Source organism: Numenius arquata, chromosome 23, assembly GCF_964106895.1.
Source record: "Numenius arquata chromosome 23, bNumArq3.hap1.1, whole genome shotgun sequence".
NCBI lineage: Eukaryota > Metazoa > Chordata > Aves > Charadriiformes > Scolopacidae > Numenius > Numenius arquata.
The window spans coordinates 6,656,063-6,763,314 of NC_133598.1; the positions used below are offsets into that span (position 1 = coordinate 6,656,063).

Consider the following 107,252-nt stretch of genomic DNA (forward strand, 5'->3'; position numbering starts at 1 on the left):
CGTTCCCTCCGTCTCCGCTCCGTGCGGCGAGGGGAAATTGAGGATCGGGAACTTTGGTGTGGGGCGAGCGGAGAAGGGACGGTGCTGTGAGAAACCTGCAGCTTTTGCCTTGAAAATGCCATTTTTTGTCAATTCTGGCGCCCAAGGGGATAGAATTCCGACACCCCCCCCCCCCCCCCCGGGTAAAACCCGACTCCGGCCAGTGTCGAGTCCATCAGAGCGTCCCGCGACACCCCCAGCCCCCATTCCACCCCAAGAACGCTTCCCTCCGCGGGGTCCCTTCGCGCCACCCGGAAGCGATCAAAGGGCTTTTTGTAAGACCAAAAAAATACTTTAAAATAAAATACTTTAAAATAAAATACTTTAAAACATAAAGCGTCGGGGCAGCAGGAGCGGGGGCCGGAACCCGCCGGGGTCTGGGCGGGCACCGTTCCCCGGGCGCGGGGGCTGCAGCGGGGTCTCCAGCTTGAATTTATCGGGTGGGCGCGTTTTTCACGTCCTCTTGGGTCCCGCCGTTCCGCCGCTGCGGGAGAGAACGTCCTTGGCCCCGGGTTTCGACTTCAGCCACCGTTTTCCTACCACCTCAGCCCGCGGAGGAGGAAGCTACGGGGGGTGCAGACCACAAGGAGCAAGGGATGATGGAGGGTGGAAAATAGAAGAAGGGAGAGTTCTCCAGAGCCCGGCAGGGGGGGGGGCTTTGGAGAAATTCTCATCCTGCATTCTACTGGAGGCCTGGAATTGAGCTGAAAGCAGAAGGAAGAGGTGAAAAATCCCTAACGATGAAGTGAATAGTTGCCACCCTACGGAAAGGATCTCGCTCCGGCTTTGGATGAGCCAGAAAAGGAACAGCCCGCCCGGGGTCGGGCCGGATGCAGGACCGGAAACCTCCGCGGCTTCAAAGAAAACTTAAAAAATCCTTGTCTTCTTTCCATCCCCAAACACCAAGGACAATCCCATTCCCACGGGGGAACTCCTGGCCTCCAGCAATCCACAGCCAAATCCGAGGGGAGCAGGATTCACTCGGTACGTGATTCAAAAGCCGACGAGCTCGCAGGACTCCCGATTCCCCACGTTCCTCTCCAGTGAATCAGATCGAACAGCTTTTAAAAATAAAACGCTCTCCCGAGTCTCTTTTCCTTTCGGGGCCCACAAGATAAGACCGTGGAGGGTGCCTGAGTCACGCTCTTAATTCCAGCCAAAAGGGGGGAAAATCCATCTTTTAAGGGAATCGCCGTTCCTGCTGCGACTCTCACCCGGAGGAACCGGTCGGGGGGGGGGGGTTTCCCCGCAGCGCCGGGGGGTAACGCCGGGACGCAGCCGGCTCACGCTGCCCGAGAGAGAGGGCAACGCTCGTCCGCGTCCCCAGAACTACCGTCCCAGAGCCCCGCTGCGAGGTAACAGGGGAAAAAAACAAAAACCAAACAAACCCCATAAATCCAAACCCCCGAGGGAACCCCGCGGGGCTCGGATCGCAAAGCCGAGGCCCGTTTTGGGGTCTGCTAATGGAAGTATTGGCGGCGGATATAAACGGAGCACGGCTCTGAAGCGCTGGCGGGAGCGGGGGGTGTGCGGCTGACAATCCATCGCCCCCCAAAGGCAGCTCCGGGGGGGGGGTTTCCGGGGAAGCTCTGTTCGCTGGGCTCACAAGGAAGCGTCGCTCAGGTGAAGAGGGTGAGTCCCGCTGCCGTTTCGCTTTCTCCAACGCCTGCCAGAATTCCCCCAACTTCACCAAAGCTACTGGGGAGGGAGGGGGGGCTGCCCGCGTGGCAGCTGCCCAAATCCACGGGCTCCCCCCACATCCCCAAGTCCCTTTGGGCTCTGCATCAGGCAATTAAAAGGTGGTGGGGGGGGGGGGCCGCGTGAAAACACGCAGCACAAGGCATTCGGGTAGGGCCGTCAATAAATAGCTACAATGAAAGGGAAGTCAAACGTAAGAGAGCAAATCCTTCATCCCCGGGACCTGGAATAAAATGCTGATATCCATCAGAATCCAGTGCCCGATTCCGCAGAGCAGCTCCTATCAGAGGAAGAGGAAGTTCCTCAGCACCGCACCGAATCAGGCATTGAACCAAGAAATGCCACAAAAATAAATTAAAAAAACTTTTCTTTTTTTTTTTTTTTTTCTTCCAACCACCCTTTAAAAAAAAGAATAAAACCCAACCCTAAAACACACCCTAAAATAATTAGTTTAAAACTTCCTAAAAACCAAAAGCAACTTATTTGGGATGGGAAGGGGGGGCAGAGGAACTCGGGCTCTCCCAGAATCGCCTCCTTCTGTTCGCACCGCTCTGGGGGCTGCTCCCACGCTTACACACACACAGCTCTATCCCCATTAACTCTGACGGGGCGATTAATACTTATAAATTAAGAATGAGTGTAAGTGTCCGCGGGACGAAGGCCACAGCGGGGAACCTGCTCTGCCGATGGAGCCGCTGGCACTCACACCTTCTGGTCAGACTTTGGAGAAACTTGGAAATACTATTTGTTGGGTTTTTTTTCCTCTTCAAACACACCCCATAAAAATGAGCGTGGCGGGTTCGCAATGAGCGGTTCCTTCCTCCCAATCTCGAGAACCTGCAGGTCCCGCGTCCGGCTCAGCTTTTCAAGAGACCAAAAAAATTAATTGCCAATTAGAGCAACATCCATGAGATCGTCATCTTCTTCCCCGATGAGAAACTCGGGGCTGGCCCGGGCCGGTCGCTCCGCCGAGAGGATGGCGCTGCTGGCCATGGAGAGAGACTGCTCAGCAGAAATGGGGGACTTGGACCAGCTCTCCGGCTTCATGCCGTGAGACTTCTTCTTGTCTCTGTCTTTATCTCGATCCCGATCTCTGTCCCGGTCTTTGTCTTTCACTTTTTTCTTCTCCTTTTTGTGCTTCTTGTGTTTTTCTGAGCTGTATTCCGGCAGAGGCCTGATGCCGTCGTCAGAGCTGGGGCTGTTCTGGTAGGATTTCTCTGCTATGGAAGAGCCCGACTCGCTCTCGCTGTCTATGTTTTGGGGAGTGTACGCCGGGGACTTACTGTGGCTGGGAGAGCAGCGCTCATGTTTTGGGGTAGATCCGCTGATGAGAGGGGACCCGTAGCTTTTGGAAGAAGCCATCTGAGGCCGCAGGCTGTCCCCACCTCCTTCCCCGGGTTTCTGCAAGGTTACTTTGGCTTTGATGCTGGGGGAACCACCATCGTGTTTGCTGATGATGATTTTGGCCACTCCAGTGCTTCCAACGTTTTTGGAATCCGAAGTCTTCTTGGAAGAGTCGACAGATCCTCCAGAAACAGAGACTTTAGATTTCTCTTTGTCACTCTTCTCCCGTTTGCCCTGGAACTCGCCTCCAGACATATTGTGTTTGGAGGACATTGTATGGCTTGAGGAATTGGAACTTGGCCCCATTTGTCCATCCATGGGGTCATCTCCACCAGGCCCACTAGTGACAACCCCGTGTTTCAGTTTGTCAATGACCGCAGTCAGAGATGGCTTCTTGTTTCTGCTCGGAGACTTGCCTTTGGAACTTCCATGCTGGTTTTGGGATGAAGACATGGAAGACCCGCTAGACGAAAAGGAAGATGAAGACGCCGTCGAAGAATTGGATGAAGGAGGCGGTTTCTGTGACATAGACCCAGAGGATCCCATTCCTGAAGACGATTTCATACTTGAGCTTGATCCAGTCCCAGACATATGGGAGCCTCCGGAACCTGAACTGATGGGTGACTTGGCTTTAGATGACGGGGGAGTACCTGGGACGGGTTTCATGGGAGAGGCAAGTTTGTCAGAACCCCCCGAGGGTCTAGAATGAGATGGAGAGATGTTTGGTTTACTCATGGAAGGGTTCATAAGCGACGACGGTTTTCCTTGAGGTTTCATCTTGGTACCTCCGGAGCCGCTGCTGAGGCCGTGTTTGGTGATGGGGGAGGATCCAGGCTTTCCCACCGACTGAGCCGAGCTTTTGGACTGACCCGAACTCGAGCCCCCTTGGCTTGAGTAGAGGCTGCTGCTCATCTTTGAGCCAGAAGACCCTTCTGATTTGCTGCTTTTAATTTTGCCTGAGGTCGAAGAGGAGGAAGAAGAGGAGGAGGAGGAAGAATGGCTATGATGGCTTTTGCTGCCGGAGGAGGTGACAGAGCCACTACTTGTATACTGGCCGTGTGAAGACGGTTTGCCAACAGTCACTGTTCCTTTTGGGATCTGGATGGTTATTTTTGGAATAGGAGGAGTAGCTACACCGGGAGGAGTCTGAGATCTGCCCGAACTCCCCGGAGATTTGGACCCACCTGTGCTGGCTGGTGGTGTGAAAGGCCTGTTCGATGAACTGTGAGACGGTGACTTCCCATCCGTCTCCTGCTTTTTCCGCTTTGGAAGTTTCTCTTTACTTTTACCGTCACTGGACGGCGTCCGGCTGCGCTTGCCCGGCTTCCCGTCTATCCCGGGACCTGCCATGTTACCACCAGAGCCATTCCCTTCCTTTACCCGTTTCTGAGACTTTTCTTTTCCTAAATCCCCTGTATTCAGCAAAGGGCTCTGACCTCCACTGTGATGCTCCATGATGTCAGAGGACCCCAGGGCTTTGCTTGCAGCTGCAATAATACTAAAATCTACCGTATCGGACTGATTGCTCCCCTTAAATTTATTTTCCCCCCCATCAGCCCCCAAGACTTGCACCCCCAAAGTAGACAGAGCCTGGGATGCGTAGCCCTTGAAATCGTCAGTGTCTCCGCTCTGACTACTCTCGTCAAAGTACTCCTCCCCAAAGCCGCTCTGACTCTGACTGTTCAGCAAGTCAGGATTGAAATCTACTCCGTCGGGAAAAAAATGGTTGGAAGAATCGCTGTTGGGGCTCACAGCAGCATCTGCTATCAGGTCTGCTGGGTCTGTGTAGGGGTTCTCGCTATTGTTCGTCTGAAAAACATCTGGGTCAAAGAGGGCACTTTGTGAATGTCCTGAACTAGAAGAGTCTCTCACTGGAGTCCCAATGGGCGGACAGTCCTCGTTAGTGGTGGGGAGCTTGGAAGCCTCCTCTGCTATATCCGAAAGGATATCAGTAACATCGGCTCCAATGCTGTCCGAGCTAGAGAGTCGAACCATTCTCTGAATACTGGGCTGCGAGTGAGGTATAGGCTGCGGGTATGTAGTAGGAGGAGTGCTGCACTGGCTGGGAGCTGGAGTAATGTGAGGGGTGTCCAGGGTATCTGCCGTCATGTTGACATCAAAAATGGGATTCTGGGAGTCAACATCCATTGAAAAGAGCTCCCTCTGGAAATCATCCTCAGTCTGATGTTTGGGCTTGTCGGCCGGCATACGGGATTTTTTTTTCTTTTGTTTATTCCCCCCAGGGCCCATTTCCATTCTGGGGGAGCCCGAGGAAGAGTTCTGCCTTTCGAGAGGGCTGCTCCCGTACAGAGTGGAGAAATCCTGAGGGGGATTCTCTTTAAGAAGGTTCATGAGCATGGGGTGGTTCTTGGTGTTGCTTGCTGGTGAGGATACTGGTGGTGGTGTGTGGTGGGGAGGGGTTGGACTTGAGCCAATGGTAGAGCCCACATTCCCTGTGATCTGCAACAAACTAGTGAGAATAGGGTTCTGAGATACTTTGCTGAAGTCCTCCCCATGGCCCACCGAGTCATGCCTCTCTTTCATGCTTATGCTCATGTTAAACAAAGTAGTGATGGGCCCCCCAGGAAAAGTGTTGGTTGGGGTAGTGGTACCACTCATTGGGTTGCTGCCTGTGGTCATGCCATACCCTGGGCTGCTGGCTGGGGGGAGGTTTTTCTTCACCATGTCTTCTACTGTCTCTGCAATGAGGGACAAGGCCGGTGTGTCGGCTTGAATGGTTTCTGCTTTTCTACGAATTGCTCTCATGGTGACGGGGATGGACATACACCTGCAGGACACGAGACAAAGGGGTTAGTGGGCATCTGAGGAGGAACTTCTTACTCTGAGGGTGGCAGAGCCCTGGAAGAGGTTGCCCAGAGAGGTGGTGGAGTCTCCGTCTCTGGAGACATTCAAACCCCGCCTGGACACGTTCCTGTGCAACCTGCTCTGGGTGGACCTGCTTTGGCAGAGGGGTTGGACTAGATGATCTCCAGGGGTCCCTTCCAACCCCGTATCATTCTGTGATCCTGTGATTTTGCTGCCCTGCAGCAACACTCAATGAAGACATTTTAACTCCACCCAACACAAAACAAGCAGTGAGGCTCTTGGGAACAAGAGAGCAGCAGGTCCAGGCACTGTAATGCCCGCTGTTCTGCTTGTATTTACACTCATCCCATCAGGCTTATCCAGCCATGAGACAACGCTGCCTTTATGCATTGTCCTGCAATCGCAAAGGAAGAATTAATCAATTAACTAATAACTAAGAGCTGACAGATCATAATCTTACAGTTAAAGCACAGGGTGCAATCTGGGTTGTTACTCTGATTCTGCCAGAAACCACCTTTGTCTGAGCTTGGCAAAGCTCATTTCCTGCCACCCTGTAAAAATCAATGACAATGACACACTCTACTCAAGGACGACAAGCCTATAATGTTCTGAAAGAAAAAATATAGTTATTGTCACTGAAGAGGTCTGTGTCATGCACTGGTAACGTTCTGCTGTGTTCCGAATGGTGGCTGGGACGGAGGAACCTTGATAAAAGGCCTGCGTAAATGACAAACCGCAGGGGAGTTTGTCACAAGTTCACAAGACTTAGAAAGGAACCAACTACAGGAGAAGGCACCTTGGACACGCACCCAAAAATAAGTAGCTGGAATGGAATTTTCAATAGGGCTCCAAGGTTTCCTCTCTTCCAAACAACTGCTACCAAAACTCACCCCCAGACAGAACAGCTCCAAAAGCACCAGGAGAAATACGAGACAGACACAGAGTTCATCTATACGACTTGGAGTGGAAGGCAGCACGGAAAAAATCCAGCTTACCTTTGAACAACTTTGGCAATGAAATCATCTGTACAGATAAGAGCATCGGACAGCCCTTTGTACAGCTTACAGTTCACATGAGTGGAGTCTTGCACATCCATTACCACTAGAAAAGAGAAGGCGTTTGGAAGAGATCAAGATCCTGGTTGCAGTAGAGGAAAGCCCTGCCTTCCTTCCCATAAACACGCTCACGCTTTTACCCAGTCCACTTACCACACACCAGGGAGTCATTGACGGGATGCTGAAAGGATACACTAAAACAGGAGTCAGAGAGAGGACAAACTTCAAACTGCAGGATCCCAGGAGAATCTGAAAGACATGGGAACTTTTCAATTAGGGAACGCAGGGGATGAACCAGAGGCACCAGCTCAATACCCACACAGAGAAGAAAAAGAAGGGGGAAAGGAAAGCAGTGTGGGTCTTGTTTCTTATTCCTACACCTGGGAAAAATCACCCAGGGTTCCTTACTACCCACACGTTACATTCCACTTGATGCGGTACCCACCTTCTTTTAAAACTGTTCTCTTGACACAGCTGCCGATCAGGGTGTTGTAGGCCACCTGATGTCGGATCAGATTGAGGATGAGAGGAACCCGCCCTGGGTGCTGGAAGGCGATTTTACTGATCAGAGTTCCTTGAAGGCTTCTTCCATCTGGGAGAGGAGCATCTTTGTTCAGAAAGTAACAGTGCTGCTGTCCTGGAAGAGCCTGACAAACAATTTCTGCTTTACTCCAACTACTGCTGGGTACAAGGCAATAACAGATGTCTAGGAAGGCAAGAGCAGGCCCCAGATCCAGGTGACACCGAGCCACCTTCCTGGCTGAAAATGACAAACAATGAAGACATTTTGCTTCCAATCTGAACAAGCAAAACACGACTTGGGCTCCTCAGAAGCGGTGCTGCCAAACAGCACCCACCCTCCTCACTAAAACAGTTTCATAGGGTATATGAATAAATGCTGCACCAATTTCCTCTGTCCTACTTGAAAGACACCTGAAACAGATGAAAAACCCCAAACTGCTCATCTACGAGTGCAACACCCTGGTTGTAACGACATACTTACTGCATAGAAGCGCATGTTGTGGTTTAAGGGTAGAGGATCGGCCTCCTTGGATAACTCAAACTGAGTGATCAACTCATACAAGGGCACAAACGTCGGTGGGCTGTCGAACAAGGGAATACCTGAGGGCAGAAGATGGCACAGAACGATGGCACCAGGGAGCCAGAAAGAGATGATGGGCCAGAGAAGGCGCTACCACCCAGTAAAGGAACTTTACTCAGGTTTTGCTGAAAACACCACAAAACCCTGAGCAACTTTTCCGGCACACTTTAAAAACTAGCAGCAGTTCACTAATAAAAAGCTAGGGAGGGTCTTGTCTGACAGATCTGCAACCCACCTGTGCAGCCCTGGAGCTTCTGAATGAAAGCGCGCGACACTGGAATGGGACGTGGGAATTTCAGGAAGAAACAAGCTGGTAAATCCACGCTGTTGGCACTGGTGATCGACGAGAAGGATGGAGTCCTGAAATATTGGGTTAACACAGGATCTAATTAGATGCGGGGCACGACTCTGGCTTCTGCTCTGAGCACCAGACACCCAATTTAGGATTTGCTCAAATACCAGCAGATTGTTAGACCTTCTTCCAAATTAAGACACTCCTCAAAAGCACGTCACGTGCCTGAAATACGTATTTCTTGGCTTAAAGACAGCACCTAAGTGCTTTATATAAGTCTATGACATCATGCAGTCATTGCCCGGCTCTGACTTCAACCAAATGTTGAATTTGAATCCAAACCAGGCCACTGAAAAAGGCCCAGCAGATGCGTCCTTCGCTTACCCTTTGCTGTCGACTGGGTGAGAGCCCATAATCAGTGGTGCAATTGGAAGTTTGTACATGGTCATGGTTCCCTCAACTGTTACCGACACGTTCATACCCAAAGACCGAGGAACTGCAAGAGGAAACAAGAAAAAAAAACAAACAACCCAAACAACATAAACTGATGAAAAACACCAACGCAAGCTTTATGAATTAAATATCACCGTGGTGGAAATATCTTATTTCCTCCACAAGGCAGAGTTTGCAGCGTTCACCTTTATCACTAAATGGACTCCAGCCAAACTAGTTATGCTACCTAATGCTCTACTTTTCTCTTGCAAGGTAGACCAATTGCGTAATTCTTAAAACACATTCCAAATACTTTTGGAGTCTGCTCTTTACAAAGCAAAACAAACGATGATTTTGGAAAATTTCACCCTCTCCTTTCCCGAGACCAGCCTCAATTTTAACTGGTGCTTGGTTTTGCCATTTTAGCAAGAGACAGATGTCCACGCACATGCGTAAAAAATAATCTTCCAGTAAAACAGCAAAGACGCAAGTATTCCCACAATAAAATAAATTCCACCTTAACAATGAAATTCACCCGAAGGAAAAAGGCTCGGTCTGCAGACCGTCACCCTTGGTACCAGACCAGTTCAAACTCCAGAATAGCCCCTGGGCTGGAGAAGATGGTCGACTGAGCCAGCATTTACACACGGGCTTATTAAACCCTCCCTAAGTCAAACTAGGATTTTCCTATACTACAAGGTGACAGCAGAGGGGAACTAGACTGTTGGAATCCTGCTTTCTTCTCTCCTTCAAATAGTAGTGCTCCACACTGGCTTCGAAAGCCGACCTACCATTGTTCTCGTGCAAAATAACGGGGGCTCCGGTGCCGTCTTCAAACAAATCATAGGGCGAGACATAATACTTGAGATTCATCAGGAGACCTGTGGAAGAGAAGCTTTTGAACAGACATTGACGATACAAATTAGCCCGATCGTTACTAGCCCCTGCACCCACACAATATTTGCACTGTAGCACAGCACACCCCATGCAGAGCTGCTGGTCATTCTCTGCTGCTAAAGACGCAGATGTGGCCGCCTGCCATAAAATTACCGCATGTGGCTTTGTACCCAAACTTTTTGGATCATGTGGCACTCACAAATACTCAACCACCCTGTCCCTCTTTCAGTTTGATTAATGTTTTCCATTGCTGCCATCAGCTAATGTGAGACTAACATCCATAAAGGGGTCCCTGAACAAAGGAATTTTTATTCTTTTCTTTTTTTTACGTGTTAATCAAAGATACCTCCGCTCCTGGGGGTGAGATAGCCAACACTGCCATGAAGAATCTTGTCGAGGGGATTTGCGTTGGTGGCTTGCCTGCAAGAGAGGTGATCACAGGTCTGTAACGAGCCAGAGCCATACCTGAAGCCCAAGTTCACGTGCTGATGGCAGCCTAAGATTTTAGCTTCTTAGATACATACTTCTCGATCATGCAGAGGTAACGAGCTTAAATTTCATACTGTTATAGGCAAAACAAAAGCAGCCTTACAGCATGGGTGGTTTATCCACTGAATCTACAGCAGTGAAAGATCTAGTTATAAACTTTTTTTTTTTCCTCCCTTTTAAACTTTCTTTCAGTTGAATTCTGCAGTTAAAAAGGAATTGCTCAGACGGCTCCGAGTATTTTTCCTATATATCCGTAATTCCCCTGCTACCACAGGCCATTTATAGACTCAGCGTTTTACTTTACAGCCTGACAGTATTGCTGAAAAGGCTGATGTGATACCTCCTGGATATACAATATTTGGCATGTTCAGAATTAGCCCACGTGATGCAGAATTATTAAGGAAAAACAAACCAACAACAAAACCCAAACCACACAGATGTCCTTACCAATACATCCCTGCCATTTTTGAGAGATCCAGCTCCAAGGACTGCAGAGCTAAGTACATTTTAGTTTTAAGTTTGCTGGGGGAGAAAAACAAACAAACAATATAAGAGCAATGGAAAGGAACTGTGCAATGAAATCCAACTTAGAAATTACAACTTTTCATTCTTTGTTCCCATTTTACATTAAAACCTCCCCACCCACTGGGTGCACACACAAGCCGTGGGGAAGGATTCAGCAGGATCACACCCAACGCAAACTGAAGTACAGAACTAGAGGCTTGTGGATTAATTTAACTTTATATATGTGGATGTAAATAAATATATTCTAGACTTACTTGTCTCCCGGCAACTTATACAGGTTCACAAGCCCCCTTAGATGCTTAGAAAATTCATCAAAATTTTTCTCTCTGAAAAGAAGAGGGAGAAGAAGTTCACATGTATTCACATCCGTAACAGATAAGGCTTTGTTTTAAAAAGTTCTATTAATACAGACACTAAGTTATTTGCGGAAAGACTTTTGCTACACAAAAGCTACAAAAGATGTTCTTTAAGTGACACAGTTTAATTCCGATTCTGATGAATGCTGTGCTGTGGCTTCCAAAATACGATGCACAGCATCAGAACCAAAGTAATCCGAACAGAAAATCCCCCGGAAAAGCAGAGAGACTTTGTGGGGAAGGAACAGGTATGAGACATTTTGCATTTCCAGACATAAAATAGCAGCAGATCACTACTGCAAAGAGAAGCCTGACAGAAAATGCAACAAACAACTTTTGTTGCTCACCTCAGATGTTGCACCAGTTCTGGACAGCTCTGAAAAGGAAAGAACATACAACGCTATCAATGTGGAATGCTGCAATGGCAGCCGTTGTGCAGCACAGCAGCTGTAAAATATCAGGACAGTGACATTTCTGAGCATCAGCTTTTCAGGAGAAACACAATGCTCCCAACTACACATTGCTACGGTTCTGGTTCTGCTTGTCAAACCCCTCTGGGACAAATTCAATCAATACTCTTTCCTCTTAAAATGACTAATTTGAATAAACTTTTAAAATTGTGAAGCTCTACATTAAAAACCTATGATCTTATATAGAGATATTAAAAGCGGTCTGTTTTCAGGAGAGTGGCTGGGCCTGTGTAAATAGCAAGTTCCAACCCTCGCACACGAGCCGAAGGGAATTAAAGCCATTTTCTTTCAGCATTCCACTTTTTAGCATTTTCCATTCACAGATCTAAGTTTTATAAGCTTAATTTCCCTGTCCTTCCCCCAGAAATAGAATTCTCAGAAAGACAGCAGTAACTTCCTCAAATAATTTTGCCAGTTATAAAACCACTCAGAGAAAAAAAGAGACCATCAGTAAAACGGTCCTTGCAGACGTACACTGCATCCATCAGCTCAACCCACGAGAAGAGAGTACTCCACGGAGGCTTTTTTGCTTTTAGAAAAAGCAGCAAAGGTAATTCTAGTTCTAGCAGGACATGAAATACAACCCGTTTCCTCCGCTCAAACTACAGGGAGCCAAAAATGGCAGTTCCAAAAGCACAAAGGCATTACCCTCAGCTTGGTCAGCAATACGTACCACAGGGTTCTCTCCGTGGTGAGCCACCTTGACGTCACACAGCAGCCCTGTAGGATCTAACTGGACTTCCACATAGAACATGTCTGAAGTGATGTAACATTCAGTGCCATTCGCGCTAAGGTGAGATCCAAGGCTTACATACAAAACAAAACAAAAATTGCTATGAGATGCACACAAAAAAACCCAACTGACCCAGCAGCGAGGTTACGATGCGTACGGATAAACGGGAAAAGCCTTTGCCATGAAATAAAGGAGGAGACCTACCCATTCTGTCTAGCTATAGACTCCAAGCGGTCTGTCATGGCAGGCAGAGACGACACTAGAAGGAGAGAGCAAAAAGCGCGGCTTTAGGGAAGCAATTCAACATTTCCCCAGGAATAAGACATCAGCATTAAAAGCCACCTCAAGCAGTTATTTCCCCCCACATCTGCTCCCCACCTTCGCACCAATACACATCATCTGTGCTCAAAACACAGGCAGAACAACTTGCAGAGAGAAAACCAAAACGTTCTCAGAACTGCGGAGAGAGAAGGGATTTTCTTCCGCAAGCTGAAATCAGGTGTGGGCATTTACAACAGAATTCACACAGGCAACGGCTGAGTGGTACCGAGAGGCACCCAGAGAAGGGCGCTGCTGCAAACGTGAGCACACATGCACTGGGAACACAGTGAAATGTGCTACCAACAACCTCGCTGGCTTTTAACGCTTTGGAGTCTTTCCGTAGCACATCACTGTTTAAGCGGTTCGTGAAGTGCATGCACAGGATGTACCAACCTTTTAATGCCTTCTGCAAAGTCTCCAAACAGCTCACCAGATGTTGGTGCCCCCCAGAGTTCATCACAACTCGCTTTTCCTTAGTCAGAAAGAAGAAAAACGCCCTTTTTGTGTATCACTCAGTAAGACGGAATCATGGCAACTTTTGTTCAGTCAAGGGAGGTTTATTTAGGTAATTAAAAGCAGATTAGATTTCATCCCAAAATTACATCATCATTTTGATTCCTGCAGGAGAACAGTATCCATGTGGGAAGCAGGTAACAACGGCAGGCCTGGAATTGATTTATTTTCTTTTAAGCACCTTGCTCATCTGGAAGAACAGACTGTGGCAACTTTTTAATAGGTATAAACTAAGAATTATAGGAGAGATGACAAAGAAATAACAAGACAGGCCAACTTTTAACACCACAATATATGGAGAAGCCTTTGAGGCAGCTCCCCCCTGTCCCCTGCTCCTCCCTCCCTCTACCCAGACACCAATATTTCAAACCCGTGTTTGATTCAGCCAACAGCAAGTTTTGAATATCACCGAACGGGGAGCAAATTGTGTTACAAAACACAGCATCCTGAAATTTCAGAATGGTTTGGGCTTCTCAGCACCAGCTGAAAGCACAAGTTTGACCCTTTTCCTGGTGCTGAGCTGACACCTGCCCCCTGGCAATTAGGCTGTAGAGGGGGAGGCTGTAATTAGGGAAGGGAAAGAACATGCCATGCAGAAAGGGTACGGACATCACTCCCTGCCCTGCACACTGTGGATGAGGAAATGCCTCAACCACACCGGCCCAGGAGGAAGCCAAGGCTTGAACAAAACACAAAGGACTTTGAAGAGATCTAACAAACCGACAACAAAATCACTACTAAAGAAACTTGAGAATCCCTCCTGCTGAGACCCCAACAGTTCTCACCATGACTTGACGGACTAACTTCATGGTTTCTGTCCAAGGCCTGTTTTGGTTGTACTTTGCATGAAGTCTTTCTAAGAGGGTACTCATCTTATTCAGCTTCTCCGTTTCTGTAAGACAGGAGAATATTCAGAAAAGAGAACGAGACAACATCTCACGTTTCACAAATAAAAAAGCTTGGCAGCTGTAACAAAAATACTTCCCACCTTTAAGCTAACCACGATTTCAAAAAACCTTACTTACTGCTGATTTATCGCTATGACCTAGACCTTAAGGTTAAGTAAACATTTAGGATGTACCACAAGTTATCAAAACGTAAAGGACCATAAAATGCCTACGGGCCTGTTGGGAAAAGCCCAGCTCTTATTCTGCACAGACTCTGAATGATGCGGCCCCATCAGGTTAAGTTCTGGCATGACAGGAACATATCGGGGCACCATTTGAAGATACAACATCATGGTCAAAAGATGAAGCTTCCCTGGGACAGGAAACGGAGACTGTAGAAAACATTGTGTTAAAGAAACGAGGTAAAGCTTTGTTTCCTGGATTCCCCTTCACTGCTCTCTCTTCCAACTCTCCAACTTCCTTGTACAATAAAGATCTTCACAGGTGACTCATTCATGGTTCGTTTTTCCCCTACTCTCTGGTCGGACACTGGCGCAAAGAGAACGCAGGTTTCAAGAGTACTATAATTTTGTCTTTTTTTTTTTTTTTTTTTTCTGCTAAGAGACAGCTTTTCCTAGACCTGCATCTGTCAAAAAAACCCAGCAGACATCACTGCCAAAACAAACCCTGTCTCTGGCAGCAGAAGGTCCAGGGCGAACACACGTCTTATGACATTTTAACCGCCACAGCACACAGCCCTGGAAGCGCCTGGTCTGCGAAATTTCAAGGGTTTGTTTCCATTGTTGATGCATCTACCGTTCACAGACCTATTGCTGACCCCGTCAAATCCAAGCGTAAGAAATAAACACATGTTTGCTACGTGTTTTCAGACACTTTGTACCTCTCAGCAATGGCAGAAACACAGAAGGGTTGAGGCTGGCAGGGACCCGTGGAGCTCTCCCGGTCCAAGCCCCTGCCCAAGGAGGGCTACCTACAGCAGGGTGTCCAGAGCCGTGTCCCGGCATTTAAAGCTCTCCAAGGATGGAGATGCCGTCACCTCTCTGGGCACCCTGTGCGGGCACCCTCACAGTGACAAAGTGTTTCCTGGGGCTCCGGTGGAGGCTCCTGCCTTCCCGCTTGTGCCCGTGGCCTCTGCCTCACCCCTGAAAGGAGCCGGGCTCCCCCTGCTTTACACCCTCCTTCCAGGTGTTTACGGACACGGATAAGACCCCGTGAAGCCCCGGGACAGGGAGAGTTCTGCCCGATCTCAGCGAAGCGAGCGCCTCACGAGCATATTCACCTTTATTGCCTTTAAAAACGGAACCGCCCCGCAGCCAGCACCGAGACCCAGAAGCCCGTCCGGGGGAAGCGAGTCCCGGCGCTGGAAAAAGCCCAGCACGGGCGGGATCCTCACCCTTCCGCGGGGAAAATACCTCAGCCCCAGCCCGACCCCGTGCCTCGCAGACGCCGGGCCCCCCCACCCTCCCTCCGTCTCCTCACGGCGCCAGCCGCGCCCCTCCGGCGGCACTCACCCTCGGCACCGCCCGGCGCCGCCTTCATGCCGCGGGCGGGGGACGAGGGGCGGCCCGCTTCGGGCCGCGGCCTCGCGTCAGGCCGGGAGCGGAGGGGGAACGGAGCAGCGGCCGCGCCGCTCGGCGCCGGCCTCACACGGCGGCGGTGGCCGCCATTCCTCCCGGCCGCGCGGCGTTCCCGCCCTCTCGCGAGAGCCACCAGGCTCTCGCGAGAGGGCGGGAGCGCCGCGCGCGCGGAGAACGGGGGGTGGGTGGGGTAGGGTGGGCGGGGCGTGCGGCGCCCAATGAAGTTTCACTCGAAGCCAGTTCTCGCGAGAAGACGAGCGTGCGCCCCTTCCCCCCGCCCCTTCCCATTTCCTCCGCGAAGTCTCGCGGGATCAGCTGGCGGGTGGCGGCCGCGGCGCTGCTGCTCCTGCTCCTCCTCCTCCTCTTCCCTCTTCTTCTCGCGAGAGGTGGCTCCGGGTCTCGCGAGAGTTGGCGGGTGCCCCCCTTGGACGCGGAGCCGTTTCGCTTTGGGAAGTGAGCGGGGAGAGCGGCGGGGAGCGGCGGGCCGGGCCGGGCCGAACCGGGCAGGAGGGCTGGGAGGGGGGAAAGAAGGAAGGAGACGCGGGCAGCGACGGTTCCCCCGTAGGCCTTTGGGCTGAGAGAGCCGCGAGGCGGCCCGCGGGGCCCGGGCGCCCCCGGTGCTGAGGGGGTGAGGAGGGATCGCGGGCCCAGGCCTTGCCTTCCCGGGGTGCCCTCCCCGGCCGCGGCGCTGCCCCTCTGGGCCTGGGCCCCTCGGATGAGGCGGTGAGGCCGGTGCCCTTCCCTCTGCCGGTTCCTGCCCCCCTCACACCTCCTTCCGCCTCCTCCGGGGCCTGGCGGGGCCGCGCTCCCTGCCCCGCTCCCCATGTAGGAGCGGGTGTTTGGTGGCAGGGAGGGCTGAGGCCGGGGTGGATGGTGCCAGGAGCGGGCGCTGAGGAAGTTTGAAGTTTTGGGGGTTTTGGAGGATTCCCCCCCCCCTCCCCTCTCTCGAGCACAGTGGAGGAGGAATGCCAAATCCGGAGAGACATGGGGGCAAGAAGGATGGGGGCGGCGGGGGGTCCTCGCAGCACACGCCTGGCAGCGGGAGCTCGAACAGCAAGGAGAGGCACCGGCTGGCCTCCAGGCACAAGAGGCATAAGTCCAGGCACTCCAAGGAGTCACCACTGGCAGCCCAGGAGACGGCGGCACCCTTGGGCGCGATGATCAAGCCGCTGGTGGAGTATGATGACATCAGTTCGGATTCGGATACCTTCTCGGATGATGTGGCCCTCAAGCTGGACAGGAGGGAGAATGAGGAAAGGAAAGCGGACAGGAGCGAGAGGATACAGAAACACCGGCACCACCAGCACAAGCGCATTCGTGAGCTAATGAAGAGCAAGCAGGCAGAAAAAGAGAGGAAGTTAGAAAAGAGCCTGGAAGCATCCAGCAGGTCCGGGTCCACCAAGGAGAGAATATCGGGATCCTCCAAGAGACTCCTTGAAAGTGAGGAGCGCCCAAAGTCACTGTCCTCAAAGAGTAGCAACAAGGAGTCCCGGTCAGCCAAAGCGCACAAGGAGAAGTCCAGGAAGGATCGGGAGCTCAAGTCCAGCCACAAAGAGCGCAGTAAAAGCCATCGGAAAAGGGATGCTCCAAAAAGTTACAAAACGATCGACAGTCCGAAGCGGAAATCCAGAAGTCCTCACAGAAAATGGTCTGACAGCCCTAAATTGGATGACAGCCCCTCAGGAGCTTCCTACATCCAGGAGTATGATCTCAGCCCTCCCCGCTCTCACACATCCAGTAACTACGATCCCTACAGGAAGAGCCCCGGTGGCTCCTCACGCCGGCAGTCCATCAGCCCACCCTACAAGGAGCCCGTGGCCTACCAGTCCAACACTCGCTCTCCCAGCCCTTACAGCCGGCGGCAGAGGTCCATCAGCCCCTATAACAGGAGACGTTCCTCCAGCTACGAGAGAGGCAGCGGGTCCTACAGCGGGAGGTCACCCAGCCCTTACAGCCGACGGCGCTCGAGCAGCCCTTTTGCCGCAAAACGATCTGTGAGCCGAAGCCCCATCGCCAGGTGCGTGTTCTCATCGTTGCCTTCCATTCCCCGGGGAATGGGGAAGTGTCAGGGGGAGCCTGGGCATGGGGAGGCGGGGCTTAACCCCCTTCCTCAGTTTGGTGGGGGTCACTGTCTGCCTAATTTGGCTGTGGGGTGATTTGTGGGGAATTGCTTTTGGTTGGGTTGGTGGCAATTCCCTTTAAAATGGTGTTCCCGCTTTGGAAAACACCTCCCTGGCTGGCGGGAGGCAGCCTCCATGTTGGCTCTCTGCAGAGAGCCTTGGGCTGAATGAGCTGCTGGGATTAAATTACACCCACCTCTGGAGGTGGCCCCCGCAGAAGGGCCCGGGCTCCTGGGGAGGGTTGTGCTCTGAAGGCAGACGGAGCCCTTCAGCTCCTGGTGCGGCATCTACTCTACTTCCCTGGCAAGAAGCTCAGCCAGGGAGAATGTTTTCACCTTTTTCTGGAAGCCTTTATATGTTTATTACGTGGGGAAAATTGATCTCGCTTTCAGGAGGGTAGTTGCTTTGAGTGTATTTTGCTCTTTCTGAACTGACTTGTCTTTTCTCTTCCCTTGAATTAGAGATGACCACGTGTAAACTCCATCTTTCTGGCCTAAACTTTCTTTTCTCAGGGCTAGAGTTTCTTCCTTCCATTCTGAAATGGGGGCATTCTGGAAGGGCGAGTAGGAACCAGCTGTACTTTGAATTAACTATAATTTTCTCTTTTTTTTTTTTTTTTTCCTTTAGTCAGTAACCTTCCTACAGAAGGAAACTATTATTTGAAGGTAGTTCTGTGTGTTTTATTTCAGGTGTTGGTTAATCATCCTGTTATATACCTGAATACATAGTCTAATGTTGATTCTTTTTTTTTTTTTTTTTTTTTTTTTTTCCCTCTAGCTTCAGCTTATGTTAAGTGAGTTTCCAGTTGTCACCATGGGTGCTGTGGAGCTTTGGTTGGAGCTCCATGGCGATTAAGATGTGACCTGGAATGTAATGGCTATAGAAATGCTCTGCTCTGTGGTAGCTATACTGCATCCTCTGGTCCAAACAGGAGCCGCAAGCGAAGAGGCTGCCTCCGCTGTGCGTTTATGCCATCAGCAGTTCCCAAAGAACTCGGGGCTTTTGGAATTAGGCCTTTGTTACTAGAGCTCTTCTCTTCATTTCAGGAATATTGGCTTCTCTAGTGGGCTTGAAATAGTGCCTTTCTCCTTGCTGCGAGAGGTGCATTGGTTTTAGCACCCTGGTAGCTGTTATGTAAAAATCTACTTATTCTGCTGTATTTTTACTTAGGGAAAATTTCTTTCAGGCTGTGCCTCCTCTGCCCCGTTTTCCCTGCGTGCACCCGAGAGACTCGGAGGGATAGTCCTCAATGTTTTTCTTCTCCCTCCCCTCAATCCTTTTTGCCCTGGTGGCACTGCTCTTACATGTGATTTGCTAATACCTTTGGAGGAGTAAGAACACAATAGTGGAAAACATCTGTATGCTTCATGATGTAATTGTCTACTGTGGCACCTGTTAAACGTCCATGTCCAGCCCTAACCAGAGAGAAACCATGTGGAAACCGGAGTTGTACACAAAGATGTGGTTTTTCCCCCCCAGGTTACTCCACTTCCCAGGTGAACCTGAACCTTACTCTTTCAGTAAATGACTGGTTGCTTCTGACTTGAGAAATCAAGCAGTTATCTTTTCCCAATCTTAATTACGGGAGCAACTTTGAAGCACCCTGTGCTGCTTCCCTGACCTTACGTACTCACCTGAGAAACTTTTTAAGGGCATCTTTGACTTGCTGACAAAATGCTGGACCCCAAAGCAGAAGAGATTCCAAAGGTTACTTACTGTTTACGCTCAGCTTGTACTGAATTCTTTGAATCTCTGACTTTGATTGATAACCTGCTACTCTTTTCTTTTTTCTGGGCAGAACTTACTGACTGTCTGATCTATTCTTTTAAAGCAGAACAAAAAATATGGATTACGCCTTCAGAAAACATCTGCCTGAAGTGATTCTAGCAAAGGGACAGAAGGAATTTAATGCGTTTTCCATGTTAGGCAAATTGTAAGTTATAATTCATTGTTGGGTTTGCTTCACTGAGGCAGCAGCCTGTGCAGGGGGGGCAGTTGGTGTGAGTTTATGGCCAAATGTCTGCTCCAGAAGCCAAAAGTGGGGCTGCCCCTCAACTGATGGCTCTTCAGGAGCTCACCTGGAGGAGTGGACGGGCTGAGCCTTCTCCCCAGCTGGGGCTGATCTGCTGCAGATGGAGGCAAGTGACTTTGCACCAGAGTGACTGCCCGATCTCTTTTCTTGGCTCCTGCAGAGGGGCAGGAACAGTCTGGGAGAGAAAACGTCTTTATCTGGCACACTCACTCACGCAGCCAACATCTGACTGTGGCTTAAATTCTTCAGAGGAGGTAACACAGGCTTTTCTGGGACACTGAATTATTTCCATTGCCTGACAGTATAGTGGTTTTTTTTTTTGTGCGTTCTGTGTTTTCTTTAATCTCCACGTCCAAAACGCAGTGTTAGGGAGCTGAATCAATGTGCTGTGCTGATTGGAGAAAACGCAGAGTGTTTGCATGTCAAATGACTGTGCAAAACAACTTGCTTTTCAACTTAGGAGGAAATGAGGATGATTTGGTCAGTAGGGAAAATAGCAGATGTGGTGCTCCGTTCCTTGTCACAACTGTTGTCGTTGCAGCTAAAACTAGAAGAAGAAATTCCAGAGCCCTGCGGCTCGCTGGAGGTGGGTTGTGCTCTCTGCTAAGTATAGCGGCGCAGCGCGAGTGTGTGCACGTGCTGTCGTGGTGGCCACTCTTACGTGGATCCTCGCCACGGCGGAAGGTTGTGGGGCGTTTCAGAAATGAGAAACGCTGGCCTGTTGTTCGAGCTTGTTTCCTGAGCAATTAGAGCACGGGGTATGCGGTCAGGCTTCCCAGATACTAGTTTGCGCTTTACTCTTCGCTTCTGTTGTGGCTTGGAGCAGGTGGAATGTTTTAGTGGCTGTAGATGTTCCTGGGAGTTTCCATAGTGGATAACATGGGAGTATGGAGATGTGGGGCTTTGTTATTCTGCCAACTGCTTCGGGGTCACCTCTGCCAGCAGCTATTAGCTGTGGTGCTTCCGAGCGTGAGGAGCTCTGGAGGGTTCTGGCATTCCCTCCTCCAAAGACCATTCTCATTGTCTGATTATATCAGTTAAATTAATCTAATAATGCTTTTTTTTATATTTGGATTTTTACATGAGCCATCATCTCTGACTTCTTTATGTTAATTCACAGTTGTTGTGGTTAATATCTTGTATTTCAAGTTTCCAGTGCTAGAGAGACAACAAGGTGGTTTTTAACCCCAGAGCATTTTTATCCAGAAAAAGAACTGGGTGTGAGACTGAATTGCCCCCACCCATCCCGGGTGATCTTAGCACAGCGAGTAAGCTGCGGAGTTAAGGGTGAAAGGGGTAAAAGTGCTGACTAAAAGGCTGCAGGTAAAGCCTTGGAATGATCATTCCAGAGGATGGAAAGAGTATGTTTAAAAAGCAAAATCTTCCTGTACATCTACTGTATTACTGCATCTTTTTTGAGATACCCAGGGGTGGTAAAAGGCAGTGGTGCTGTGGAAGACCCCCCTCAGCAAGGGAGGTGGTGGTGTTGAGGCCGTTAATGGTCTGATGATGTGAGGTAAGGTTTGTTGTACTGGTCTGTAACTGGTTGTGTTGATGGGAAAGCAGACATGCTTCCGGATGCGGAGCCTGTTTCAGGTCTAACAAAGAGGCCAAGCTGGAAAATGGGCTTAGAGACAACAGCTCTTTGTATAATAACTATAGGTAATTATCATTAGATGACTGGAGAGAAAAAAAGCATGAGTGGCGCCTGTGGAGCGGAGAAGGCTACTGGGAGGAGAGAAGTGGATTTAGTCCTGGTGGAGCAGAGGGTGGAAGGTGAGGGTTGTCCCCAGCCCTCTCCGGGTTGGAAGCGCTGGTTCTGCGGTGCCTTCCGCAGCACTCCTCCATCTGTGCATCCCACCACTGCCTCCAGCGTTGCCTTTCTCTTCCTTGTGTCCATGCAGGTGTCCGTGGCTTCATTTCTAATGTAGCACTTAAAAATAAGGTAAAATTGCACTTCTGGAGAAGTTTACTTTGTCCGATCTGCTGAGTGGTCTTGTTGAGAGTGTTACTCTGCAACCAGTTGAATTGGAATAACTGGTGGTGGGAATTGTGGGGAAGGATGGAAGATGGGGAGCAGAAAACTGAGTATCGCAGCATCTTAATCAGAAAGAATTGTAGTAAGGAATGCTAAACCTAAAACTATTTGTGGTTGCAGTGAACTACCTCCTCCAGGATTCATTAGGAATGTTTTCCTTAGCCTGGGAATGTCTTTGAGCCACAGTGAAATGGCTTTTTCAGCTCCTGGCACCTTTGCACTGGGATGCGGCAGGTGAACAGCAATCTAAATGGTAACTGTGTCAGACCTTTAATTCATTAAGCAGAAGGCTTGGAAAAGGAGAGGATCCTGAGGCAGCATTCCCGTTACAGAACAGTGTGGTGAAGAGGAAAATAGTTGAGTGGCTTCAAATGATGCTGCTTTTTTTTTTTTTTTCTCCTTCTGGTTGTCTATTTATTTAGTAAGCCTAAAGGTAAGGACCACCTCCAGTCGTAGTGTTCTTTGCCCACTGTCAGAGTGAGGTTTGGGGTTGTATTTGCCTTCACCTCCCCTGCGGTCACAGCTGTGGCCAGCCTTGGAGGTGCTGGTGGTGGTCTGTCTCAGTTCTCCAGTTTATTTTCCAAATGTTTGTTGTCTCATGATAATTGCATCCCGAATATGGTTACAAGTGAGCCGGCATCTCCTGTGTTTAAACCTGCTATTAGCTGTTCTTTTTAACTAGTGTAGGACTATGCTTGAGAGAATCCCGTATTTTCAAAACTAGGTATGTTCTGGGTAATAAATCACAGATTAAAGATAAACTGTGAGGATAGTTTCTATTACGATATTCATAGGACCTGATCTCAAATCTTGTCATTTTCCCATTGGCTTACGCAGCGTCTAAACCCATCATGGTTAAAGTGTGCCCTCTCATCACCTGCACAATCCCGGTTCCTCCTGAAGTGGAGGAAACTGTTCTGTCTTGTCCTTAATTTTGACACGGACGCTGGAAGTACCAGTTTCCAGTTCCGTTTTATTTTTTTTTAATCTTGTTTCCACATCAGTCTCTGAGCTTGTGGTTACTGCTGCCGTCTGACTGGGTTGGCCCCGTACTAGCGCTGCCCGCCCTGATGGCGTGAGGTGTTTCCTGCCTTCCTCGTTGCTTATTTCACAACACAGATTTTTCAGTGTAGCTTTTTTATTTCTGTATATACACCTAATTTAGAGCCCATTTATTGTAGAAGACAACTGAGACCCTCTGGACAGAAAATACCTCAAACAGAATTAAAGTTCCTGGGTTGTTTTTTTTTTCCTTCTCCTGAATCGCAATCTGCAAATTTAAGTTCTGATGATAGTAAATGAACCGGGGGGGTGGGAAATCATCTGGAACTGAGATGTTTCCTGAGGCGGCATTCCCGGGAGGGCAATCATATTTTATCCATTGTTTCCTTTAAAGTTGTACTTAATTACTGGGAAAGATCGGTAAACTGCTAGCTCGTCCTCTGGACTGAAATCTTCTGTTCAGCACCTGTATCTGGGATCTCGCCTTTACCTTGGGGCTTCTTCGGTCTTCATCCTTCCTTTCTGTCTCAACAATATGATTGTCCTGACACTGGAAGGCTGGATGATGACCTGAAATTTGTATTGCTTTAGTCAATAAACTCATTTTGGTAGCTTTACTCTCTCTCCAGACAGGTGTTATGGACTCTCTGAACTTAGTTGACGAATAACGGGATGGGATTATTTTCCCAGAGAGCTATTGCTGTTGGTGAGTAGCTCAGAGGTTGCAAGATGCTTCCTTTCATTCATCTTCTCCCCGTTCTCTCCGCAGGAAATCTGTGAAATCCCGAAGCCGAAGTCCTGGGTATTCAAGACATTCATCATCTCACAGTAAAAAGCAGAGGTCTGGGTCACGCAGTCGCCATTCCAGTATATCCCCCACCAGGCTCCCACTGAACTCCAGTCTGGGGGCAGAACTCAGCAGGAAGAAGAAGGAGCGGGCAGCGGCGGCGGCAGCTGCGGCCAAGGTGGATGGGAAGGAGGCAAAGGGCTCCCCTGTTTTCCTATCCAGAAAGGAGAACAGCTTAGCTGAACTCAAGGAGTCTGGAACGGAATCTAAAAAGGTCATCAAAACTGTTAAATCTGAAAAATCGTCTTCGGATACAGAATTAGTTAATTTACTGTACGCGAACGCAGAGACTAAAGCCCCTGCAGAGACAACAAAAACCAAGGCAGAGGAGAACTCTGAGAGGAAACACCCTGTTCCGGTCAGAGATTCAAAACAGACGGGAACAAAAGACTTGAAGCCTGTAGCAGCGGCAGAGGACCTCCTATCTCCGAAAGAGACGGAGGCAGCAGAGAAGGAGATTCCCCCCCCACTCCCCTCAATAAAATCACCTCCTCCACCTCTGCCCACAACCACGCCACCGCCTCCGACCCCGCCGCTGCCGCCTTTGCCTCCATCGCCTGCCGTTCCGCCTTTGCCGCCATCCCAACTGACTCCCCTCCAGGTCCCCACTTCAGCCCCAACGTCTTTGCCATCTTCTTCCCACCCAAGGACGTCTACTTTATCCTCTCAGGTGAACTCTCAGTCCTCTCTCCAAGTCGCTACAAAAACACAAGTGTCTGTGACGGCTGCTATCCCGCACCTGAAAACTTCAACGTTGCCTCCGCTTCCGCTCCCCCCTATTTTAGTTGGGGAAGATGACTTGGATAGGTAAGGTCACACCACAGCGTCCTGTCTGCATTTAAAAGCAAAACATTGAAATAAACAGATCTTTGGGGGGTTAGTTTGACAGTTGCTAGCTTATCCTGCGAGGTACACTGAAGATTCTGCCTCTGGGATACATGCATTCTTGCCCTGGTGATTCCTGGTGGCAGCCTCAGCAGGTTTGTGTGAGGGTTTATGGTCCTGTGCAGGTAGTTCCATCTTAGCCCGGTGAGAAAGAGAGGTTTGGCCGCTGTTTTAGTGGTGGTTAGTAAAGGTTTCATGTGGCTCTTTGTTGATATTTATTACGGTAATGAAACATGGATCTGGAATTAATGCACCCCTTGGCGTTGCAGCCAGTTGCACAGACTTATTTTGAAATTGCTTTTTTGTTTAATTCCCCCAAAACCTTGTACTTAAGTACCAGGAAAGAGCTTAACAATTCCAATGAAAGGACAGAAACCAGAGCTATTTCTGTTCCAAATTCATCGAATGTGCCCTCGTGTGAAAAATGGCATTGGTTTAACTTAGGTATTGTCTTAATTATTGAATAATTAATACAGTCCTTATTGCTGAAGTGGTGGGTAGTGTTTGTTGCAGAAGAGTTTAAAAATGGAGGAGTGAAACTGCACCTACTTTAGTTTTCTGTTTCTTATAACTTTTAATCAAAACGTGCAGACTTGGTTCTGTCCTGTAACCGTGGCTCTGGGCTGGTGATGCTCTCTGAAAATTTAGTTTTTTAGGGTTTTTTTTAGTTGGGAGGGAGAGAGGGGAGTGGAACGGAATATCCAAGATGGAGAAGAAGAAAACCCAGATTTTTATTTTATTTTCCTTTTGTAGCTGTTAGTATGTTGTGGTGCTGTTAATGTAAGGTCATCACAGATATATAGGGTTTTACTTTTTTTCACTTGATCTGCATACCCTGTAGTTCCCAAGCAACCGCTGTATCTTTCCAGCCATCGCTAAAGCTGCACTAGGTATCCCCTTGGTTAGTAAAGCACGGTTTTTAATTAATAGTGTGTTACATGATAGTTATGACTTGATATAATTACCCTGTGGTTGCAGAGAACACAGTATGTTACATATTGTGATTCATTTCATTGATTTTCATGGTTTGTCCCGGTATCGATGTAAATCAGGGTAATGTTGTCGCTGTGATTGACATAAAAGTTAGGCTTGTGCGTGTTTGTGTTGCCCTTCCCAAGCTGGGTAATGTTGTTCAGTAAATATCTATTTAGTTTAAACGCGTCTGTGATGAGCAGTAGCTTTTAACAGATTGCAGATTTTTCCCCAACTCAAATCCCAGTCTAAACAAGATCCTGCTGCTGCCTTCCCTTATTTCCAAACACAGAAGTTGTGCTGCAAACAATGTATTTTATTTTTCAGCCACTCACACCTAGAGCTCTTCTTTCCTCCCACCCAGGTGTGGCTTAGCTTTGTAAAAGTGTCTTTTATCTCTGCCATCACTGTGAATTTAGGAGGGTGATAATAGAGCTGGTGGCTTAGCTTAGTAACTGGATTTACAGGGACATTTTCCCAATAAAAGGATAGGAAATCCCGCTTCGTTTTGCTGAGTCCAGTGGCACTGAGTGTGCAGGAGCTCGCTTCTCAGCAACTGCCTTCGTATTTATGGACAGGACTTTTCTTAGACTTTTGTTTTCATGTGCTGAGGCTGGGAGAATTCAGGTAGAGACCCTTCAACCTTTCTTGATGCTTTCTGAGCTCTCAAGGCTTATTGTCGGTCAAGGTGCACCATGGGTCTCTTCACCTCACGGGAGATGGAGCAGGAGAAGGGGAAAAGCTCTTTAGGAACAAGTGGTACCAACTTTGTCTGTGTTTGATGTTGCCCTCAGGAGTTATGTAGCTTCCATAGGATCCTGGGAACATCTGGTTGCCTGTTCACAGCACTGGTAGTTAAAAATGCAGACCGGATGGATTGCATTCCTGCTATTTTAGGAGAGGGGAAGAAGGGAGGGAGCTTTGAGGAGCCTTTGTTGGGCAGTTGGGCACTTGGTCATTTTTCAGCTTGGGTGGCTCCGGAGGGTCTGTTTGTCTGTCTTACTTGGAGGGAAGTGCCTGGTGAAATGCCCAACAAAAAGTCAAATAAAAAAACCTGCTTTTTTTTTTTTTCTGTGAACATTCAACCTGTAGGAACTGGGTGACATTAGATAGTGCTTCAAATAGCCTTAAAGAAAGCCAAACCTGGTTATCTGCTCTGTTGGAAGGAAGTCTCTTCCCTCCTACAGGTGGTTCCAGGCCCTGGCTGTCCAGATCCTGCCCTGAAGAACCTCTTCAGAGGTTCAGCATGGATTCTGCCTTAGTGAAGTGACCCGGCTGGGTGTCATTCTGCACCCACAGAGTCTGCAGTTAATGGGCTTCAGCCCATACAGCTCTCCCAGTTCTGGTGTTCCCAGGATGGAGCTCTGGGCTCCAGGTGACTGGAGCGCTGCGCTGGTGTGAGGTGGGGTTGGTTCTGCAGCTGCCTGGTGACTTCGTAGCAGTGGGAGAAGATGCTCCCCCTTCTCTTACAGAAGGTCTCAGAGCCAGAATAGTGTCCTCTTTGTCTTGCTTTTTTCTTAACTATATTTCACAAGAGATTTTTGTGCAGATTAGGCAGTGCCTAATCAAAAAATTGGGAAAATGACCTACTTCCATCAGTTCATTTCTGCGGAGTTCTCTGTGCTGAAGCCTTAGACCTGGTGATGCTGACAAACAGCAAACCTCCTGCCGGCTGCCCTAAAAACCAACCTTGGAAGGTCGTTTGCATCTCTTAATCTTTTTCTTTTCTTGGTGAAGTGGAGATTTGCATGGAGAAGAATTCCTGACTATTCAGACCTAGGAATTCTCCCTGCTGATACATGAGAAGGAAATTATGCTCTGCTTAGGGGACTCTTGCCAGTCCAAACCAAGCTGATGCCATTGGTAACTTGATTATTTTAAGAGAAAAAAGTTAGCTTTTGGTTTCTCAGCAATTTTCACAAGTTAGAGCTACGTATCAATCCTTGCCAAGAAGTGAAAAGTTACTTGTGTACAGAGGTTTAATTCTGGGTTAGTATTTATAGTGGTCCTTAACAAGTCATGCATTTAATTTCATGATGATAAATGGACTGAATAGAGGAAGTGGGGGTCGGAAAGTGGGTGCTGGCTGATAACCTGCCCTGTCTTACAGGAAACTCACAATTAGTACTTGTCTGTGCAAATTGAGCAAGTCCTAGTTGCAGAGAGGGGTGTGTTTATTTGAAGAGAGTATGTTCAAACCTAACACTTTTCTCTCCTGATGTATTATCACTGTAAAATTTAATGCTGTTTTGTTTTATACTTGGCTATGCTAATTTTGGGACTTAAACTTGGGCTCCTAACTTTATATTCTCAAATAGAGCTGTTGTCCTACAGTAGGCTTTTTTTGTTTGTGAATTGGCTGTTAAGTCTGACTTCTGTATTGTATTAACTTTTCGGAGTTTAGTCCAAAAGAGATTCTTCCTCCAAAACCTGTGAAGAAAGACCGAGAGCAGAGACCACGACACTTACTCACGGACCTCCCGCTCCCTCCAGAGCTCCCTGGGGGGGACCCATCTCCTCCTGACTCCCCGGAACCAAAGGCAGCCACACCACCTCAGCAACCCTTCAAAAAGAGACCAAAGTAAGGCTCACTTTCTCGGGTTTTTTGGCTTTTTTGGAGTTGTTAGGTTTTGTTTCTTCACACAGCTATCATACGTTTCCAAAGCTCGGTGTGTGCTGCAGCACTCCTGGAAGAGCTGACTCTGTGCCCTGTGCGGAAACGGTGCTGTTAAAAGCACAGTCGTTTTTGGAATTGAAGCTGGCAGCTGCTTTGCCAGCTCTCAGCTGCCTCCCCACCGCTTACTGGATGGGGAAAACTCTTAATGTGCACTTAGACATCTTTAGCCAGATTTTGTTCACTTTTATAAATTCTTTTGTCCCCAGACTTGTTGGAGTGCCATCTTTATTGACGGAAGTGAAATGTAGAGGGGAAAAAATTTCATATTTCTGTTTTTTCTTATGGTATATTAACTGTTTCCTGTGAGTTGTTTCATATTTGGGCCACCCACAGTTGAAGGCCACTTGCCCCATCTGGTTGAGAATTGCTGGAGTGTGTCACGTCCCGTCTTCAGCCACATCTGCCCCCAGAGCTCTCAGCTCATGATTTTGTCTGAGTCTGTGGGCCCAGGAAACCTCCTGAGGAGCGTCCCTATAGCAAGCCCGTGGTGCTTCTAGGAATTGGTTATTCCGAGTAGGAGACAAACGCCTTTTCTTCATGCACAACCAAATTATTAGTTGTTGCATTAATTATGAGTTGTTGCATGGTGTATACAACTTCCCCCGATAACAACATTTATGCAAGGAAGCAGATTCCCTTGGCACTTTGCACACAGGGTGCTCACTGCACTTTCTTTGAAATAAAAAATCAAATGTCCAGTGTTTCTGCAAAAGATTCCAAACACTGATTTTTATCCTACTGTGGCATAACTCTTTGGTATTTTTGAGATAAAGATACTGATTTGGTTCCCCTTCAGGATACTCCGAGTTAAAAGTCTATAATGAGATCTTTGTAGAAATCTGGTTATCTAAGTGCGTGCCACAGGTAGAGTGTGGTAAAATGGTTCTGCTGCCTCAAAGTCTGTAGAATTGAGGTGGCGTAATATCCATTTTTCCTTGTCTTCCTTACTCTTTGAACTCCTTATTTCCCCAGGTGGAAGAGTGTGTTGCTCGTTAGGCTCGTTAGCCGTATGCAGCTGATAAACGCATAACTGAAGTGGAAAGATCTGATAGTGAGAGTGTTCTGGCTGGGGTGGTTTTGGATCTGAATGAAATAAAGGGATAATATTCCTGTATAGCGGTGCCTGTATCTGGAGTAGTTGGGATTATAAAGCATGATTCATTAAACTCTGCCAAAGAGTTGTAGGAGCATAAAGACAGGGTGCCTGCCCTTTGCTTTTTGGCCTTAGGGTACAGCTTAAGAGTTGCCTGGGTGTTTGTGAGGATGGGAGCACCGGGGGTCTGACGGTTCTCTTCCCTCTTCCAGAATCTGTTGCCCTCGGTACGGGGAAAGGAGACAGACGGAAAGCGACTGGGGGAAGCGCTGCGTGGACAAGTTTGATATCATTGGGATTATCGGAGAAGGGACGTACGGGCAGGTGTACAAAGCCAAGGACAAGGATACAGGTCGGTGCCAAGTGCCCTCCCATTGACTCCACTTCTTCACAGCCTCCTCACTGTGGGTGTGCGTAAAACCCGTTCCAGCGTTAGCGGTGAGGCCGGTTAATGACAAATACCTGTAGAACTAGAAATGGCTCCAGCCCTGGAATAAACACTTAAATCAGGTGTTTTCAAAAGGGGCAAAAGAAGAGAAGCTGTGAAATCCTGGGAAGTGTGAGTTAGCGCCCAGCTGCCCTCTCTGCTCGTGAAGTCAAGCCCTGTGTGTACAGTGTGACACAGGGTCAGGTGGCAGTGGCAGGTATAGCTGTGGGAGCCATAGGTGCCAACTCAGGCCCTGCTTTTTAAATGTGCCTTTGTCAGAGTTTATTGCAGCAGAGCTTGTGAAAGGGGCTGCAGAGGTTTCAAGGGTAAATTTATGTTCACCTCTGTGACTTCCCTCTGAAGCAGATTGGGAAGAGCACTGGGGTCACCTGTCTTGAGATAGAATCATAGACTGGTTTGGGTGGGAAGGGACCTTAAAGCCCCCCCAGTGCCACCCCCTGCCCTGGGCAGGGACACCTCCCACCAGATCAGGTTGCTCCAAGCCCCGTCCAACCTGGCCTTGAACCCCTTCAGGGATGGGGCAGCCACAGCTTCTCTGGGCAGCCTGGGCCAGGCTCTCACCACCCTCAGTGTAAAACATTTCTCCTGAGATCTCATGTAAATCTCACCTCTTCCAGTGTAAAACCATTCCCCCTTGTCCTATCGCTACAGGTGTTCTTGGTGTGATAACTTCTGACAGAGCAATGCCACAAAAATTAGGGTGATAATTAAAGCTGCCTCTGCTCTTTCTTGGTGGATGTTGACTGCACTCATAACTTCCAGTGTCCCCCTGGAAACCTGCCGAGCTGTTAGCGGCGGTGTGTGTGGGGCTTTGACACTGGCTTGTTCTGGCAGGTGAACTGGTGGCTCTCAAGAAGGTGCGACTGGACAACGAGAAGGAAGGGTTCCCCATCACCGCCATCCGCGAGATCAAAATCCTTCGGCAGCTGATTCACCGCAGTGTTGTTAACATGAAGGAAATTGTCACAGACAAACAAGATGCACTGGATTTCAAGAAGGACAAAGGTAGTGCTTGCTGCAGGGTGTGGTTTCAATTAGCCAAAGAGGTGATGCAACTCCAGTTGTTTATTCCTAGTGTAAAACTAAAAATCTAAGTTCTGGTCTAGATTTTCCTTTCTGCATTTCTCCTTGATACCTGGTTCCAGCAAGTTTGGCGGCTGGGTTTGGCCTCACATCAAAGGAGAGGTTCCAGATACAATGAGCTGTCACACTGCAGAGCTGTAGAGACAGCCTTAAAGGGATGCATTGCATTCCTGGGGAGTCACACAAGAGCAGTCTTAAAGAAATCAACCAAAAAAACCTTTACTGGGTCACTTAACACTGATTAGTGCCAACAGACTCACTACTTGGAAAACTTTGTCCTCTGCCACTGTGGAAGAGGGACGTTATAGCATCTCACTAGATTTTCTTTGGGGCTTCTCTTCCATGAGAGAGACAAAGGAAACACCAGTTTAAGCTGTGCATAGCAGTAATCTCTTAAACTAGCTTGAAAGAAGCAGCAAAATGGATGATCAGGATTTCAAAGGTATTTATTTTGGGGGCATGTTTTGATTTCAGATGTTCAGCTTGATGCATTAGAGCGCCTACTTAGTTTTTTCAGTTCTGACTTCCCCTCAAGGAAAAATACTTCTTTTAGGATTCCCACTGAGCCTTAGATATCACAAGGCTGTGTTAAAGAAAACACCAACAGAACAGTCTCAACACTGCACAAAAAAAAAAATGTTTCAACAATTGAATCTACTTTCAGGCTTTCTTTTCCTTGGTCTATCCTCTTTGTCTTAAATCACTTCTCTCTTTTTTTACACCAGGTGCCTTTTACCTTGTGTTTGAGTACATGGACCATGACCTAATGGGGCTGCTAGAATCCGGCTTGGTACATTTCTCAGAGGACCATATCAAGTCTTTCATGAAACAGTTAATGGAGGGTCTGGATTATTGTCACAAAAAGAATTTCCTTCATCGAGATATTAAGTGCTCCAACATCTTATTGAACAACAGGTAACCAGTAACCCTGTCCTGGATGTGCTGTTGGTGGCAGTCTCGCCGCCTGAGGCCATTTGCTCGTGGTTTTGTACCTCCTTACGGTCAACTTTCTTTTGCCTTGACTTGAATTAAACGGGTCTCTGTGTACACTTGGTCTCCATGGTATTTTGGCAAAAATACTGTTTATTGGAAGTGCTTGTGTGCAGGGAAACCGTTGAGAGTTAAGGTGGGAAGTAGTGGTTCCCCATGAATGCTCTCTCTTCTCTGGACGGCGATGTTTGGCGGAGAGGGGGTTCATCACAGAACAGAGAACAATTATTCATTTGCTGTTAATCCTCAGGTCTTTATCTGGGTACCCATAAGAGAACTTTGAGCCCGTCAGAATAACACTGCGTGTGATTGCATCCCCATGTCTGGATATCCAGCTAGACATTTTCTCTGGGACATAGGTCTGTTGGGAAGGGTTTGTGATAGATGAGACTGAACTACTTTTTTTTTGGGATGGTTTTTCCTGTGTTTCTTTGAGCCATTAAATAGGGCTTGAAAAATTAAGACTGGCATATCCAAAAGTAATGGCTGCAAACACTTCTTTATTAGGCCTTTCTACTACGTGGGATTTTCTTACCTTTACCTGCTTGCAGCTTGTGAGCTTAGCTGTGTTTTGTCTTTCAGTGGGCAAATCAAACTTGCAGATTTTGGACTCGCCCGACTCTACAGCTCGGAGGAGAGGTGAGGCACTGCAGGGTGGAGGAAGGGGAGATGGTTTATGTGGGTGGGATGAGCTCCTTTCTTCTTAACATCCACATAGTCCCTTCACTTGGAAGTCCTGGCATTGCCTGAGAAATTATTCCCAGTGTAAGCGGTATAACGCCGCTCCAGCTGTTGGAAAAATACACTCCTGGCTGGTATTAGTAGTCTTTCATTAGACAAACCAGCTGATAAGGAACCAAACCATCCTCTCTGCTTGCCATGGACCCGCCGTGGGCCACGTTTTGCTGTGAGATCAGTCAGTCACGGCAGCCTGGTGCAGGCCAGATTTTTCTGTCTTGGGTACCTACAACCTACCGCCTCGGGTAATAGATACAGTTTGAAAGGGTTTTGTGGCTCTTGTTGTTAATTTACATTTGTGTCTTACCTTCCAGCCGTCCATACACAAATAAAGTCATTACATTATGGTATCGACCTCCAGAATTGCTGCTAGGTGAGGAGCGCTACACGCCGGCCATAGACGTCTGGAGCTGTGGGTAAGGGCCTGCTTTGTGTCTCTTGTCCTGTTTGGGCTGTGAACATCGAATAGTTCTAACAGAAGGTAGTCTTTGATTTGTGCTGATTTCTGAAACTCTATCTCTTCCAGTTAGTGAGAGCGTACAAATAATTCCAAAATCCTGTGCTGTGAGAAAATGGGTGTGTGTCACCAAACTAAAGCTGTAGCATTTAGTGAAAACTCCCAGAATGAGACTTTTCTTGGTATTGACATGCGAGGGGAAAAAAAAGTCTCTCTTCTCACTATTTAAAAACCAAACCAACCAACCTTTGCTAATGATGTGCCACTGAGATCAGAAGGGGTGACAAGCTCATTCTGCTGGTCATGGCTTCAGTGGATGGTTTTAATAACCCAACAGAGAGGTTTTCTGTAATCTCTTCAGACCGCTCTGTTTGTCACCTAATTTTTTCAGCTAAATCTAGGAGACATTTTAAAGCAGAGATTTCAGGTTTCTAATAGTGTAGGGAGCCTCGTGAACAGGAGGAGTCTGGGCAGTTCAGCCACAAAGATGAAACATTTTTCCAAGTGGTTCAGAAGCAGAGACTGGAAGATTCAGCCTTAAGGAGTGGGGCTGGATTTCCCAAATCCTGTCCTTCCCATTGTGATTCTTGCAGGTAAAAGGTTCAGCAGAGCTTAGTAGAAAAACAGTGAAGGCTTGTAAAAGTCAGGCCCTGCTAATTATGTCTGGAAACTCTGGCTGCAAGGTCCAGTTACTGTCCAGTGCCCTGTGCCACGAGTGGGGTTCGGTGGCCGGTATCAGCCCACAGCTCTATCTGTCACCGATTGTCCTTCCTGTCAGAAGGTTTAAGGGTAGATGTTAAGGCCTGAATGAGTCAGAGTTGTCCCCTCCCTCCTCCTTTTCTTTCCCTTCCAGCTGTACAAATGTTGTGTGTGCACACAAACGTGCGTGCAAGGCTCTATCCTGTGCTTGGCGATGACAGGCAGTAAGGTGCCAGCAGCCGAGGGGAATTTGGAGCAGCAGATATCCCTCGGTAAAGCTGAAAAGCTAAAATGGGCTGAATGTGGAGGAAAACAAGACGCCTGGCCGTTTTTTCTTGTCATGCTATTGACACATCTTCCTTTCCCCGCAAAGAGTTAAAGCCCGTGACATGTTGCCCAGCCTTCCAGTGCCTGTATTTCCCAGCTGTGCGGAATGGGTGACTCTGTACATGTAGGTTAGTTTGTCAGTTCTCAACTACAAGCCCTGATGCAAATAACTCTCCTCAGGCAAACCTGCTTCCGAACAGAAACACTGCAGTGTTCAAACCGTCATCCCAAGGGTTTGCTGCCATGACCTCTTGCTTTTCCTCTTTCCAGCTGTATCCTCGGGGAACTGTTTACAAAGAAGCCTATTTTTCAAGCCAATCTGGAACTGGCTCAGCTTGAATTAATCAGGTAAAGCATTGCACATGCATGCCTATGAGAAGAGGTGCTGCAGAAACTGCTCCTGCACACAGTCGCTGTGTTAGGAGAGCCCCCTTTCTCTAATCTGCCTGCAAAATAAGACGAGCAGATGATTGCAACTACAGATATGAATAGTCGGGCATCTCCGTGTCCATACCTACCATCGCGTGTGGCTGCCAACGCATGCACCCTCAGTAAATTTTGCTGTTAGTTAAGTGCAAAAATCATGCACCTAAATTACACCTCACACTGAAAATTCATTGTGTTGGATGGTTTATAAACTCAAGGTGAGTATTTTTCCTCTTCCTGAGACCTCCTTTTTAACCTGAGGGCTCTCTAGTCTTTGCTGAAGTGAAGACCCAATAATTAGGCCCAGACTTAATTATTGGTGCACCAGGTTGCTTGGAAAGGAAACGTTTTCACTGGGGTTGGTGGCTCTTCTCCTCCTGGCTGCATTTCACCTGCTGATCCTCCTCTGCTTTTCTGGCCCACAGCCGGCTCTGTGGGAGCCCCTGCCCAGCGGTGTGGCCGGATGTCATCAAGTTGCCCTATTTCAACACTATGAAGCCCAAGAAGCAATACCGAAGGCGTCTGCGTGAGGAGTTCTCCTTGTGAGTTTCAGAAGAGAGGATAAGTGGCTGCGTGGGGGTTATGGCCTTCTGTTGCATTCTGTCCATTCTCCTTTGGCTCTAGCCTACCTGGCAGGGTAAAGCAGTGCTTCCCCTTCTTGCCTCTGCCCCTCCTGTCCTCTCCAGGAGAGCTTCTCCCATCTGGGGAAGGCTGGAATGGGGCCACTGTCCCGTTTCTAGATACCTGATCTGCTGCGGGTGCCTTCCAGACACTTCTAGCTGGGGTCTGTACCTGGGAAGCACCCCTGGCTGTGGGGTTCTGCTGGTGCTGAGGCTGTCTGATGGCAGAGACGTGCTCTCTAATTGTGTGATACTCTTGTGAGATTTGTAGCAGAGTTGCTTTTCATAAATGACAAAAATTAGACTGAAAATATCGCATATCTGATGTCCTGTTGATGTCTTTGAGCTGCTGCATCACGTAGCAATAAATTTTGACTGCAGGGATTTCTTAGACCTGGGGTGTCTCTCCGTAAATAGGCTTCTCCCCCCATTCCCAACAACCCTTTAACTGGGCCGTGTCTCCGGCTCTCTGCGCAGCATCCCCTCCTCTGCCCTGGACCTGCTGGACCACATGCTGACGCTGGACCCCGGCAAGCGCTGCACGGCAGAGCAGGCCCTGCAGAGCGACTTCCTCAAGGATGTGGACCTCAGCAAAATGGCACCTCCGGAGTAAGTTCCAGTTGGCACCCCCCGCCGTTCTCTGCTAATGAGCTTGGGGAAGGAGCCGCTGGTTTGGCCTTGGGTTTTCTTCACTCTGAATTATTATTTCTGTGGGGTTTATTCTCAATTCTGCCCTTGCATTTTGTCTTGTGGCTGAACAAACAGCTCCTCCTGTGCTGTTGGTTTTCTGCTGGCTTTATAAAGCTCAATTTAATGCTTGTAAGGTGCTGTAAAGTCTGCTGGAAGATAGGCAAGAGTAGTGTGTAGCACGTCCCTGTCCTCTGTGCTACAGAGGACTGTCCAGGCCTCGTTAATGCTGCTTATTAATTGACTAGCAGAGTGGCTGGTGAGCAGTGTTGTGCCGTCTGCAGCTCTTTTCTCCCGCTCCAACCAAGCAGATTATAAAAATCTGCTGTAGCTGCTTTGCGTGCGAGTGTGGCAGTAGCTTTTGAGATTCCTGTTTCCTTTAGAGTTAAAGGCAGGTGCTTTCCATCCTGGTGGACTTGTGTTCATTGGGGCTTGTGTGCATTATAGGTAACCCCAGTCCATCAGGGGTGAGATCCTAGTGCAAATTAAATGATTAATGTGCAATTATCCTGCCTCTCCTGGTTCTAGGACTTGCCCCTTCTTGGATTAACAGTATGGTTGCACTCAGAGGAACGTCTGTGCTTTTCTTATGACACCAATAACTTTCTGTGGTCTTTTTGATTAAATGTTTTTTTGGTTTTTTTGCCACGTGTTTTAACTGCGGAGTGTTGTTCTCTTCCAGCCTTCCCCACTGGCAGGATTGCCACGAGCTGTGGAGCAAGAAACGCCGACGGCAGCGGCAAAGCGGGATCGCAGTGGAGGAGCCACCGTTATCAAAAGTTTCTCGGAAAGAAACTACCTCTGTTACAAGCACAGACACTGTCAAAAACAACAGCAGTCCTGTGCCCCCACAGCCGGCCCAGCTCAAACCAGAGTGTGGGGCTGGAGACACAGTAGGTCAGTGCTCGGTCTGGTCTGTAAAAGGTTCCTCCTGATGTGTGACCTCTCTGGTCTGGGTGTGGGGCTTACGTCCATTTTCAGGCCAATCTGGTTCTTCTTCCACCTTTATTTCTACAGAAAGGGCATTCCAGAATCTTCCTATCTTGATATTTTTTTTCCTTTATTTTTTTTTTCTCTGCTGTGAAAACTACTGGCTGCAGAGCGTTCTGGCTGGTCTTCAGAAGTCACTCACTGTTGAGCTGACAATTAATTTGTTGTACGAGTTATATTATTGGTTCTGAAACGTCCTTTCACAGAGAATAACGAAAGGAGCCGCTGAGTCGCTTAAGCCAGCGAAGTAACAGCTGAAAGGCTGGAAGGTGCAGCCATTAAAGGGTTTGCAAATGAGCTGAAGTTTGATCTTGTTGATCAAATTGTATAAAGATTAGGCATAGGATGTAACAGACCCATGGACAGAAGTGTTCGTTATTGCACTTTGTTGCAGAAAAGATCACTTGATCATAAAGATTTGCAGGACCAGAACTTGTGTGCTGTTTCCAAAGCTGTGCCCAGCCTTCCGGTCTCTAGAAAATAGTTGGTATTTTGATTCCTGGGAATGTAGAGATGTACAAAGCTGCCCTGACCACGCTGACTGTTCTCTAGAAGCCTTATAAAAACCCAGATATGGGCTAAAGCTTCCTTTGTGTCAAATGTTGTACTGACAAGTAACGAGGAAGACAGTTCTTGCTCCAGGGAATGCAGGATCCATGTGTTCCATGAAATATGGCAGATGGACCAAAGGTGGTAGTTGGATTAACAAACAGCTGAGGAAAGTGAGTGTCACGTTCTCAGTTGCCAAACAGTGAGAGGAGCTTAATTTTAAGCTTCTAAAACCAAACCTTTGCACCCTTCTTCCCAAAAAGTTTGAGTTATGAAGTCAGTGTCGGTGTGAAGGGGCACCCTTGTCACTTGTCACTCGGAGGCTCCGCTCCAGTGCAGTGCAGAGGGAGGTGATGCCGCTCAAGGGCTGTGTTTCAGACCAACCTGGATACTTGCAGGTCAGGGCAGAGTCCTCTGATCCCAGGCCGGCTTTCGGCAAGGAATTACCTTCTGCTTGACCTAATTCCTTTTGCTGTGTCAGTGGAACACACCCTCCCTCCGTCCCCAACAGCAGCTTAGCTCCATCCCGGGAAACCTGCGGGGTTTTTCCAGCGCAGGAGGGAGCACCTTTATCCACTGCTGCTCCGATTCCCACTGGGGTGGGCTAAGGGTTTCCAGTCTTCATCGAGCATCCCCGGACTGGCATAACTGGTGGTCTCCTTCTTCACCAGTCTGATCCTTGGGAATGCCCTGGCTTGGCTAAACTGAGGAATTGGGGAGGTTTGGCTCAAATGAGCTGATTTTGAGGAGCAGTTGTGGTGGTAGGTCTGAGGGGGCGATGAAGATGGTTCCTTCTGTGGCTGATGGAGTTCCCAGCTACAGCCCCGGGTGAGTGCAGTGTGTGCACGGTACCACGGGGTGCTGCTGCAGCGCTGCTCAGAGCTGGTCACAGCCTGGGAAGGGGCAAGCGGATGGTGGAAATCTAAGCAAACTATCCCCAAATCCTCCTCCTGGAGCCTCTGTGCATTCCCTGGCCTGGGCTCGCGTAGAGGAGGAGTTTGTTGGTATGTGCAGTGTCAGGATTACAAACTGATATCGTGTAGCCTTTCCTGACCTTCCCGTGATGCTGCTTGTGTTTCCTGCAGGCCTGGGAGACATCACCCAGCAGCTGAACCAGAGCGAATTAGCGGTTTTACTGAACTTGCTGCAGAGCCAGACCGACCTGAGCGTCCCCCAGATGGCCCAGCTCTTGAATGTCCACTCCAACCCGGAGATGCAGCAGCAGCTGGAGGCCCTCAACCAGTCCATCAACGCTCTGACGGAAGCCACCACTCAACAGCAGGAGTCTCAGGTGGTGGCCGAGGAACCTGTGGAAGAGCCACCGGTGGAGGCCCAGCTCCCGGAGGAACCGGCGGCGACTCCAGAAGCAGCCAGCGCTCAGGGAGATGTGCAGAACGTGCTGGCCGTTCTGCTGACTCAGCTGATGAAGAGCCAGGAGCCGGTGATAACCCTGGAGGAGAGCAACGGGGAGAAGAGCAGTGAGCAGCGGGGGCCGAGGAAAACCCCCACCGTGCATCCGGAAGAAAGTGCAGGTAAATAGTTGTGACTTGTGCATCTCGGATGCCGTGCACTTGTTTGGAAAATTAAAAGTATTTCCTATGAGTGCCTCTAGTGTAACTGCGGCCAGGAGGAACCGAGACGTCTGATGTGGTGACGGAGAGTGACAGGGGGTGTGGGTGGGAGGAGGAAAGGGGCTGGAATGTGGTCGGGTCTCAGATCTCAAGACTGAGAAGGACACTGCCCCGCTGCCTGCGGTAAGTGCTGGACTGCTCAGGAGGCTCTAACAACTGCAAAAAAGCCAAAACACAAAAATACCACTCTGCTTTACATCTCCAAAGCATATAAAATCCATTAGTGCTCCCCAGGTCACTGAAGATTAAAGGGTTTGGGGTTCTTTTTCTCCAAAAAATGAAAAGGAACCTTGGAGGGGCAGTTCTTCCTTTAGTACCCCCGGTAATCAGCTTACACCTTCAGGCAGTGTTTTTGCCCAGGACACTGGATCTCTGCAGGTTTTCCCCACCGTATTGTTTGTCCCAACTCTCTTTTTCACCATTCCCTCCAGCCCTCTCAAAAAAAAAAAAACAAACTGAAAAACAAGATATGCAGAGTTGATTTCTAAAGAACAGGAGAGCTGGAATGCTGGAGAGTGCTGGAGGGGAGGGATGGCGGCACTCGTGTGCGTAAGAAACTCGTGCGCCCGGCTTGGCTCTGCCCGGTTTATACCCAGAGTTGCCTTTTCTGAGTGTCCTGAAATTCAGCAACTTCTGCAGTCGAGCCAAAGGGCTGGTTCTCGTAGAGCGAGTCAGAGGCGTGTTTAAAAGAGCTGATTGTATCAGTGAACTCTTGGATTTTCCCTTGTCGGAGGTGAGTGTAAATGTCTCCATGTCTTTTTTTTTTTTGTGTTTTTTTTTTTGTTTTGTTTCTGTTGATCTTTTTTGAATTATTAGCGACAGCCTGTGACGACCTCACCAAATTCTAGAAGCGCCTCCTGAGTATGTCTCAGACTCTCCGGGGAGCCTCTTTTGGCCCGATACACAACTCCTCCGCAATGTAGCTGAACGTGCTGTGTTCTCGTGCCTTCAACACACCCGCCCACCACAAGCCAGTTGTGATCGTGCTTTTTTTTTTTTTTTTTTCCTTTATTTTTATTTTTTTTTTTGCCCTAGTACTGGAAGATAACTAGGTTATTGTAGAGCAGATTCAATTAAATACCATTTGTTCTCTGTTTATAATTATATTTTAAATGATATACTGTCCCCAAATCAGCTTGGTTTTAAAATTTACCTGAAGATTGTTTTCTCGGATTTAAATACAATCTAGTTTTAAAGCGGACTGACTGATACGGGTGGAGGGGGTGGTCCTGGAAGACTACTGGTTCTCACAATAAAGTTTGACCTTTTTAATAACCAGTTTTGCAAATGATTTGAGGATTCTGCTTGAAACCAGGCGTTCGTGGCCTCTTACGTCATCGCCAGTAATAACTTTTAATCGCCCTCCTTTTGGGGCCGGGCGAGAGGGAGCCAGTGCCAGTTGTGTTGCTCAGGACGGGTTTGGTGAGCGGAGCAGGTCGGGTCCCACCGTGTCACTTCTTGTCCCCGCGGTGGGTGGCACTTCTCTCCCTCTCCCACCGCCCACCCGGGCTTTGTCCTTCCTCCTGCCCCAAAAGCAGTAACACGAAGCGGTGAGAGCGCGGTGACGGGGCGGGGAGGGGGTGTGAAGGGTGATTTTTTTTTTTATTTTTTATTTTTTTTTTTTTTTAGTCCTTGCTCGGAGGGGTCCTTTGGAAATAAATCTTTGTCACTTCAGGTGTGATTTGGGGGGTGGCAGAATCATTTCCTGGTGCTGCAGGGCAGTCTGTGCGTTGGATGCAGATATTTGTGGGTTGAGATTGTTCTGATTTATGACCTTTTTACAGTCCAAAGAGGGGACACGAGAGGGTGAACCCGCTCCCCTCGGACTGTTGTGGGGGCAATTGGGGTCTGGAACGTGTGGGGTTGGGGCTGGGCTTGGGGTTTGTGTTATTCCTAAAGCGAGACATCAGGGCTCCATCAGTGGGCACTCGCCCGGTCCCGGTGCAGTGGGGCGCGGGAGACCCCACTTTGGGGGAACATGTGCCATCGTGTGACCCCACATCTCCCTCCCAGGGAGGATTCTCCCTCCCTCCTTGGATCCGGGAGCAGGAATTCCCCCCATGGGTTAGGGAAAAACTGTTGCCGACCGCTTGGGAGCGTGGGGGCCGGGGTGATTATGGGGAGAGTGTGCATTGATCTTGAAACAAATTCCTTTTAAAATTCCTTTTAAAACTCTCCGCCTCTTTTCCAGCCCATCCTAGAGAGCAGACTCTCTCGGTAGGCTGTTTGTTTGGGGTTATTTTATATATAAATGTATTTATATCTGTTCACGTGATGTCTTAAGCTGGTGTTTAAAAGAAGTAACCCTTCCACAGCGTGTCCTCCTCGCATTCTCCCACCAGAGAAGAGACCCCCCGAGCCCCCCGGGCCGCCTCCTCCGCCGCCGCTGCCTCTGGCCGAAGGGGATCTCTCCAGCGCAGCCCAAGAGTTGAACCCGGCCGTCACGGCTGCGCTGCTCCAGCTTTTTTCCCAGCAAGAAGCGGAATCGCTGGGCCACGCCACGCACGAACACCAACCCTCCAGAGCCGGGGACTACGGCAGGTCCCACTCCTCCAGGACTTACAGCGCCGAGGGCTCGGAGGGGGGATTTGGTGCCGAGGAGCTGAATTCGGGCCAGACGCTACTAGAACCCTCTGCCCAACCTCTGGGGAAAAGCAGGACCTTCTTGGGCTCCGTGAGCCACCTCGGGGAGACCAGCAATTACCAGGGCACGGGATCTGTCCAGTTTCCAGGGGACCAGGACCTCCGTTTCGCCAGAGTTCCCGTCGCCATCCACTCGGTGGGGCAATCTTTTCCCAAAGCCGAGGGGAGCAGCAGCAGCAGCACCAACAACAACAACGCGCTGGTCCATCCCGAGGCCAAAATCCCAAACTACGGCGAGCTGGGAGCGGGGACGGCCGGTTCCAGCGGGGCAGGAACGGGTCACAGTTGGGGTGCCCCAACCCAGGCCACCTCTTCCTACGGGAAGACGTACCGTGGGCCTGGCCGAGTGCCTCCGCGGGGGGGACGGGGCAGGGGGGTTCCCTACTGAGAGACGGCGCCTTTCACGCCGCTCCCCCCCACTCCCTCCCTTTAGCGACATGACTTTCTATTTTTATTTTTAATTTTTATTTTTTTTTTTTTCCCCCTGTTGCCAGAGCAAGGTCTCGTCCGCATTTCAGCTGCTGCGAAGCTCCCCGTCGTATCCCCTCACTCGGCTGCCAGCCGGGGGCTCCCCACTTTGCTTGCCGTAGGGTGTCGTGTCCCCCCCCCAGCCCCGGGGGTGTCTCGCTGGCCAAAACCTCTCGCGCTTGGTTAGTGACAAAAAAATTAAGAGCCACCAACCCCACCGTGGATGGCGGTGAGCTTTCTGCCCTGAGCCAGCGGAGGGGGGAAGAGGGGGAGAGAAATGTTTAAAAATAGGAGTGAAACAAACCCAAGCAGGTGGGAAGAAAGAAATAATAATTAAAAAGAAAAGCCCCTGTTCCAGGAGCTGGGCACCCATGCTGCTCGCTGGGGGGGGCGCGGGGCAGTGCTCGGGTAGGGCTGGGGGAGAGCCTGCTTCCCAAAGTAATTTTTTGGGCATGTTTTTTCCCAGTTCCCTTCAAAGAAAAAAAAAAAAAGGAAGGAAAAAAAAAAATAACCTACAAAAAAAAAAAAAAGAGAGAAAGAAATCGGAATATGTTGATGCAGAGACGCCTGGATCCCTGGCGCTGGCTCCGAGCCCCGGGATGTGGCACTGGCTTTACTCAGTTTATCCGACAGCGCTTTTTTTACCCCGTAAAGCGTCCGCCTGTCCCTCTGCTCCCGGGCGGCTCCGGGTCCTCTCTCTTCTGGCGGTAGCCTTAGAAAATTGGCTTTTGTGAAGGGTCTCTTTGGGGTTTGTATCTCTCCTGCCACAGCTTTGCAGTGGGAATCATCTTTTTTTTTTTTTTTCCTTTTTTTTTTTTTTTTTTTTTAAGAGCCGAAGAGAACACCTCACTCACAAAAATGGGTATTTCTTTGTAATTCAGAACTTCTAAAACACTTAAAGAATTAAAGAAAAAAGGTAAAAAAAACCAACTAGTGGTGGGGAGTTGCCACCACGAAGGAGTGTCTTTTGTACCCGCATCCTTGGGGGCTGGGGTCGGTGTCCCCGAGGGGGGTCGGTGTCCCCACGGGGCTCCCTCGGCCCCCCCCGGCAGCGTCTCAGTACGTGGAGGCTTCCCAGGTGTTCCTGTATGGTTTCTATAAGCATATATATATATATTTTTGTTGTTGTCAAGTATTTACGATGAATTTTCTCCTCCCGCAGAACGTTGCCATGTTGTCCATTTCAATGAGACTTAAACAAAAGAGATGAATAAAACAAAGGTACATATTTATGAGCTTTTTTTTTTTTTTTTTTTTTTTCTCCCGAGTAGGCCTTTCCTATGGAAAATGTACGGTGGTTCTTTTAATTTTTGGAGAGTTAAACGGGTGGGAGCCCGGGGGGGCCCGGAGACCTTCAGGATTTGGTTTCATTTCTTTTTATACAGAGATAAATTTAAAAATAAACCCGCCCCTGAATAGGTGGTGCTGCTCGAAGTGGGGAAAACCTGCCTTAGGCAGCCAGACCGGGGGCTTTGCTGCGGGAGGAAGGGGGGGAGAGAAAATAAATAGATTTTTTTTTATATATATATATATACATATAAATATATATATATATATATATTTACATGCTGCTGGTCCTGTGCAAGGCCCTGCCTGAGCAGCGCCTCTCGGAGCGTCGAGCGAGCACCCAGGAGAGACACTTTGCAGAATTCCAAGTGTAAATTTGTTGGGTTTTGGTTGTGTTGGGGTTGGTTGGTTGTTTTTTTTTTAATTGCTGGTTCATGCCTGATGTGCAGGGAAAAATAAAAAAAAAAAAAAAAAAATAAAAAAAAAGCAGTTCTGTGAGATGCCGGGAGCACCAAATAAACCAGTCACCTCTTGAGGGGTAGGGGTTTTTTTAATTTCTATATTTTTTTTGTCCTTCCACCGTGCAGCTGCCAGCTCTGCTCTGGGCTGGAATCTTTTGTTGTTGTTGTTCTGGCTTTTTTCTTTTTTTCCATCCAAATTGGAAGGAAAAAAAGTCGTGTTCCAGGGCTCAATCCTCTTAGGAACCCGCTGCCTATTTATTGTCTTTCCAAACTGGCGCCTCCCCAAAACCCGGCGCCGCAGCCCCCGTGTCCTTGGTGCCGGTGTCCCCCAGCCCTGGGGTCCCGCTTGTAGGGACAGTTTAGGGTGGGCTTGTCCCAGTTTTGGTGTCGGAGATGCCAGGTCCCCGCGCCGGCTCCCGGGAGCATCCAGCCCCCGGGGACACTTCTCCGGCACCGCTTCATTTTGGAGCAGGGGCTGAAAAAGGTGCCGAGGACCTAAAGGTGGCTGCAGGGTGGGCTCCTGTCCCTCTGTCCCACCTGGAGCAAAGGACAGACATCCCCAGCTTCTGTCCCTTGCTCCGGGGTGGCCGATGGCACCTGCCCTCTGTCCCCACGGGGCCGGGAGGTGCCCTGGGCTCCTGCAGAAGGTGGTTTTCACCCTTCCCTCTGCCAAACCGCTGGGGTTTGGGCAGAGCTGGGGCAGGGGCCACCTCTCCATCTCCAGTGGCTTTTCTTAACTGGTTCCAGCAAGAGGCTTCCAATCCCTGCAATGGGGATGAGGCGGGGGACCAGCCTGGCCGGGACACGGCCCGTTCCCCCAGGACTTGGGGGCCACTTGGGTCCTTCCCAGCAGCACCTCCGCTTTATTTCTTCATTATTTTTCTTTTTATTTTTCTTGAAGAGTCTCTGTACAAAGAAGACAAAAGGACTTACCGGGGGACGTGGGGGGGAAACATGCATTTAAAAGGATTTAAAAGGTGGTGCAGGTGACAAAATCCTTCGGTGGCACCTCGTCCCCCCCTTTCCTTCCTCCCCACGGCTGGGGTTGGGTTTCATGCCGATGTCTCCCCCGCTGCAGCCCGGTACCCGGCGGAGAAGCGCCCGGTAAGACTCTTGCTGTCCCTCTCCCCGGTTCCCTTTTGAGACTGAGCGCGCCTTTTTTCGGTTGTACCTTTGTCTCTGTACAGATATTTTGTAATATATTAAATTTTTTTCTTTTCAGTTTATAAAAATGGAAAGTGGAGATTGGAAAAAAAAAAAAATTAATTAAATATTTCCTGTTACTGTATTGCCTTTTTGCTCCGTTGCACTGAACGACCGCGCTGCTCGCTGTAGCCTTTGCAAATCACACCGTAACTGGGTTTTTTTTTTTTTTCTTAAAAAGCCATTTTTCCCCTCGCTCTGCACTCCCTGGTGCCAGTGGGTGAGCTCAGCCCCAGTGCCGGGGTGGCCGGGACTTGGCATTGCCAGCCCTCAGCCAGGCAACCTCTGTAAGCCCCCAAATTAGCCCTCTGCTAATTGAGATCAGGGCCGAGCCCTCGTTAGGCTGGCGGCTGTCACCCGTGGGTGCTGGTGTCCGGCTGGGTGGGCGATGCTGGGGCTGGGGTGGGGTAGGAAAGAGGAAAGCTGGAGCGAAGCCGGGAGGGGAGACGGTGCCGTGGGGGTTAGGAGGGGAAAATATGGGATTTAGGTTTGTTTCCAAACCTTTCCCCAGCTTCTATCCCCCCCCCCCCACCCCTGCTGCCTTGGCCTCTGGAGAGGACCCCGGGGTGCTCTGGGAGACAGATTCTGCTCCAGCCCTGAGGGCACGGGGAGGGAGCAGTTGCTGAGCGTCTGTGTCTCCATCCATCCATCCATCCATCCATCCATCCATCTCCCTCTGGTGTTCCTCTAGGCCGGTCCTGGCTCCCGGGGGGGCTGGAGGAGGCTTTGCCCCAGCCCCCGGGCACAGGAAGGGGCAGGATCGGGGATGGCAGGAGCCATGGAAGCTGCAGGCGGTGCCCGGTCCTGCTCCCGGGGCTCCGTTTGCTCTCCGGCATCAGCCAGATCCTCCATTGCTTCTTCCAGTGACCCTGCCTGGGGAAGGGGGGGACAGAGAGAGATCCCGGGGGGGGCTCTGGGTCTCATTCCGGGGGTCCCCACACGATGGGGGTCCCCACCCCGTGGCCGTGCCTCCCTCTCGGCAGAACCCGGCCGTCATCTCCCGTTCCAGCCCCGGCTTTCTCGCTCTCCTTTCGCCTGGTTTAGCATCCCTGCCGCTGACACGTCTTAAAATATATCCCTGTGCAGATGGTGGGGGGGGCGGAGGCGGCCGAGGCGCTTCGCTTTGCCTTCTGAAAGCGGGGAGCGAGCCTGCGAGGAGCCCCCGCCGGCCGCCCCCTCCTGATTTATGAGCGGGGCAGCTGGGAGCCGTGCAGTCGGCTGGGTCCCTAATCCATCCTCCCGCTCCCTGCCCGGGGCTGGACCCGGCCACGCTGCTCCCGGCGTCGCCCCGACACCCCAAAAGGCTCCCTGCCCCGGCACGACGCCGGCCCGGGGCTCCGTGGTGGGCGAACAAAGCCCTTCGGTGGCCACGGCCGTCCCCAGGTTGCCCCGCGTTCCCGTGGCGTCCCCGCTCGCCGCCTCCGCCCAAGGTGACCAGAGCCTTTTATTCGATTTAATTTCTTTTTCGCGCTGAAGTTCCCGGCCGGTGGCAGCTGCGGTGCCAAATGGCTGCGGGGGGGGGAGAGAGGGGGGGGGCTGCACCGGTGCAACCGGGCGCTTGTAAATCTCCGGGCCTTCGCCTCTGCCCCCCTTGGGTTACGCTCGGCGGAGCCGCGGCTCTTCCCCGGCTGCTCCGTCTCCGTCGTTCCTGGCTCCGAGCCGAGCCCTCGGCATCCGGCACAACCCTCCTTCGCTCCTCACGCCGGCTCATCCCGGCACGGGGGTCGTGGCGGGCTCCATGTCTGCCTGGCATCCCGGATCCCCAGCATCCCGGATATCGACCGTGGTGATGCCCAGCATCCAGGTATCCTGGATACCAACCATGGTGATGCATGGCATCCTGGTGCCCCAGATATCAACTGCTGTGATGCCCGGCATCCCAGGCATTGGACATGGTGATGCCCAGCATCCCGGCCATCGACTGTGGTGATTCCCAGCATCCCGGTACCCCGGATATCGACCATGGTCATGCCCAGCATCCCAGATACCGACTGTCATGATGCCTGGCATTCTGGTACCCTGGATATCAACCATGGTGATTCCCAGCATCCTGGTACCCCGGATATCAACCGTGGTGATGCCCAGCATCCCAGTACTTGAGATATCGACTGCGGTGGTGCCCAGCATCCCAGACATTGACCATGGTGATTCCCAGCATCCTGGCAACCTGGATACCAACCATGGTGATGCCCAGCATCCTGATACCCTGGATATTGACCATGGTGATGCCCAGCATCCCGGTACCCCGGATATCAACCATGGTGATGCCTGGCACCCAGATATCAACCATGGTGACGCCTGGCATCCCAGATATTGACCATGGTGATGCCCAGCATCCCGGTACCCTGGATATCAACCATGGTGATGCCTGGCATCCTGGTGCCCCAGATATCAACTATGGTGATGCCTGGAATCCTGGTACCCTGGATGCCAACCGTGGTGATGCCCGGCATCCCAGTGCTCCAGATATCAACCATGGTGATGCCCGGAATCCCGGTACCCTAGATATCAACCGTGGTGATGCCCGGCACCCTGGTACCTCAAATACCAGCCATGGTGATGCCCAGCACCTTGGCCATCAACCATGGTGATGCCTGGTACCTTAGCATCCCAGATATTGATCTTGGTGATGCCTGGCATCCCGGATATCAACCGCGGTGATGCCCGGCATCCTGGTGCCCCACATATCGATCGCGGTGATGCCCGGCATCCCAGACGTCAACCATGTTGGCACGGTGAGCCCGGCACGTGCTCGATTTTTCTCCCAGTGTGCCCATGGGGATGGACTGGTGAGGACTGGTGGAGGAGGAGGAGGAGGAGGAGTTGAGGGGGGGTCTTCCCACGAAGGCGCTGGAGCTCGGGGCGGGTCGCGTGTCCCCACTCCCACGGCCGCTCACGCATGTGCCCGCGTCCCCCAGGTGCGCGCACACGCGTGAACACGCGTGTGCGCGCACCTGGGGGGCGCGGGCACATGCGTGAACACGCGTGTCCGTGTCCGCCAGTCACCAGGTGTCGCTCTCGGCACGGCCACCACCTCCCACCGCGTCCCCATCCTCCTCCCCGGCTATATTTGTCCTTCCAGCTGCTCCGGCTGTCGGCATGAAAGGGATTTTTAATTTTTTTTTTTTTCCTTGCGATTTAGACGTTTTCCTTCCAAAAAAAAAAAAAAAAAAAAACCCGTTACCATCTTCCCTTGGCATTTGGGTTTGGGTTTTTTTTTTTTTTGGGGGGGGGGGGGGGTGGAAATAAAAATAAAAAGGATTGAAAAGGAACCGGGGGTGGGGGGGATAAAACCGCCGGAAAAACGTGGAGGTTGATGGAGGCCGAGATGTGCCAAGGGTGGAGGATGGATGGTTTTGGGGGGGAAGGATGGGGCGCGTGACCCCTCCCTTCCAGTGCTTCCCATCCCATGGGATGCAGTGTTTTCCACCCCGTGGGACTGGGATGGTGTTTTGAGGGGACTGGCGGTGGCATTTTGGATGGTGTCACCAGGCCGTGCCCTTTGGCACAAGGGATGGATGGGGTTCACCTGGCACGGGTGGGATTTGGTTGGGGGTGGGTGGGGGTTTCTTTGGGAAGGGTCCTTCCCTGTCCCCTGTGCCACGGGGCCACCTGGCCCGGCGAGCCCCCGTGCCCCCCGCCCCGCCGAACCCGGCAGCTTGATTAAAAAGGCGGGGGTGGCGGCGCGGCACAGCTGGTGCCTCCTGCCAGCGCCCCCCGAGCGGGGAAGGCGCCCGAGATTAACATCTCCAATTAGCGGGAAAGCGAAGCCGCCGCAGCCCGGGGGGTTCCCCAGTCCCCCCCTCCTCCCACCCCCCCGTGTACCCCCCTCGGTGCCACCTCCCAGGGATGCTGCAGCCCTGCGGCCGGTGTCCACCCACGTCCCCGTGTCCCCACGCCGAGGCGGTGGCCGTGCCAGCGCTCCCGTGCCCCTCTGAGCACCCCTCGTTTTGGGGGACGTTCCCCTCATCGTGCCCACTGTGGTCCCCTCCTGCCGCGTCCCCTGCGGGAGGGGGGCAGGGGCAGGGTGATCCCCCCCAACTCTGCTGTACCCCAGCATTTTGGGGGCCGCAGCGGGCACCCGTACGGTGACAGGGCAGCCGGTGGCAGCGGGGACAGGTCCTGGCACCGTACCCCGACCCGGCGCATCGCCCTCCCTGCCGCCGGCGCAGCTGAGCCAAGGCGAGGAGGAAAAAAGGGGGGGGGGGGGGTGGGGGGGTCAGGGGGGAGGGCCTGCGCCTGCACGCTTTCACCTGCCATTTAATTGGATGTATTTTTAATTAATGGTGCCTCCGGGACCAACATGAGACAACAGGATCTCTGAAGAGGGGCAGGGGAGGAATTGGGGACGGTGGGCGGATTGGGCCGCGGGGTGCTCTTACCCGCCAAACGCTGCCATCAATCACCCCCTACTTTTCGGCTCTGGACTTTTGGCTGGGGCTCAAGGCGGGCACTTGGGGGGGGGGGCACAGCCACCACCCCCCAACCCCTGGTGCCTCTTGCCACACGTGTGATGAGCGGCACGTCCTCAGCTGCGGTTGGTGGCGGCAATGGGGGTGTTTTGCTGGGGGGGGAGCGTGGCAGGAGGCAGAGCCACCCTCGCCATGGTGTTCACCGGCAACCCCCCCTCCAAATCTGACCCCCAGCTCAGGGTGGGAGTCCCGAACCCCCAGGGCAGCCCCCAACCCTGTCCCATGACACAGCCCCTCTGCCCCCCAGCCTCCCCCGCCACAGGGGGGTGTCAGTGCCCGCTGCCCCCCACCGTGCCCCCCCTCGCTTTGTTCCTCCCACTCAGCCCTGGGGAGGGGGGGGGCACAGCTGGTTGCGGCGCATCCCCCCCACACCTTCTGGTACATCCCTGGGGGGCCCAGGCTGGGCGGTGGGGCCGGGGCAGCTGCCCAGCCCTGCAAGGGGCCGAGGGGGGGGGACCTGGAGGGGGGCCGAGGGGGTTGGCCCGTGGCAGGTGCCGCGGCGCAATGTAGGGCAGGCATTAATATTTAGTGGCGCTGGGGGGGCCGCGCCGGGGTTGCGGCACAGCTGCCTCCTGCGCTGGAATGCGAACCACAGCCTGCAGGGATGGCACCGGCACCGCCACCGCCGCTGGACCCCCACGGCCCCCCGTGGCCCCTCGTGGCCCCCCACGGCCCCCCATGGTTCCCCATGGCCCCCCACGGCCCCCCATGGCCCCCCACCTCCTGTCTGCCTGGAGAAGCAAAGGGCACGTTGTGGGGGGGGCACAGCCCTGGGCACCCGGTCCCTGCTCCGGGCACACGGAAGGTGCGAAACGTGGTGGTGGCCAAGCCCCGGCACCTCGAAGCCACCGGCCGCAGGCAGGGGGATGGGAAGGTCACGGGGTGGGGGGTTCCAGCTCGGCTGTGCCATGGCACTGGGCTGGCTTCCCGGTGCTTGGGCCACTGGCCCCAATGCCACCGCTGTGTCAGGGTGGTGGGGACAGCTGGTGGCACATCACACGTGGGGAGTGGCCACCGTGTGCTGGGAAATGTGGTGTCACCAGACCCCGGCCCTTTGCTGCGGCGGTGGCGGTGGTGACGGCCAGAGCTGCCGGACCTTTTTGTTCTGGCATCCCGGGATGTGTCACCGGGAGCCTGTGCCACCGTCCCTGTCCCTTCTCCCTTGCGAGTGGCGGTGGGATGCTGTGACCCACGGCCAGACCCTCATCCCACGGCCGGACCCTGGTCACGGCCGGACCCTCACCGTGGCCAGACCCTCGCCGTGGATGGACCCTCGCCACGGCCTGACCCTCGTCACGGTGACACCCTCGCTGTGGCCAGACCCTTGCTGTGGCCGGCCCCTGGCCGTGGCCAGACCCTCACCACGGTCAGACCCTAACGGCAGCCGGACCCCTGCCCGTGGCTGTCCCCTGCCCGTGGCGGGCGGTGGGCGCGGGCGGGTTTATTAGCGTGATTCCGGCATTGTGATGCAGAGAGAGTCGAGCACCAGCTGCTCCTGCCCGGGTGTTTATTGTTACCTAGAGACAGCCCCTGGCTCCCGCCCAGCGCCCCCCCCCCCGCACCATGCAAAATTTATAGCGCGGCGGGGCCGCCTTAACCCTCTGCCTCCCGGGCGGGGGGGGGGCGATGCCACCCTGCGATGTGCCACCTCCTGCGGTGCCACGCCACGCGGCACCGTGCCACAACCATCATGTGCCATACCGTGCCATACCATACCGTGATGTGCCATGCAGTGCTGTGCCATGCCATGCCGTGCCATGATGTGCCATGCCATGCCATGCCGTGCCATGATGTGCCATGCCATGCCGTGCCGTGCCATGCTGTGCTGTATCATGACATTCTGTGCCATACCATGCCATACCACACCATTCTGTGCCATACCATGCCATACCATGATGTGCCATGACATGATGTGCCGTGCCATGACATGATTTGCCATGCTGTGCTGTGCTGTGCCATACCATACCATGCCACGTTGTGCCATGCTGACCTGTACCATGCTCTGCCATGCCATGCTGTGCTGTATCATGCCATGCTGTGCCATACCATGCCATACCACACCACTCTGTGCCATACCATGCCATGCCATACCATGATGTGTCATGGCATGACGTGCTGTGCCATACCATGCCATGCCATGCCATGCTGTGCCATGCCATGCTGTGCTGTATCATGACATTCTGTGCCATACCATACCATACCATGATGTGCCATGCCATACCATGATGTGTCATGGCATGACGTGCTGTGCCATACCATGCCATGCCACGCTGTGCCATGCTGACCTGTACCGTGCTCTGCCATGCCATGCTGTGCTGTATCGTGCCATGCTGTGCCATACCATGCCATACCACACCATTCTGTGCCATGCCATGCCATGTCATGCCATGCCATGCTGTACCATGCCGCACCATGCCATGCTGTGCCGTGCCACCAGAGCCCCAGGCCGGCAGCGCAGCAGCCCCCGGGGAGTCTGTATCCATGGCACGGCTAATCCTCTGGCCGGGCAGGGTGCCAGCCCATCCCTGGTGCCCGCCTGCCGCCCAGCCCTGCTGCTGGCGAGGACACAGCCCCGGCTGCCCCCTGCCCTGGCTGCCCCTCTCTGGGAGGTGCCAGCCCAGCACCGGGGGGTCCCTGGGGGCTCAGCGCTGGCCTGCCCCCCCCAAACCTGCAGAAACTGCTGGCTGGGGGGACAGGAAGGTCCCCACCTTGTCCCAGGGTGGGCAGAGGGGACATGGCCAGAGGGGACATGGCCAGAGGAGGAGATGCCAGGCGCTGGGGGGCTGCGGGAGCTCTGCCCACGGGGTCCAGGAGGGATGAGGTCTCACCCTGGGCATCCACTCGGTGCCACGTGTCCCTCTCCTTTCTCCTGTCGCGGCACAGCATGGCACAGCATGGCACAGAAGACTGTGGCACCGCTCGGCATGGCTCCGCACAGCATGGCACAGCTCAGCATGGCACGGCACAGCATGGCACAGCTCGGCGTGGCACAGAACACCACGGCACAGCTCAGTACGGCTCTGCACAGCATGGCACGGCACAGCACGGTACAGCTCAGCGTGGCACAGCAAGGCAAGGCACAGCATGGCACAGCTCAGCGTGGCACAGCACATCGTGGCACGGCTTGGCACAGCATGGCACGGCTCGGCGTGGCACGGCACAGCATGGCACAGCTCAGCATGGCACAGAACATCACGGCACGGCTCGGCACAGCGTGGCACGGCACAGCATGGTACGGCACAGCGTGGCATGGCACAGCATGGCATGGCTCAGCGTGGCACAGAACATCACGGCTCGGCACAGCATGGTACAGCACAGCATGGCATGGCACAGCGTGGCACACGGGGGTGTCACCACCATCGAGTCCCTCAACAACCTGCTTGTGACCACTCGCCCCAGCATGACCCTCGCCATGGCCGGTCCCCTCCTGCCGAGCCCCTGGGGACACCGGTGTCACCAGGAAGGTGAGGTGTCCCCCAGCCCCAGCCAAGCACCGCACCCCACCAGATCCTGCCCCCGCGCCCCGGCAGAGCCCCCGTTCCCCCCCCCCCCCCCCCCGGCTCCCTCCACCTCTCAGCAAGTTTTTTATGTGATTACAGGCACTGCATGGTAATTAGTGCTAAACTCATTTGCACAACTACAGTTAATTGGCTACAACAATTAATTAATGTGTTGGAAATTTGGCACTGGAAAAAAAAAAAAAAAAAAAAAAGAAGGAAAAAAAAGTTTGTCATCAGAGGGAAAAAGGGGGGAGACCGGGGCGGGGGGGGGGGGATGGATGGGGGGTGCCTGCACCCACCTGCACCCACCTGCAGCCGCGGCCCCGGCTCTTCCCTAAAGTTCCCCCCCCCGCCAAAGCCTCTCCTGTGCTTTGTTTTCCCTTTTCTTCTCCCTTTTCGTTTGTTTTGGGTTTTTTTGTTGTTGTTTTTCTTTTTCTTCCTTTCTTTCTTTCTTTCTTTCTTTCTTTTCTTTTCTTTTCTTTTTTTTTTTTTTTTTAACAACTTAAGCAAACTCATTTCCCTGATAAAATATAGCATGACTAATGACTGAAGCATGTAAAAATCATTGGGAAAATGTCCTTGGAAGACGAATGCATTTTCAGCAGAATAATTAACTTAATTAACAAATTCGCATGCATATTCATCAGGCTATTAATGTCTTCTCAGCTCAGCTTGACGAACATTGCGGTAATAACCATCTCATTTGCATATTGCATTCTACTGCTATCCAAAAAAATAAAAAAAAAAAAATAAAAAAAATAAAAAAATAAAGAGGGAAGAGAAGAGGATGAACATGCGTGTGCCCCCCCCCGCCTCCATGCACAAACACTCCCCGCACCGGATTCCCGCGGGATCCGCGATGGGTGCCAGGCTCCCCGGTGGGGTTGGTGAGCCTCGTGTGGCGGTGTCCGCGTGCCGGGGAGGTGTGAGGCGGGCACCGCGACGCCTGCCGCAGATGCCGAGGCCGGGAGCGGCGGGTACCCGCCGCTCCCGGCCTCGGCATCTGCGGCAGGCGTCGCGGTGCGGGCGCGGGGAAGGGGGGGAGAGGACCCCCGTAAGCAGCTGTCGGCCTAATTCGGCGAACGCGCGGCTCGTGGGCGGCTTAGAAAAACAGATTAGGCGCCTGCGACAGGCACTGATTCCCGACATACGCTCGGGGTCTGCGTCTTTATCGCCCGCGCCCGGAGAAAATAGGTGGGGGTAAGGGGGGGGGGGGGGGGGGGTGTGTAGGGGGGTGGGATTTGAGGGTGGGGAGGGTGGTGGTGGGGAAAGGAGGGGATGAGGGGGATGGGGATGAAGGAGATAGTGGAGGCGATGGGGGGGGGTGGAGATGAAGGGGGTGATGGGGATGAAGGGGGTGAAGGAGACGAAGGAGATGATGGAGGTGATGGGGGGATGGAGATGAAGGGGGTGATGGGGATGATGGGGATGATGAGGGTGAAGGAGGCAATGGGGGCGATGGAGATGAAGGGGGTGATGGGGGTGATGGGGGAGATGGAGATGAAGGGGGTGATGGGGGTGATGATGGTGATGGGGGCAATGAAGATGATGGGGGTGATGATGGTGATGGGGATGATGGGGGTGATGGCAATGAAGGGGGTGAAGGGGGTGAAGGAGGGGATGGGGGTGATGGGGATGAAGGGGATGATGGGGGTGATGGAGGTGAAGGGGGCGATGAGGGAGATGGTGGGGATGAAGGAGGTGATGGGGATGAATGGGGTGACGGTGATGATGGGGATAATAGGGATGAAGAGGATGATGGGGATGAAGGGCGTGGTGGGGATGCAGCAGATGAAGGAGTGATGGGGATGAAGGAGGCGATGGGGATGATGAAGGTGATGAGGGTGATGGGGATGAAGGAGATGAAGGGGGTGGTGGGGATGAAGGGGATGATGTCGGTCAAGGGGGTGACGGGGTTATGGGAGCACTGAGTGGATCCAGCCCCCCCTGGAGAGCCCACTGCCCCCCCTGCTGGCTCCTTCCAACACCACCACACCTTGCTTGACTCCACCCACACATGCCACACCCTGCATGGCCCCACCCATCCTTGCCACACCCTGGTTGGCCCCACCCACAGCGGGGGTGTGCAGCTCTGTGTGAGCTCACAGCACACACATGAGTGTGCACACCCCTTGCACACCCACATGCAGGGAGAAGGTGTCACCCAATGGGGGGCACACACAGGGATTATAGGTCACTCAGAGGGGTTCCAGGTCACCCAACGGGTGTCACATGGAGTGTTCTATGTCACAGAGTGGGTTCTAGATCCCACAACAGGGGTTTCACCCAAGGGAGGGAGGGACGGATGGGTGGAGGAACGGATGGATGGATGGTTGGATGGGTGGATGGAGGGAGGGATGGATGGACGGATGGATGGAGGGAGGGATGGATGGAGGGAGGGATGGAGGGAGGGAGGGAGGGAGGGAAGGATGGGTGGAGGAACGGATGGGTGGAGGGATGGAGGGATGGAGGGATGGATGGATGGATGGGTGGATGGAGGGAGGGATGGATGGACGGATGGAGGGAGGGAGGGATGGATGGATGGATGGAGGGAGGGAGGGAGGGAAGGATGGGTGGAGGAACGGATGGATGGATGGATGGATGGAGGGATGGATGGATGGATGGATGGAGGGATGGATGGATGGATGGAGGGATGGAGGGATGGATGGATGAGTGGATGGGTGGGGATGGCTTTCCTCAGCCAGGAGCCACCAGAAGGGGCTGGTGGTGGGACTCTGTCCCTACATTCCCCACTCTGGGTGGGGGGCAGACCCTGCTGTGGTCCTTCTGTGGGCACCCACTGACCTCGGTGGCACTGAGGACCCCCTGGGGGACATGGGGCCGTGACCCTGGTGACAGGAATGGAGAAGGGGATGATGGTGGTGGGTCCCCTGGGATGCAGGACACAGCATCAGCATCCAGGACACACCTGGACACAGCAGCAGGTGTCCCATCACAGGGTGGCCACCAGGGACCCCCCTGGTCCCAGGGATGGGGACAGACCTGAGCCAATCCCCATCCAGGACTCATGCCTCCAGCCAATCCCCTGCCAGGGCTTGTGCTTCTGACCAATCACAGCCCCTGCCCCTGGCTCCGCCCACCCCGGGTATATAAGCCTCCTGACCAGGCTGTGGCCGCTGCTCCCCCTAGTGTCCCTTGGGGTCCCTGAGTCCCCCCAGGTCCTTCCCCACCACATTGTCCCCCTGCTCCCCTGTGGCAGTGGATGGAGGGGGGCAGGATCCGACCCTGCCTGGCCCAGTGTCACTGTCTCCGGCACCCTAAATCTCTGTGGGTCCACCAGACTCTTGAGGCATCATGGTGGCAGAGGGTGACGACAGCCCCACTCTGGGGAGACCTCCCCCAGTGCTGCCTCCAGCTCTGGGGCCACCCACATCAGAGGGACGTGGACCTGTTGGAGCGGGGCCAGAGGAAGCCACGGAGATGCTGGGAGGGCTGGAGCCCCTCTGCTGGGAGGACAGGCTGAGAGAGTTGGGGGGGTTCAGCCTGGAGAAGAGAAGGCTCCGGGGGGACCTCAGAGCCCCTTCCAGTCCCTAAAGGGGCTCCAGGAAAGCTGGGGAGGGACTCTGGATGAGGGAGGGGAGCCATAGGAGGAGAGGGAAGGGTTTGACACTGAAAGAGGGGAGATGGAGATGAGATTTAGGAAGAAATTTTTCACTCTGAGGGTGGTGAGAGCCTGGCCCAGGTTGCCCAGAGAAGCTGTGGCTGCCCCATCCCTGGAGGGGTTCAAGGCCAGGTTGGAGGGGGCTTGGAGCAACCTGGTCTGGTGGGAGGTGTCCCTGCCCAGGGCAGGGGGTGGCACTGGGGGGGCTTTGAGGTCCCTTCCCACCCAAACCATTCTGTGATTCTACAATCGTCATCCCCCAGGGCCACCCTTTTGTCCCCATGAAAAAACCACCAGGAAAAGTTCCCCCAGCGATGCCCAAATTGGGGGAGACACATGGTGAGGGGGGGTCTGGACCCCACCATAAGGTGGGGGGGGGGGGGGGGGATGTGGGACGAAGGTCAGGTGAAGGGCGCCGGCGGCAGCACGCGAAGGGGCGGGGGGGATGATGATGATGCGGCGCACGGTGCCAGCTGTATCCGGAGAAAGGCAAATAATTCAGCGGCACCAACCGGAGAGGAACCAGCCCGCCGAGCCACGTGCCAAAATACCAGCAGTAAAGTAGTTAAATGAATCCAGCGCGGGAGCGAGGAGCCTGCGAGAGCCGGCTTGGGCCCCCATCCAAAGGAGTTAATGTCCCACAGTATGATCGATTAGTTGTCAGATGTGATTTCAAACCAATACAAGATGAATGGCATAATTTTCCTTCCCTCATTTTAGGCAGAATTAAGAAGCCATTAGCTAACACAAATTTTTGGCAACTTTAATAAAAAAAAAAAAAAAAAAAAGAAAAAAAAAGCTCCAACGTACATTTGTAGCAAACGTTCCCCAAGGTAACGGCGAGGATGGAAATAACCTCCCGTGTCCTGCCCGGCTCCGCGGCCGCGGCGCTGCCAGTGCCGGTGCCAACACCGTGCCCACCGGCTCCGGCACCGAGAGGAGACCCCGACGGAGCATTTTCTTCCCGCCGGAGATGCCCTACCCGGCCTACGGCACTGAGCCCCAGCGCCGGCGAAGGTTTGGCGTCACACGTGTGATGAGCTGGGAGGTCTCGGCTGCAGGCAGGCGGCGGGGGGCTTTGTGGCGGGGTGGGCAGTGCCAGGCAGGGGCGGCCGCGCAGGGACTAGTCAAGGACAAACCGTGCACAAGCTGCTCCTGCCCGTGTGCCCGCAGGCGTGCGGCCGCCGTGCCAGCCCAGCCGTGGCCATTACGGCTGCGCACGCCAGCTGTGGCCGCCCGGTCCCCCCCTGTCCCCGGGGAGGCCACGGCGGGGGAGGCCTGGGCACGGTGCCACCACCCGGGGCACCGGGGCAGAGCCGCAGCCCCTCGGCAGTGCCCGGCAAGGGGTGACGGGGTCAGGCAGGGTGATGGGGAGGGGGGCGGTGACCAAGAGCGGGGACCCCCCCCCCGGGATCCCCTCAGGCTCCAGGGTAACCCAGGGCCACTGCCAGCCCCGGCGCCGCTGCCGGCAGGGGACAAGCTGGAGGGCAGAGATGGCCGTCCCCCGTTCCCCCCCTCCTGCCCCAGCTTTCGCTGCCGGATCACCGGATTTTAGGCACCAAATGGGGTTGAATTAGGATTATTATCACAGCTGCTCTAAATGTAATTAGTTTTGCTCTGAACTTGTTTGCTTTGCCGGGATTACGGCACAATCCGGCCGATCCGCCCGGCGCTAACTTGAGAAAGGCTTTAATTACTCTAATAAAGCGGATGCCGGGTTAATGTGATGATTCCAAAGGTGTGTTTTTCAATTACATTTAACAAAAAGATTTATAGTTGGGTAAAATTTAATTAGGAGCACGCGGGAGGGCCGGGCCAGCCGGGACGCTGCTCAGCGCCGGCGGGCTGGGACCTTGGCTCGGCCCTGGCACTGCCACCGTGTCCCACGCACCGACGGGGTCTGTCCGGGACGGAGGATGGATAGATCCCATGGGCCCCATCCTTGGGTGGATGGAAGCGGGGTCCTGCCTGTGCTGGGGTGATGCGAAGCCACCCGCACGCTGTCCCCATGTCTCCTCCAGCCCCACGGCCTCCAGGCAGGCGTTTTGGGGACGTCGGGTCCCCCATATCCCGCTGCCGCACATGGGAGGCATCGCCCGGCGCTGCCATCTCAGGGCCATCAGGATCCACTCGAAGCAGATGGGATCCAGCTGTGAGCAGCAGCACGAGGACCAGGCTGCCGGGGGGAGCGGGGCCGGGGACCGGGGGCCGCGGGAGGGGGCCGGGTGCTCCCACCACCCGGCACAGACCTCCGGTGAGCCCGGCCGAGCCGGAGCTGCCAAGAGAAATGGGCAGATTATGGGATGAACGCAGGCCAAGGCAGGGCTGGGATGCAGCCGCCGTAAATCAGCTTTTAAGTAGCAACAAAATGGACATTTCCCATATGAAATGAGCCACCGCCTGCCACGGAGAGGGGGGAGAAAGGGAGCCCAGGCGGGGTGCGAGCCCCCGGCCCTGGGGTGGGGATGGGAAGGGTGGTACCCCCGGCTGAGGGCTCTGTGGGGGCTGCGGGGATGGGGATGGAGCCCAGGATAGGGGTCATGGGAAAGGGAAGGGAAGGGAAGGGAAGGGAAGGGAAGGGAAGGGAAGGGAAGGGAAGGGAAGGGAAGGGAAGGGAAGGGAAGGGAAGGGAAGGGAAGGGAAGGGAAGGGAAGGGAAGGGAAGGGAAGGGAAGGGAAGGGAAGGGAAGGGAAGGGAAGGGAAGGGAAGGGAAGGGAAGGGAAGGGAAGGGAAGGGAAGGGAAGGGAAGGGAAGGGAAGGGAAGGGTATCCGGCTGCCGCAGGGTGCTCAGGTGGGCACCACCTGCTCTCTGGTGCTCCCAGCACCAGGGCTGGCCCCACGTCTGCTGGATCTGGCCTCCCCCGCTGCCCCTGCTTGGGTTTTGCCCCTTTTGTCCCCCTGGGGCCCGGGGACAGTGGGAGGCAGGTTTCCCCCTTTCCACAGGGGTTGGGGCTCAGACCCCCAGGCTGCTCAGCGGAGCCCGAGCTCTGGGTGCCCCCTTCCCTTGGGAACCTTCCCTCCTCCTTGCTCTCCACACATCCCAGCCTATCTGCACAGCCCCACCAGGATGCAGAGGCCTCTCTTCGTTCCCCCGGCATCTCCCACCACCACCACCTCCCCACTCCTGTGCCCCAGTCGGGGCTGGGGGCTCAGGGCTCGTCCTGAGGGGGCAGCGGGTAAACGGCAGGGGGGCAGCGAGGATCAGGGGTGTCCGGGACCCCTATATCGGGGCTGGTGGGGACACGATAGGGACACGTGCATCTCCATACACCCACCGGGTCGGGACACTGCCCGGGGGGGCGCACACACCCTCCACGCCGCACACACACATGTGCTCAGCGGGGAGCAGCCGCCCTCGCTGCCCAGCCGGGCCAGATACCCCCTTGCCCCGTGGCCACCGGGGCCGGGCCGGGCCGTGCCCTGCGGCAGGGGGGGGGTACCGGGCCCGGGGCCCCGGGCTGGGCTGCAGGCGGTGCCGCATTCCGGAGAACCAGCATTTGCTGGCGGCCGGTGCCAGCAGGCGTTGGCAGGTTTGGAGCTTCGCAGCGATTCCAGGCACAGATGTCCTTGTTTTAACTCCTCTGCGATGGAGCCTGGCAGGCCGGGCGGGGGAGGGGGCGGCTCGGCAGCCCCCGGTGCGGCGGGGACCGCTGCCAGCCCGGCCCGCCCCGGCCACGGCTCCGGGGGCCGCGGGGACTCGCACCCCCCGCCCCGCCCGGGCGCCGTCCCCGTCTCCCCATCGCGCAAAACCGGGGGCAGCCCCCACCTCCCGACACCCCCCTCCTCGACCCCCGGGGAGCCCCCGGCCCCCGGAGCGGGGCCGCCCGGCCCGGTGGGGGCAGCGGGGCCGCCTCCGCAGCGCGGCGAGCGCCCAGCGCCGGGAGCCTCCGGTTTTTTATGGTATCTGCAATTTTGGCAGAAATCTGTCTTTAATTTAGCTGTCCATATAAAAATCCGCACTGTATAATAATGAACAGATGCCATGAAATTTAAACTGAAGCAATGACTCCTCCTCCCCCCCCCCGCGGCTGGCACTCGCCGGTGGCAGCGGCGACCCGGAGCTGGCGCTCGCCCCGCGCCCCCGCCGCGCTCCGCCGGGCCGGGAGAGGGGCCGGGCCGGGCCGGGCCGGGGGCACCGGGGGCGGGGGGGGGGTTGGGGGAGCGTAAAACCCCACCCCTCCATCTCATCCTGCCTTGAAATAGGAGGGCTGAGCCCGGGCAAGCCGCGACCGCGGTGTCCCCCCGGTGCTGGCCCGGCTCCAGTCCCCCCACCGAGCCGCGCGGGGGTCTCCGGTAACACCCCCCTACCCCCCCCGAGTTGTCTTTGATCCCACGATCGCGCAAAAGCCTCGCAGAGCCCGGTGGGTCGCGGCGGCACCTCCCGACCCTCCCGTCTCCCTCCTCGGGAGCCGCCGGCCGCTGCCCCTGAGCACCGGGACCGCGGTGCGGCCCGACCGGGCACCGGGGCCGGGCACCGGAGCCTTGTAGCGGGGCCGTGAACCTCGGGCGTGCACCGGGGCTCTGCACGGGGCCGTGCACCGGAGCCTTGCACCGGAGCTTTGCAACGAAACCGTGCACCGGGACCGTGAACCTAAACCTTCCACCGGGGCTTTGCACCGGAGGTTTTCTCCGGAGCTTTGCACCGGGGCCGTGCACCGAGTGCGGGGCCGCATTGCGGGGCCGGTCGGTACCGGAGCAGCCGGGCGGGTTCCCGCATCCCCTCGCTTCGGCGGGGCCGGGCGGGCGCCGAGGAAACAAAAATCCCGGGAATTGAACGCAAACGGCGGCCCCGCCACCGGGACCGGCACCCCCCGGCACAGGAGCAGATGTCGGCGGCCCCCCCGCAGCCCCCGGCCCCCCGCGTCCCCCTCCCCTCCGCCGGGGCATCCGCCCTTCGCCGCCGCATCTCCGGGCCGCGGCCCCGGTACCGCCGGTTGAGGGTGAGGGCCGAAGGGCCGCGTACGGCCCCCGCCCGGCCCCACGGAGCCCCCGCCCGGCCCCCCCCCCCGGTTTTTTTTCCCCGGAGAAACGAAGCTTTTCCCGGGAGGATGCTCGGGCCGGAGCCGTCGGAAGAGGCTTCTCACTTCGGCGGGGAGCGGCGGGGCCCGGCCCGGCCGAGGGGGCTCGGGGGGGCCCCGGGGGCCGCGCTCCGCCGCAGCGGCTCGGCCGGTCCCGGTTTCCCGCTGCCTTCTTCCCCGGGCCGGGCCCAGCACGTCGGGGCCGCGCTGGAGCCGTTCCCCGTTTCCAGCCCCGGGCCCGCTCAGGCTGCGGGCGCGTCCCGGTCCGACCCCAAACCTGCCCAGATTTTCCCCCAAAGCCGCGGGGCTGTGGGGCGCGGGCCTCTCCGACCTCTCCCGGGAGGAACCCGGGGGCTCCATCCCCGCAGCCCCGGTGCTGCCCCGGCGCACGCCGCCTCCCGCGGGGGAGCGGATCCCCCGCGATCCCCGTGGCCGTGGACCGGGAGCCCCGTCCCCGTCCCTGCCCGGAGCCCGGTGCCGTCAGGTGGTGATAAGCCCCGGTGGCGGGAACGGTAAATAGACCGACGCCCGTTCTCCCGGGGAGGCGACGCGGCCCGGGCTCCCGTTCAGCACCGCCGCGGCGGACAGCTCCGCACCGGGCACCGGGCACCGGGAACCGGCACCGGCACCGACACTGGCACCGCCACCGGGCACCGCGCCGGGGCTCCACCGGGCACGGGTACCGGGAAACGGCATGGGCACCGGGCACCGCGCCGGGAATCGACCGAGCACCGGGGCCGCCGCGGACGAACTCGGCCTTGGCCACCGCCACCGGACACCCTGGCCGAGGCCATCGGCACCGCGGGCCGGTGCCGGCTCCGGCCACCGTTCTGCCGGGGGACCGGAGCGGCGTCAGCGCCGCGGCTCGCCCGTAACGGCGGGGCCGGGACCGAGCCGGGCCGCCGCTCCGGATCCCGGTGCCTTTATTGGCGAGGTGGGGGGGGGGACACCGCCTCCCCGGTCCCGGGGGGGACACCCGTGGGGCAGAGCCGAGTTATATCAGCGCCGCCCCACCGCGGGCCGCGCACTCGGGCGGCGGGAGCGGCGGAGGCACCGGCGCCGCCGAGAGGCACCGGGGGCGGGCCCGGCAGCGGGGCGGCGGTCGGGCGGGTGCCCCCGGTGCCCCCGGGGCGGAAGGAAAGCGGCGAAGGCGGCGGAGTCAACATTGAATATTTATTAATCGCCGTCGAAGGACGCTCGGTAATTACAGGTTCGCCGCGAATCGCACCGGCGGCGGCTCGTCACGGCCGAGGAGTCCTGGCGGGGCCGCCCCGGCGGGGACCGGGCTGCGAACGTCCAGCGGGGCCGGGGTGGGGGGAGCCCCGGGGGTTGGGGGGTGCCGGTGCATGCAGTATCGCCGGGCCCCCCGGCCCCGCGCCCCCCTCGCTCCGCCGCCGCCAAAGCAGCGTCCGCGGCGGCGGGGAGCGGGGAGCGGGGGAGCGGAGAGCGGCTCCCGGCGCGGGGGGGCTCTTGCATATCGTTGGCCATAAATATTTATTAATCGAAATGAAACGGAACGGAAACACGAAAGCACTTCTGGTGTCGGACAGGCGGGTCCCCTTTGCTACAACGGTTTGTGGGTTTTTTTTCTTTTTCTTTTTTTTTTTTTTTGTTTTTTCCCGGAATTTTTTTTTTTTTTGCAAAACTTTTTTTTTTTTTTTCGTTTCGAAAACATTTCTCAGAAATCCTCCTCCTCCTCCTCCCTGGTCTCTAAAAATGCTGGTTTCTCCAAGGTGGTGCGGGCAGGTTCCAAAAAAAAAAAAAAAAAAAAAAAAAAAGAAAGAAAAAAGAAAAAAGAAAAGAAAAAGCGCGTTATCTCGGCTTTTCGGCGTCTCCCGACCGAAGGAATGCGGCAAACCGGGGCCAAACCCCGCGGGCCGGGCCCGGGCGCCGCGGGGGGGGCGCAGCCCCGCCAGTCCCCCCGGAGCCCCGCTTGCATAGCCGCGGGCTGCCCCGCCGCGCCCGGCCCCGGCTCCGCCGGCGCGGGAAAACCGGGGCGGCTCCGCGGGGTTGGGGATTCTCGGTTTTTAGTTTTAAATTTTTTTTTCCTTTTTTTTTTTTTTTCTTTTCTTTGTGGGTGTTTTTTTTTTGTTGTTGTTGGTTGTTTTTTTTTTGTTTTGTTTTGTTTTGTTTTTTTTTCCGTTTCAAGTTTTTAAAACAGGTAAAAAACGTCCTGACACACGCGCTGCGAGAGGAGCTCCCGGGGCCGGGAGCGGGGCCGGGGCCCCCCCAAAGCAAAGTGCATCTCGGAGCGTCCGCCGGGCCGGGCCTGCTTGCATAGATAGAAATGTGGGTTCCTCCCTTCGCCTCTTTATTGCTTCGGAAAGTTTCGCTCCGCGCCGCTGCGCGGGCTCCTCTCGCTCCCACGGGCCGGGGCAGCGGGTGTCCAATGCCGGGGGGGTGCGGGGGTGTTGGGGGGGTCACGGCGGCGGAGGGGAGAAACGGCCCAAAATGGGGGAGGAGTGAAGGGAACATGTTAAAAAAAAAAATAAAAATAAATTTAGATATAAAATAAAATTAAAACGAATTAAAAAGGAAACGACGCGGATCGACCCAGCGGGCCGGGCTCCGGGGACGGCTCCGCCGGGCGCTGCCGGGGGGCCGGGGGGGCCGGGGCCGCGCTGGGGGCGTCCTCCCCCGGGGAAAATAATAATAATAATAATAATAATAATAATAATAATAATAATAATAATAATAATAATAATAATAATAATAATAATAATAATAATAATAATAATAATTTAATAGTAATAATAAATCAACAATAGTAACAATAAAAAATTAACTAACTAAATAATAAATAATAATAATACTTTAAGGAAAAGGGGAAAATCCTCCCAAAAAAGCACTTTGTCCCCACGGGGCGCGGGGACCCGCCGCCGGGGCCGGGTCCCCATATTGCACCAAAGCCCACGGCGGAGCCCCGGGGGCCGGTCCGCGGGGCCGCCGCGGGTGTGTGTGTGTGTGTGTGTGTGTCCCCTCCGCCCGGGGGGGACGGGGCGGCCGGGCGGGGAGGGTGGGAGGAGGGTCGGGGGTGGGTGAGGGGTGGGGGGGGGATGTCAGTTGTGGAAGAAGGCGTTGAGCTCCTCGTACATGGGGCCCCGCTCGTGCGGGAGGTGCATGTCGTAGGGGAAGATGTTCTCGGAGTGGACCCCCCCGCGCATCCCCGCCGAACCGAAGACCAGGTTGTGGCCGGCGGGGCGGGAGCCGGGCAGCGCCGAGTAGTGCATAGAGTAGTGGTAGCTTTTCTCGTGGTCGGGGGAAGAAGAGTCCTGCTTGAGGGAGAAGTTGCCGTTGATGCAGAGGGGGGGGCTGAGCCCCCCGTCGTACTCCGAGCTGTTGTAGTCGGGGGAGGCGTTGCCGTAGAGGCTCTCGTAGGCGGAGGAGCAGTAGCTGTGTGTCCTCAGCCCGTGGGAGCCGGGGCCGGCGGCGGGCGGGCACTGCGCCGCGGCCAGCCGCGAGCAGGGGTAGGGGTAGGGGTGCACGGCGAAGGAGGCGTTGGGACCGTGGAAACGGCCCCCCTCCTGCCCCTGCTCCGTGAGGAAATTGCGGGAATTGAGCTGCAGGCAGCCGGCCACCAGGTTGGTGGTGGGCTGCGACAGCCCCTTGCACAGAGTCTGCACGTAGGAAACCAGGTCGGGCCGCTTGCCCGAGCGCAGGATCTCGGAGAGAGCCCAGATGTAGTTCTTGGCCAAGCGGAGGGTCTCGATTTTGGAGAGCTTTTGGGTTTTGGAGTAGCAGGGGACCACCTTCCGCAGGTTGTCCAGGGCCGCGTTCAGGTCGTGCATGCGGTTGCGCTCCCGGGCGTTCGCCTTCTGCCGCCGCAGCTTGGAGCGCTCCAGCCGCGCCTTGGTCATCTTGCGCTTCTTGGGGCCCCGCTTCTTGGGCCGCTCGCCCTCCGCCTCCTCCAAGCCTTCCTCCTCCTCCTCCTCCTCCTCCTCGTCCCCGCCTAGCTCCCCTTCCTCCTTGCTCTCCCCCAGCGAACCCTCGGGCGGTTCCTCGGGGAGGGCGCAGCCCTTCCCCGCCCGCTCCTCCTTCTCGCTGCGGGCATCCTCCTCCTCGCACTCCTCGGCCCAACCGGCGAATTTCGGCACTTCGGGGACCAGGCTGGGCTCGCTGAAAAGTCGCGTCAACATGGTGGCTGCAGCGGGGGGCAAAGAGCCAGGCGTTACCGGCGGCCCCGCCGCCTCCCCCCCGCCCCCGCCCTCCTCCCCCCACCCCCCCCCACCCCCCCTTCCCACCGCCCTCCCCGGGAGCGGCTCCGCGGCGCCGGGCACCGGCGAAAACGAATTGGGAGCGGGGCCGCCCGCCGCCGCCGCCCGACCCGGCCGCCCGACCCCGGAGGCACCGGGGCTCCCTCGGGGCGCGGCGACACCCCCCCCCCGACGCCCCCTCTCCCGGGTTCCCCGCGGCCGCCGCCCGCGCCCCGCTCCCCCTCTCCCGCGGCCCCCCCCGCCCCCGGCCTGGCCGCTGCCCTCTCCCCCCCCGGTGCCCCGCGGGCCGGGCCCGGTGCCGCCGGCCCTTTTTTGACGCCTCCAACTTTTCCCCGCCGCGGGCGCGGAGCGGCCCCGGTCGCGGCTCCGCCACCGCCGTCCCGGGGCCGGAGCGCCGAGGCGCGGCCGCCGCCCCCCCGCCCTCCCTCGCCCCGTACCCCCTCCGGCCCCGTCAGCCCCGCCCGGGGCCCCCCCGCCCCGGGGCACCCCCCCGGCCGCAGAAGCGCGGCCCGTAAAATGCGGCGGCATCAAACGGCGGCGCGGCGGGGGGCGGCGGGCGGCGGCGGGGGCGGCCGCGGCCGGGCCCCCCCCCCCGGGGGAACGCGGGGGTCGCGGGCGGTGGCGCTGCCGGGGTCGCCCCCGGGGCCGGGCGGGGCGGCGGGGCCGGGGCGGGGGGCGCCGCCCGGGGCGGGGGCCGGGGGCGCCGCGGGGGAGCGGGGAGGCGGCTCCGCCGGGTCGGGGCCCCCGGGGGCGGCGGAGCGGCGGCTCCGCGCCGATTTCGTTGATGCCGCTCGGCCGCCGCTGCCCGCTCCGTCCCGCCGGGACCGCGCCGCCCCGGGCGCGCCCAGCCGCCGGGTGTGTGGGGGGGGAAGATCCGGGGTGGGGGGGACGGACGAAGCCCCATCGATTCCCCCCCCCCCAGGGAGGGGAGGCTCCGGGGCGGGGGGGAAAAAATCCCCATCGGCGGGGCCGACGGGGAGCGGGAGAACCGAGGGCCGGGGGGAGAACGAAAGACGGGGGAAAAAAGGGCGAGACGTGGCGGAGAAACAAAATCAACATGGAAGTTGCCTTTTCTCCATTCAAGTTTCCTCCGCTGCCCTCCCAACCCTCCACTTCTTACATAACTCACCTTCGGGCGGACCGGAGGAATTCTTATTTCATTGTTCCCAGCATCTTCTGGGACCGGGACGCGGCTCCTTGAGGTGCTCCAGCCTCCTGCAGTCCTCTATCCAAAAGGAGGCGAGAGTGGCATCTCTACCCAGCAAAGGGGGTACCAGCTCTGCTGCCAGTGCCATATGGTTGGCACGTCATGCGCGAGAGCTATCACATGAGAGCTAATGATTGACATGCGCTTGCATTCAGGGAGATTTGTCTCTCTGGGGAAGGAGGACTCGCCATCTGTCACTCTGTACTCAAAAAAAAAAAAAAAAAAAACCCCACAAAAAAAAAAAAAAAAACAACCCACCCTTCTTCCAAATCTACAGCTCTGCCTACACGCCGCAAAATGGGACCCGGGCGAGATGCAGGCGATGGCGGGGCCGGGCTGAACAATGGAGCCAGCGGCAGGGCGGCGGGGGAGACCGGCCATCCCGGCCAGGCCGAGCGTGTCAGGGGCAGCCGGCGGGCACGGGGGCGAGGGGGGAGACGCCGCGGGGGACCTTCGCTGGGAGCTGGCATCTGCGGCTCGCCGCAAAATACCGCGGCGGCTCGCCCGGGTCCGTCCCCACCCTCAGCCACCAGCCGAGCGGGGATGGATGCGATGCGGAGGGCCTGGCGCGGGCTGGGGGCTGCGGCCGGGCAGGGCCTGGGGGAGTTGGTGGTGGCGGCGGTGCCCAGTTTGGTGGCACCGGCGTGGGCGGGGGGCTGCCGGAGCGGGCGTGGGCAGGGCTGGGGGCTGCGGGGGCCGTGGGTCCCCATGTGGGTGGCACATGGCCCCTCCGGTTGCCTGCCGCCCCGTGGCCCCCCCTCGGTGTGCCACGCCAGCCTCTCTCCGCAGCCCCGCGGCACAGCCCGGCGTGCACAGACGCAGCCAGGCTTCGGCACACTCCTACGTGCACACCGAGCACACACACACTTGCACACGCATGCACACGCACGGCCTCCCTCGTGCACATTGGGGCCAAACCCCCCATGGATGCGTGTCCCATGGCGGTGGTGGCCCTGCCGTGCTGTGGCGCAGCCGGTGAGGCCTTTGTCTGCCAGGCGCCTCCTTGCCTGCCGCAGCCCCACACCGTGGCCCGGCAGCCCCCGTCACCCCCCGGCCTCCAAATCTGTCCCCGTCACAGGACACGTGCAGCCAGAAATTGCGGTTGCTGTTTCCCGTGTGCCTGCAAACTGGTGGCGGGCAGCCACAGAGCCAAGGAACCCCGGGAACGGATGCGTTGTGTCCCTGGGAGCCGGATCCCATCACCCGGTGACCCACTCCCGGCTGCAGCCATCGGGGCCGAGCCAAGGGATATCCCCGTGTCCTGGGTGCCCTCTGTCCCCACAAGCCCAGGGGGTTCGGGACCTGCCCGGCTCGAGGGGTGCGGGCAGGGGAATGGGCAGCGGGTGCTGGGTGCCACACACCGGCACGTGCTGGCCACGCACCGCAGGCAAGGGTGGCATGGCCACGGCGTGGGGACGGCAGGGATATGGTGGCAGTGGTGGCAGGGGCTGTGCCCACACGCAGACAAAGGGCTGGCCATGCCCGGCCGCCGGGTCTGTGCCAGCGGCGTCGGCGTCGCCCACTCCCCCGGTGCAGGTGCTGGGGCTGGCACGTGACAGAGGGGGCCTCCACCGGCGGTGAGCGTCCCCCCCCCCGCACGCTCCCGCTACCGAACCCTCCGACTGTCACTCACGGCTGCGGCCGAGCAGATGGCACCTGGGCTGGAGCCGGCCCGCGGGGAGGCAGGGCCCACCCCAGCCGTGCCAGCGCCGGTGCCGTGCGGGGGCACCGGTTCCCGGGCAGCCTCCCGGCACACCGCAGCCCTTCCCCGCAGCACCCGGTCACCTCCCTCTGTTGTCGCCATCTTCATTTTGCCGGTGGGTGCCGGGTGGGCATCACCGTGCCCTGGGAGCCCACCCTCGCCCGGTGCCCGTGGCACACCGGTGCTGCCCGTTCCTGCCAGCTCTGGGTAAGTCCCCACTCCCACTGCCCTCGGTCCCCAGGCCAGGGGACCCCCAACCCTCAGCCGGAGGCACCCCCGGTGTTGGGGCAGCAAAGCCCTGGCACCGGGCTCACCACCCATGGGGGACCCAGGGGGCACCGGAGCTGCCGGAGGCTGAGGAGATGCCACAGCGTGAGCGGCCGGTCTGGGGACAGGGATGGGGACAAGGCACAAGCCCCTGGCCCGGTGCATCCGTTAGAGCCTAATTAGCAGCCGGCGAGCGGCGAGGGTGGGCGCCGGTGTGAGCCTCATCAGCATGCACAGCGCTTGGAGGGAGAAGAAAGTGGAGACATGAAACGGGGAGAGGAGATGAAAGGGGAGCGGGGAGATGAAAACCCAAACCGCTGCCTTGTGCCGGGGCCGGGGCGGTGCCGGGGGGGCCTCGGCCAGCCTGTGCCGGGACACGGCCCCGCGGTGGATCCCGGTGCCGTCCCCGTGCTGTCCCCTCCGCCACGGCTGGTGACGGCACAGGGCAGAGCAGGGCAGGGACAGCCCCGTCCTGGTCCCCTCGGGTGTCTTTTGGTGGTGGGGGGGGTTCGTCCAGGGCAGCGAGCGGGGCTCCCAGCATCGTGGCACGGGGGCTGTATGAGCAGGATCGGGCCCCCGGGGAAAAGGGGCTGCCCTGGGCAGGGGGATGTGAGGTTGGGGGGAACCTGGGAGTGGGCACAGCTTGGGGGGAGCAGGGTGGGAGCTGGGGCAGGGCTGGGTGCCGCTGGCAGGGCCGGGGGGGGGGGTCGGAGCTGGGGGAGCTGAGTCCGGTGACCCCAGCGCTGTGGTCCCCATCCTGCTGCTGCTCCTCGTGTGCAGGGACTGGCTTTCCCGGCACGGCCACCTCCGGTCCCCGGCCACTCCAGCCAGGTCCCCTGGGGACTCGCTGCCCATCGGGCACAGCAGGACGTGTGGCTGGTGCACAGAGCTCTTTCCTCCTCCAAAATTCACCCTCCGTGTCCCTTTCCTCCGGCACGAATGCGATGGACGGGGATGGGGACCCTGCCTGGAGCGGCGGCATCTCCCTCCCGGAGGTGGGTGGCACATGGCATCCAGAGGGACACGGTGGGGGCACGGAAACGGGTCGGCACCGGCAGAGCCGGGGGTGGGAGGTGGGTGCTGGGTGGTGCCGGGACCCGGCTGGGAGCCAGCTGGGCCCGTGCCGGCTCCCGGGGGCCCGCGTGGGGCGAGTTTGCCGGGGCTCAGCCGGCTGCCGCATGCCCAGCGTGGGGCCGGTGTACGGCACCGCAGCCGGTTGCCCCGGCGAGGCCACGCTGGCCCTCCTCAGCATGGTCCGGGGGGCACCCGAGCTGTCCCCTCTCCCCAGCGGGGTCCCCCCTCGGCGGGACACAGCCAGCCGGGGCCTGAGCGGAGGAGCCGGCTGCGGCGTCTCCCCGCGAGCGGCGGCGGGGGGGAGGCGGGGGCCGGTGCCAGATGGAGCCGGCTCCGTGCTGCAATATTTCTGGGAGGTGAAGGCTGGGGAGAGATGGATGCGGTAACGCGCGGCGGAGCCACCGCCGGGGAATGTCGGCCGAGGGGAGGAGAGCGGCGGGAGCGGGAGCCCAGCCTGTCCCCGTCCCTGTCCCCGCTGCCTTCAGGGATGAAGTGGCCCCCGGGACGGGTCCCCGGAGCAGCTCTCCCTCGTGGGACCCGTCCCTGGGCATCTTCCAGGCACCGGGTGAGCAGGGCCTCGTCTGTGGGTGGGGGTCTCTGGGGGACGGGGGTGCGGGTGGGGGTGCCCTTCTGGTCCCCATGTCCTTAAAAGTCCCTGCAACGGGGACAGCGGGGTCGTGGGTGGGACGGGGAGCCTGGGAGAGGGAAGGTGACGGTGGAGGGAAACTGAGGCAGGGAGGGAGGAACGGGGCGGTCCTGACTTAGCTGGAATGGGGGGGGGGGGGGCTTTCAGTGAACCCTCTCTTCTACTGCGGCAGGAGGACGGGGTGGTGCCGTGCCAGCCCCGGGGCTGCAGTGCCAAGCGGAGCCCCCATCACCGCGGGGCGGCTGCTTCACCCCTGGGGCAGCGGCACCCCCCCCCCCCCCCCCCGCCCACTGCCCCTGTCGGGCTGGGGGGTCCTCGTGCGGTTTTTAAGACACAGGGTGTTAATTAGGCAAACGACGCCCCGGGAATCGTCCAGTGGGAAATGGCCGGAGCTGCGGCTGCGCACGGGACTGGGGATGGAGGGTCCCGGGGCAGGAGGATGGGTGGCCCTGGGGGGCACGTCTCCCTCCCCGTGCTCCTTTGTCACCCGGCGGGCGCTGGGTTCACCCCAGCTGGGGTGGGATGCTCTTTGGGGACAGGGGGGGGGGGAAGGGGGGGGCTTGGACAGGGTGGCCCCAGCCTGGGATCCAGGGCCAGAGGGGGCTGCCATCGTGCCACCAGCGGAGCTGGCTGCTGGTGAGGCAATAAGGCACCCTGGTGAGGTCACAACGCACTATGACATCACAACCAACAGACTGTGATGTCACAAGGCCCCAGGAGGCTCCCTGTGGCCACGGCATCCTCCCCCATGGCTCTGCCCTGGCTGGGTTGGGGGGGAGGGGGGGGCACAGGGGGCTGGGGAGCAGCCCGGCGGTGGCACCGGTGTGGGCACGGCGCGGCTGATCGAGCGCTGCTGGCACCGGCCCCCCGCCCCCCCGCGGCAGATGGCGTCCGCTTGGGCCCGTTTCAGGGAGCCGGCGGGGCGCGGTGGCGGGGGGGACGTGGTGTGTGGGGGCGGCGGGGGCTGCCTGCGGCCACATCCCCCTCCATCGCCCCCCCCCCCCCGGCCCCGCTCGCCTGCGCCCCTCTGCCCTGGCGTCCCCCAAACCAAGGCATCCGATGGCCCTCCTGAGTGGCGTCAGGCCTCAGCGGGGTGGGTGGGCGCAGGGGCCACAGGTGAGGGGGGACTGAGGTGGCACCGGGGGGACAAAGGCGAAGGGCCAGATTCAGGGCGGTGGGTGCCAGACCCCCGTCCTGGGTGGGGGGCTCAGGCCGCCAGCCCTTGGGGGCTGATCCAGCCCGGTGCTGCCATGGCGGGGCTCATCTGTCTGTGCCAGCCCCAGGGCATGGCGGGGGGGGGGAACCTACCGACATTGGGCACTCTAGGGACCTCGCCCCCACCCCGGGGTGCTCCCATCCCTGGGGACATCGGGGACCTCCATCCCGCATCCCGGCTGGCTTCGGGGACCCCCAGCCAGGAGAGCAGCACCCCCACCTCAGCACCCCGAGCCATCAAGGTGTGTGTGTGGGGGGGGCCCGTCAGGGAGTGGATTTGGGGGGTGGGGGGGTGTCTCCATGGCGACAGGGCGCCGATGACGACAGTCGCCATGGCGAGGCTGCGTGGCCCGGCCCGTTGCCATGGCGATGCGCCTGGCACTGCGAGTCGCCATGGAGATGGCCGAGGGATGGAGTGGTCCCCATGGCGGGGGCCCAGGGCCAGGCCAGGGCTATGGGGGGGGGGGTCCACGGGACTGAACCCACACACACCCCCCCTCCCCATCACCCCGCACCTCCCAGGCGTGGGGGCCTCGCGCCCTCCCGGCGTGGCCGCGGCGTGGGGCCCGTGCCGCCGCGTGCCGCCGCGTGCCCGGGTTCATTTGCACGAGGCTTTTTCCACTCCAGTTCACACTACCATCTGACAAGCCCAACTTCTCATTTTCAGAGTAATCACTCCACTGCACTAATTGCACATGCAAATATGCAAATTCGTATTAATTAATTACTATACTAATTAGTTCTGTGGTATTTGCGAGTAATAAATCATTCGGAGGGAGCGGGAAGCTGGAGACCTGGCCCATTTACACTTCGCATAAAATTTTAATAGGCGCTCCGGCTGATCCGGGACAGCCGCGTCGCACCGCGCTTAAAGGCGCAGAGCTGGCGTGGGCACGGGCTGGCCACGCTGCCCGGCTCGGGGGCCACCAACTCCCCCTGGCCCCGGGGGGGGGCGAGAGGGAGCCAGGGGATGGAGAAGAAGGAGGGAAAAGGGAAAATGAAGAAAAAACGGCAACGGGGAGGAGGGATGGAGGGGGGGTGACACGGTGGCTCGGTGCCCAGCAGCTGCGGTAGCCATGGCTGTCTCCTGCTGGGGAAACTGAGGCAGGGAGTGGGGTGCCCCTCCTAGTGGTCCTCCCACTGCAGCACCCCACGCCCAGGGGCTCCCCCCTCACCCGGGAGGGGTCTTCTCCCTCCTGGCATGGGGACACCCCCAAGGATGTGGGTACCCGGGGGGGGTGGGGGGGGTGTCACCCCGTTCTGCAGCTGCTCCGGCTCCTGCCGCCACGCCGGCACCGCCACCACGCCGGGACCACGACCAGGCTGGCACCGCCACCGCGCCGGCACCGCGCAGCCGCTCCCCGCCGCCACCTTTGGGGATTTTGCAAGCCTTTAATTGTCGTAAGCACAGATTAATTAAGCAGCGATAAACACAAACCCATGCATTATTGATGAATAAGGGTGAGTTCAGGTTGGTGCAAACGTTGTAATTAAATATAAACCTCAAGCTGCCCATTGTTAACGTACAAATTACATTACTATTGCGACACGTGTCGGGCCGCGCGTGGCCGGGAAGGGGCTCGTGCCCGGGCACCGTGACCCTGCTGCCCCCTCCGGCCCCGTGGAGGGGGAGAGGGGATGGGGGGGCTGGGAGGAGGGTTTGGGGGGCAGGAGTGGGGTCCCTACCACCCGTCCCCCTCGCCACAGCCATCCCTGGTTTCGCCGCAGCGCCAGGGCCAGGTCCTTTTCCGTCTGCATCCGTCCTGGATCCATGTGCAGCGAGGGTGCTCCACGCCAGCCCGGCACACGCCAAGGGACGTGTCACCGGCCCACCGAGCCGTGGGGACAGCAGGTCCCCAAGGAGAGAGGGGCAGTCCCCGCTGGGCATCCGGCTCTGCTGGGAGGGGGACACGCACAGGCACCCCGCACGCTCCTGTGTGTGGACACACGTGCACACACACATGTGCACACACGCATGCACACACACACACGCATGCACATGCATGCACTGCCCTGGCACACACACATACATGGACACACATGCACATCCCTGGCACATACACACATGCGCAAGCTTGCACGTCCCTGACACACACACGTAAACAGGCACACACTCCTGTGCACACACATGCATGCACACACATGCACATTCCTGACACACACATGTACACACACATACCCAACCCTGACACACACATATGTGCATGCACTCACACATGGACACACTCCTGTGCTCACACGTGCACATCCCTGACACGCACACACACACATGTGCATACACTCCTGTGTGCACGCGTGCACATCCATCATACATACACACATGCATGCACTCCTGTGCACACACATGCACATTCCTGACACACGCATGCACACACCCCCAGGCACACATTTCTCGCCCAGCCCTGGTTCCCACCGCACCAGCACCCACCGAAACGCCCCACAGGGCAGCCCCCCTGTCCCCACATCCCCCTGTCCCCACATCCCTGTGCTCCCCGCACACGCAGAGCCCCCTGACCCGGGCACCTTCCGGGCTGGGGCACACTGCCCCATGCATCCCTCCCTATGGATTTACACCTGACAGTCCCTTTGCTGGAACCCCCCCCACGCTGGGTACCCTCCTTGCAAGCACTGGGGTCCCCCCACTGAACCCCAGCCCCCCCTGGGCAGCCACATCCCCCAGGACCCTCACTGGGACAAGTGACAATGACACTGGGAGGGGGTGTGTGTGTGGGGGGGGTGATCGAGCCCGGCTTGGCTGCGCGTCCCCGGCTCCCCGCGCGCCCCTCGCCCGGGCGGAGGGTGGGGGTTGGCAGCTGGTAGCTATTTATTAACCAGTCATGGTTAAATTGGTTTATAAATTAACAGATGTTTTAACTTTATTCTTTCTTCTGGGAATGGAGGCAGCAAACTGGTCTGTGCTGGCGGCTGGGCACCGGCCGGGCCCCCTCCCCGGGAGGGTCTCATGGGTGGGGATGGGGTGGGGGGAGCAGGGCTGGCAGCCCCCCAGCTGCAGCCCACCCTGGCAGGGCACCGGGGGGGGGACACCAGGATGGGCTTTTGGGTCCCCCTGAGGTCACAGCACCCCGAGGAAGGGAGCGGTTGGGAGGGCACGTGCTACAGGTGGGTAAACTGAGGCACGGCCGGCACTGATGTCCCCCAGCAAGAGGAGACCCCCCCCGGGCTGCCTCCCCTGGTCTCTCCACTGCACCCCCTCCCTCCTCGGGACCTCCAGACTTGCACCCCCCCCCATTCCTCCCCCAGGTTCAGACCCTCACAGCGCAGGCAGCCCCCCAGCCTCGGGCTCCGTATGCACAGACACCCCCCTCCCTTCCCCGAGCTGGTGTATCCCCCACCCATGTGGGGTCTCCACCTCGGGGGTGTTGTCCCAGGACCCTCCCAGTGCCCCCAGCCCCCGTGGCAGCCCCCAGTCCCACCCCGGCGCACGGGTGCGAGCCTTGGCACGGGCCAGCGGCCGGTGGCTGCCAAGCGGGACGGCTCCAGCCGCGGCTCCGCTCTGGCCACCCCGTGCCAAAGCCCTTGAGCCCGTGCCCAGGCCTGCGCTCGCCGCGTGGCCGTGCCAGCAGCGGGGTGGCCATGCCAGCCCGGCCATGCCAGCGTCGGGCACCGCCATGCCAGCCGCGCCGGGGATGACATCTGCCGGCAGCGTGCCGCAGGGCCAACGGGCACGGTTGGGCTGGCCAGGCCACCGGGGACACGGGGACACAGCCCCCTGCCCACCCTTCTGGGGTGAGGGGATGGGACCCCTCCTCATCCTGCCGGGGATACCGCTCCCCCCCATCCTGTCAGAGGGGTGGGATCGACGCCCCCCCTCCCACTGGGGGTACGGGGACACATCCTCCCCCTCACACCAGGGTTGGAGCCCCCCACATCTTCCCAGGGATGCAGGGTTGCAGCCCCCCTGCCCCATCGTGCTGGGGTTGGAGCCCCCCCTCACCGTGCTGAGAACATGGGCTTGTAGCCAGCCCCCCCCCCCATGGTGGGGTTATGGGGTTGCAGCCCCCCCCCTTATCGTGCCAGAGTTGGAGCCCCCCCATCACGGTGGGGATTTGGGGCTGCAGCCCCCCCCAGTCCTGCCAGTGCTGCTCAGTGCCTCAGTTTCCCCATCCCACTGAAGCGGTGCCAGCCCCACTGCCCCCCCCCGTGCTGCTCTGGGCAGTCACATCGGCAGCGGGGCAGTGGGGTGCCGCCGTGGGGGTGGCCAGGTCCCCAGACCCCCCCATGCAGCCCTATTTGGGGAGGGGGCCGCCCCCAGATCCCCCTTCCCCTCTGCGGTGCCCCAGGCTTGTCGCGGGGGGGGGGGCTCTCAGCAGGGAAGGGGTTAAGGCCCCCGCGCCCCCCCTCGCCCGCCGCCCCCTCGGGCTCCCACGCGTGTTCCCACGCGTGTTCCCACTCCCGGCACCTCCTCTGCACCCGGGGGGGCACCGGCCCCCGCCCGCCCGCCCCCGCTGCAGCTCGGGGGGAGCACGGAGCCGGGGGGAGCCGGTCTGTGCCCGGAGGGGTGCACCCATGGTGGGTCCTGGGGTGCGGGGGGTCTCGGGGTGCACGGCCCGGGGGGGGGGGCTGGGGGTGAACTCCGGGACCGGGGGGGAGGGGACACGACTCGGGAGGGTCCTTCTGGGCACCCCCTCCCGCAGGGCCGGGTACGGGAAGGGGATACCCAAGGTGAGGGGCACTGGGGGGACCCCGGCACCCACTGACACCCCCCCCCCGCCCCGCCTGAGCCCCGCCCACCCTGTGGCCCCGCCCACTCCAGTGCACAGGCCCCGCCTCCCCACACTCACCTTTCGGACCGGCGCCTCCGTGTCCCCTTGTCCCCATGGCGCTCCGTCCCCGTGGCACCCTGTCCCCACGATGCTCCGTCCCTGGTGTGCCCCATCACCACGATGCTCCGTCCCCAGCATACCCTGTCCCCACCGTGCTCCATCCCTGTGGCGCTCTGTCCCCACGACCCCCTGTCCCCACGATGCCCCATCCCCGTGGTGCCCTCGTCGCCACGATGCCCCATCCCCAGACCCCCCGTCCCCCCATGCTGCCCCATCCGCCTCGACGCCCCAGCCCCACAGCACCCGGCCCCATGTCCCTGCCATGCCCAGCCCCGTGTCCCCACCGTGCCCGGCCCCGCCATCGCTCCTCTGGCGGGCGAAGGCTCCCGCTCCTCGCCGGTGCCCGCTGGCGGGGGACGAGGCGGCGAACGCCGCTTCCCTGAACCTGCTGCTATTTTTACTCTCTCTGCAGGAGGATTCTCTGCCGCGCGGAGCTGCAGCCCCCGCCACACGGCACGGGGACGGGCATGGCACGGCACGGCACGGCACGGGCATGGCACAAGCACCGGTGGCTGTGCCCTTGCCCACCGTGCAGCAGCCTGGGTGCCCACTGCGTGCCAGGTTGGGGCTGACCCATCGAGGAGCGGGGCCGTGTGTGGCACATGTGCCTGGAGCTGCGTGGCATAGAGGGGGCTCGGACACTGTGTCCCCTCCCCAGCATGGCACCGGGTGCCGGGCCCGGTGCGGTACCCCCCTGTGCCAAGCTGCGGGTGCCCCCCGCGGGTGCAGGCTGCGTGGGTGCGGGCGCGGGCGGCGCGTGCCGATCCCGGGGGGCTGCGGGTGCTGCCGCTGCCGCAGCGCGGAGAGGGGAGGGGGCCCGGCCACCCCCTCACACGGTGCCTTCGCGGGCGGGAGGAACGGGAACGGCAGCGGGAAGGAGCCCGGGAACCTGTTGCCATAACGACTCAGGTCCTGCACCAGGATGGGGATGCTCAGAACCCGGTGTGAGGACCCCTGGTAGGGGGCCAACCTGGGCGTGGGGTGACCAAGGGACCCCTTGCCCCATTCCAGTCCCCTCTGTGGGGACACAGGCTCTGCTGGTGGCCGTACCTGGGCTGTCCCCACTGTGGGCACTGCCACGAGGGGCTGCCCTGTGCCACAGGGCCAAGCTTGCCCATCCAGAGCCCGGCATTGCCACGCTTTGCCGTGCTTTACCGTGCTTTGCCGCGCAGAGCCAGGCTTTGCCGTGCTTTGCCGCGCGGGGCCGGGCGGGCGGGAGGCTGGTCCATGGCACGGTGCCACTCGGGTAAATATTTTGCTGGAGCGGTGGCTGCTGGCCCGCGGCCACCCCGCAGCCGTTGGAGCACCGGGAGATCCGGGGGCCGGAGCCAGCTCCCGGCTCCCCCTTCCTTGTTCCTCTTCAGAGGCAGCTTCCTCAGCGCCAACGCCACCGCCCCGGCCGGGACACCCCGAGAGGGGACGGGGGCCGCTGCTCCGGCTACCGGTGGCCCCGCTGCCCCTCTACACAGGGACACCCCGGCTGTCCCCCTCCACAGAGGTGTCCAGGTCCCTTCTGGCAGGGCCATGGCAGAGCCTGGCATGTGCCACACCGAGCACCAGTGCCGAGCGGTGTCCGGGTGGGAGGCTGTGCCCGGGGTGGGGGCTGATCCCCTGCTTCCCCAGGGGGAAACTTTGGATTTGATGGAATTTTCCACCGGGAAATCCACCGAGAGCCGGGGCAGAGCCAGGGCAGCCGGGCACAGTCCCCAGCGAGGGCACAGTCCCCTGCCTCTGGCACACCCTGGTGTCCCCAGGGCTGTGGCTGGTGGCCGTGTGGTAGCCCTGGCACAGAGGCGATGGGACATTTCAGGGTTCCTTGTCCCCATAGATGTCCCCTGGCCACATTCCCTTGGATCCCACCCCCGCAGGAGCAGTGTCCCTGTCCCCTGGGGTGGGAGTGGGGTATCTGTGGGGCACAGAGCAGCTGGGAGGATTTTCCTGCTGCCCCTCCGAGGGTGAGAATGCCCCCGTCCCCGTCCCTGTCCCTGCCTGTGGGGAAACTGAGGCACAAGGGATAGGGACTCACGTGGAGTCACCCCTTCCCATTCCCGTCCTGTCCCGTCCCATCTGGCCACCGTGATCAGGGGACATTGCCTCCCCCCGGTAAGGAAGGGGTTAAGGGCCCCCCACGGGTTGGCTGAACCCCCTCGGGGGCTCCCCAAGGACTCATTACCGCGGCCTCAGCCCCCCTGCCCGGGGATGGGGGGGATGAATAATTCAGCGCCTGGTAGGAGACGTGTCCTCCCTCCCTCTCCTTCCTCCTCCTCCTCCTCCTCCTCACCGGCTCTGCCTTCCCCACCTCCCGCCGCTTTCAGTCCTCGCCGTACCGAGCCCCGGGTGCTACCGAACTCCGCTCGGCACCGGTGGCAGAGACAAACCCCCCCCCCCTCCCCAAACCCCTCCCGGTTCCAGCAGCGGCGGTGACCCCCGGTCAAGGCCATGGACCCCAAGGACCGCAAGAAGATCCAGTTCTCGGTGCCGGCCCCCCCCAGCCAGCTGGACCCCCGCGCCGTCGAGATGGTGAGGGTGGACATCGGGGTATGGGGTCACACCAAGGGGTGTCCCTTGTCACCCCGAGGTCACCTGCAGCAGGTGACCTCGGGGTGACAAGGGACTCCCCCCCCGTGTGACCGGGAGGGATGGAGGTGTCGGTGCGTGAGCTGGGTCCTGCCGGAGGGACGGGGACAGATGGGATGGGATGGGGACAGAGTGGGACAGGAGGGATGGGAGTGGGAGACCAGGACAAGGGGGACCGGAGGGGACAGGGAATGGGACAGGAGAGAGAAGAAGGGACAGAAGGGAGGGGATGGGACAGATGGGATGGGACAAGGGGGGTGGGAGGGGAGAGGATGGGGGACAGAGGGGACAGGAGGGAGGGGGTGGGACAGGGAGAGGAGGACAAGGCGGGGGATTGGAGGGGACAGGGCATGTACGGAAGGGACAGAGGGGACAGGACTGGATGGGGGACACGGGATGGGACAGGAGAGAGATGAGGATAGGACCAGAGAGCTCCCAAGGTCCCTGTGTGAGCCATGGTCCTGCGGAGGAGAGTTGTAGAGAGGGACAGTGACAGGGATGGGACAGGAGGGAAGGGAAGAGAAGAGAAAGAATGGGATGGAGGGGACAGAAGGAGGACAGGGATGGGACAGAGGTGACGATGGGGACAGGGATGGGACAGGAGGGAATGGATGGGATGGAGGTGACAGGACATGCTGGGGGACAGTGCAGCCACCCCCAGCCCGTTGTGCTTGGCCCAAGGGGATGTCCCCAGCACACGCCGGACCCAGTGCCCCCCGCGGAGGGGCCAGGAGGGAACCGGGGCTCTCGTGGGGCTGGGAGGGACACCGTGGGGACCCTGGGATGGGGTTGTGGTCCCTCTGTGGGGCACTGCCCCTTTCAGCAGTGCTGGCTCAGCAGGGACCCCCGTTTTAGAGACCCTCACCTCAGCCAGTGTCCCTGTCCCCTGCTCCCCGCTGGCAGCCCCAGGCTGGGTGCCCCCAACATGTGCCGGGTGGGTGCACGGCCCCGCACCCGCGCTCACACACACGCACACGCTCACACGTGTGCAGGCATGTGCATGGGGTCTCGGTCCTGGGGCGCAGGGCAGGGGACAGGGGACCCCAGGCGTCCCCAGCCGGCCGGTGACACCTCGCTGTGCCCCAGATCCGCCGGCGGAGGCCCACGCCGGCCATGCTCTTCCAGCTCTCCGAGCACTCCTCCCCAGGTGAGTGGGACAGGAACCGGCACCCGCCGGGGGTGGGACGTGGTGGCTGGGGGCATCTGCTCCAGGGACGGGAGGTGGTGGCAGGAATGGGACACTGTGTCACTGATGGGATGGGGTGGCAGAGAGGGGACATGGTGGCGGGGATGGGATGGGATGGGATGGGATGGGATGTGGAGTCATGCACAGTATGGGATGTCTGGGATGGGACGTGGTGATGGGGAGGGGACGTAGTGGTGGGGAGGGGACACGGTGGCGGGACGGGATGCGGTGTCGCTTGTGGTATGGGATGTCAGGGATGGGACACGGTGGCAGGGAGGTGACAGGGTGTCACATAAGGGATGGAGTGGCAGGGATGGGACATGGTGGCAGGGATGGGACACGGTGGCAGTCCCTGGTGGGCAGGGTGACCCCCTGGAGGGGGGGTCCGGGGGTGGGCAGGGACCTGCCTGGCTCCGTTGGGGGTCGGCAGCCCCCGTCCCGCTCACCCCTCTCTCCCCGGCGCTGCCGACCCAGAGGACGAGTCCCTGCCCTACCAGGTGAGTGGGCGCCGGGACCCCCGGGATGGCCCCGTTCCCCCCCTCCCCGCGGCTCCCGGGGGGGGTTATCGGGGCCCATCGCCCCGTCCCAGCCTGGCCCTGGTGCTTATCAGTTCCCGGCACGGGCACACGGCGCCAGCGCTGCAGGGACGGGGATGGGGACACGGAGCCAAGCCGGGCTGTGGGGCTTGGCCGGTCATGGTGCAAACCGCCTCGTGACCATCGTGGGGACACCGCCCCAGGGTCCCCAACGCCACGTCCCCATGGTGGGGTCCCCATCATGGTGCCCCCAATCCATTCCGGGGTCCTCATCCCTGGGAGAGGGTGGTGGGGGTCAGCCTTGGGTCCCCTTCGCGAGACCCGCCCCCCCCCCCCATCACAGCACCCGGCTCCCCATGGGGTGCCAGGGTCTCCTGGGGACACCGGGACCCTGTCCCCAACACGGCTCTGTCCCGCAGCGCGCCTCCGGCGAGGGCTGCCTGCTTAAACCAAAGAGGACCAACCCGTGTGCCTACACACCGCCCTCGCTCAAAGGTACCGGCTGGAGGGGGAAACTGAGGCACAGTGGGGTTGGGGGCACCCCGGAACCCCACATCTCTGGGTGGGGGCTCCGTGGGGAGACTCCAGAGCTCCCAGTGCCTGGAACGGGGTGCTGATGCGGGTGGCTCCCCAGCGGTGCAGCGCATCGTGCAGTCCCACCTGGAGAGTGGCCTGGCTGGGGGTGACAGCTCCGACGGGGAACCTGATGACGGGGAGCACGAGCTGGCCCGCGCCTGCGACCCCGACAGTGCCCTGGAACCCGGTGAGGGGGACACGGGACGGGGGACGGGGCTGCTGGAGGCTGGGGGGGGGCAAGGGGACAGGGCTGCCAGAGCCCAGGGGACATGGGGAGGGGGCTGCTGGAGCCTGAGGGGGGCACGGGGACAGGGATGATAGAGATTGGGGGACATGAGGACAGGGCTGCTGGAGCCAAGGGGGGGACATGGGGACACGGATGCCATAGCCCAGAGGACATGGGGACAGGATTGCTGGAGGCTGGGGGGACGTGAGGATGGTGCTGCCGGAGCCTGGGGGATGCGGGGACATGGGGACAGGGCTGCCAGAGCCCTGGGGACGCCATGGGGACGGGATTGCTGGAGGCTGGGGTACACGGGGAGACGGGGACAGGGTTGCTGGATCCCAGGGGACGTGGGGACAAGGCTGGCAAGAGCCCAGGGGTGCAGAGGCGAGTGCCACCGTCCCCTGCAGCCCTCGGGGACAGGGTGGGTGCCCGGGGCTGGGGCGGGGGGGGACGGGACAGACACAGGCTGGTGCTGCCCGTCCCTGCTGCCCGCTCGCCCCAGCTCAGCGGGTCCCATGGAGGGGGGGGGGGGGGGGATGCCACCACGTCCCCCCACCGGGCAGCGCCTCCGTCCCCCGGCGGTGCCAGGCGTGCCACCCTCCATCCCCGGCTCATGGCCGCCCGCCCCAGCAGCCCCGGGGAGCCAGGCCAGAGCCGAGCGGAGCTACTTCCCCGCCGGCCCCAAGGCGCACAAGCGGAAAGGTAACGGGATGGGGGACAGCGGGGAGGGGGGACACAGGGATGGGGACAGCGGGGGGACGCCGGCTGCCCACCCAACCCGCTGCAGCCCCCCCAGCCACCCCGTCCCAGGGATGCCGGGTGACGCCGGGGCTCGGGGTCCTGTCCCCACTGGGGACCTGGCCCGGGTGGTGGCAGTGGGGGGGTCACCCCCGGAGGCGGGGGGGGGGGGTCCCCGGGGGTCCCCGGAGGCCACCGTCCCCGTTGCCGGCAGGCGGGCAGAAGGTGTCCTTCGCCGGCGGCATCGAGGAGCGCGGGGAGGACCTGAAGTCGCTGACGGTGACGGAGATCCCCGAGGACCCCGAGGGAGCGGAGGAGGGTGACGAGGAGGAGCCGGGACGGGAGCAGGAGGACGGCGGCACCGGGGGTACGCGGGGTGTCCCCACGTCCACCGTCTCCCCGGTGTGCCCCCCCCTCCCACCCCCGGTGTCTGACCCCCCCGCCGCCTTTCCCTCCTCCCCAGAGCGGCGACACGTGGGCTTCGCCGAGGTGCCCTCGCGCCCCATCGGCACCGAGCGCCATTCGCCCACCTTCCCGCTGGGCAACAGTTAGCCGCCACCGGGCCACCGGGCCACCGGCCCCCAGCAGCTTCGCCCGCGACCCCCCCCTCCGCCCCTCGCCCCGTCTGCATCCCCCCCCCCATGGCTGCTGCCTGCCCTGCCTGCGCTTCCTCTGCCCTGCCCGGCCATGCCAGGCCCCGCTCGGGTGCCGGGGGTCCCGGAGAGGCACCATGTCCCGTGTCCCCCCCCCCCCCCCCCCAACGGCTACCGGGACCCCCGGGGGTGGCGGGGCCTGGGAACCCCCCGCCCCGGCTGCCGCCCCCCATGGAGCTGAGCCCCCCGCCCGCAATAAACGGCTGTACAGAGAGGCTGGAGGCTGCTTTTGGGGGGCTGGGGGGGGGGGGGGGGGGCAGGGGATGTGGGGGGTCTTTGCATCGGGGGGGCGAGAGTAGGGAGATATGGGGCAGCGCTATGGGGTCGTGGGGTCGGGCCGGTGCCCCATGGACCACCCCCCCGCAATGGGGAATGGTCCCTCCCAGCCCCACTGACCCCCCCCGCAATGGGGAATGGTCCCTCCCAGCCCCACTGACCCCCCCCCCGCCATGGGGAATGGTCCCTCCCAGCCCCACTGACCCCCCCCCCGCCATGGGGAATGGTCCCTCCCAGCCCCACTGACCCCCCCCGCAATGGGGAATGGTTCCTCCCTCACCCCTCTGACCCCCCCCTCCCCCCGTTGAGGAATGGTCTCTCCCGCCCCCCGTTGGGCCTGTCCGCCCCCCCCCCCGAGGCGGGCGCTGGTCGGCGCCGGCGCAGCCTCGCTCTGGCATTTCCCTTCCGGGGTCAGAGGTGGCGGCGGCGCCGGAAGCGGCTCTCGCCGGGGTCGGCTTCCGGCGGGGACCGGCACCGGGCGGCGGCAGGTACCGCGGGCGGCGACGGGGTCCGGGAGCAGGGGGGTCTCGGCCGTGCTCGGCCCCGGCGGGCCCCGGTCGCTCGGGCCGGGCGGGTTGCGGAGCCCCGGAGGGGGCAGGGCCGGCGAGGGCCTCGGTACCGTCCCCGGGAGCGCGGCCGGCGGGAGGGGGCCGTCCCTGGGGGAACCCGGGGTCCCGTTACCGGCTCCCCGCAGGCTTTGGGCCCGGAGAGCGGCGGGCGCCCCGCGGTGCGGTTCCCCCCGAGGGCACCTTCCCCAGGGGATCCTCAGGTGGGTCCCCCCGCCGTGCCCTCTGCTCCCCCCGCGCCGGCTTCGCCGGCGGCTCCGGGGCACCGGCTGCCCCCGGGAGGCCTCCCTGCGGCTGCGGCCTCGCTCCGAACCCCGCCCGGGCTTATGGGGGGGGGGGTGGTGGGGTCGGAGGGGCTGCCGAGGGGGCAGGGGAGCTGTTGGAGGGGCTTGTCGGGGGGACGGGACGGAGGGGCTACCGGGGGTCCCGGTATTGCTCTCGCAGCCCCCTGGCAAACGTCAACCTGGACGGCTCCATTCGGAATATCCTGGGGTGATCCCGGTGTTCCCAAACCCGTGGGGTTTGCATCCTGGGATGGCTAGGGGGGGGCAGGGAGGGGGGGGTTGCCACGCTGCTCCTGGGGGGTCCTGTGCCACTGCTTGGCTTGTGCTGGTGTCACGGACGGGACTGGGGGCTCCACAAAGTTATCCCCCCCCCCCCCTCCAACCTTATCCCCCCCCCCCCCTCCAACCTTATCCCCCCCCCTTCCAGCCTTATCCCCCCACCCTCCAACAAGGGACCCATTGCCCCCCACGCTAAGCCGTGGGGAAGGCTGACCCTCCCGGGAGCTGGTAGCCATCGCTGCCCTTTGCTAGCCCCCAGAGCCCCTTCTCTCGCTGCGGTGACAGAGTTCTTTTGCGTGTCACGAAACCCTCTGTGCGGGGACCGGGCGAGAGGTGGCAGGGGGGTTTGGTGATGGCACAGGGGACACCGGATGCTATTGGGGGGGGTCCCAGGGGCAGGAGCCCTCCCAAATATTCAGGTAGACTATGCCTTGTGCTGCCTTCTCGAGCTGGGGGGGGGTGTCTGGCACCCCCCCCCAGCTCGAGAAGGCAGCTGGTACCAACTGGGGGGAGGCAGCACCCAACCTGGCTGCCTGGTGCCACAAGGGAGCTGTGGACTAGTGGCAAGGAGCCGTGGGCCAGTGATGGGGGATGCCTTTGCCGGCGGGAAGAGGTAGTTCCCAGCCCCCGGGGGTGGCTGAGCCTTTGGTGGGAAGCGGCTCAACGGAAGGGACACACAGAGCCGGGCGGGGGGAAACGTGGGACGCTGTGGGGTCTCACTGCCTGCTCCCCTGCGCTGAACCACTCCGGCCCTCGGCACGACGGGCACCGAGGGGCTGCCGGGCCACGAGCCCCCTTCCTCGGGCTCGCCAGGGAGGGAGTGGGGCCAGCTCCGCTGTCTCCGGGGAAATGCGCTTTTCACCCAGCCCTCTGAGTTTCCCTGCGGGGCTGGGGGGGGGGTGGGGGTGGGACAGGACAGGCTCCCCGGGGGTCTCTGTGCCCACACCCTGTGCCTGCTCGGGCAGTGGCGGCTCCTGGCCTTTTGCAGGGGTGGCTGGTCACGGACAGACCGAAACACAGCCCCGGTCCCCCCTGGTCGCTCTGCTTTACCGCAGCCGTTACCCGTCTGCCACCTCTGCTCGCCATCACTTGTGTCACCGGCGCTGCCGGGAGCCAGCACGTAACGTGCACGGCAGGGTGGCCTTTGTGAGCGTAGGCACGGGCTCGTAGCTTTAGGGGAAGCTACAAAGGAGCGTGGGGACAGCTCGCTGCGAGCTCCACGTCGTGCCCTTGCTGAGGGTTCTCAGCAGCATCTGGGGGGGGCTTGAAAACCAAATGGCCTTGGCCCCGCAGTGTCCCGGCTGTGAACGTGGCAGGGTCTGTCCAGCGGTTTGCTGAAGACACTGGATCACTCCATGGTTTTGTTTTTTGGTTTTTTTTTTAGAGTGAGTTTTAGCATCTGATTTACTTTAATATTGACCTTTTCGTTTTAAAGGCATCTCTAGGAAGCTCGGGTGCGCGTCAGCCTCCGGGTGTCTCTAAAAGGCCCCGTCCCTCTCGCTCTCCGGGAGTTTTCTCTCCTGGCGCAGAGTTTGGTGCAAAGGCTGGAGCTCTCGGCAGAGGTGACATGGGAATTAGCTGTTGAAATCGTCATGTGAAGCTGAGAAGACACATTAATAGGAAGTCGGGGGCGCGGGAGGAAAGGAGAAGCGATGTCACAAGATGGAAAGGCTTCTCAACTGTAAGACATGTCATTAACATGCAAACGTGTGCTAATGAGAAGCTTGTGATTTGAGTCGAAGAGATTGAAAACCCTAAAAGGTGGAAAGGAGTGACACTGGGGAGGGGGTGACAGTGAGGAGGGGTGACACTGGGGCTTCACGGGGGCTGCTGTGGCTGATGCCGGGGGTGGGACACGTCCCTCAGAGCAGGTCCTGGCCCTGTTTTGGTGCCCGGTGTCCCGCTGGCACTGGGCTGCTCTCAGGATTTCACCAGTTGCCTGCCCTGCACATTTGCTTCCCACTGGGATTTATGGGGCTCGCTGCTGGCGGTGTCACCTCTTGTCCCTGCAGCCCCTCTCCCCTCCTTTGTCCTCAAAACAGGAGGTCTCACCAGCAAAAAGACACTAAATCTTTCCTCAGAGCCTCCAAACCCCCCCCCCCTTTTTTTTTTTTTTAACCAGAAAAGCCCTGGGGGGTCCCCGGTGCGGGTGCCCCTTCGCACTGCGTTACTGTCACCTGGGGTGTCCCTCTGGGGCAGCCTGTGCCGCTGGCGCTTCCCCGGCCTGTCGTGTCGGCTGTCGGAGCCCGCGCTGCTCCAGAGCCCCCGAAAGCGGCTCGGCAGCCGGTGCGGCGCGGGCTGCGGAGGATGGCTGAATGCATAATACAGCACCGGGGCGCTCAATAATTTATCTGTCACCCAGAAAGAAGAAGAAAAAAAAAAAGAAAAAAAAAAAAAGGCACATTTATCCACGCTCAGCTCCAGCCCCTGCTCTTTCTGCTCGGAGCTTTCTCCTGCCTGAGGGAGCCCTCCCAGGGTCGGGGGGGGACTCATCTGGGCTTCAAATATTTCTGCCAAACCCCACTCTGTCTCAGGGCGCCCTGAAGGTCAAGCCTTTATCGCCGGTTCTTCCCCAAAAGTTCGTTATTGCCGGTTGGTTTGGGGATGCACGCGCTTCCGAAGCGGTGGTAAACCTCACCGGGAGAGGAAGGGATTTAACGAGCGGTGGGTTTAGGCTGGCTGAGCCGCACGAGGGCTCCTGCCACGTCCCCCCTGCTCTGCCCGTGTCCCCGGCACCGCCGTACGGCCCCGGCTGTGCCTCGGCGTCGGGGGAGCGGGGCCGGGGAATGTCGCAGGGTGATTTTAAAGCGCTGTGAAAGTTGCGGGGGGCTGCCTAAGTGCAAAGTGGTGTTTGAGGGAGGGAGACGGCGACACCCTGCCGTAGAGGAGGAGGCAGCCCCTGCATGAGCCGATGTATTATTTAGCGCTCACAGATGTCTTGAACTTTTTTTTCTCAGTTTGAGGACGGGCCCCTCGCTCGGAGCAGCGAAGGGCCGTGGTCGTTGCGGCTGATCCAAAGTGACAAGGCTTCCAGCTCCTTCCGAAGTGCCTCCGAGAGAGACTAACGGGGACTTGACAGGAGTCCAGCTTTGTTCCCTTCCCAGCCCCGCCGCTCCCCAGGGGCTGGGACGAGGGAGTCGCTGGTGCAGGGACCCAAAACTGCCCCAAATCAGGCTGTGCTCAGCTCTTGGCGTTGCCCCATCATAAGATGGGGCTCGGCAGCACCCTGGCTTTGCGGGCCCCATGGATTTGCCCCTTCCCACGGGTCTGGGCACAGTCTCAGGGCTTTTTCCCCTCAGCCATGGCGTGGCTGCAGCCGCCTGGTTGTTGCAAGCGAGATCTGTTGTAAACAAACCAAACCCCGCTCAGCTCCTGGAGGGTGCAGCACCGCCGGGGCAGCAGCTAACGCTGCAAAGAATCAGGGTGGTTTTTTGGAGGCAAAACGTCCTTGAGCAGGAGTGTTTTGCAGAGGAGGAGTTCGGAGCTGTGCTTTGCCGTGGGTGACTGGGAGGTGGCAGAGCCAGGGACTGACAGATCCCTGGCCTGACCTGTTTTGGCATCCTCTTTCCTTGTTTGTCTCCAGCGTGTGCTTAGTTGCACGGGCCATTAACACAGTGGACTCCTTGTGCTGTGCTGACGGAGAGGAAAAAATTTTAATACAATGGTTGGCACGGGCTGCGTGGAAACAGCCTTCAGACCTCGACACCTCGCTCCCGCCGGGGTTGTGTGCCCGGCACTGCCAGCCACCGGGCTGGCACAGAGACCAGCGCCTTCCCCTGCGGCTCCGCTGGGCCGGGGTTGGGTGTAAAACCCAGCATCTCACCCCTGAAGGGAGCAGGATCCTCTCTGGGCTGTGTGGGATGGGATCCAAGGGGATAACCGGCTCCTGAGGCTTTGCTGTTTGCCTCCAGCAAAATGTTGAGCCCCGGGGAGCTTCGCCTCCCTCCCTGCGGAGGAGGCTGCTGTAGCTCAGGGTGGCTCCGGGATCCTGGGGACCGGTCCCTTTCGGATCACGGGCCTCCACGGAAACACCCTGTGGCCCCTGTTCCTGCTGCCGCAGCATCTCCACAGGGTTTTGCCATCTGCTGCTCTGGCCGCAGCCGCCAGCTTGGCTCGCCCTGCTGCCAGCCTGTTCTGGGTGGCTGCCTCCGGGTCCCAGTGACACTTGCTGGTGACTCCGTGGACCCCCCTGAGCCTTTCACAGCCGGTTCCTCCTTCCCTGCCCTGAACAAGAGGGAAGGAGGGTTCCTGCCTGTGCTGGCGAATGTGGGGTGCCAAGGTGGGATGGGGCAGCCTTGGGTGTCTTCGCTTCGGAGGGAAAGGCTCTTTGGCAGCCCAAAATGCTGATATTAGTCTTTTCTTTTGGGAACTGTATAAAACAGACAGGATCTGGTTTGGTCATAGGAATATTTGCCCTTAGAGAGGGAGGGAGAAGGGGTGTCCGGAGACCTGAGGGTCCCCATCGTGTCTCCCCGCAGGTGACGCACTGGCTTGGCAGATGTTGCCCCGATTGACGTAGGACCCAAGTCGCTTGGGCCGAGGATGAGCAAACCCACAGACCTGCAGCACGACCTGGAACAGAGCCTCCCAGCCATTGCCTCCATCAGCACCTCCTTCTCCCAGAGCCAGGGCTTCTCCCCGTACTACTACGTCTCTCCAGAGAAGAGAAAAGCCATCTCAGATGTGAGGAGGACTTTCTGCCTCTTCGTCACATTTGACCTGCTCTTCATCTCTTTGTTGTGGATCATCGAATTGAATGTAAGTCGGGGGCAGCAAATCCGTGGGGTCTTTACCCTTGTAAGTTGTGCTCGTTTAAACTCGGTTCCCTCCGCCGTTAATTGCTCTGCTTCAGAAGTCTTGGGCCAAGTCTTTGTTTGTTCTTCCCAGCGCTTCTGCTGATCTGCGCTGGCCGAGGAGCCGCTGTGCAGTCCCTGTGAGCTAAAGTCCAGCTCGTTTCCTGCCGCCGGGCTCTGTTGTGGCCGCCCGGGGTCGTTAACACCGTGGTCTGTGACGCTCCCTGTTGTGGAGTAATGAGACCTGGGGCCCGTGGAATGTCTCTCCTGCTCCCCTCGCCTCACGTGAAGCTCCTCGCTGGGTTTGCCGGGCAGCTGCCAGCTTCGCTGCCCTGCCTTGTTCTTGGAGGAGGATGTGCAGACCCTCCTCTCGCCCTCGCAGCTGTTGGGCAGCGACAAAAGGGGCTTTGAGCTTTGGTCCCAACGTTCTGCTACTAATCTCAGCTTCTGAAAGCGGGAGGTGCTGGTCCATGGCACGGGGGAACCCACGAAGGGGAACACAAAGGTTTCGATCCCCTCTGAAGCGGCTGTCACAGGCTGCTGTGTTTGCTCAGCGCGTCGACTGTTGCAATGCCCAGGGAAAATCCAGTTTATTTCCCCCAATCCCATCAGGTCAAAGTTACTCCCCAAGCTGTATTTTGTTTATCTTTCCTGAACTGGTCCCAACTGGTTTCGGCCGTGCTGGGGGTGGGTTTCGGGTACGACATGTCCTCCCGTGGAACAAGCCGAGCGGGGAGGCGAGATGAACAGATAGACCCCAGCGCTTCTGCGGCCGGTGTCTGGCCTTTATTTATCAGCACTGGATCCTGCCCTCACTTAACGGCTCTTATCTCTGCCCTCTTTATCTCCTGGGTGTCTGCACTTAACAGATTGTCTCTGCCAGCGGCTCCCTCCCCTTGCCTGTGCAGTGTCCAGAGCCTGAAGAGACCCCTGTGTGTGTGTGTGTGTGTGTGTGTGTGTGTGTGTGTCCCACCCCGAGTAGGAAAAACCATCTCTCAGCCAGCATTCCAGCGATGCCGACGGTGTCCTGCACGGCCCGGCTTGGACCCCGGCCTCCTGCTCTTGTCCCCGTTCTCTGGGCTCTTTGGAGAAGTGCTGTCTACAAATCAAAAAAAAAAAAAAATATATATATACCCAGCCTCAGGGAATTAATCTGCCAGCACGGTCACCAGGGTGATTCTGAGCATAGGTCTCCCAGGTAGCCATTAATGAGTGACTAACTGCTGATATTTGGGCCCCGAGCCGAGATGCTGCATATTTAAAGCTATTAGGACAGCTTATTTTCCTAGTTATGAAGAGCAGCGATTTTTTATATCATGACTAATGCTTTTTTTATCAAACGGTTTCCTTCGCTGCGAGATAAGCCCAGCAAATTGGCCCCTCGTTAAATGTCTGTTGCCTGCAAACTGTAATTCCGCGAGCTCGCTGCTCTCCGAGAGATGCCTCAGAGACGGTTCTTCTTCCTTCTTCATGGCCGTGGCCTGTATTTAAACTGAAAACACCTCCCGGAAATTGGAATCCGAAGCTTTTCTGGTGTCTCCTTCCTCCTGCAGCATCTCGTAGCGGGGAAGAGGCTTTCGGAGGCGGCTCAGCAAAGCCGGCTGGCAGGAGTCCCGCAGCCGCAGATCAGATAAAGCAATAGTGCAGAACCGCTTTGCTTCCCCCTTCCCTGAATATTAAGCACCGGCCCTGACCTAGAGGGACCGCTTCCCGATGGCTGCCTCTTCTGTCCTTGGACTGTCTGACAAGAGGGTGCCAGGACATCAGGCTGCCAAGAACTGGCCTGAGATCCACCAACTTGTTTCTCACAGATCATCAAACAGCTGTCAGCCTGCACCCGCGTCCAGGCCAGCTGGGCTGCGTTCAAACCAATAGCCTAAAGGTGAAGCATTTGTTCCAGTTACCTGAGCCATCCGCTTTCTCATAAACAGCCATTCCGGGCTCCCGAGAAACAAGGATTTATGGTGTCAAAGGTACCAGGGCCTGTCGGACCCCAGATTTTCTCAGGGTGAGGCAAGAGAGCTCTTTCCGTGAGCGTTTTTTCCACACAATATCTCAGAAAGCGCTTTTGCCTCTTTCAGATTTCCTCGCAGCCTCTCTGTGCGTGTCCCTCCTCCTCCTCCTCTCCTTCCTCTCCTCCTTCCCCAGTGCGTTTGAACCTGCCAGTTGCCTTCCTCGCTCAGACGTCCTGAAGGGCGGCTCGGCACCGCTGCGAGCCGTGGGGAGCCAGCTGGCCTGCAGGGAAGGAAGGAGAGGGGACCCCTGGGTGCTTTGCGTGCCGAGGACGATGGCAGCTTAAATTCCACCGCTTCCCGGCGTGACCCCTGAGACCCCTCACAGGGAGATACTTGGATTGTCCAGCTGTGGGAGACGCTTCGCTGGGCTGTTCCTGAAGGTGCTAGAGAAGCAGTTTCCTGTGGTTTTTCACTGTTTTTTTTTTTTTCTTCCTGCATTTCCTCCCGTACAGCTGAAGTCTGTCACCTGAAGCCACGTGTGGCAGCCATGGGCACGAGTGGGAGGTGGTGTCCGGCCAAGCTTTACAGCTGTGAGAGTTGTGCTGAGCCGAAAGAGCGGTTTTTCAGCGTTAGAAAAACCCCACGTAGGAGTGTTTAACGTGCCCACGTGCTGCTCCAGCTCCAGCTGCCCGACTCATGCTCCTCGCTGTGAAACCGAGGGTGAAATGGGCTGTCGCATCCTGCCGTGGTCCTGCCTTGGCAGAGAAGCCGGCGGCAGGCATTTGTATGCCCGATGCATAACCTGACCCGGCGGTAACCCCCGGCCACCGCTCGGCCGGGTTATTTCTACCATTAGTTTCTTATCAGTGCACTCAATAGCTTTCTGCTTTCCTGTCTCCCCTTCAGACCAAGGATGGCATTCAGAAGAACCTGAGGAATGAAATCATCGAGTACAAATTTAAGTCCTCTTTCTTCGATATATTTGTGAGTATCCCAGAGCGCTGCAGGTGAGGAAACGGCTTCGGAGCTTGGGGTGGCGAGGCTGAAGGCTGGGCAGGGAGGGTCTGCGTGCCAAGGGGGGTCTTGGGGGCTCCCTGCAGCCTTGCCCCTCGCCTGGCTCGGAGAAATCGGGCAGGTCGCAGCCCGTCCTGTCGCTGCCTTGACCCCGTCTGTCTGGGTGGTGATGTCCTCGGGAGCTGGCCCCGTGTCTGTGTCCTCCCAGCACCTGGCAGAGGGACAAGGGCAGTGATTAGTGTCGATGGCTTTTTGTTTTTAAAGGTCTTGGCTTTCTTTCGGTTTTTTGTGTTGCTGCTGGCCTATGCCATCGTAAAGCTGCGCCACTGGTGGGTCATAGCGGTAAGAAGGCCATTTCTGCTTTCCTGTTTTTAGTTTTTCCTCTCTCCTCCTGGAGTTCGCAGGGATCCGAGCTACGTAAATTTATTTTTCAGGTCACTACATTGGTATCCAGCGCCTTCCTGATTGTGAAGGTCATCCTCTCCGAGGTTGGTTTCCTTGGGCTCGCAGGGGATTGCTTTGTGATTACTCGATGCTGCTGTTTTCTCGTTTGTGTGAACTCCCCGTGGTTTCTGCTTTCTTCCCTCCCCGCAGCTTCTGACCAAAGGGGCTTTCGGCTATTTACTTCCCATCGTCTCGTTTGTCATTGCTTGGCTGGAGACTTGGTTCCTGGATTTTAAAGTCCTAACTCAGGAAGCAAAAGAGGAACGTTGTGAGTATTTCGCTCCCCTCTGGGAGGAGTTGGCAGCTGAGAGCACCAGGCCTGGGGTTTCTGCTGCTTTGGCAGCACCTTGACAGATATGACATTTATGGAGAAGTGATCTCCAGGCTGGCTGTGACGGTGCGTGCCTGACTCAATTCTGTTATGGTATATAAGTCCCTTCAGGGGAAGAAAATACCAGATTATAAAAAGCATCTTTTAATTGGGTGGAGAAAAACGTGCCAGATTCCCCAATGTCTGGATCCTGAAGCCAGACACGTTGGAAAGGGAGCTCACCTCCGCGTCGCAGAAAATGTTTTGAAACAGTGGGATGGATGCCAGGCGGACTCTTGGACTCTCCGTCCCTGGGTATCTGTCGCTGGGTCGGGGCTGGGGACCTTTCAGAGAGGATTGCTTCACTCCCAAACGCGTTGCAGGGGCGCGGCGTGAGTTATGGGGTGTGAAATTTTCCAGCCCCTGCTCGCTGAGGTCAGACTAAACGGAGATCGGGTCTGACCTAATGCTTCACAAATTACCCCCCGGTGGCGGGTGCCTGTAACTTCCCGGGGTCCCTTCCAGGGAGTGGGTGCTCGGCCTGGACTGGCACGTCCGCCCCTTCCTAAGGCGGCAAAAGGAGTTTGTCGCTCTCCCAGGCTTCGCTGACGTAAGAGGACTTGGGAAATGGCACGTAAATGAAGGAGGATTTGTCAAGCGGGGCTCGATCCGAAATGCACTGAGTGACTGGAAAACACCAGAGGATGTTTGGGTCTTGCAAGGAGGCTTTAAGATGAAAAATGATCAAGTGTTTAATGCCTCTATTGGATTAGGCTCAGGTTCCAAATTGCTTCCAGGGGAAGCTCTTATTTAATTAGATGCTTAATCGCCTTTGGATTTGACAGGCAAAAGAGCCCATTGATCTCCATGCAGATAAAATGTCTCAAACAAAAGATGAGGCAATAGGAGCTGAAAAGCTTGTGGGCTGGCTGGTGTCGGTGCGAAAAGACCAGCTGTGTCTGGAAGAAAGTGGCTGGGAGGGTGGTTGAGTTAGGGATGGATGTGGTGGGGGCTCTGGGACCCCTTGGTGTCGAAGCGTTGGACTCCGTGTGTGTAAAACCTGGTGCTTTGGTTGGCAGGGTACCTGGCAGCCCAGGCTGCAGCCTCCCGTGGGCCCCTGCTCTACCCCAGAGCCCTTTCCGAGGGGCAGTTCTACTCCCCACCGGAGTCCTTCGCAGGTAAGACGTGCTCCTCCTCCTCCTCCCCTTCTGCCGTCACCTCACCGCCTCGTTTCCCCACCTTGTTCCCTTCGCAGCATTCTTCCCGGGTCTCCTCACCTCTATAATCACCTCCTCCCCGAGCTCTTGTCTCGTTATCCCGGCCCTTGGCAGCGGCGGGTGCCGGAGCCTCCAAGAACTGACGCTGTAAAAACGGGCTCCCCTCTCCTCACCCTGCGCCTGGGCAAGGGAGGGGGGGACACGGCCATGCTGTCCCCGTGCCATCTGTGGAGCAGCGTCACGCTCTGCCCCACGTGCCTGGCTTCGGCTCTGTGGGAAACGGGAGCCTTTTGTGGTCTTGGGATTAAATGCGGTGGCTAAAGTACTCGAAAAATGCTGCCCTGGGGATGAGGGCATGGGGCGGAGGGGGGGTGAGTCGCCACAAGCAGGTGAGGATAAGAGCTGGCATCACGCCACCACCCTGTGACACTGCTTCGTGCCGGCTCCGGAGACCTCCCCTGCTCAGGATCGAGGAGATGTCAACCGGAGCAGTTGTTGTCTCGGTGTAGCTGACACCTGGTCCGTGCTCAGCCTTCTGGAGAGCCAGGCAGTGCCTGTCAGCTGGCTGCGGAGCGGGGACCGGGGCTGTGCTGGGGTTGTCCCTACTGACAGCCCTTCCCGGCGGACATGGGGATCGGACACTGTCTGTCCCAGAGAGATTGTACAAGCGGGGTCTTCATCAACTCTGTGTTAATTGCGTGCTTTCCCTCCCCCAGGGTCGGACAATGAGTCGGATGAGGAAGGTGCAGGGAGGAAGGCGCTGACGGCTCAGGTAAATAGAGGCAGCGTGGCCTGAGGTCGGCCATCCCTGCCCTGTCAGGCTGATCCAGGGCCGTGGGAGGCTCCAACAATCCTGCAGCCCCATCAGAGCACCCAGAGGCTGCTGTCCCTCGTGTCACAGCCCTCTGTTCTGGGGACATTTGGAGCTCTGCCTGCCCCTTGGCACCAGGCTGTGCCCTGGGACCGGTGGCATCGTGGCCATCGCAGGAGGGGCTCCTCGGGGTAACGCTCGACATGAACCCCCTTCCCCGGGGCTGGGCTCTGCCTCCTGCCTGTCCCTCTCTCTCTGTCCCTCTTCGGTCCCTGATCACGTGGTGACATACCAAGAGGGGCATCACCTCAACCATCCCCGCTGAGCTGTGGCTCCCCAGGGCGGCCCTTCGCCTCCCCGAATCCTGGAACTGGGCACAGGCTCCTTCCTGCTCCTTTCCAAGCGGTTCCGCTGCCTTTCAGCCCCGGTTCTGGCACCTCCACGGAAGGAAGCCCTGGGCATCTCCCAGCCCTTTGCCTGCTGGAAACCCTTCCGTTAAGGCGGGAGACTCGCTGGTGGACGCAGCTGGTGTGTGGATACGAGCCAGGGCAGGGAGCGTGACTTTGAGCTCCAAAACGAGGCCTCTGTGACCCAAATTGAGAGATTTCTGCGGTGCGGTGATGGGAGAGATCCCCTTTCCCTCTGCCAGCCTGGGGGGGGTTGGTGGGGAGAGGGGCAGGTAGCCAGCCTTGCACCCACACTTCGGGCTTCCTGCAAACCCAGCTGATGGGATTCTCCCTTCTCTCCTAGGAAAAAGAGTATATCCGACAAGGCAAAGATGCGATGGAGGTTGTGGACCAAATCCTTGCCCAGGAGGAGAACTGGAAGTTCGAGAAAAACAATGCAAGTGTCGTGTGTGTGTGTGTGTGTCCCCCCCGACCCCACCTGCCGGCAGAAAGCACGGATGGCTTAGCAAAAATGGGAGGAGAAATGAGGCTTTTGAAACCTCCTTGCGACATGAAAAATTAACAAGCGTTACAATTACCTGATTGAATTAGGAATCTATTCCAGTTCAGTTAAATGTAAAATCCCCTCTTATTTAATTAGACGTTTAATTGCCTTCCCATTTGACAGGAAAGAGCCCATCACTCCTCCCTCTAGACAGCAGGGGCGGGCAGCTCACCTTTGGTAGCCGTTGGGCTACTGGAGGGCCCTGTCGCTGCAGGTCCTGCCCTTGCTTCATGGCAAGGTGCCTTTGAGCATCTCAGGGAGACTGAGCCAAACGGGGATCTGGCCTTTCTGCCCAGGAGAGTGTGGGGCAAACTGCTCCTCCCACCCCCAAAGCTCTTTGTATCCCCCCTTCCCCAGGACAGGGACCTTATGGGTGCTGGAGCGTAAGTCGGGGATGTGCCATCTTTCCGCTGTGGCTTTGCCGAAGGGGTCTGCAAGTCGTGCCCCTTGTTTGGGGCAGCACAGAGGCCCCCAAAGCAAAGCGGGCCCCCCATCTGCCTCTTTCCTCACTGCGCTGGTTCATTCCCTGAGCCACAGTAGAGTTTTCCGGGGTATTAGAGCTCCTTTCTCTCCCCAAAGGGTGGAGAGAAAGGGGATGGTGTCTCTGTCCCCTAAACCCAACCTTGCTTTCTGCTTGTGGGTCTGCAACGTGAGTGGGGTGAGAGTCCTGCAAACTGCAGTCTCATCTGGTGTTTAAAATTCCCCTGTCAAGTGATCCATTGTCTGATGCCAAACTAGCTGGGCAGATTGTTTTCTTTATCCGAGGCGGGAGCGGGGGGGATGGATTTAAATAGACTAATCAGAGTTTAACACGGGGCTAACGATGAAAGGTTATCATCTGTCCATCCCTGACCCCTCCGGGGACTCTCTCCTGGGATGTAGGTAACAACAGCGGCGTTGGCAAAGCGACCCCTTGCTCTTGTCCCGGCGTCGGTAGCTCATTATGGAGAGAATTTGACCTTGACGTGGGGTTTGCAGCCTGGCGTGGGGCGGGTTCTTTTTCTGTCTCGTCGCTGCCGCTGCTGCTACTCGGGATGTTGTTTTGTTTATGGAAATTTGTGCCTGTGCATCTAAAACGCGCTCAGTGCGGCTCCCGTGCTGGGGGTCGCTGCCTGGTGCCCGGGGGGGGACAAGGGGACACTCGAGGGATGTCGCACGAGGCCGGATGGCTCCTGCAGTCCCAGCCTTTGCAGGCTTTACCCCAGATAGAGGCAATTTCTTTTTGCTATCGTAAATGTAACTTTCTTATTTCCTGCACAGGACTTTGGTGATGTTGTTTACACTTTTGAAATACCTTTCCACGGCAAGACCTTTATTTTAAAGGTAAGAACCTTCCTGGGTCACTTCCTCAGTCCTGTGGGGGTACGGGCAAAGGGCGACTGCTCTGCTCAGAGCCACGGCTCAGCTTTCACGCTCTCCCCTGGCCCTGGCAGGGCAGGTCAGGCTGCAAACACACTCTCTTTGCTTGAGACAGATGAACCGCGCTCCTCGCTCTAGGGAATCTCTCCAGGAAAGCCCCTTGGCTGGCAGACAAACTCCCCAGCAAATATGCTCAGGCCCCAGTCTCTGCTGGTAGAAGTGGGAGCAGGTGACTGCAAGACTCGCTTCCAACCCCAGCGTCTAGGACTAATCTGACCAAGGAGGCTAATTGCAACTAATTGCCAGCAAGACCAGGGCTGAGCGTGCGTCTGCTGCCGCCTGGCATTGAGAAGAGCTGCTCGGAAGTGCCTTGCTCTGTGCCCTCTCGCTGGAGTGGTTTGGCTGGAAACCACGCTTTAATGAAGCATTGGTGCTGCGGTGGCTTTTCTTTGTTCCAGTGCATATGTTGCCTCGCTGGCAGGAGCTGCCGATGGAGCAGCTCTGTATTCCCGAGGAAAAAAAAGAAAAAAGCTGGATGGTCCCACTTTACTGCATTAACCGTTTGCCTCCAAAGATCCCCCATCCCACGGGGACGTGGAGAAATGAAAGTTGTAAGCGCTGGAGCTCAGAAAAGCTTTTCAGCAACTTCCTGAAAGCAGAACTGCTGAGAAAGTGGGGTGAGGGTGGGGAGAGGAGCCAGCCCTGAGGTCCGTCTGTCTCGCTGTGTTACAGACGGACGCTCGCCCTCTCTGACCTTGGCAGGACCTCGGCAGTTCAACAACTGCTGGGACCCGAGGTCTGCTCTGTCCTCTCTGGCTCCGTGTGTCCTTTCAGGCCCCTGGGGACCAGAGCGTTGTGGCAGAGGGGTGTCAGCCTTGAGCCGGGCCGACCTCCCCAGTGCCCTCCTGTGTTATCCCAGTTGTTCTTTGGGCTCTGCCTTGGCCTTCCTTAAAAATAACCTTACCGAAGCAGAGCCGGGGGACTGGCTAACTGCTCTGGCTCTGTCCTCAGGCTTTCCTACAGTGCTCTGCCGAAACGGTTTACCAGGAGGTTATTCTCCAGCCCGAGAAGATGATCCTGTGGAACAGAACGGTGGCAGCTTGCCAGGTGAGCGCGCCGGACAAAGATGGCTTAATCACAGGAGCTCCTTGGAGCGGGGAGAGTTGGAGCTTCCCAGTCCAACGCCGGCTGTCGGCGGTGCCCGGGCCCTACTGGAGCTTAGCTGGATCCGAGTCGCTGAGGCGTTAAATCTCCGCCGCTCATCCGTACGATCCGAATGCTCTGCGGTAGCCAGCTGCCTGCGTGTGCCCGGCCAAAAGCCCACGAGGTGGGCAGGGAGATGGGCCAGCGGGCTCAGCCCAGCCTGATTTTTTTCCTTGGGAGGCTTTGGGCGTTTCGCACCCTTGGTGTAGCGGGGGGTCCGGAGGCAACGCCTGTGCCCCCTGAAAGGCAGTGCCAGAGCAGGAGACAAACCTGTGCCCACGTTGCCAATGAGCTGGTCCCCCTCGGCCTCAGATCAGCTGCTAAAGACACCCCGGTTGCTGTAAATCCTGCTGCTGTTGTAGGGGAGGGTCGGTATCGCCCAGCTGTTGGCACCTGCAGGCACAGGCTGAGGGAATATCTCTCTTCTTTTTTTATTTTCTCTCCCCCCCACCCCCCCTCCCCAGATCTTGCAGCGGGTTGAAGACAACACGATCGTCTCGTACGACGTGGCAGCTGGGGCCGCGGGCGGTGTCGTTTCCCCAAGGTCAGTTTATTCCACTGTCTGTTCCGTTCTGAGCCCCTAAACACCCTCCAAAAACAGGGAGAGAAGCATCCAACCGTGGTGAGAACGCTCTGCCCGCTCCTCGCTGGCCGGGAGCTCCCGGTGCCAACGAGGCAGGGCTGGCTGGGGCTGTGGGTAACGCTCCCAAAGGCGAAGAGCCCCTGAATTCTCCTCCAGACGTTCCTGGCAGGAGTCTCGGAGCTCAAAAATCTGTCTCAGTCAGTCAGTCGGTCTCCCTGATAACAGCGCTGCGCTGTGCTTTGTCCCTGTGTTGACATACCGCTGCCACAGCCTTTCCCGGAGAGCAGGACCTACTCCTTCAATGTCCTGTTGCACATTTTTAAATCACTCATCGCCCTTTTTTTTGTGTTGTTTTTTTCTTTTTTTTTTTTTTTTTTTTTGCTTAGGGATTTTGTGAACGTGCGGCGGATCGAGAGGAGAAGAGACAGGTACATTTCCTCAGGGATGTCGACCACGCACAACCTGAAGCCTCCGCTCTCCAAATATGTCAGGTAAGAGGCAGGTTCTATTAGTATTATTTTTTTTTTTTAGCTGGGATCTGACACACGCGCTTTGCTTCAGCTCAGGGCGAAGCTGAACCTTCGTTTCATTTTTAAATGAAAACCCTGCTGTCTTTCTGGCAGCCTTTGCAGGAAGCTGATCTATTTGTGGAACTAAACCTTGCTTCCCTTGTTCTTCTTCCTTTGTTGAAGAAACTCTCCGTGCCGCTCGCTCGGTGTTGCTCGGGCGTTTCCCAGCTCCCGGGCTCAGGGGGGAGTGGAGGTGCCGACCAGGAACAGCACAAACCCCAACCCAGTCCGCATCCTGTTTGTGTAACAGTTAATTCCCAAACAGGGCCGGCTGCCATTCCTGAGGGGCAGTAAACAGCTGACCGTGGCTCGCTTTGAGCCTCTCAAATGCCTTTTGCTTCTCGTAAGCCCGTCGCTTGCTGACTTTAAAGGCTGCGGAGGTTGAGAGATGGTCCCGTGGGTGAAGGGAGCTGCGTCAGGATGGACCGGCTCCCGAAGCGGCGGCAGGTCTTTGGCCTCTCCCTTTCCGAAGGGACAGCTTCTCCCGGCTGCTGATGGATCTCGGCGGGGTTGGTCTCATCAAACAAGGACTCCTTGTTACTGTCTGCGCCGGTGCCTGGGGCCCAGCTGTGCCACTTCGCGCACTGACTTTGTTTTTCCTAATAATCTGGTTAAAGTAATTGACATTTTAACTCGGAGCCGTTACAGCTGCCTCAGTCTATTTAAGAGCTGGGGATTTCAGGGCCCTAGAAAAATCTTTTTTACAAATGTATGCAGCAAAAATAGCGTGTTTCTGAACAGGGAACCGAAATCTGTATTTGGGCTGCGCGTTGTGAGCGCGGCTCTTGTCTCTGAGACGGATCAGATGGTGCGAGGAAGGATCTGGGGGCTGTAGAGACAAGGCTCCCCGCGCCGAGCCTGTCCTGACCGCACAGGGCTTTCCCCGGCACCCGCTCCTTTGCACCCATTTCCACAGGGTTGTGCCTTGGAAAAACCCCCCGGTGATGAAGGAAGGGGCTGGCGTGGTCCAGAGGCAGAAGATGCTTCTCAGCCCGTGGCCCTGCGGCCGCCCTGGCACCACCGCTGCCAAGGCACCTGTGGGAAACCTGCCTTGCCGCGCTCGTCGCTGTGCCCGCAGCCAAAGCAGACCCTTCCCGGGCGCTCTGAGCATCTGCTCTTACCCCCCCCCCGGGCTCTAATCCTCGCTGCCAGGCGGAGGAGGGGGGGGCTGCTGCTGCCAGAGCCGGCGCAGGATGGGCGCCGTGCACCCCGGAGCGTTAGGAAATGGTTTTTCAGCCGGCCCCGGCGCTGACTCTGTGCTCTGGGTTCCCCGCAGGGGCGAGAACGGGCCCGGAGGATTCATCGTCCTGAAATGTCCCAGCAACCCCAGGGTCTGCACCTTCATTTGGATTCTCAACACGGACCTGAAGGTAAAACCGGTTCCTCGCCCATGCGGGAGCGCTGCGGCCGTATCCCGTCCCCAGCAGAGCTCACGGCTGCCTGCTGGGGGCCTGCTCTCCGCTCCCAGCGGTTGCCATCCTGCTGGCCCCTTCCGAAAGCGGCTCAATAGCGAAGGCTGCCCTGAAGGGACTGGAGTTTTGCTGGTGGAGGTTAAACACTACCTGAAAATCACCCTTTTTTCCCCCAGTGCGAGGTGGGGAAGCTCTCCCTTACCTGGCTGAGATCTTGCTTGGGGGTTTCACATCTCTGTGTGCAGGATGCTGGGGGGGAGAGGAGATTTTTATCCTCTTTGGGGACCGAAAATAGTTGGGGATGTGTTGTCTGGCTGCTCCCAGGGACCCGCTGCAGGGGGGATTCATTCGCCTCTGCTCCCAGGGACCCTGCTACAACCACGGACACCTGCCCCCCCGGGGCTGCCCCCGCACCCGGGGAAAGGCGCTTTGCCCGTGTGAGATGACCCGGGTCTGGAGCTGTTTCGCTGTGTCCAGTCCTTGCTGGTGGCCCAGACAAAAGGCAGCGCAGGAAGGGAGCCGGGGTCGGGCGGATGGATGGGGGGGGAGCGGAGCTGGCCCGTTTTCTTCCTCCGCTGAAGGTTGACGTGGTAACGGGGCGCTGCAGCAGCGAGCACAAAGGCTCCATTCATCAGCGCTCTGCTGCAAAGCCCCCCTCCCCTCCCACGTCCCTCCCTCCCTCCCTCCCTCCCCGCAAAGTCGATCAGCTCCTGCCTTGTGAAACGCTTTGGAAAAGGATTTGCAGAAGCGTTTTCCCGGGCAGCGAGAGCAGGGGCAGAGCAGAGCGTGGCCTCCTTCCCCCTTTTTTGCTCTGGATCCCTGTTTTCTTTCACCGATCTGGCTCCGATGCCCCCCTCCACCCCTCCGAAACGCGTGGGTTCGGGGGGAGAACGAAACCCCCACTTGGTTGTGCAAGATGGGGCTCGGAAAGGAAAAACGTTCCTTGTGTTTCCTGGGCCGGAGAGCACTCGCCCACTGCCTGCCTCCGCTGCTGGGAGAAATGCCGGAGCGGCCGAGCTATTAATAAGCCGCTTGTCAACTGCTTCCACCATCTTCCTGAAGGGCCCTGCCCGTGCCCAGACCCCTCTTCTCTCCTGCCTTGCGATTTCCTTTGGCCCTGGAGAAGTATTTATAGCCCATGGCTCATCCCTTCCTGCTATGAAGGGTGAGAATTACACACGTGTGTGTGTGTTTTTGTGTCCCTGACGCAGCTTCGCCCCGGAGCTCGTTTCAGGGAAGTGTCTGAAATGGCCCCTGGACCAACGATCCCACCATCTCCTGCCCCCGTGTCGCAGAGAAAACCTGCTCCAGGGAAAAGTCTGTGCCTCCTGCCCTGCTGAACCACCCCAGTCCAAGGGGGGGGTCCTCCTGTGCCTGCCAGAACCCCCAAAATAGTCAGCCGGCCATCCCTGCCTGCACCCAGGACCCCCTCTCTGTCCCGGGATCCTCCGCAAGCCCCTGCTGCTGCTCCCAGCCCTTCCTCAGCTCCCTTCCTCCGCAGAGCCAAGGATTTTTTATATATATATATATATATATTTTTTTTTTTTTTTTTTTTTTAATGCATCTCACATAATAGAGCACAGGCCGAGGCGGTTGGGGTTGAGTCGTGCAGGGCTTTTTTAGAGAAATCAAAACGCATTTCAGTTCCTCCCCCGGAGAAGACTCCTTGAAAGTGGCAGCTCCCCGCTGCGGTGCTCGTGCAGCCCTTCATCGCTGGCATCCCCGGGTCGGGATGGGGACCTGCCCCGCATCCTTCGTCCCTCAGCCCTGACACCCCCAGGTCGGGATGGGGACCAGCCCCGTATCCCTCATCCTGGGTTGGCACCCCCCAGGTCACAATGGGGACTGGCCCCACATCCCTCGGCCCGGACTGATGTCCCCCGGGTCGGGATGGGGACCAAGCCCCCCATCCCTCAGCCCAGGCTGGACCCCCTGGGTCAGGATGGGGACCAACCCCACGTCCCTCAGCCCCACCCCGGGCTTCGGGGCTGCCCCGATTCACGTCTCCCTGCTCTGCTCTCCCCACAGGGTCGCCTGCCCCGGTACCTGATCCACCAGAGCCTGGCTGCCACCATGTTCGAGTTCGCCTTCCACCTCCGCCAGCGGGTCAGCGAGCTTTCTGGCAAGCCCTGAGCAGCGGGGGGGACATTCCCTCGCTGGACATTCCTCTGTCCTCTCTCCTCTGCGGCCGGGGGACACGGGGAGAGGACCCTGCCACCCCCCAGGAGAGGATGCCCCCTACTAACAGCGCTGAGATGAGGCTGGGGGTGCTCAGCTTCTCCTCCCACAATGGTTCTCCCTAACCAGGGCCCTGAAACCACTGACAATGTGTGCCAAACCCCCCCGCCCTGCCCTCCCCTGGATCCCACCTCCCCCTGCCCCTCACCCAGGGCTTGGGGGTTTGTCTCTGACACGCCCCCCCCACACCCCCCCCCCCCCGACTCCAGTTCTTGTGCCCCAGTTCCATGAGAAAGAGGGATCAGAGGAGAAGGCCACCTTTGGGTGAGGACAAAGGTCCGTCCCCTCTCGCAAAGCTCCGTGCCAGGCTCTGCCCCTTCACGGGGGGGGGGCAAAGGGGCCCTTGTCCTAAGGGCTGTGCCCCCCACCCGCCTCCCTGCAGGATGGGACAGGGGGGTCCATGCAGGGGACCCCTCCAGGGCTATTCCCTGGTGCTCAGGGCTGCCCAAACCCCCTTGTAGGGCTTGGCTGAGCTCGTGTGTGTCCCCCCCCCAGCAGAGGCAGAGCGTGATTTGCCTTAAGCAGAGACTTTTATCCTTTTTTTTTTTTGGGGGGGGGGGGGTTGCGGGGGCGACTGCGGCTTCTTTCTACCTGTGAGCGCCCGGTGCCGTGTTCTGCGCTATAAAGGGAAGCAGCGCCAAGCCCCCCGCAGGCGGGGGCGGATGCCGGCAGCGCTGTGAGGAGGGGGGCAGCGCCCATGCCGGGCCCCCCCCCCCCCGGCCTCTCTGTACCCCCCACCCCACTGTCCTGCGGGGTCCGGCCCCCCCGTGACGCCTCCGGCCGGTCCCTGTGAGAATTAAAAGCCTTGCACTGTTTGCAGCCCGTCGTCTTCCTCCTGCCCTTTGGAACCTGAGGGAATAAAATCGACGAGAAACACTGGCCCAGCTGCGATGTCAGTAGCCCATGGGGCTAGGGGTAGCCCAAAGCCCCCCCCTACGCTCGAAGGATGGGTCCTCTGTGGTCCTTTGGCCACTAGCCATCGGTGTCACTGTCCCCCATCCCGTGGTGGCACCTCCTGGGTATCAACGTGGAGCCCCCACCTCTGCATGGATCACCCTGGGGGGAAGGTTTCCCTGGGTTTGTTCCCGCCCCCCCCGGGTGGGGACCACCATGGCCGCAGGATGGTGGCCCAGGTGGCTGGAAGGGGTTGGAGACCCGCGGCCACCCCAGCAGCAGCCGTGGCCACGTGAGCCCCAGCCGCTGGCACCCGGCGAGCGCCCGTCTGTTCGCGGCCCCCATCTGTTGGCCCTACAAATAGCCCGGCCGGGGGGGGGGGGCCTGTGGCCAGCACCCCCCTGCCCGCTCACCTGGCACAGCCCAGCTCTGGAGGGGGGGACACTGGGATGGGACTCCCATGGCCCTTCAAGGGTGGCACGGCCACCGTGTTGGCAGTGGCCACCGGCAAAGCCGTTAGCACCTCCCGGGTCCGTGGTGTTGGCTGGTGGGGGGGGCCGGTGCCAGGGCAGGGAAAGGCCAGTCGTGCCCTGGGTGGGGGCCAGGGGGTCCTCTGCCCGCGCCATCACGTTGCCAGTGGGGTCTGCCCCCCGTCCCCACGGGGGACACATTTCTGGGGTTGCCCACCATGACGTGGTGGGGCGGCCAGCGCATGGGGCTGAGCGTGGCCGGACACGCACACGGGGTGACACGCGTGTCACCGGTGCCGTGCCCCCCCCCAGCGCCCCCCCCGCCGCCCCTTTGCTTGCCCTGAGGGGGCCCTTGGCACCCTCCCGTCCCCGCGGTGCCAGCGACACGTCCCAAAATAGCCTCGGCGGGGCCATATAAGCGGGTGGGCCGGGCCGGGGGGGGGTGACAGCGGCAGGATGCTGGGGCCGAGCAAAGTGGGGCGCAGCGGGGGGCTGCTCTCGGCCGCCCACCTGGGCTGCCACCTGCGGGAGGAGGACGTGGGGCGACGCGAGACCTTCAGTGCCGAGTGGTTGGACCTGGAGCTCAGCACCCGGCCCGAGGAGGGGTGAGGGGCACCCCAACGCTGGGTTGGGGTCCTTGGGGTGCTGGGGGGGGGGGGGACGACACTGGGTGGGTGAGGGTCCTCAAGGGTTGTGGGGTTCCCATAGGGTCTTGGGGTTATGGGGTGGCTCTAAGGGTCCCCATGGCGCTATAGGGAGAGTGTGGGGGGTTGCAGAGGATTTTGGGGTCCCCCAAGAGGCTGGGGGGGGGTGCTCCAATGGTCCCCATGGGGATGTGGGGGGTTGCAGGGATCTCTGGGGTCCCCAGGGGGCTGGGGGGGGTGTCCCTGGGGTCACAGGAGCTCCAGGGAGATGGTGGAGGGGGGTGTCCAAGAGGGGGCCTTGGGGGTTCCTGTGGGGAGATGGGGGGTCTTCATGGGGCTGGGGGAGGCTGGGCATCTACATGGGACCATGAGGGATGTGGGGGTCCCCGGGGGTCCCCATGGGGTGGGGTGGTCCCCATGGGGCTGTGCATGTCCTAGAGGGTCCCCGTGGGGTGGATGAGGCAATGGGGGTCTCCAGTGGGGACATGGAGACCTCCGAGGGGTGGGTGGTCCCCATGGGGGTGCCGGCAGGGTGGGGTGTCCCTAGTGGGTCAGAGCAGGATGTGGAGGTCCCCGTGGGGTGCTGGGACCCCCGTTCCCGCCCCCCACGAGCGTCCCGTGCCCAGGTGGTGCCGGCGGGAGGTGGACGAGCAGCACCGGGAGACGGTGGAGCACCGCGGGGAGGTGCGGGTGCTGCAGCAGCGCTCGCCCTGGGGGGTGCTGCGGGTGGGGTGCCTGGGGCAACCCCTGGCCCAGCACCTCCTGCCCTACGCCCGCACCCTGCCCCTGCCCCTCTTCGCCCCCCCGGACCTCCGCGGCGCCAAGGCGGGGGTCCCCCGCACCCTCTCCCGCTCCCTCTCCCACGAGGCCCAGAGGGGCTGAGGGTGACGGTGGGGCCAGGGAGGGGGTCGGGGTGGGGGGGGGGTGGGGGGGCAGGAGGATGATGCTGGGGGGAGGTGGGACCCGGACGCCTGGGTCCTCTCAGCCACCCCGAAGAACAGCGCAGGAGGGTGGGGGCAAGTGGGGGTGGGGTCCCGCTCACCTGGGACCCCCACCCCGCAACGGGGGTCGCGGAGGCCGGCGGGGATGGGGCGCCTGCGGTTCGGGGGGCTCCCGGCAGCACCAGGCGCGACTCAGTTTCCCTGGCAAAGAGAAGGGGGTGCAAGGATGGGGAGTGCTGAGACACACACCCCCCCCCCCGGGGCCAAACGGGGCCCTGGGGGGGTGTGGGGGGTGTGTGGAAGGGTGGGGGGGCTGCGGCGGGTCGCTCTGTGGGATTGTACAAACGATGGTCTTTGTACGGCAATAAAATGCCCAGCCTGGTCCAGTGGTGTCATTTCGGAGCCTGGGGGGGGGGGGGGTGGGCATGGGGGGGGGGGGGCGCTCCTCTTAGCCCCCCCCATGAGATAGTATGGGGAGGGGATAAGATTTCGGGGGAGAGGGATCCTGCTGGGGAATGGGGGAAACTGAGGCACAGCGCCTTGCTGGCAGCTGGAGGGACCCAGGCGTCCTGTAGGTGGGGGGGTCTCAGGGTGGGGGGGGGTGGGGGGGGCTGTAACCTTCTGCTTATGTAACTGCCCCCCCAACGCCACCCCGGCCGGTGCCAGGGTCCAGGACGGACCCAGTGCCAGCGCCCAGATTAGCTGTTCCCGCCCGGCCAGATCCTGCTGTCCCTGGGCCACCGCCAGTCCCTGTCCCCTCCCTGTCCCTATCCCGTCCCCTTCCTCCCCACCAGCCGCCTGTCCCCGCCACCTCTG

At 58.1% G+C, this 107,252-nt stretch overlaps 6 protein-coding genes across 8 annotated transcripts; 4 read left to right on the forward strand and 2 right to left on the reverse strand.

The window, feature by feature from the left end:
• Positions 1 to 2,132: 2,132 nt before the first annotated feature.
• Positions 2,133 to 15,719, reverse strand: MED1 (mediator complex subunit 1). Its single transcript, XM_074162704.1, has 17 exons — positions 15,512 to 15,719; positions 13,878 to 13,984; positions 12,973 to 13,051; positions 12,463 to 12,517; positions 12,199 to 12,331; positions 11,403 to 11,431; positions 10,954 to 11,025; positions 10,622 to 10,696; positions 10,032 to 10,105; positions 9,580 to 9,669; positions 8,741 to 8,852; positions 8,300 to 8,424; positions 7,966 to 8,084; positions 7,408 to 7,609; positions 7,116 to 7,211; positions 6,903 to 7,008; positions 2,133 to 5,869 (listed from the first exon to the last, which is right to left on the reverse strand). The coding sequence occupies exons 1-17, from the start codon at positions 15,537 to 15,539 to the stop codon at positions 2,620 to 2,622; spliced, it is 4,752 nt and encodes a 1,583-aa protein (XP_074018805.1). The 5' UTR covers positions 15,540 to 15,719; the 3' UTR covers positions 2,133 to 2,619.
• An 823-nt stretch (positions 15,720 to 16,542) lies between these two features.
• Positions 16,543 to 42,473, forward strand: CDK12 (cyclin dependent kinase 12). Of its 2 annotated transcripts, none has more exons than XM_074162662.1 (14): positions 16,543 to 17,594; positions 23,539 to 24,423; positions 27,878 to 28,054; positions 29,456 to 29,595; positions 30,526 to 30,696; positions 31,500 to 31,689; positions 32,347 to 32,403; positions 32,817 to 32,918; positions 34,256 to 34,333; positions 34,837 to 34,953; positions 35,509 to 35,640; positions 36,401 to 36,615; positions 38,343 to 38,789; positions 41,204 to 42,473. In XM_074162662.1, the coding sequence occupies exons 1-14, from the start codon at positions 16,543 to 16,545 to the stop codon at positions 41,917 to 41,919; spliced, it is 4,479 nt and encodes a 1,492-aa protein (XP_074018763.1). In that variant the 3' UTR covers positions 41,920 to 42,473. The 2 variants fall into 2 exon arrangements, with proteins under 2 accessions (XP_074018763.1, XP_074018764.1); XM_074162663.1 differs by having other exon boundaries at positions 41,231 to 42,473.
• Positions 42,474 to 64,621: 22,148 nt separating this feature from the next.
• On the reverse strand, positions 64,622 to 65,698 carry NEUROD2 (neuronal differentiation 2). Its single transcript, XM_074162850.1, has one exon. The coding sequence runs from the start codon at positions 65,696 to 65,698 to the stop codon at positions 64,622 to 64,624; it is 1,077 nt and encodes a 358-aa protein (XP_074018951.1).
• Positions 65,699 to 79,170: 13,472 nt separating this feature from the next.
• Positions 79,171 to 83,122, forward strand: PPP1R1B (protein phosphatase 1 regulatory inhibitor subunit 1B). The gene is made up of 8 exons (XM_074162982.1): positions 79,171 to 79,251; positions 80,395 to 80,455; positions 80,969 to 80,991; positions 81,450 to 81,525; positions 81,665 to 81,793; positions 82,466 to 82,534; positions 82,785 to 82,937; positions 83,034 to 83,122. Exons 1-8 carry the CDS (start codon positions 79,171 to 79,173, stop codon positions 83,120 to 83,122), a joined length of 681 nt encoding a protein of 226 aa, XP_074019083.1.
• Positions 83,123 to 89,170: 6,048 nt separating this feature from the next.
• STARD3 (StAR related lipid transfer domain containing 3) lies at positions 89,171 to 104,305 on the forward strand. Of its 2 annotated transcripts, XM_074162712.1 has the most exons (14): positions 89,171 to 89,386; positions 92,283 to 92,360; positions 92,655 to 92,732; positions 92,825 to 92,878; positions 92,985 to 93,102; positions 94,224 to 94,322; positions 95,078 to 95,133; positions 95,923 to 96,015; positions 97,384 to 97,446; positions 98,494 to 98,589; positions 99,150 to 99,229; positions 99,655 to 99,759; positions 101,114 to 101,207; positions 103,278 to 104,305. In XM_074162712.1, the coding sequence occupies exons 1-14, from the start codon at positions 89,171 to 89,173 to the stop codon at positions 103,380 to 103,382; spliced, it is 1,335 nt and encodes a 444-aa protein (XP_074018813.1). In that variant the 3' UTR covers positions 103,383 to 104,305. The 2 variants fall into 2 exon arrangements, with proteins under 2 accessions (XP_074018813.1, XP_074018815.1); XM_074162714.1 differs by lacking the exon at positions 92,825 to 92,878.
• Positions 104,306 to 105,298: 993 nt separating this feature from the next.
• TCAP (titin-cap) lies at positions 105,299 to 106,818 on the forward strand. The gene is made up of 2 exons (XM_074162983.1): positions 105,299 to 105,456; positions 106,122 to 106,818. Exons 1-2 carry the CDS (start codon positions 105,308 to 105,310, stop codon positions 106,375 to 106,377), a joined length of 405 nt encoding a protein of 134 aa, XP_074019084.1. The 5' UTR covers positions 105,299 to 105,307; the 3' UTR covers positions 106,378 to 106,818.
• The last annotated feature ends 434 nt before the right edge of the window (positions 106,819 to 107,252 follow it).

Coding starts and splice junctions, on each gene's coding strand:
- MED1 (XM_074162704.1), bottom strand. CDS start 15,539: ATGAAGGCGGCGCCGGGCGGTGCCGAGG. Junction 12,332..12,462: donor TCTATAGCTAGACAGAATGG/GTAGGTCTCCTC, acceptor TTTGTATGTAAG/CCTTGGATCTCACCTTAGCG. Junction 8,853..9,579: donor TATTTTGCACGAGAACAATG/GTAGGTCGGCTT, acceptor TTCCTCTTGCAG/TTCCTCGGTCTTTGGGTATG.
- CDK12 (XM_074162662.1), top strand. CDS start 16,543: ATGCCAAATCCGGAGAGACATGGGGGCAAGAAGGATGGGGGCGGCGGG. Junction 30,697..31,499: donor GGATTTCAAGAAGGACAAAG/GTAGTGCTTGCT, acceptor TTTTTACACCAG/GTGCCTTTTACCTTGTGTTT. Junction 34,954..35,508: donor CTGCGTGAGGAGTTCTCCTT/GTGAGTTTCAGA, acceptor CTCTCTGCGCAG/CATCCCCTCCTCTGCCCTGG.
- NEUROD2 (XM_074162850.1), bottom strand. CDS start 65,698: ATGTTGACGCGACTTTTCAGCGAGCCCAGCCTGGTCCCCGAAGTGCCG.
- PPP1R1B (XM_074162982.1), top strand. CDS start 79,171: ATGGACCCCAAGGACCGCAAGAAGATCCAGTTCTCGGTGCCGGCCCCC. Junction 79,252..80,394: donor ACCCCCGCGCCGTCGAGATG/GTGAGGGTGGAC, acceptor GCTGTGCCCCAG/ATCCGCCGGCGGAGGCCCAC. Junction 80,456..80,968: donor CTCCGAGCACTCCTCCCCAG/GTGAGTGGGACA, acceptor CTGCCGACCCAG/AGGACGAGTCCCTGCCCTAC.
- STARD3 (XM_074162712.1), top strand. CDS start 89,171: ATGAGCAAACCCACAGACCTGCAGCACGACCTGGAACAGAGCCTCCCA. Junction 95,134..95,922: donor GGAAGGCGCTGACGGCTCAG/GTAAATAGAGGC, acceptor CTTCTCTCCTAG/GAAAAAGAGTATATCCGACA. Junction 99,760..101,113: donor CCGCTCTCCAAATATGTCAG/GTAAGAGGCAGG, acceptor GGTTCCCCGCAG/GGGCGAGAACGGGCCCGGAG.
- TCAP (XM_074162983.1), top strand. CDS start 105,308: ATGCTGGGGCCGAGCAAAGTGGGGCGCAGCGGGGGGCTGCTCTCGGCC. Junction 105,457..106,121: donor AGCACCCGGCCCGAGGAGGG/GTGAGGGGCACC, acceptor TCCCGTGCCCAG/GTGGTGCCGGCGGGAGGTGG.